This window comes from Passer domesticus, chromosome W, assembly GCF_036417665.1.
Source record: "Passer domesticus isolate bPasDom1 chromosome W, bPasDom1.hap1, whole genome shotgun sequence".
Taxonomy (NCBI): Eukaryota; Metazoa; Chordata; class Aves; order Passeriformes; family Passeridae; genus Passer; species Passer domesticus.
The window spans coordinates 4,341,163-4,485,341 of record NC_087511.1 but is presented as its reverse complement, the minus strand read 5'-3'; the positions used below and the strand labels follow the sequence as shown (position 1 = coordinate 4,485,341).

Here is a 144,179-nt window from a genome sequence, read left to right as displayed (position 1 = left end):
AGCCTGGGCCAGGGCTCCTTCACCCTGTTAGAAACGAGGGCTTGAGAGCACTTGAAAAATCCCCAGCAATGGATCAGCAAAAACCAGATTTAATATTAAGCGACAGCACCACAAAGTTCCTTGGCAAGAGTCACTCTGCTCTTGACTGGACACTTCAGGCACAGCAAGGAAACAAAGCCACAACAAAACCAAACCAAGTCCAGGAAATCAAACCAGAAATGAACCAAGAACTGTGGCTTTCAATCCTATGGAAAAGAACTGTGCTTCTCAGCCAGGTGATCATTGCCAAAATTGAAGTTTCATGTCCAACATTCCCTACCGTGACAGACTGGAGGAGATGGTTGGCTCAAAACATCTTGTGTGTGGGGGAGGAAGGGGCAGGTCCAGCCTGGCCCTACTCTGTGACCCCAGCACCGCCCTGCTCTGGAACCTCAATCCCCCCAGAGCCTCTATCCCAGCCCAGAAGTGTCTGCTAGTCCCTGGCACACCACAGGCAATGCTCCACAGCCACCTCTGGAGCCCCCAGCCCAGCTCCTGAATGACCAAATGACCCCAAATTCCACCTGGGGGAAGGGCCCAGGAAGAACAAGGGGTATTGAAGGCTGACCACAAGGCAAGCACACATCTTGACCCTACCTCCTCTTGGCATTTCCATCTGAACACTGCTGGAATCCAGGAGTTGGTAGCTCTGTGTGCTTCTATAAATCTTATTTTTCTTTCTCTCTTTATGTGTCTACTTCTTCTATTTTTGTCCTCTTGCAAACTCTGACTAGCTTTAAATTTAACAGGCTTAGAGTTTGTGAAGTTGAATACGCCAAGTTATTGCTTTGAGAAGTGTTTATTGTTGATTGAATGTTGTATTAAATATTTTGCCAAAATTTCTCCGATTTTCTAAAGTTGCCAGTAAAGGCTGTTTGGTTGTTTTGAGCTTCTCAGAATCTCTTGTTGGTATTTTTCCTGTGCATCCAACTCAGAGACACAAACAACTGTAATTCCTTTTAAATGTCTCCTTGAGAGAGTTTTTTAGTAGATGGGAGTCAGGGCTTGTCTGTCCTGCTTGGCACAGCCCAGGCAGGGCTTTCCCAGCCACATTCCACACTCCATTTCCCAGCTGGAGCCCCTGGTGCCTCTGAGTTGTGCTGCCCCAGCCCCAGGGACGCTCTCCTTGTCTGCCCATTCCCCCACGGTCTCTGGGCAGGGATGGCCTCAGTGGGGGCTGCTGACATCCTCAGCAACTTGGAGGCTGCTGCTGAATTGTACTGCTGCAGAGGCTTGTTCAGCCTTCAGCTCTTCAGTTCAGGAATTCAGTGTCCGAGGGCTCATTGACATTCAGAACACCTTAACAAGCCAAGCCTCTGGGAATAATTTGATTTCAGTTTCCAAATCTTTTGTGGTTGATTAGAAAGATTTCAGAAGCCTATTCAAAGCGAATACACTATATTGAAAAGGACAGCGAGAAAATATTTGTTTAGGTCCTATAATTTTTTTTTAACTGGTAATTCATTGATATGTGCAATCTCCAATTGACACTGAATCCAAGTACCTCCTCATGCAATTTGAATAGATATGAAAATCAAGACCCTTTATGGCTGACAATCAATCAGATTCTGTCCCTACCCCCTCCCCAGCATTTCCCCCATCCAAGCCCTGGCACTCAGAGCAGCCTTGTGCAAATCTGTGTTCCCTCCAGCCCAGGCTGCACCTGCAGGTTTCAGCTCCTTGGCTCCAACTCCCACCTGCTTTCCTTGGAGAAGGAGCTGCCCGAGACACAGAGGGATGTTCATTTATTGTCAGCCAACAAAGCCATGGGAAGGCACAAGACATTCTTCTCCCTGGCTCTGCCCTGCCCCTGATCCCCACAGCCTGTCCTGTTTCTTTCATCCCTCCTTTGCCAGGCACTTTCTGGGACAAGGGAGCTCTGCTCTGGCTATGGAGGAAGGTCCAAGTGCAGCCACTGGAGTGGGAACCACAACTCATCAGATTTGTGTCCTTTGAGGAACCAGGAACTGGTGAGATTCAGAGGCACAGAAGGATTTCTCTTCATGAACAACATAAAAAAATGTGAACATGATAAAATTTAAGAAACATCAAACCCCTTCCCTAAGTTCCTTGTGACATCCCAGCAATATCTGACATGTCCACCATCCAGAAGGGATTGCCATACAGGAAGGATTTTAGACAAAGACTTAAGAAGAGTTGATATAAAAGATAAAAATACAACTAAGATGCTGACTAAGGAGGTATTTAAACTTCTGAGAAATTGGGCAACTCCCTGAAGCTCAAAGCATGAACCCAGTCAAAGGACACAGATTGGAATGACCAGAGAGCAGCTGCAGGCGGAAATCTGAGAGCAAGGGAAGGACATAGATCCAGCTGCTCTAAATGAAGAGATGTCCTTAGACATGGCCATTTAAACAGGAGAGCTGGAAACACCTGCAGGCGGGGGTCATGAAATATTAGACTGAATGTTGGTGGCTCAAGTAGAGGGGAAGATTGGGATTTTTTCTCCTGCCATTAGTAGAAGAATCCAGGAGCTCCAGGAAATTCCTGTTCGTGGTGGGAAAACTTTGACATTTCTTAAAAGTACTCAAATGACCCAGATAATAAAGGTTTGCTTGTATTTTATGAAACTAACAAGTGTTAAAACCTGTGCCCCTTTCCAGGCAGACATCAGTTGTGTGCCCATGAACAGGCAGTGCCTCTTGTACCCTGAGGTGCCCAGCTGGGATTGGATCTCTCAGAGAGCACCTGAGAGAGAGCAGAGCACCTTGCAAGCTGCAGGTCCCTGACAGCCCCGCAGGGCTACTGTCCCATCAACATCTGCTCTGCTCCAGCCTGAAACAGGGCCCAGCATGGTGCCAGGCTCATCAGAGAGCTGAGGTGTGTGCTGGAATTCAATGCCCTCGCCATCCCGCAGCAGCCCTACATTTCCTTCCTGCAGCCTTGGTCTGCAGCACAGCCAGGGAGGCTCTACGGGCTCTTGACTGTTCCTGCAGCCACCAAGGGCAGCTGAGCTCTGCCTGTGGCAGTGGGGTTTTTTGAGATTGTTTGGTCTGCTGTTGCAGTGGGTTTGAGTATGTTTGGTCTTTCCCTGTCTGGTTGGGATGACAGTTTGAAGATGTTTATTCTATATTTCCCTCCTGTCTAGCCATGGCTGTTGGATGGGTTGTTTACCCCTAGCCTGGAAAGTTCCCTGTCAATTAAGGGTTTCTCTCTTTGCTATGGGTTTATGCCTTTCCCGCCATAACTTCTGACCTCTTGCCCCACACCCCCCACTCTGCCCCCCGATTTCCCACTCTCTCTTACATAAAAGCCCCTGTTTTCTCTGCCTCCCCACTCTCTGCTACTGTCTCCCCTTCGAGCTGCACGGCTCCCGCGCTCTGCCGGATCCCGTGCCCCGCTGGCTCCCCCTCGGCAGCCGGCACCCCTCTCCGCCACGGGAAAGGAGGTCGCCCCACGTGGCATCAGCCGCCTCGCTCCTACCCGCGCCGCCAGCACCACTGCCACCTCCCCTGCAGCCGCGGTTCCAGCTGGGAGAGAGGGATCACTCACACGACCACCGCTGCTAGAACGGCCGCTGCAGCTGGCGCCACGCGGCCACCACCATGAGGAGAGAGACTGTCACCATCACGCCTGCCACTGCCTGCGAGTGCTGCGTCATCTGACTCACACTGGTGCTGCTGCCACCACGGGAAAGAACAGCTCCTGTGCCACACTGCTGATTCCAAGCAGCAGCATCCTTGCGCGGGAGACAAATAAAGCATCTCGCAGAAGCCAGCACAGGGTCCTTCCTATTTTCTTTATCGTGATTCTATGACGTTGAGCCCACGTTTCGAGCAGCCAAAATGTGACCCTGCCGGCTGGCAGCAGAGGTAGGGCACAGCCACTCCTGGCACTTGCCCGGATCACTGCCAGCTATTGGGGCACACTGGTGCATGTGTCAGCTGTCTCCAGGGTGCATGGACACCCCTGCGATGTGAAGTGAGTGGTCCGTCAAGCGCTGCCGGCGAATTAGCACACGCTCTGGTTGCTGCAGCTCCCGGTAGATAGATGGTAGAATCAAAAAGTAATTTTTTATCCTCTCTTTATAAAATTGAAAACTATCACATTAGTAATGGAAAATAAAGTGAAAGAAAATCTAAATACATATTCCCCAGCTCCTCCTGAGAACCCCTGCTCCAGTCCCCCTTGTTCCTGACCTCCAGCATAATGAACTGGGTGAGCTGAGAGGAGCAAACCACTTGCAGCAAGTGCACAGCTGCCCCCAAAATGTGGGTTACCCTACCTCCCCACATCTCCCCCAGTTCCCCTCTGACTCTGGCAGGACTGATCACCCTGTCAGAGCTCCTTCCCTAGACCCTAATACCTCACCACTTTTACCTGTAGTAAAACCTGCAGATTGTCCCCCAGATTCCTTACCTCACCCAGAGTCTCAGAATGGAGAATGTCAAATAGCTTTGCCTTAATTTTGTGGTTCTTCTCCCCATAATCCCTTTCTCACCTGCTCCCTTCTGCCTTACCTCAAGTCACAAAATGGTGGACTCCACATGGCTTGGTCCCCATCTTGAGGTCCTCCTTCGACTTCCCATAATCTCTTTCTCCTTTGTTCACTTCCCATGTCCCAAAACCCACAATTGTGCTCTGGCTTCTCCTCTTCCCATCCTCAAATTACCCTGGCTTTACCCCCGGTACCACCCTTCAATGAAGTGTTTCTAGATTTTGTAGGCAAAGTCAGTGCGGTGCGGAGGATCAGGAATGGGACATCACGCCATGATCAATGTGATTAAATGAAGCCAAATTTATTACTCTTAAAAGGCTATATTTATGATAAGTTTGTACTGTTCACATGTCTCTAGCTAATAAGTGATTGGTTAATCCTAGCTGTTCACATGTCTAAATTAGAATGTTGATTGGATAGTCTGAATTTTTTTACTGTGGTCATCTGGCCCACCCTTTGCTTCTTTTTTCTCACTTTCTCAAACTTGCTTACGAACTTGCTGAGTCTTGATGGCTCTTCTTCTTGTATCTTTTTCAAGGATATACCCATCCCATTTCTGAATATGTCCATTATTCATTGTCTATTATCCATTGTTACCAGCAGGCTGGATTGTGCATCGGCTGAATATGCCCATTGCCTTCCAAAATCTCCTCAACCTGCAAAACATCTTCAACAGTTCCCCATTTTTGTTTTTGCACAAGCCAGACTGAATTAAAAGCACGGTCAATTAACTTTTGCACACAGAGTAGTAAGCAAGGCACTATAAGTAAAATTGCTAAAAGAATACAAAGTATCATAATGCTAAAGCGTACTAAATCTTTCAGCTAGCCTGTTATGCTCTAGGATTTTAGCCACTCATCAAAGGAATTCTCGACAACTGTGAGCTTTTTCATGTTTTCCTTAAGCAGTGACAGTTTCTTGTGAATAGATTCAGAGTGGTCAGAGAGATTCATGCAACACATTATTTTAAAATCTTCACACCCATGTCTTTGAGCTAGCAACAAAAAAATCTATGGCAGCTCTGTCCTGTAACACAGCGTGTCATATGCTACCTGCATCAGTGGTAAGTTCATTCAGTATTGTGGATGTAATGTTAATTTGCTTTTATGCCCAACAAGCTAATTGTCTCAACTGAGTAAGGGCTTGTGCTGAGGCTACTCCTGGTGAAAAAAATTCAGGCTAGTATAACTGAAGGTTGATTCCACAATTCTGCATCATCTTTACAATCTGACCTTAATAGACGCATACTACGTTTTGCACGTTGGAACTTGTGCCTGATGTTAAGCATCTGTTGAGTGGGGCAAACAATGTCAATTTCCTAAAATGGCATGGTCCTCTTAATGCTTTCTGAGGAACCACAGACCAAGTTCTATCTCCACAAATCAGAAAAAATCTAGGAGGTAACATCCTATCTGATTTTTGTTTTATGGGTACAAGCTGTGTCCAATTGGCACAGAATGCTGTGGTATTGTAATACCACGAAGAAACAGGAGATATCCAAGTGCTGTCATTTCTGGGTTTTCCTAATTTCTCCTGAATCAGCTCTTTACCTTTGTAGTACCCAAAGAACAAACAGCAATTTCCTGGCATTGATCCCAAAATATCCAATTCTTGTGGTTCCTGACTTGTAGTATTTAAGTCTCGAGCAATTATAAATGCTTGAGCTCCTAAGGGGTTTTTATGAATCCCTTGTTTTTCACACTAATTTTCTGTAACATCCCCATTTGGATTGGTACACCAGTTTGACCAGGCCTTACTTAAGTTACCATAAATTTGAGCTCTGGTTCAATTTCCAAATTCTTCCATTGACTCTAAGGGAATTCCAATTAAACAGGTGCGAAATGGATCAGAAGGTGTAGCTAATGATAAGCAAAAAGATTTCTGCCCTCTTCTGTTAGCCTATATAACCCACATGTTTGTTCGCTGACGGATGTTGTAGAATCCCTGCGTTTCCCTAATCATTGCACTGAGTAACACTGTTAATATCTGTCAGACTATTGTCATTGTTGCTGCCATTGCTGATCACGCCTACGCTTTGCCTAATATGTATTAGCCTCGTCCCACTGAAAGTCAGCAACGTGATGTTTTTGTGGCACTGCTATTCCTACTCCACATTCAGTAGCTACTATTTTGCTCTCTAGTATAATTTGGTTTGTTAAAGCAAGTATAGCAAGATGTAATTGCACCCACAGTAAAAACCTTTCATCCTGTGTTTCTATCAAGGATAAATCCTGGAGAAAACTCTGATGTCCTTCTGACCTTCATGGATTACGAGTGAGGTTCAAATGTGAGGACAAGTCGAAAGTCCTCCAACCGCCACTCAGGGAGAGCAAGTAAAAAAACCCCTGCTGTGGCCATTTTGTATTTGGTTGAGCAGGTGGTTTGTTTTGGTGTGGCCATTTTGTCTTTTGTTGAGCAAGTGGCTCGCTGCGGCCATTTTGTATTTGGTTGAGTGGTGTGCAGCGGCCATTTTGAGTAAGTGGCTCGCTACAGCCATTTTGTATTTGTTTGGAGTGTGGTGCTTGTTTTGAGTAACGACCATTAGTAGTGATTTGAAAAAGACATTTTTGTTTTCAGACTATATATTTGTTTTAACTTAAAAAGAACTTTAGTTGCTACTACAGAAAACACCTTGAGATTTTTTTTTAATCAAAGTTAAAATAATTTGCTATTGGCTGCGGTTGTAAGTTGTGTCATTTCTTGAAATAGCCATCATTATTTAGTTTTCCAGCTAAAAGGATAGATATTATATTTCTTCTTTTTCTTTTTCTTATTTTTAGAATTAATTTCAATATTTCACTTTCTTCTTTGATTATAAATGTTCATTTGAATTGTCATTTTTATTTCGAATCCCCTCTTAAACTGCCATATTTATTTTGTTTCCCATGCTAAATATTTCTTTAAGTTGCCCTCTTTGTTTTGTTTCCACCAAAGCTGCCATATTTATTTCGTTTCCCATGTCTAACATTTCTTTAAGTTGCCATCTTTGTTTCGTCTCCTACGATAAGGAACCTTTTAACATAACCATTTTTATTATGTTTTCCACAACAATTTATATTTCTTTTCTTTTCCTCATTAATCATTAATACTTATCCCCTACTAGAATTAAATAAATAGTATTTGAATACTAATTGCTAGTTTAAAGATGGGACAGTGTGCTGGGAAAAGTGCCAGCAAGAAGAGTAAAGGGAAGGAAGTTTTTAAGAAAATACCACCTAGTAGCCCTTTAGGGGAAATTTTAAATAATTTGGATACCAATGAGGGAATGAAGGATCTAGATAAGATAAAAATGATAAGATACTGTACAGAAATATGGCCTAAGGAGAGTATTGCTGAAGGACCTGTTTACTGGCCCTGGTATGGGACAGGGGAAAGATGGCTATGTATAGCTTTGAATAGATATGTCAATAGCCGAGTAGAACATTGCGACAAAGAGATTAGCAGTGCTAAATGTTGGTTAGAAAAGGAGAAGCAAGAAGAAGAAATAAAAGTATATAAAGTATCCAAAGAAAAAGAAAAATAAGAAACTAAGCTACCAGAAAGGAGGTGGGATCCTTTAGACCATCTTCCTCCGCCTCCCTCTCCTGATCCCTTAGATTACCTCCCGTTACCTCCTCCTCCCCCTCCAACACTGTACCCCATGGTACAATCTCACAAGGTGGCTAGAATGCAAATTCCAGTATCTACTCCCACAGGAGTTTTTAAATTACCTCAACCTTTTACTTTAAGTTATCCTGCTCCTGTCATCCCCCTTTTCCGTATCACCTCCCTTCCCAAATATACCAGAACCTGCCCATTCTAGCACTCCTTCAGCTTTGCAGATTCCCTACAGCTCCCCAAGTACCCAGAAACCAGTCTCTAGCACCACTTAAAGTATCCATACCCCAATCTTGTCTCCTAAAACTTTCCAAAATACTCCTCTTTATTTTTCCCCTATACTTCAACCCATAACCCAAAGTACCTCTTTCCCTATTCTTGCTCCTGGAACATCAAAAACCATTCCTTTTTATTTATCCCCTATACCTCAACACACTGAGAGTCAAAAGCAGGAGGAAAGCTTGCAAACAGAAGGCCAAGGAGTGAAAAAGGCCTGTTGTTGTAAAGATATAGAGGAAAAGAAGTTAATTGAACTGGATGAGCATGTAGCAAGCCATCAATATAATACAAGGTTCCAGGCAAAGAAGATTCAAGATGATGTTGGGAGAATTGAAAAGTTGTTTCCTCTAAGGGAAGTGCTGATGGGGGGGGGGGGGGGGGGGGCTGAGGTCTGAGGTGGTATCGGTTTTGTGAATGCCCCATTAACCACCTCTGAAGTTAGAAATTTTAAGAAGGAAATTGAACCCTTATTAGAAGATCCCATAGGCATCTCACAGCAACTGGATCAATTTTTAGGACCCAATATTTACACATGGGAATAATTAAATTCAATTTTAGAAATACTCTTTTCCTCAGAGGAAATACAAATGATTCATGCAGCAGGCATGAAAATTTGGGAAAGGGAGAATCGAGGTGGTCCCAGAGGGGAAGATAAGATGCCTCTCAATCCACCCAACTGGGACCCAAATCAAGAGCAGGGAAGAACAAGTATGAGACAATACAGAGCCCTAATTATAAGAGGGATAAGAGAAGCTGTCCCTAGAACAAATAATGCTAAACTGGCATTTGATAGCCAACAGGAATGGGATGAGTCATCTAGTGCCTGGTTAGAGAGATTAAAAAGAAATTTTCAATTGTATTCTAGTGTTCATCCAGACAGTCCAGAAGGACAGGTATTAGTCAAAATTCAATTTGTAACAAAAGCCTGGGTAGACACCAGGAGAAAATTAGATAAGCTGGACGACTGGCAAGAAAAGGGAATGAATGAGTTATTAAGGGAAGCACAAAAAGTATACTTAAGGATGGAGAAAGAAAAGACCAGGACAAAAGCAAAAATTATGGTAGACGCGGCTAGGGAAAGTGCAGGGTTCGACAGGAGGGAGAAAAGGCAGGGCCTCGAGGTGGTGAATTCAAAGAACAACCAAGTAGCAAGAAAGAGCCAAATAGAGATAGTAGAACATCTTGGGTGGAAGGAAGACCACCTTGGGCCGATATCATATGTTTTTATTGTGGAGAAAAGGGACACACCAGGAATTTTTGTAGAAAAAGAAGAATAGATGAAGCCATCACACAAGAACAGGACACCCTAGGAAGGAGGCTAAAAGATGACTAGGGTTGTCAGGGACTCTATGCTCTGAGGGATGATATTGGTCATCAAAAGGAGCCTCTGGTAAACTTAGAAATTTGCCCTCAGAGTGAAGAAACTGAATTTTAATTTGACATTGGGGCAGACCGTTCAAGTGTTTCAAAAATCCCTAAAGGATGCAAACTAAGTAACTGAACATGTAAAGTTAGAGGTGCTGAAAACAACCCCTTTGAAACACCCATCATTAAAGAAGTATCTATAAAAGGAAGTTTCAGAGAAAGCTGTGCAGACCTGCTATACATGCCAGAATTAGACTCTAACCTTCTAGGCCGGGATTTACAGGTGCAACTAAGGATAGGAGTAGTACCTGAGGGAAAATGTATGGTAGCAAAGATGATGGTTTTAAAGGAAGAGGATGAAAAGGGAATAAATCCAAGGGTGTGGACAGAAGAGGGAGGTCATGGACTGTTAAACATTCCACCTCTAGAAGTTAAAATGAAACCTGACCTTCCTCTAATAAGAATTAAATGATACCCAATTTCTATAGAAGGGAAACAAGGATTGACACCTGTAATTAAAAACCTGATCAAAGAAGGAATTCTAGAACCGTGTATGTGCCCACATAACACTCCTATATTACCTATAAAGAAACCAGATGGTACATATCGGTTAGTCCAAGACCTACGAGAAGTAAATAAGCAAACCATTGCCGGATACCCAGTGGTGGCCAACCTGTAATGAATGAACGAGGCCAGATTTCAAAGAAAAAACAAAAAGGCTCTAGTTTATTTAAAAATAAGCCGAAAGGAACAGAGGGTCCAAGATTAGTTTGAACCCCCTCACAACAGCTCAAAGATAAGGTGCTACAAACACGCTGGGTTCTCTCTCGCTCAAACTGATCCCACTGCCCACAGAACAGAAAGAACCCTGCCCAACTGAAAAACCCCCCTTTTTATAACACCCCTTAAGTCCAGGATTGGTGGGATTTGGATCCGCACACTGATTGGTGGAATCCAGGCGCTCTGATTGGCCCTTAGCGATGTTCATTCTGGGCCAATAATTTCTTCAGGGCGTCGAATGATTGGTTGGTGTCTTGGTCCAATCACCCTTCGCCTTGTCTGCCCATTGCCTCCACCAAATCCTGGACCCCCTCCCCCCTTACAACAAACAACTCCCTATTTTTCCCAAACCCAACTGAACCAAACTCATAACAACTCCCCCCTCTAAAACTTTGATTGGGCTTTAGCCCATATAAACACATTCAATCTTTAGTGTTCAAACAGTCTTTTCACCAGTCTTTAAACATTTTCTTCTTCAGTTATATATAATTGTCTTAATCTTTGGTATCTCTTGTATGTTTCTATGGATGATTCAGCAGTCTCTCTCTCTTGGTTTGTCCCAACTTCTTGTTCTTGTAGCAATAAAATGTCTTTAGCGTTTTCATCTTTTCTTCCAGTTCTAAGACTGAGCTCGAGGGAGTTGATTACAGTTCTTGTAACGACTCAGATGAGGCATGGGATCATACAGGGAAGAAAAATAATACTTATTAGTGCACCGCCTAAAATGATTAATACTTTCTTCCACCAATCGCCCTTCAGGAGATTATCCCACCAGTTTCCCCAATTGGTTTGTAATAAAGGGGTCCATCTTTGAACAGGGACATGGGCTAACTTTCTGATGTTGGCTGTTATATTTGTGATCACTTCGCTATGGTCATCTATTTCTATGCAGAATTCTGATTAATTAAATTTGCCACAAACTCCTCCTTCTTCGGCTAGAAGATAGGCTAAGGCTAGCCAGTTTTGGTAAATCGTAGTTCTCATTTGTCGTGATTGGGCATTAAGGAGGTATATTGTTTATGTAGATTGGTTGGAAAAACTCTCTAATGGGGCTTGTAGTCTAATGATTCGGTTTAGCATATAAATTGGTGTTCTGTATCCCCATGATCCATCTTGGGCCCAGGTGGCCAGACCATAAGTAGCAATAATACGTTCTGGTGGCCATTCCTCTTCTCCCCATTGCTGAGTTCCCCCTATTGATAGGTCTCTCTTTCTTCGAACTAACTCATCATAAAGTGGCACTCCTAGATGGTATCTTTCTATCCTGGGGAGGAGGAAGAAAGATGGTCTTATTATATCTAGGGTACAACTCCCAGCCCATCCTCTTGGCAGAACTACATATGCCATTTTTCCGCACAGCCAATACAAACTTTTTGGGGCTCTCCAAAATTGGGGTTGTCTTTCCAATTCATAGTTGGTTTTATTCCAAAATATTGCAATTTGGGGTGTATCCCAGAATGGATTTGGCTCTCTTGTAGGACACTCGTACAATTTTTCTCTTTCTATATAGGAGCACTGGGATTGTTTGGACCTGGACCAATATAAATGTGGATGCCTAGGGATTCACCATTGATGTGTGTTATTCAAGACTAAATAATTCTTACAATGGATCTCACCCAAATACATGGTTTACTCTGAACTTTTTCTCCAAAGGCATTCTTCCCCGATCATCTTGGATCTCAGGTTCCATACTTCCTCTTCAGGTCTGTTATCCCGTTCGGATCCTTCTTTATCTAAAATCCTGAGTATATTCTGTGGACTCATAGGAATCCCTTCCCATGGCCAGATTTTGGCCATACGAGTATCTCCACAAATCCAGCAATTAGAAATGTTAAATTCGTGGCTTATTTTCTCTGCTAGATCAAAGAACCAGTTTTTCCCTCCCAGGGTTTGGATTTCTGGTCCCTTTTTAATAACCCCCTGTATTTCTTTTTCTTTAATTAAATCTGGTTCATAAGCCCCATGTTTCACTTTTTCTTCAGTAGGTTTTCTTTCAGAACAGATCCATTTCTCCTTCATAGGGCATTCCCCCAACAATTTCTGTTTAAAATTCCCTATATTTTCGAATAGCCAATATGTTTTGTCGTCCTCCATGGAGGTTGTTACTGACAAAAAGTTGATACAAGTAGGACTCAGGTTTGTGTGTGTTCTGAGGACGGCAGTCCGAGATTCTCCTGCATATAAAAGGTAATAACATTTTTCACATGGTATTGTCCCTCCTTTATCGACGATCATAAGCAGGAGGATACATATGAATGGGGGTCTGGTACAGGCCACTCTCCCAATCATGTCTCCCCTCCACGGAGGATCAGCAACTCTTTGTGGCAAAAGTGTAACCTGATCCTGTCTTGCCCCCCCTTTCCCCAACTTGATATTCTTACCAGTTACTGTTGCAGGAGTTTACTTCCCTTTTGTATCAACTTGTTTCTTCTGTCTTTTTAGGACCAGATTGCTAGATGCGTGGGAGAATGCTCTATCTTTTTCTTGGATTGTCAGATCTGTAACAAGAGATATCAGAGTTTAACATATATATTTTACAGTTTACATTTTTCCTCCTAGATATTAATTTCATTAAGGGAATATTAACAACTTTCACTTAAGCATTTACATAACAATTCTATAACTTATAACTTATGTGTCTTCCTGTGGTGTGTCTGATGTCTTCTTTGATTTAGCTAAAGTTGGAGATAGTTCCTTAGGTGCAGAAACCAGCCCTTTCACTCAGGTTACATGTGTCCATCCTCGTTCTTGTGTTTGTATGGCAGTCTCTGTGGTTAATAAAACTTGAAATGGACCTTCCCATTTTGGGATTCATGGTTGTTCTTTCCAGGCCTTGATTAATACCCAGTCGCCAGGTTGGAATTTATGGATTTTGAAATCAATTGGAGTAGTTTGAGGAAGGTATCCCTTAATTATTAATTCTTCTAAAGTGCTGGTTATAGTCTTTATATATTTTCTCACAACTAATTCTCCTTCTTCGTATGTTCCTGCATTTCCCAAAGTTGTTAAAAACAGTAAGCCAAACATCATCTCATATGGTGAAACTCCTGTGTCTGCTCTTGGTCTAGTTCTTATTCTCATTAGTGCCAGAGGGAGACATTTCAGCCAATTCATTTTTGTTTCCTCTGTTAATTTTGTAAGAGTAATCTTAAGGGTTTGATTCATTCTTTCCACCCTTCCAGAGCTTTGGGGTCTCCAGGGCATATGAAATTTCCAGGTGATGTTTAAGGCATTTACTAGTTGTTGTATTATTTTAGCTGTAAAATGGGGACCTCTATCTGAATTGATGGTATTTATTACTCCGTATCGGGGTATGATTTGTTCTAATAGAATCTTGCTTACAGTCTCAGCAGTCTTTCTTGTTGGGTACGCCTCTACCCAGTGGGTCAAATGCTCTATTATTACTAATAAATACTTATATCTCTGTACTTGTGGTAGTTCCGTAAAATCTATTTGTATACATTGAAATGGTCTTTTTGATAACTCTCTTCCCCCTTGAGGCGGTCTTCTCATTACTTTTCTATTTATTCTTTGACATATCATGCAATCTCTTGTTATTATTTTTGCAATTTCCCATACCCCAATACATACATAAGATCTCATAAAATGGTCATGCAAGGCTTGGGTCCCCCAATGAGTTGAGGCATGTAGGTCCTCTAACATTTTTCTAGTTAATAGCTTGTTTAGTACTTGCCTACCATCTGGCATCTCCCATTTTGCTTTTTCATTTTGGGTTGCACCATGTCTTTGTAGCTCCTCTTGCTCTTTTCCATCAAATATAGGGATCTCCTCCTTTTCTTTATCTTCCTCATTCCCATCTCCTATTTCATTTAACTTAAAGATCTTTTCTGAGTCTTCCAAAGTGGCTCTTTTTGCAGTAATGTCAGCCAAATTATTCCCTTTTATTTCTTTAGTATCATCTTTTTGATATCCTTTTATATGTACGATTGCAATTTCCTTGTGTCCTTTCAAAGCTTCTAGCACTGCTCTTATAAGGCCTTCACGAATCAAGGTTTTTCCTTGTGAATTAACAAATCTTCTTTCTGCCCAGATTTACCGAAAGTGTGTACTACCCCATAAGCATATTTAGAATCTGTATAGATAGTACCACTTTTTTTATCGAGCCACTTTAATCCTTTTAATAACACATAGATCTCACAGCACTGTACAGAGCAATTTATGGGAAGCTTTCCTTTCTCTACAACTGTCATTGTACGACCGTCTACTATAGCATATCCTGATGCTCATTTCCCATCAATCACTTGAGATGAACCATCTATAAAAAGTACATCACCTTCTGGAAAAGGTTGTTCTAGTAAGTCTTCTCTGAATTTTATTTGCAAATCTATAGTTTCAAGGCAGTGATGTTCTAGTTCCTCTTTTGGTTCCCCATATAAAGACTGTGCAGGGTTTTGTATTCTTGTTGTAGACAGTTCTATATTTTCGCTGTTGTTCAAAATCAGTTCATACTTTAAAAGTCTACTATCTGAGATCCACTGGCATGCTCTTTTACTCAATATACTTTTCAAATCATGGGGTGTATACACTTTGATCTTGTTACCTAGGGTTAACTTGTAGCCTTCTTCAACAACTACAGTTGCCGCTACCGCTTGGAGACAGGTAGGCCAACCTCTAACAACTGGATCGAGTAGTTTTGAAATATAGGCAATGGGTTTTTGCACTCCACACCAGTCTTGTACTATAACTCCATAAGCTATCCCATCCTCAACATTCACAAACAATTCAAACAGTCTGTTGAAGTCTGGTAAACTTAGCAGCGGAGCGTTTGCTAATTTCTCTTTTAACTCTTCTAGTTTTCTATCATTATCCTTATTCCAATTGATAGGCTCATCCTCGACCAATTTATTATACAGGAATTTTTCCAGTTTTGTGTGAGCGTCTATCCATAATTTGCAATATCCAATCAGTCCAAGTAATTTTCTCACATCCATTTTTATTTTAGGTGCTTGTAGTGATAGTATCCCTTGAATTCGATCAGTGTCCAATTTCTTGTATCCTTTTCCAATTACGTGTCCTAAATATTTTACTTCAGATTCAACAAATTGTAATTTTCTTTTCGATACTTTTAACCCCGTTTTCCCCAGGAAGTTTAATAAGTTAACCGTTGTTTTCTGTACCTCTTCTTTTTCTTCTCCAGAGATTAACAAATCATCTACATATTGTAGAACTTGGGAACTACCTTCGGGTTTAAATTGTCTTATTATCTTTTCTAGGGTTTGCCCAAACAAATTTGGTGACTCCGTAAATCCTTGTGGCAACCTTGTCCATTGTAGTTGTTGTTTTCTTCCAGTCTCCTTGTCTTCCCACTCAAACGCAAACCATTTTCTACTTTCTTTCTCCAATGGGCATGACCAAAAAGCATCCTTTAGATATATAACGCTAAACCATGCATGTCTCGATGGTACCTTACTCAATAAATTGTATGGGTTGGCAACTACTGGACATTGTCTAATTGTCTGCTTATTTATTTCCCGTAGATCTTGAACTAAACGATATGTACCATCTGGTTTCTTAATAGGTAAAATAGGGGTGTTGTGTGGAGACATGCACGGCTCTAATATCCCTTCCTTTATCAGATTTTTAATTACTGGTGTTAGTGCTTGTTTTCCTTCTACTGAAATTGGATATTGTTTTACTCTTATTGGAGGAAGGTCTGGTTTCATTTTAATTTCTATGGGTGTAATGTCTAACAATCCATGTCCTCCTTCCTCTGCCCACACCTTCGGATCAATTCCTTTTTCATCTTCCTCTATCAAAACCATCATTTTTGCCACCATATGTCTTCCTTCGGGTACCACTCCTATTTTTAGTTGCACTTTTAAGTCCCAGCCTAGAAGATTAGAATCTAGTTCTGGCATATATAATAAGTTGGTACAGACTTCTCTGAAACTTCCTTTTATTGTTACACCCTCAATAATAAGTACTTCAAAAGGGTTATTTTCAGCACCTCTCACTTTGCATGTCTGATTACTCAGTTTACATCCTTTAGGAATTTTTGCAACACTTGATTGGTCCGCTCCAGTATCTACTAAAAATTTGGTTTCTTCGCTCTGAGGGCCAATTTCCAAATTTACCAGGGGGTCTTTTTGATGATCTATTTCATCCTTCAGAGCATAGAGCCCCCGACACCCCTAATCATCCCCTTTTAATCTCCTTCCTAGGGTGTCGTGTTCTTGTGATATAGCTTCATCTATCTTTCTCTTTTTACAGAAATTTCTTGTGTGTCCCTTCTCTCCACAGTAAAAACATATAACCTCCACCCAAGGTGGTCTCCCTTCTGTCCACGATGTTCTACTGTCTTTATTATGTTCGCTTTTTCCAATTAATGGTCCTCTAAATTCACTTCCTCTAGGCCCAATATACCATATACCTGTCTTTATCTTCTCCAGTTGGTTTGTTCATTACTTCCAAGTCCTGCACTTTCCCTTGCTACTGCCACCATGATTTTTGCCTTTGTCCTTGTCTTTTCTTCATCCCTCCTCAAATATATTTTTTGTGCCTCCCTTAATAATTCATTCATTTCTTTTTTCTTGCCAGTCGTCCAACTTTTCTAACTTCCTCCTGATGTCAACCCATGCTGTCATTACAAATTGTATTTTAATTAGCACTTGTCCTTCTGGACTGTCCAGATCCACACTTGAATATAATTGAAAGTTCCTTTTTAACCTTTCCAGCCAAGCGCTAGGTGACTCCTCTCGTTCTTGTTGGCTATCAAAAGCTAATTTTGCATTGTTTGTTCTGGGTACTGCCTCTTGTATCCCTCTTATTACTAAAGTTCTGTATTGCCTCATACTTGCCCTTCCTTCCTCTTGATTTGGGTTCCAGTTAGGCGTGTTAAGCGGCATTTTGTCTTCTCCCCTAGGACCACCTCGATTTTCCCTTTCCCAAATCTTCATCCCTGCTGCTCTAATCATTTGTACCTCCTCTGAGGAAAATAATATTTCTAGGATTGAGTTTAATTCTTCCCACATATAGATATTGGGTCCTAAGAATTGATCCAACTGCTGTGAGATGCCTATTGGATTTTCTAATAGGGGTTTAATCTCCTTTTTAAAATTCCTGACTTCAGATGCTGTTAATGGTGCATTTACAAATCCAATACCACCTCTGCCTCCCCCCATAGGCACCTCCTTTAGAGGGAATAACCTTTCAGTCTTTTCAAGATCTTCTTGTATTTTGTTTGCCTGGAACCTGGTGTTATAAGTGTGACCCTTTACATGTTCATTTTGTTCATTTAATTTATTTTCCTCTTTATTTTTGCAGCAGCAAACTGTCTTTTCTCCTTGGCTCCTTGTTGTTAAATGTTCCTCTTGTTCCTCTTGTATCTGGTTTTTAGGATATTGGGGTATAGGGGATACATAAAAAGGAGTATTTTCTATTGTTCCGGGACCAAAAGCAGGGGAAGGGGTATTTTGAGATATGGGTTGAAATATGGGGGAAAAATAAAGAGGGGGATTTTCAAAAGTTTTAGGAGCTATAATTGGGGTAGGGATACTTTGAACAGTGCTGGTGGCTGGCGTTAGGGTATTTGTAGAACTAGAGGCACTTTGTAAAGCTGAAGAAGAACTTGAGTGCGTTGATGCGGATATTATTGGGAAGGGAGATGACACAGAGGAAGGGGCATCAGTAATATGATAACTTGCATGCAAGGGTTGAGGCGATCTTGTAACCCCTATGGGAACTGATGTTGTAGTTTGTCTTACATCCTCCTCTAGTGTTGGTATTGTGGGCTACAATTCTGGAGGAGGAGGAGGCAGATTGTTTGTGGAAGGAGTCAGAGGAGGAGACAATGGAAGATAGTCTATAGGATCAGGAGGGGGAGGAGGAGGAAGGTGTTCTAATGGATGCCACCTCTTTTCTGGTAACTCATTTACTTATTTCTCTCTTTCTTTAGAAACTTTATATACTTTTATTTCCTTTTCCTGTTTTTCTTTCTCTATCCAACATCTAGCATATTTAATTTCTTGCTCACAAGGTTCTACTCTGCCATTAACATATCTGTTTAAGGCTACACATAACCATCTTTCTTCCGTTCCGTACCAAGGCCAATGGACAGGTCCCTCTGCTATACTCTCTTTGGGCCATATCTCAGTGCAATATCTTATCATTTTTATTCTATCCAAATTCTTTATTTCCTCATTAGCATCCCAATTATCCAACATTTTTCCTAATGGGCTGCTAGGTGGTATCCTCTTAAAAGTTTCCTTTCCTTTCCCCTTCTTAATAGTATTCTTTCCGGCACACTGCCCCATATTTTCAGATATTTAGAAGTAATTTACTTTCTTCAAATTCAATTAATACTGTTATAGGAGTGGAATCGCCTAAATAATGTTAATCAATATAAGTAGGTATGGAGTTAAAATATAAAACAGGATAGAGATGGAAATTTAACGAAATAAATATGACTTATCTATTCCCCAAACACAGCCAGAATCACCCTAATCTCATCCTGCATCCATGCCACTGACCAGTGCAGGGACCATGGGGAAAATCTTCTCCCATACTCACAGGTCAATGCAATAATTAGTACATTACGTGAAAGTGAACTGGGATGTCTCCTGGCAGTAGAAATTCTCTCTGATGCACTACTTGCCTTTAAAAAGTTTAAAAACTTACTGCTTTTAGAAAAGGAGGAAACTCAGAGTGAGAATTCTTGGAGCTGAGCAAAAGACTCCAGCCCAGCCCATCTGACTCCTGAGGCTCTTCCCCTCTCTCTCTGATTTAAATGCTGCTTTCTCAAGGTGCTACAGCAAAAGCTCCTGCAAAAATTTCCTATGGACCACCTGAGGAGTTGCAGGGGGAGCAGTGCCCTCCATAGGTGCTGCACAGCATCCTTGGGCAGCCCTACAATGTGTCCTGCACGGCCTCTCCAAAAACCAGCTACATCAGCAGCACTTTGTGATGGACCTGGAGAGATGTGAGGCCCCTCTGTGGCCAATGCTGAGGGCCACCAGTGGGACTGGGAGCTCCAGCCCTCCTTGCCACACTGACAATGTGCAAGTGAGACAGATTCCCTCTTCCCTTCTCCACTTCCAGGGGAGTGTGTGGTGCGTCAGCGGAGCACCTGAATCCCTCCAAGCCTGGTGGGAGGTGAGGGTTTTCAGGAGTTTGTGGTGGCACCTGGAAAACAAGCCATTTCCTATGCCTGGAGGAAGAGACAGCCATTTTGCAAAGTCTCAGTTTGTAAGACAGCTTCAGGGCTACCAGTGCAATACCAGCTCGCAGGTGACAGCAGAGACCTGCAAACAGGTAGTCTGTCTGGGCTGGGAAGAGGGCACATAGAGATCAGGACTCATCACAGCTTGCTCTGGGAAGGAAGCTGGAGCTCTTCCCATGGTGATGCAAATAAAAGCCTCATCTTACATTGTGAAGGAAACAAGGCAAAAAATCGCACACTCAACACAGGCCTGTAGGATCTGAGTGAGCTTCTCAAAGGAAAACTCTCCTATTTCTCCCTGCCACTCACCCCATGTCCAGCCACCGGCCCTGCTGCCCAGCCCACTGTCAGGGCACAGGACAGCAGGGCAGCAAAAAGGGAGCTTAGCATGAGCATGACTTGCTGGTGGCAGGCTGGGGAGGCAACACAAGCAGTAGGTGTACAAGAAAATGTACCTCTACGCCTGAAGATTGAGTCAAATCCCTCACTTCCTTCAGGGCTCTGGCTGCCTCCTCCTTTCGAATCTTGAAGTACCTTAATTGAGACGCTGGGCAATCCAAGCATGTTTTCTCCCCCGTTGGTGGTTGGGGTTTGAATTTAGGTGGGTGAAGCTCATCTCTGGAAAAGAAGACATCTATGAACAGGGACCTGAAGTGGGAAGGAGGGAGGAAGGGAGGAAGGGAGGGACACCTGTACGAGCAGCTCCTGGTCAGGATGTAGCCCCTGGGTGGGTGCTGGCACGTTGAACAGAGAAATGGTTTGCTCCAGCCCTTCCCAATCCAGGCCGGAGCAGGTCTCTTCTAAAAGCAGCCCAGGGATGACACTGAGGTGCTGCAGCAGCTGCAACTGCTTGCATTGAGGAACTACAGAGGACAGGGATGAACACCTTGTGGGCATCCAAAAAGCACAGTGGGAGAGGAAAAGACAGAGAAGGCAAACAAAAAGGGGAGATTTGAGGCACCGAGGGGCAGACCCAGCCAGTGAGTGCCAGCACAGCACAGCCCCCCCAGGGCCCAACACCAGAAACTCTGCAGCTCCACCAGATATTTATCAGGAATGTTTTCCTGACACTGCTGGGGGGTTGGTTGACATTTTCCAACACTCCCAGGTGACTCAGGTTGCATTTCCCATACATACACACATATATATATATATATATAGGCTGTAGTGCTGGGATCCTGCCAAACTCCATCAGCCTTGGACTTGGGGAGATTTCTGCCAGCCGTCCAGAGCTTCGTAATTGTGGTCTCTGTTCCAGGAAGCAGGCAAGAAATATTTTTTTTAAAACCCCAAAACAAACCACAACAGGGAAACCTAAAAAACCTTAAACAGATCAACCCTGCTCAAGTTATTTCTTTAGGGACAGCTACCACTCTCCAGCTGAAATGCTAGGCTTTTGGGGGAAAAGGAAACATGTTCACCTCCAAATTTAAAAGGATTAAGGTAAGAGAACCTTTCAAACTACGAATTATGGGCCCAAAGGTAAAAGCTTTGCAAGAAATCTCTAGTTAAGACCAGGATGACAGTTAAACAACTGGTTATTCTGGTGGGGAGAAATCCTCCACTTTAAGGTAAGAAGCCAGATAGTTGAAAGCAACTGTTTTGTCAAACTTCAGGCTCCTTGGCACAGCCTGCATTGCCTGTCCTTCGTGTTCACTGATTTACATGCAGTGCCACAATGGCCCAGGTTCAGATGTTTGGTGCCATCCAGGGGATTTGGCATCGTCATTTCCTTATGTTTTAATGTAAGTTTCAATCCTTGCAACCACTCCTCAAATGCCAGCTTTCCTTTCTTTTACAGAAAGCTCAAGGTTCCCAGAAGTCTTCTGACATCCTCTTTTGTGCTCAGAGAGATGACATTTTAAAAGAAATCTTTCCAAAGTTAACAGCATTTTCAAGAGTAATGAACTAAAATGACCCTCGATTCCAGCTCAGACAAATGACATTCTGTGTCAGACACTGAGATTACCACCTATGAGGCATGAGCTGTTTGTGTCACTGATCCCTCCTGGCCTTCTCCACAGCAGCCTGTGCCTGTTTTCCCTGGAAGAATCCCTGTGCCCTTTGCACCCTGCCAGGAGCAGCTGCACAAAGGCACACATCTCCCCTTGCACTCACCAGTGGGTTTCTCTCATCCCCAAACATGCCGATGAGAACATTGGTGCGATGCGTGCCCAGCGCCTGCACTTCCACTAGCACTGGGATCTCTGCAGTGCTGTGAGGCTGGACAATCCCACAGGGCTTGGGGTTCGAGTAGAGCACAGGAGAGTCCTCCTTGCGTTTCTGGAAGAGACAGAATGAAATGCAACTTCAGGGGCACCTCTGAAGAAACTTTACACTCCTTAACACCCACAGCAACTTACACACATGCTTAAAAATCCCCAGGACAAAGGTAAAAGGCACAAACAAGATGCAATAATTGTAGGCTTAGCTTTCCCAGGGGATCCTGGAAGGAGGCTGCCAGCACAGGCATTGGTGTCTGTGGATGCAGCAGCTTTTCACAACTCTCTAAGATCTCCCACAAGAAAACACCCTGAAGACTAGAACATAAACTGTTTCCTCAGGAGGTTAAACTGCATCCTAAAGTTTACATTCGGGTAGGATCCTGTTCTCAGCAGATCTTTAAGACTGAATAGAAACCAGCAAGGTCACATCCAAACCCTTTTTCCCCCTAATAATGTCCACAATAATATTTGACAGGAGGAGGTGGATGGGATGCCAAACCTGGGGAATAAGCCCGTAGCAGCCAGGCAGGTGGCTGGGATTCCTAATCAAGAACTTCCTCTCGTAGGGCACCTTCAGGAGGCACTCATACTGCAGCACGTGTGAGTACACTTGCAGCTCAGGAATGAGACAGTTGGGCAAAGAGATGAGCCCAGGGGAATCAGAGATACTGAGAGAATGGAGAACATTTACCCCCAAAGATTGTGAAATGGAGCATAACACATTGGTCGCTGTCAAACGGACATTTAACATCCCTACAGTGATAAATTGCCTTCTACGTCTTCCCACTCCAACAGGTCTTGTCAAGGAGGGGCAAACCCTGAGAGGCAGCACCCAGAGGATTCCAAGTGCCCCAGGCAGAGCACTTTGTCTCACAGCTGCCTCAGCCCCTCCTTTACCCAGGAAGGCTTGCAAGGACTCCTGTAACAGTCCCAGTGATCCACGAGCTCGGAGGGAGCCTTCCCAACAGGGATCAGAGCTCACTAAGGCTCAAGGAACACACAACTCCAGTGTCCCAGTAAAAATTACTCCCTTCTCTCCCATGGTGCTGTTGCTCTGCCTGAGAACTCAGCTGTTTGCCCCAGCCTTGGAGGGCACAAGACACCAGCTGCCCTACAGAGTGGCTGATCAGCCCCTCCCAGGGCCTACAGCTCCCTCGCTCCTTCCCTCCACAGCTCCATGCACTGACTGTCCCCAGCTCCACCTGCTTGACAAAATGGCAGCTCAGGCACTGCCTGGATGTCTCTGCCTGGGAGAGGGAACAGCACCAGAGAAATGCATCCCGCTTGGCGTTCCACTGACACCCACAGCAGCACAGCAGGATGGAATTCTGCTGCAGCAACGACTTTTCGTCTCAACTCTGAGAACATTAAAGCTCAGAATGGGATGCAGAGGGAAGGAGAAAAACTAGAGCTGACCTGCCACATCAAGGGCTGCTTTCCCCTCCTAAGACCTTGTCCTCACCACTCTTGCTGGGAGCCACTTCCCCCCTGCTACGTGCCCTCATGAACAGAACCAGACCCTGACTCTCAGCAGGCTGCTTGCTGTGTCCCAAACCAATGCACGGTGCTCGCAACCAGCTCAACTCCACCTCTTGCAGCAAGGAGAGGAGGGCCTCGGGAAATTTGTTCCACCTCAAGCACCAAAACCCAGGCCAATAAATGATCTCATTCCTGGTCCCTTCAGAAAAGGGCCCAGGACCCTGCTGGGCTGTGCACAGGGCTGCTTTTCACCACAGGCTGCTATCCAAGCACTGCTGTTCTCATGTCCAGCTGGCACAACATGAGGTCATTAACCAGCACTTCTCCTTAGCAGCTGCAGCCAGCAAACCCTGTGCAAGGCAGTGGCTGGGGGAGGCCAGGGAAGGACTGGTACCTGGCTGTGATGGCCAATGATGCCACTCCCTTGCCAATACCCTCCAGGTCCACCAGCATTTTCCTGTAGAACTCCATCACCGTGTTGGAACACATGGTCACGTGGTGGAAGAGAAGAACAGTAAATTCTTCCTTACAAAAGCTCATTACCCACATGTGATATCCTCCAGTCCTTGAGGGAGGATTTTGCCTTAATTCTTCTGCTGCTCCACGTGTTGAGCAGTCTCAGAGTAACAAAGGCCTTCTGACAATACCAGATTTGTTAAACACACCTTACTATCAGGGCATAGCTCAGCTACATTAAAACATTAGACTAAAGCTTTACCACCACTGTATTCAAATTAAAGGGCCAATTTCTCATCTGACTGCAATGACATAAATGCAGAGGAAATCTGACTTGAACACAATGAGCTCAGTTTTACAGCAGGAAGCTGAAGGCAAAGTGTGGCCCAGCAGGTGCTGGGCAGTTCATGGCTGCCGTGGTAACCGGAGCTGGGCTGGCTCTGAGAACTCCGGCACCCCGCCAGGAGTGGGGAACTGCCTCAGGCCGGGGATTCACCAGAGGCAGAACCCTTAGAGCCACTTGCTCTACAATGCAAGAGACAAGCCACGACAGGGACCAGGCAGAGGAGAAAGGAGGAGGCTCTCTGTCTTGAGGTTCCACAAGGAAGGGTTTATTCCAAGCAAAGGGATCAGAGGCAAAAGAGCCCTGGGCACTCCTGTGCAAGGGCTTTTGTACAGATACAAATCAGGGGGGGTGGATACAAACAGCAAACCAATAGGGAATCCTCAGGGGAGGAGAGAGGGGTTTACATCAAGTGTCTGGGGCCACTTTGGGTAGGAGCCTGGACAGGATGGCTCATATGGGCCAATGGGGCCTCCAGGAATAGGGGAATTCCAAAGGGGTGTTGCAGACAGGGATTGGCCTGAGGTTAAATTGGCAAAGAAGGTTTAAGAACAATAAAGGGCTGGGTGGCCTTGACAGGCAAGGAAAGAGCTGGAACAAGGGGCAGGGAATGGCATGAGGGACAGCTTTGAAGGAGGGTAAAACTCAGGGGTAAACCAACTCAGGGAGAACATGGGCATACAACAGAACAAACCACTTAACAAGGAATCAATAAAGTAAATTTGAACCGCAACATTTGGCTGCAGAGTTTTTTCTCTCCACTGGAGATTCCTGCAGTGAACACAAATCCTTCCGCTCCCCAGGAAAGGGGAAATGAGACCAAGAAGAAAAGCTAACTGCTTTATACAATGACATCTCTCTGCCCTCATTCTGGCTCTGCCCACTTGAAATCAAATAAATGGCTCTCAAAAGCACAAGAATGCCTTCAGGACTTGACCATATGGTATGCGACCTCAGCATATGATTTTGGAAAGAAAACAGTGCTCCTTGAGGAACATCCCGAGTAAGGCAGCTAGCAGAGGCCTCACAGCAGTGCAGATCTCTCACTCACACCATGCTCAAAGCTGGCACCAGAGCTAAAGCCCTCCCACACTCCAGTGAAGCTTCAGCCCTGGTGCTGAAGCGTCTCTGGCTGGACAATTCCCGTACCTGGATGTCCTGGTGTCCCTGGGGGAGGATGGTCCCTTGGATGGGAGTCATTGTAAACTCCCTGGGCTCCACATAGAAATGAATTCCCTTCCTCCAGGCTGGGTCACTGTGGCAGAGGATCTGATCGATGCTGTCAACAGCCAGCTGCGTGCCATTGTCCAACATGTGGAGCTTGAATGTCAGGGGCACCGGGGAGGTGTTAGTGAGCCGACAGCGCTGGGTGTAGGGAAAGCCTAGGAAAGGACACAAATATCCCTTGAGGCACCCATTATGGCATGACTCCTGCTGTGAATGTCCTGGCAGGATGAAAGTGGGGTTGGAGTTTAGCTCTTGATTGTCTGAACTACAGCTCACCGAGAAGCAGCATGAGGAATTAATCATCACTTAGTTCCCTTTGACACGGATTGAAGACTGCAGCATTGAAAATGCCCACTCCTTGCCCTGCTGAACACTGCAAGCTTCTCTCTTTGTGATGGGGAGGAGCTCCCTCACCTGCCCCAAACCAGCACCAGTTATCTCTCCGTGATGAGTGTGCACCCAGACAGAGAATTTACTCTGAGAATTCAAGCTGTCAAATTCCCTGTTAAGCCTGCCAACACTCCCACCATTTTCAAGATATATAAACAGTGAGTCGTCACTGAGAAGAAGCTACAGCAAAAGAAACTGAGGATGGAATCAGGAACTAGAATGTGAGGCAAAGCACCCCAATGCAGCTTCTCTCTGCAGGATCCTTAAGGCATCTCTTGGTTTGGGCCAAACAGACTGAGCATGTGACAGCTCAGAGCCCACTCAGCTGGGGGCACACCCAAGCCTTGCTTTGAGATTAGCAATTAGGAATCAGGTCCCACCTCCCCCAACAAATGGGGACATCACACCCATGCTGCTCACTGGGATTGCTGCCTGCAAGGGTTTACCCCACTTGTGCTCTGAGATTTGCTTTCCATCCTGGAAAGCCAGAGATACAGCCACTCATGGTGGGGATGTCCTGCAGAGCCCAGAGAGCAGCCACAACCTGCTCTGCAGTGGATATCAGTCTGGGCTGGCCAGCTCTGTGGGGAGGAGACTTCTCCCCGGGCCTGCTCACCAAGAGTCACTGGAACACAGATGGGGAGAAAAAACAACTGCAGTTGCAGCCCAGAGCTTCCCTGTGCCCATCCAAGTGAACACTGCCAGCTCCAGCAGTGACTCCAGCAGGGAGGCAAGAGAGGCACAACAAGGACAAACACAGATGTCAAAACCTCAAATGAGACTGAGGTCACTGCATGCAGACAACAGTCAACAATTACAAAGAAGCAAAGATACAACAGCTGCCTTCAGCTGAAGAGACCTTAGGAATGAAATAGGATTCAGCAGGATGAATCTCCTGTTTCACAACCATATGTCCATCTGTTGCCTTTCTTGTTTCATTTCTTCAAAAGGCAACTTGACAAGTGCCTCCATGGTGATGCAGGGTGGCGAAGAAGCAGCTCAGGAAAGACAATTATTTTCCTTAAAAAGTTCATGACCTTCATTGTTATGGGTTTAGGCTTGGTAGTGAATGTTGCCCTTGGTCTGGGAAGGGGGATAGGGGTTTTGGGCGGTTTTGGCCCTGGGGGTGGGCTTTTCCCTTGGGGGTTTTTTGGGAGTTGTGGTGTGATGCCGTGGGCACTGTGCAGTGGGAGCTGAGGTTGGGCAGGTGTGAGTGTCTGTCCGAAACTTCCCTCATTCAAATCTTTTCTGATTTGAAACAGTCTCCAGACACAGAGAAATCCTGTAATGAGAATAAGAAAGAGACCTGTCCCCAAAGCACTAAACAGCCATATACATAAATTCAGTCCCTTAAAACAAGTTTTCAGATTAAGCCAGGTAAATTGCTAGCAAGTGTATCATAGAAACTCTGTGCAGACATGGTTTGCATTTTTTGAGATTTTTTTCCTAAGGCTATTCATAGTGCATTTATGTTTTCATCCATATTTTTAGAAAATGCCCCCTTTAGATGAGCCTTCACCTTATCCCAAGAAGTTTCATAACTGTTCCATTCTATGGGGGTAACACATGTTAGCATCGGTGTGCTGCCAGTCACAGTGAAGACTTAACTGAGTATTCAGGGCATCTTGTTTTTCTCCTACCCATAGCAGAGCATCCTCAAGGGCATCTAAGTGTGCCAGTATTTGTTGATCAATTACTGTCTGCATTTGTAACTCCTTTGTGAAATTGCTCAATACAGAACTAACTTAATGAGCTGTTTTTACCGATTCCATTAAAGTAGCAATAGGAATAGTAGATGAAGCTAAAATAATAATAGCAGATACAATAAAAGCAGTAAGCCAAGCAACAAATATCTTTATTTGTTTTGATTCCTTTACAAACAAGCATTTTAGATGCAAAACTCCTGATTCTCCTTCCCATGTCTGTGGTATTCACATGCCCTCAGAACAGAGAGAAATTGTGAGACAAGCAGAGAAGGAAAACATAATTCTTATCTCGCTTGCTGTGCTAAGGTGGAATGCAAAATGGAGATTGTTTACCCAAAGTGAGGATGTTTTGTTCCTTTGGCCTATCAGGGCCAAGAGCTGTGTGTGTGTCGGACTGTCACAAGACAGTCAAGAGAGAATCGAGATGAGTGCAGTTGTGAGCAAGGGTGAGTGCAAGGCAGATTCAGTTTGATGCAATGTATATAGTATAGAATAATAAAGTAATTATTTAGCCTTCTGAGAAGACGGAGTCCTCCTCATCATTCTCTCCCCTTCGTCAGGGATTGCCTGTGCAACAATACATGCCCATGTAAGATTTACAGGAATCTGTAGTTCTGCACACCGACATACAGGTAAGTAAAATTCCTCTCAGTTATATCTTCAGGGGTGATGCAGGAAGTGTACATAGGGTTGACAGTTGTGATGCAATAATATTGATTACAGGTTTCAACTGTCATATTTGTTGTTAATAAAAATGCATAATGATGTGTTGTGCAGATAATGATACCAAGACTTTTAATATAAGAGGTGTTCATCCAATATGTAGATGACATATGAGAATAACTCAAAGCCCATATTCGTGGAGGCAGGGAGATTTAATCACTGTCGTGGTTTGACACTGGCCCAGCACCCACGAGAGTCACTTGCTCACCCTCCCCTGCCACAGCTGGGTAGAGGAGAGTAAAAAAAATTAATGAAGGGGTCATGAGTTGAGATAAGGACTAGGAGAAAACACTTCAAGGGCAAAACAGGCTCAACTTAAAGTTGCAAAGTGAATTTATTACTAACAGAATCAGAGGAGGATAATGAGAAGTAAAAATAAAACCTTAAAACATCTTCCCCCCCCCCCCCCCCAGCCCCTCCCTCCTTCCCACCAACAGCGCAGGGAGACAGGGCATAGGAATTTTAGTCAGTTCATCACCCAAGGTTTTCTTCCATTGCTCTGGGAGAGGAGTCTTTACCCTGTGAGGTTGAAGGGTCCCTCCCATGGGAGACAGCTCTCCGTTAGCTTCTCTGGAGTGGGTCCAGTCTCACGAGCAGCAGCTATACTACACCTGCTGCAACGTGAATTCCCCCCATGTGGAGACAGTCCTCCCAAAAACACTGCAACGTGGGTCTCTGTCCCTGGGGTGCAGTCCTCCAAGGACAGGCCACTCCAGCCTGGAAGCAGGGACCTCCTCTCTCCACCATGTCTTCCACCGGATCACAGCCTCCTCCAGGCCTACACCTGCTCCGGCATGGGCACCTCCCCCATGGGCTGTGGGTGGATCTCTCTGCATCCCCCGTGGACTCATGGCCTGCAGGGGGACAGACTACTTCACCATGGTCTTCACCACAGCCTGCAGAGGAATCTTGGCTTTGGCACCTGCAGCACCTCCTCCCCCTCCTTCACCACTGACCTTTGTGTTGCCATGTTTTCCCTCACATGTTGTCACCTCCTCCTCTTCTCTGACTATAAGAAAAAGCTTGTGACTTTGTTTTGATTTTCTTCTTAAATATGCCATCCCAAAGGCATTACCACCCTCTCTCATTGTCCCAATTTTTGGCCAGCTGCCTGTCCATCTTCAGAGCCATCAACCATTGACTCTGTCAAAGGTTTTGAAACTTCCAGCAGCTTCTCACAGGAGCCATCTTTGTGGTGCCCCTGCTACCAAAAACCAGGCCGTGCCAAACCAATACAATCACCAATGAACTGTGTGAGGAGGGAATTCACCATTGGCATCATGGATCTGTGTGACAGACCCTGAGTCCTCCATTCTTCCAGCTAATGCTTCCAGAGCAGGAGCTATTCACAACAAGTCTGGCATTATTACAGATAAAATGACCTTGCAAGCCCCATTCTAACACTGATATGTTAAGGGAGTATATCTGATATTGCTTAGGGTTTTTCATCCTACATGGAGATCATGAAATATGCACTGAAGGTGAGAGAGCTCTACGCTCACATATGGGAATATTATTTGGATCTCTGGTGGTGTTTACAGGGTTATGTGATGTATTAACCCCTGGAATTTCAGTTGGTCTTAAAATTGTTCTCTTGCCAGTATGATTTTTTACCAAATGCATGTGCATAAGAAACATGGGACTGAAAAAGAGTAAACTACAAGGGAAAACCCAGGGGAAACCAGAAAAGGTGAAAAATTATAGTACTCCCGATATACCAAGAAACAGTCCTCTGGGGTGGATGTTGGAAAATTGGTAGGATTGCCCCACGAGGAGGGGGAGGTCTAAGGAGAGAATGATATATTATTGTGTGGAGAAATGGGCTCATGTGGAGGTGAAGAAATACTTATTTTGGCCTATGTTTGGGCCTTTTGAGAAGGAAACGTGTCAGGCATTGGAGGAATTTGTGTTGGAGGAAGAGGGGTCAACAAACGAGGAAAGGGAGTATGCACAGCTATGGGAATATGCCAGTACCCGGTTATTTCCTGTAAAAACCTATAAACAACCTAAGAACCTCACAAAAACCTGGGAACCCTTGGAAAACCTCCATCCCCCATACCCGAATCCCCAGGTGCAGGGTCCCCTCCCCGAATCCGCGCATGAACAGGCGGCGCCGCAGGCACCGCCATCCGAAGCAACTCCTCTAGAGAGGCAACCTTTGGCGATGCTGCTCACACAAGAACAAACCCTTCCCCTTCCCTCTCCTATGCAACCGGAGGGGAACACAGCACACATATCCACAGGGAACAATTCCCCCCCTCCAGCCGAACGAGACGCAAGACTCGGAAGGCTAATGTGGACGATAGCGAGGACGAGGAAGGACAGCAGAGTCTCTTTCCACTCAGGGAAGTCCCGACTGTTCCATGAGTCACTGGATATGTGAATGTGCCAATAAACTCGGGGGATGTGCGTGCATTCAAAAAGGAAATGGGGAAAATAATGGATGATCTTTGGAGGCGGCGGAGAGGTTGGATGAGTTTTTGGGGAACAGTATTTATTCATATGATGATATTAGTGCCATAATGAGGTCTTTGTTTAATGCGGAAGAACAAGATATGATAAGGGTGGCGGCAATAAAGGATTAGGAACATTGAAACCCACAAGGGGGGAGTGGGGAGGTCAAATGGCCCAGTAAAAGGCCATCGTGGAATGCACAAGCGGAAGAGGACCAGCAAAACATGATAGATCTTAGAAATATGGTGATTCAAGGTATCCGGGGGGAAGTACAAAAGGGGCGGAATCTGAGTAAAGCATTGCAGGAATGCCAAGGGAGGGATGAAACTCCTACCGAGTGGCTGGAGAGGTTAAGAAAAATTCTCCAGATGTACTCAGGAACAGACCCGGATTCCCCAGTGGGAGCCATTTTATTAAAAACGTAATTTGTGGCTAAATCCTGGGAGAACATAAGAAAGATATTGGAGAAGCTGGGAAATTGGCAGGAAAGAACGTTACAGGAATTGTTGTGGGAGGCTCAAAAAGTCTATATGAGGAGGGAGGATGAAAGGCAGAAGGCACAGGCAAAGGTCCTAGTGGCGGCGGTAAGGTAAGCACAAAAACAGGAACAGGACACAAACACTGGGAAAACAGGTCAGGAACAAAAAGCCTTGGGGAAACCCACATATCCACCAAGGAGGCATGCGCCCCCACAGAGAGAGATGCCAGAGTGCTATTACTGCAAGCAAAGAGGTCACTTTAAGAGGGAATGTAAAAAGAGAATGAAGGATGTGAAAATTTTTCAAGAAGACTAGAGGTGTCAGGGGCTTTTTAACGTGGGGTCTGTAACACCAAAGAAGCCCTTGATAAAACTAAAAATAGGACGCCACAAGCAGGAACTGGTGGTTTTGGTAGATTCAGGGGCTGAAAAGAGTACTGTCCAACACCTACCATGGGGGTGCTCAAAGAGCAAGGATTCCATGATGGTAATCGGGGTGAAGGGGGAACCTTTCAAGGTACTGGTAATTAAAGATGTGGAAATCGAGTCCGAAAATAAATTGTGTTTGGAGAATATACTGTTGGTGGAAGAAGCAGATTATAATTTGATGGGGAGGGATTTAATGGTGAATTTGAGTATTAGTCTAATTGCACAAGACTCTCAACTTATGGTAAGCTTGTAAAAACTCACTGCTGAGAACGAGGGAAAAATAAACCCTAAAGTGTGGCACACAAAGGGGGAGGTGGGGAAGTTGGAAATGGAACCTATACACATAGAAATTGAGAAACCAGAAAACCCTATTAGGGTCAAACAATATCCAATACCCATGGAGGGAAGGTGGGGGTTAAAACCAATAAGTGAGGATCTAATAAAAAAGGGCACCTTGGAGCCATGTATGTCTAGACATAATACTCCCATTCTTGCGGTCCATAAACTGGACTGGAGTTATTGCTTGGTGCAGGATCTAAGAGCTGTTAACCAGCGAACAAAAACCTTATTTCCCACCGTCTCAAATCCCTATACACTCCTCAATAATGTGTCACCAAATGATATCTGGTATAGCGTAATAGACCTGAAATATGCCTTTTGGACTTGTCCTCAAGCAGAGTCGGGACTATTTTGCATTTCAATGGGAGGACCCAGAGACGAACCGTAAACAAAAATTTAGGTGGACCCCCCTGCCTCAAGGGTTTGTGGATTCACTGAACCTGTTAGGTCAGGCTCTCGAGCAATTATTGAGTGAGTTTGTCCCTACAGAAGGAACAAAACTATTACAATATGTGGATAACTTATTAATAGAGGGTCCTGATGAAGATGGGGTAAGAGCAAACACAATAGCTCTCCTAAACTTTTTAGGGGATAAAAGCTTAAAGGTTTCAAAATCTAAGCTGCAATTCACAGAGCTTGAGGTGAAATATTTAGGACACTGGTTGGTGAAAGGTAAGAAAAAGGTAGACCCTGACAGGGTGGCGGGGATCATTGCATTACCCTCCCATTAGTCAGAAAGGGAAGTAAGACAAGTACTTGGGCTTCTGGGGTTCTATAGACAATGGATCGAGGGGTACAGTGAGAAAGTAAAATTTTTATACGAAAAACTAACCACCGATAAACCTAAATGGACTGAACCGGACGAAGAAAAATGTAGAGAATTAAAGAAGGCCCTTATAGTAGCTCCAGTGCTGAGCCTGCCAGACATAAAGAGACCCTTTCAGCTGTTTGTGGATGTAAGTAATCATACCACTTACAGGGTACTAACACAGGATTGGGCGGGATCAAAGAAACCTGTGGGTTATGTATCTAAGCTCTTGGACCCTGTCAGTCTGGGATGGCCCACGTGCTTACAAGCTATTGTGGACACGGCTGTGTTAGTAGAAGAAGCAAAAAAGATAACTTTTAGAGCACCTTTGGTAGTGTATACTCCTCATAATATGAGGAGCATTTTACAGAAAAAGGCTGAAACGTGGCTCACTGATGCACGACTTCTACAAATATGAAGCTATCTTAATATACTGTCACGACCTGGAGCTCAGAACTACAGCAGCTCAGAATTCAGCTCAGTTTCTATATGGGGAAACTTTGGGGGAACACACTCATGATTGCGCTGAAATTGTACAATTACAAACCAAGATAAGACCTGACTTAGAAGAAGAAGAATTAGAAGGAGGGGGAAAATGGTTCGTAGACGGATCTGCAAGGGTTGTTGAGGGAAAAAGGAAATCAGGGTATACAATAATAAATGGGGTAACCGGGGAGACGGTGGAATCGGGACCTCTAAACGTGAGGTGGTCGGCACAGGCATGTGAATTGTATGCAGTACTAAGGGCTTTACAGAGACTAAAGGGTTAAAAGGGGACTATCTTCACAGACTCGAAGTATGCCTATGGGGTGGTTCACACTTTTGGTAAGATTTGGGAAGAAAGAGGTCTAATTAACACAAAAGGAAGGGGGCTGATACATAGGGAATTAATAAAACAAATTCTAGAGGCTATCTGAGAGCCAGAGGCAATTGCTGTAGTCCATGTAAAAGGACACCAAACCGGAGCACAATTCCGAACCAAGGGAAACAATTTGGCAGATCAGGAGGCTAAAAATGCAGCACTCCTGCAGGTAAGCACTCCAGAGATTTGTGAGGGGGAGATTCAGGAGTATCCTCCACAACTCTCTCAAAAGGAAATTGAGGGGTACGAAAAGATTGGAGGAAAATTAGATGGAGGTAAGTGGAAATTACCAGATGGAAGGGAATTACTATCAAAGAAACATACTCAGAAAATTTTGAGAAAGTTACATTCACAAACTCATTGGGGGGCCCAGGCTTTAGCAGAACAATTTTTAAAATTCTTTGCATGTAAGGGGACATATGATTTGGCAAAACAGGAAGTACAAGGGTGCATGATATGCCAAATAGTGAATCGGAGCCGAGCCAGGCAAGTAGCACTGGGGACCCAACCAATAGCATACAGACCCTTTGAGAGGGTCCAGGTGGATTTTGCCAATCTACCAAAGGTGGGTAGGTACAGGTGTCTGCTAGTAATAGTAGACAAACTGACTCACTGGGTGGAAGCATTTCCAAGTTCCAAGGCTACTGAACAAGTGGTGTCTAAATTGTTGCTAGAGGAAATTGTGCCCCGGTATGGACTGGTAAAATACATAGATTCAGATCAAGGCACACACTTCACTTCTAGGGTGATAAAACAAATGACTGAAGCTTTAGGGATCCAATGGGAGTACCATACCCCATGGCATCCTCAGAGTTCTGGACAGGTCGAATGAATGAATCAAACTCTACAAGTGCAATTATCCAAATTGATATTAGAAACAAAAATGTCTTGGGTAAAATGCCTCCCTCTAGCCCTGCTAAATATTAGAACACTGCCCCACTCGGACACCAGAATATCACCCTTTGAAATGCTGTATGGGATGCCCTATGAACACGGGATTCCTGTAGGGCATCCTAAAATTGAGGATGGGCAAATAAGACCATATCTCATAGCAATAAATAAAAATCTGCAGGAACTGCAGAAACAAGGTATAATGCAAGGTACTCCATTAGGCTTTGCTATACACCCCATCCAGCCCAGAGATTACTTCCTTATAAAAACTTGAAAAGATGTACCACTATCCCCACATTGGGAAGGGCCATTTCTTGTTCTTTTAACTACAGATACAGCAGTGCGAACAGCAGAAAAAGGCTGGACTCATGCATCGAGGGTAAAGCGAGTGGAACCCTGAGCAGAGACACCAGAGTGGGAGGTTGTTTCACTTCCTGGAGACTTGAAGCTCACACTGCACAAAGCTAATGACCGAGAACAACCTGATAAGATGTCAAGAGTCTGACTGTCCGTGCTATCCGTGCTATCCGTTCGCTCAGTTCAAGTGTCTGTATTGCAATGAATTGTGGGTGGTGCATTGCGAAAGGGGGATCCGACCAAGGGGTTTGTGTGATAAGTGTTTTGATAACGAAGTGTGTCTGACTAACCTGATCTTGACGCTCCTCACAGAACTGCGGGTGATTGAAGCAGACTCACTAGTGTGGTTTTGGCTTTTCCAAAATGGGGTAAGGGGAAAATTGCAATCTTGAGCCAAAGTCTTAGCAGTTGAGTGCCAGAGATTAAGCAAAGTACCTTGCAGTGCCTTCCTGGTAAAATTCACACGGTGGGGTGTGTTTAATGGAGATACGTGGCTCGATCAGAATATGACCTCTAGAATATTCATTCCTGCTGCCAAGAAGACGGTCTTCCTCGCTGCTGGTGGCATCCCAGTGGGCATAGGTGGAGGCAGAGGAATGATAGTGGGAGTGGTGCTGATGAGCCTGAGTCTAGTCACGTGCCTCAGGACTAGCACTCAGGCCAAGAACCAGGCTAGCCTGGAACGGCGGGACCCCAACCACGAATGTGGAATTTGCACACTGATCCTCCCGGAAGGATGGGGTGAAGCAGAGTTTTCAGTCTACCTAACCTCAGGAGGAAGTGAACAAGGCACTGAAAGCAGGTATTGTTTTATTAATGGCACTTGGTTGGGGGTCTGTATTATAGAGGGAAAAGAAGTCTGCATACCGCAGAGGACCGCATCTAAGGAGGGTAAGTCAGAACACACGAGGCAAAAATGGAGTATTGAATCTATAAAGATACCCATCTGTGATAAATGTAATCGTACTGTTTGGACCGGGGGAAAGATGGAGTCAGTTTTTGTTGGATACTATCAGGTAAATAAGCTGTGCTGTGATAATGACCAATTAGAAATGTGTGCAATAGGGGGTAAGACTTATTGGGTGGGGAAGAATTTAAAATATGAAAATAAGCTTCCTCTTAAAAAGGAACCGGTTATCATCAATCTACTCGAGGATCATGATGACCGAGCTTGTCTACAATACGATAAAATCTTCTGCTTCTCTAAAAACAGGGAAGGGGTGGATCTGGAAAGCAAAATACAACAGGTTGCACAAGAACTGAAAAAACAAGAATCAGAAATAAGAAAACAAAGGGCAGAGCAAGAAAGGTTAAAAACTTTAAGCGAACAGTATGATCAATTGGGAAAACAATATAATGATTTTGGTTTACCCGCATCTGACAAAAATCGGTTCATAGATTTAATGCAAGAAATTATTACAGAGTTAGGTTTGTCAAATTGTTGGATTTTTGGGGGGCTGAAATCAGTGGAAAAATGGCCTTGGAAAGGTGAAGGGTTAACCCCAGAGCAATTACTAAAATGGGATAACACAAAAATCTCAAAATTAATACAACAACCTGAGGGATGGGTCTTGGACAAAGGAGTAATTGGGACGATTTGCATAAGTCGAGAGGGGAAGGAATATACCGAAGTGGTAGGGTATACTGTTGTGGTGTGATGTCAGGGCTTGCCTCAGTTCCCTGGGTTTCTCCCTGAAATTACCTTTCCCAGGTGGGCTGTCAATCACCTCTCCTTTTCCCCACCCTTGACCCCTGCTGGGCACTGTCTATCAACCCAGAAATTCCAAGAGGAGCGTCGAGGGATTGGGAGGTTCGAAGGATTCTCTCCACCCCCTGGGGGGCCATTGGCCCACCCAGGTGTCCCTCTCACCTGAGACCCCCTCCCCCTGTACCTGGTTGGTGCTCCCTGAGTCCCCTCCCCTGCCCCTCTCCCCAGGTAAAAGGGCAAGCAGACCACGAGGTCACGGTTCTGTTGGAGAGTTCTGGTGGGAGAGTTCAGTGGATTGTTGCAAGATTCAGAGGCCGTGCCACCAAAATAAAACTGGATTAAAAACTCTCCATCAGGACCTGCTCCTTTCTTCACCTCGCCTTAAGGGTTTCTCCAGCTCAGGAAGGCCTGAAGAGTGACCCCCTCAACAGCAAGCTCCAGCCCACAAGCACTGGAGTTCGGGGCATGCCCGGACTTGTCTCCACGTGCCCAGCTTGACCACAGGTACTGAATAGTGTCTCTGGGGAGAAAACTCCACAGGTGCCGCTATTTGGTCAGCAGCCGAGGCCAGACAGACCAAGGCAGTCCCGTCTGTAATATTGGTCAAACACCAATAGTATACCCCTTGCATCTCCACTCTAGGTGTAAATTAGGACACAAAAAGTAAAAACTGGCAGCCAGAGCCCCCTTTGGGGTATTGGAGTCAAGAAAAAGATAACAAATGTGAGTGGAGTGAGAAAATTTGGCTCTGCTGGAATAAAATGGCTGGGGCTAGCCCTTACCAATCCTTGACGGAACTAAGAGATTACTGGAATGGGCCAGGGAATGTGAATAGTAATTGGAAAGCACCTAACGGTATTTACTGGATTTGTGGAAAGAAAGCCTATAGCGAATTGCCTTGGAAATTGAAGGGGTCGTGCACTCTGGGACTGATTAGACCAGTTTTTTTTACCTTACCTCAATCAGAAAACAGCTACTTGGGGGCTCCGTTATATGAGACCCTGGACCGCCAAAAGAGGGAGGTAAGAAAGAAATTTCCTATATTTGGGGGTAACCAAAAATGGGGGGAAGAGGAGTGTTGTGGTTTGACCAGGAAGTGAGTTTCTGGCAAAGTTGTGGTCAAAGCAATCACTGGCCAGATTTGAAAATTGGCACCTGGTGTGGCCACTGGGGCCTGGACACACCTCTGAGAACACACAGGGGTTAAAAGCAGAGGATTCCCAGAAGGACTATCTCTTTTGAGTCCAGTCGGTGAGTTGATCTGACCTCCTCCCCTGCCCAGCTGTGTCTGGGTGGGGGAGGGGAGGCCATGCAGCCTGTGGGAAGGGAGGCCGGAGCCCGTGCAAGAGAGAGGGGTGCAGGAGATCTTGGATGTTTCGGGCAGCCCCCCTGTCGGAACCCAGGACATCTCTCTGGATGCCCTGGATGTCTCAAAGCCCTGGCAGGGGCTCAGAGGCCCTGGCAGGAAGACAAAGACACCTGGAAATTTGATCTCACATCATGGAGCAAATTGCCAACCTTATATGAAGAATTACAGGTCACAAAAGTTTAAGTAGCAGAATAGTAGCAATCACAGGGTGAAGGGAAAAATTTTGGAGCACTGTACAGGGGGGTTTTTAACCTTGTACAGGGGTGTTTGGAATTCTGTACATGGGGTCAGGGGTTCAAAGATGGAGGGATTTGGGCGTGCCCTGTCCTTCTTCTTTCTTCTCCCTGGAATCCATGTTCAGGATGATGTTGGCATTCACAGACTGGTTTAGAGTAGAAAGTCAATGTCTAACATAGGTGATAGGTATTGGAACATAATTGTAAACATAGTATACGTAGTTTTTAGTATAAAAGACAGCACCAGTCCAAGAGGCGGAGAGTGTGCCTCGGACCGACCTGCAGAACAGACCTCAGCAGGCCAGACAGAAAATATTTTAGATAAAAAAATAATAAAGAACCTTGAGAACGTGAGCCGAAGACTTCTCGACTCTTTCTTCGACGGCTAGGTTGGGAAAAAGAGACTTTTAACATACCTCGGGATCATCTCAACCAGAGAAAACCTGAGACTTCTAGTCTTAGCTGCACTTGTAAGTTTCTTCCCAATAAGTTGCTACCTGCCCCAGGCATTAATAAGATATCCCCCATCCAAATTTTAGTTTCCTCCTCAATGACCACATCTTTAATGACTGGAACTGTAAAACTTCCTCCTTTTGCCCCTGTTACTTTTACAGTATCTTTGCTCACACTAAAACTTTTTGGAATATTTAACAGGCAGATTCATTCTGCCCCTGTGTCTACTACAAATTCCAATACTTCCTCTTAGGGACACACTTTCAAAATTATCACAGGCTTTAAAGATTTTCAGATCTTTTTCCTGCTTAGGACAGTTTTTTCTATAAGGCCCTTGGCCCCCACAGTAAAAACAGACATTTCTGGAATGCTCCTGAGACTTGGTTTGTATTGGGGTTCTAGTCTTTTTCTTCTGGATTAAACAGGTTTTGGTGTTTGTTTTTTTTTTACAAATAAATCCAGAGCTTAACAAATCCAAACTTCTGCTTGGATATTTTGAAATGGTCAACAAGCTAATTCACAATTTCATCATGTAGTTTTTCTCATCACTTTTTTATTTATCCTTTGGCAAATTATACATCTTTCAGTTGCTTGCTTTGCTACTCCAAAAATTCCAATGCACCCATAGTTCCTTTTAAAAAATGATCACACAAAGCTTGAGTACCCCAGTGGGTTTTCTGATGCATGTCTTCTAATATTCCCTAGTAAGCATTTTACAAACTAATTGTCTTCTATCAGGAAGTTTCTATTTCCCTGATTCATCTTGTTCACCACATATCTTGTTTAATTATTTTTTCTCTCCTTCCCTAAACTTTGGAATTTCCAATTTTTCTCATTTGGAATTAATATTAAGATAACTCTTTCAGCTCCATTTTCTTCTGCATCTTTAGATTCCTGATCTGCCAAATTGTTTCCTCTTATTTCAGTGATCTTAACTTTTTAGTGTTCTTTAATGGGTACTATAGCTATCTCTTCAGGTAATTTTGATGCCTCTAAAACTTCTAAAACAAGCCCCTTATGTACTAATCCTTTTCCTCTTGAATTAAGTAGTTCTCTTTCTTCCCAAATTTTTCCAAAGGTATGTACTACTCCAAAGGCATACCTTGAATCAGTATATATATATTTCCTTTCCTGTGTGCTAAATATTCCAGTGCTCTTTTAGAGCATATAATTCACAGGTTTGAGCTGACCAGTTGATGGTGATTTTCCTTTTTTCAATAGTTTGCATGTTTGCGGGTTTGGTTTGTGGTTTTTTTTTGTTTGTTTGTTTGGGGGTTTTTTGGGGTTTTTTGGGGGTTTTTTTGGTTGGTTTTTTTTTTTTTTTTTTTTTTTTCCCATCAACTACTCCATATGCTGTATTTTCTCTTTTTGCAAGGAGTTGTATTTATGTTAGCTAACATATTTCCCAAAGGGCTGTCTTGGGGTATCTCTGCTAGTATGCTTTTATTCCCCCTTTTTCCTGTACCCAACTTACTGATTTTCTGTTCCATTTTCAAGACCTTATCTATTCATCCCCTGCCTCTGTTTCTCACTTTCACTAACAGCTTAAACACCGCTTTTCTTTCAACTACTCACACCCAAAAATAAAGAACCTTTTTCTCACACTACTCTGCAATACATACACATCCCCCCAAGGAGATATGGTAAAGCTTAAAATACACGATGTACATTACATATACTTTCATTCGTCTACATTCACTCACTTTTATTTCTCATTCACTTTCACACATTCTTTCACACCCTCAGGACACAAAGCGGATCCCTGTCGCCAGGGAATCACGGGTCCGTGTGGCCCCGCCCTCGCCTTGGGGTTGGCCTCCGGGTTTCAGTATCGCTGGGCCTCCTGGAAGGGCCCTGACTCTGGTGCCTCCACTGCCAGTTCACCTGTGAGGCTGTCTGCATGTCACTCACACTCTTTAGCCACGGCCCTCTCCACATGCCTGGGAGAACAATGGCCTGTTTGCAGGTCACTTATACCTTAGCCAGAGCCCCCACCTGCCCGGGGGATAATGGCTTATTTGTGGGTCTCACACACAACAAGACAACAACAAGGTACCTTTTACTTTCAAACTACCTATTACAATTTTAGGTGTTACTGGCCAGTCCTGGTGCTATTAGATATCACTCAATCCAACTGTTCTGTCCAACCCCAGATGCTCTTGAGTATCTTATCCCTCAATCCAGCTGTGCTGTCCAACCCCAGATGCTCTTGGGCTAAATTTTTATCCCTCAATCTAGCTGTGTTGTCCAACCCCGGATGCTCTTGGAATGTAAATCCCTCAACCCAGCAGGTTTTTAGGGGCCCTGCTTGTCCTGTTTCCTAGTGGATTGGGCTAGGAAACTCTGCTCCCTTCCTTCGAGGGGTCCAACCCCTCCCTGAGACCCAGTCCCAGTTACCCCGGGGAATTCTCTCACTCCTTTTAACATTCACTTCGTCTCTTTACTGGCCGTAAACTATGCTATGTAAGATACTTTTTTTAAGAAAGGACCAGATAGCAGCCACAGGACACCTAAATCTTTCAGAGAAAAAGAATTTATTGCTCCCTTATCAGCAGAAAACTAACTTCTTCCTGCCTTGCTCAGATATGAAGACAACATGAGGATTAAGAGGAAGAAGTTGACAGTGACCAGACAGAATCCTGTGTTTGAATGGAATTTATGCATCATGTATGAGATGTATGAATATGCAACAGGCAATTGTTTTTAAGGGTTAATCCTCTGTCAACCGGTGTCCTTTTTCAGGCTTGTGCTGCCCAGAAAAAGGTACCCAGACTGTCCATATCTCTTTGTTTTTATTGTCTCATATTGTCCTCATCTAAATTGTTCAAATTTTATTACTCTAATTATATTACAATTATAACCATTTTATTACTATTAAACTTTTAAAAATTTTAAAAACAAGTGATTGGTGTTTTTCACAGATTCTATATGTGTGGTGTTAAAATAACTTTGTTATAAAGATATAGTTTTTATTTCTCTTGTTAATTACGCTTAGACATAGTGAAATAGCTGATATAAGTAAAAGGCTTGCTTGGATGGGATAACATCCAATGAATATCTGCTACAGATATGCCAACTATCAGCACTCACAGTGTGGGCAGGGGCCAAAACTCAAGGTGGTGATAAAAAAGGAGTAAAACCACAACCAAGGAATACACATGCTCTAAAAAGGTGGCTCCAAGGAGGAGATAAGGTAAACAATTCTTGGAACATGTAAACTAGTTTGCGGAAATGTTTACTATGCATAAGGGTTTATGAATATGCAACAGGCTGATGTAATGGAAAAGGTATTTAAGGGGTAGCTCAGAAGATAAGAGTGTGCTCTTGGCTGAGTGCCAAGATGCACCCAGTCATTTTTAACCATTTGTTTTATTTCTGTCTCCTTCTGTCTTTTTATTAAGCTTTTAAAATTTTTCAGGAGAGTGAATGTGTTTTTTCACACTCCCCCTCCGGTATTTAACAATGAAATGTTTGCACCTTATGTACCCACACCAGACCCCTCCTGCCAGGGGCTACGCGGTGGATCAGGGCGGCTCCAGCAATGCCACGGCTTCCCTGCTCTGAAGGCCTTGGCGTGCCCCCCCCCCCCTTCCCCCACGGCTCCACGGCTGCAGCAGCTCCATCTGGGGCCCTGGCAGGATGCTCCGCAGCAGCAGTCCCAGCACGAGGAGGGCCCCGGTGCAGCCCAGTGAGAAATAGCTATTCACTTTTCATAAATTTAGAAAGGTTTATTAAACCTTATCAAAAATACAACAGAAGACTGAATAGAGAAAATGTTACGGTGCTGGGAGCAAAGGATTTTCCCCAACATGTGATCACCCACAAAATAGAGGTTTCACCTTTTAATCCTTTAGCCCCTCCCAAAATTCTGTCCATAGACTTGTTCTTCAATGTCCAGTGGTGGTGTTTACTTCCTCAAATCTTGATTGGAGGTCAGATGTCACCATAGTGACAAGCTGACCCTCCCAAATATCCCAACCCCGACTGTCCCTTGATAACAACGCAGGGGGCAAAAAAAACCCTTTTCTTAACCTATATACATGATATTTGTCTGTTAATTGTGAGAGTCAATCATTGCATTACACATCTATCACAGCCCCCCACCTGCTTCATCCTCACTGTGCTTCACCCAGCCACAGAATACAGTGGCAGCAGCAATAGATGGGCCCCGGTGGCTGCTCCACACTGTGTGCACCTGGTTCCACATGGGGCTGGGAGACATGGACACCTGCACCACGCCTTGGGGGGCCTGGGGGGCCCCTCAAGGGCTTCACAGCTCAATCCCTGAATGTTTTTCAAATAACTTTTTAAATAATGAAACTGAGTTAGTTATATTTTAAATTTGTTTCCAGTTTTCACAAAGAGAAGTCTGTAAGGAATGAGCATGCTAATTTACCCACTGTCCTGGTTCAGGGGAAATTTGGGAGAAAACCCCCAAAGGGGCTCCTCTAGAAAAGCAGATTCAATTGGGCCCTTCCCCCAACCGGTTCGGGAGAAAATACCTCATTGGAGAAAAGTGGGAAAAAACCTTGTTTATTAAACAATAAAACCCAAACAATATTAAACAATAAAACCTCTCGCTGCTCCAAAAAGAGATGACAAACTCAGAAAAGTCCCCTCCCCAGGTTGCAGCTTGGCTCACTCAGTCTCTTGTCAGTCCCTCTGGCACTGGAAATGCCACGGCCCAGACCCTCCCCAGTGGGGCACAGGTGCCAGCTGCCGGTGCTCTTCTGGGTGTTCAGTCCAGAGCAGGTTTGAACAGGTCCAAGAAAAAGAAAAACCACAGTCCAGGGAACTTCTTTGCCTCAACTAGCTAAAACTAACTAAAAACAAAGGAGAGCTTTGTCCCGCTGTCTGTCCATCCGCAGACAACACAGTCCAGGAGCAGGAATGTGGAGGAGTGAGTCCAGTGTCTGAAAACAAACTGCGCACTTCTTCCCTCCCCCCTTCACTCTCTGGAACAAGTCTTAAAGGTGCAAAACTTATTATTCAGCATAAACAGAACAAGACAATTGGGGATAAAAGCATCATATAGTCAACCCAGGACACCTGCCTACATCAAAGCCTGTTAGAATGTGGGGATAGAGGAACATCGTGCATTTGTTTCAGCTCCTGCCTTACAGCAAGCCTCTAATACACATAAGAAAACAGGCCCCCACTGAAGGGCATTTGCAGAGAAATTGCCCCACTTGAAGGAAAGCATTGCAGCATAGCAGGGTGGTAGAAATGCTGCAACCTTCTTCAAAGCGTCTCCTTCAGAAGCCACTCGGAGTAAGGCTACGAGAAAAGTCTTCTCAAGTCCATGCACACACACACGCCACAGATAGCTCAGCGGAGGAAGGACAGGAAGGATCTTTGTATGATGTATTCCAGCGAAGGTTTATTGCATCCACCGTGCCAAAGGGATCAGGGACAAAGACCAGACCATGTGGTCTGCACAGCCTTAAGTATGGGGTCTGTGGCCAATGACCTGAGGTCACAGGGGCGGTGCAAAGGGCAGGGCAAAGGGCAGCAAGCAACCTGTAGGGGGAATGAGAGATGAATCATTGGGGTGGGCAGGGTCAACTGGCCAATGGGGAGGCAATCTAATGCAGATTGGCAGTAGTGCTGCAGAGCACCATGGGGCAAATCCTCTCTATCAGCCTAGGTGGGGAAAACTTTATGGTATGTGTTTCCAAGGCAATGCCCTGGAGATTTCACTGAGGGGGGAAGGATTCAGAGCATTCCACAGTAAAGGGAAGCACAGCTCCCAACCTGCCCTCCCCCCCTCCGACCCCCCCACCCCCGTGTCCGCAATATAGAAAAAGTTACTACTGGAGTGAAGCCCATAAATCAAAATTTAATAAAGAAAGTAACCGTCTCAGCCAACCAGCGAATCGCCTGTCCTTGTGGCCCCCCCTCATGTTTTGGGGTTGGCCGCCGGGCTTCAGTATCGCCAGGCCTCCTGGAAGGGCCCTGACTCTGGTGCCTCAGGTGCCAGTCACCTGTGAAGCTGTGTGTTACTCACACTCTTTAGCCACGGCCCTCTCCACACACCTGGGAGAACACACACATGTTCTGCCACAGACCCCACCTTTCCCACCTACCTGGGAAGTTGAGGTTGATTTTGTGTTTGACTCTCTCTCTCACATACAACAAGACAACAATAAGGTACCTTTTACTTTCAAATCACCGATTTCAATTTTAGGTGTTATTGGCCAGTCTCAGTGCTCTTGGATATCCCTCAATCCGTCTGTGTTGTGCAACCCTGGATGCTCTTGGGCGTATCCTCAACCGGCAGAATTCTGCTCAACCCTGGATGCTCTTGGAATGTAAATCCCTCAACCCAGCAGGTTTTTTACGGGCCCCTCTTGTCCCATTTCCTAGTGGATTGGGCTAGGAAACTCTGCTCCCTTCCTCCGAGGGGTCCAACCCCTCTCTGAGACCCAGTCCCAGTTACCCTGCGGGATTGTCTCACTCCTTTTAACATTCACTTTGTCTCTTTAATGGCTGTTTTCCTTGTGGAAAGATGGAACCGCAGCATGGGAGACTCCACACTCGGGTAGAAGGTCTGGGACAACCAGGCCGCCTCTCATTCACACACATTCATCCCCCCGTACCTCCCCCCCCCCCCCGAAAAGTACTTACCAAGCCTTTTTCCTTTCCGGCTTCTTCATGCGCACTACTAGTCTTAGGGGGCCAATTACTGTGGTTTTAGAAAGGGAGCCTTTTCCCCTTTTCTTTGTTTTATTACATCCTATTGTCCACCGATCGTAACCTGCTGGCTGTTGGTCACTCCAGGGGAACCAGAGCAAGGCTGCCAAATGGGGCAGGGCGCACCTTCCTCATCCTGACTCTCCTAAGGCACCGGCAGCGAGGTGTTAACCATCCTCTGCTACCATAATTGTGAAAAATACCAATCACTTGTTTTTAAAATTTTAAAAAGTTTAATAGTAATAAAATGGTTATAACAATAATAATATAATTAGAGTAATAAAATTTGAACAATTTAGATGAGGACAATATGAGACAATAAAAACAAAGGGATACGGACAGTCTGGGTACCTTTTTCTGGGCAACACAAGCCCGAAAAAGGACACCCATTAACAGAGGATTAACCCTTAAAAACAATCGCCTGTTGCATATTCATACATCTCATACATGATGCATAAATTCCATTCAAACACAGGATTCTGTCTGGTCACTGTCAACTTCTTCCTCTTAATCCTCATGTTGTCTTCATATCTGAGCAAGGCAGGAAGAAGTTAGTTTTCTGCTGATAAGGGAGCAATAAATTCTCTTTCTCTGAAAGATTTAGGTGTCCTGTGGCTGCTATCTGGTGCGAGCCCTTTCTTAAAAAAAGTATCTTACATAGCATAGTTTCTATTTTAACATTATGTTATAACCTAGAACTGTATTTAACACACTACTTGAGAAAATTAATACAGCATAACTTTCTAACATAGCACATGTAATTTTAATTTTAATTTTAGTGAAAAGCCAATAATAAACTATGCATTTTTCACAAAATCCATTTTAATATTTGTGAAAAGCCAATATTATAATATGTATCTATAACAGGGAGCATCAGAGGTTGTACATACTGAGGGGGTTTCTTAGGTTGGTAATTGACCGGTATGACCAATAACATGGGAATATCTCCCCTTTTTGGGCTTCTTCCCTGCATTTCTCTATAAATGTTGGAGGTGAATGAGACTGCAGCGGCAAATCCAGTAAAGGAATCGTAGGGTGAGAAGGATAACTAACATTTGAGCCATAGTGGAAAAGGCAGCAGCCACATTTTTTACAGGAGTCAAAGGAGGATAAAGATGAGGCTTTTTTCTCAGGATCAGTAGGACTAGGATCAAAAGGATTGCCAGGTTCTGGAGAATACCTGTCTGCCAATTCAGCAGGCACTTCTGAATGAATGTTGCTAACACTCCAAATTTAAAATATCTGTTACAGAGTGCTCACAAACTTGCTCACCGGGCTGCAAAATTTTTAAAGAGGTATACAGAATTTTCTATGTAGTTAATGTATCATCAGTGACCGGTCGCCATTGTTTTCTCTGTGCCTTTAACTCAACTCCTACTTTTTCCCACACTTTAGCATTGTAGGAACTGGGGGGGGGGGGGGGGGGGGGGGGGGGTCCATTAGAATTGTTTTTCAACCCTACTAATAAAGCAGCTAACTTAACTGTCAGGGTTTTAAATCCCTAAATCCCTGTTCTTTTTAAATCCTTTGTAAAGTTTCTAAATAAAGCTTATGCTCATGGCACTTAGACTGTCCCATAGCTCCATGTTCACAGTCTCACCTGTCCAGTGGGTAGAGACGAGGGTCGAAGATCCCCTGCCACGCAGCTCAGTTCAAACGCAGCATCGCTGCTGGAGATTCACTGTTTGAGTCCCTTCATTGTTTGTGTCCCTGTTTGGGTGCCATTTGTATTGACTAAGGCATGGACCCTAAGTCAACAGAATTGCTTTATTAAGCCCTCACCACTATTTATCTTTTGTCGGTGTACAAGTTTAGGATCAAACTATGCAGCCGGTGATTAGGAGACTAACTAATCACACAAATCAATGGCAGAGCAGATGTTTCTTGCTCTTTTATTTTGGATACTTTCACACATCCCACACAGCCTCCACAGCCCAGTGTTTTGGGCCACTTAATTGAAACATTCTCACATAGGTATTTATGGCTGCAGATGATCTTTGGTATGCACTTTCTCATAGGAAAAAGGTGTTAAGGTTGACCAGAAGTAGCCACTTCCTCAATTTTGCTTCCCATTCAGGGTAGAGTTGACAGGACATGTTTGTGCTGCTCTGTTCCCATAAATAAGAAACCCATCCCAGTTCCATATACCAGCCCCTGGGTTGACTGACAGGGGCTTCGCCCAATCACATCTTTCCTAAATGTCCTGGTTTAGGGCAAATTTGGGAGAAAACCTCCAAAATGGGGCCCCTCCAGAAAGCAAACCCACACAGCCCCTCCTCCCAACCTGGTTTGGGAAGGATTCCTCAGAGACAAGTGGAAAGAACCTGTTTATTTAACAGGCAAAGCACTCCCCAGCACACAAAATGAACAATACCTGATGACAACACTCTTTCACTGCTCTGAAAAAGATGACAAATTCAGAAAGTCTCTCCTGGGAGTAGTCGCTCTGTTATCAGTCCCTCCAGCCCTGGGAATAGCTGCTGCAGGCCACAAGGTGCAAACTCAGTGTTTCCCAGGTCCCAGTCCAGAGCAGGTTCAAGTGGTTCCAAAAAAGGGAAAGGAAAAACAGTCCAGGGAAAAAATTCGGACAGCTTAGCTAAACTAACTAACGAGCAGAAGCAAAAAGCAGGAGCAAAGCAGGAACAAAGCAGAAGCAAGAGCAAGAGCAAAGCAAAATGCCAAGCAAAAGCCTCATTATGTACTGCCCCATCTCTGTGTCCCTCCAGCCATGGGGGAGCAGGCTGATAACAAAACCAAAACAAAACTTCGCTGTTCAGAGCCAGTCTTGAAGGCACAGAACATAATATCCAGCATAAACAGAACAGACAACTGGGGATACAAGCATCATAACGTCACCCTAGGACATTATTTCAGCATAATATAAAACAGTGCACAATATCAAGGTACCTATGTGAAAGCCAGCAATAGAAATAGTATTGATTGCAAGTTGAATGAAACTTACTACAGATACGACAATAATATACACCGATTCCTTCACCTGAACCCCTGGGAAGTAACCACAAAATAGGCATTCTCCACTCATGGGAGAAACTCCACACTTTTCCAGGGACATTTACAGGAAATTTCTGCTTTGTGGAAGTTTGGTGTGACTGTTATAGTTGTAAAGTGAATGTGGTCATCAGTCAGAAATTCAGCTTATCTTGTCAAATCTCACTTCAAAAGATGTATATTGGCAGTTGGGAGATTCCAAACCAGTGCTAACCCCATGGTTCTGTCTAGAAAAAATTCATAATGCCAGAAGTTTATATCCAAAAAGGAGACAGAGGAATCCTGCAACATTGTTAGAATAAAGGGAGAAGCCATGGGACATTTCCCCTGGAATGTCTCAAACTGTTAGAGGATGAAGCCTCTTTTTTGTCGTATTTTCCAGGCTGCATCACCCTCTCTCTTTCCCCACTGGCTGAGGTAGCTGTCAGGTACAGACATCCCAAATCACCTACTACATGTTCCCCTTAATATGTACCCCCTTCCTTTCGTATCTCTGTTTTTCTTCTTCAAATTCAGGAATTTAATACGGCCTTGGTTAAGCCACATTCCTTGTCCATTAGTGTTGTGGTTTGACACTGGCCCAATGCCAGGCACCCATGAGAGTCGCTCACTCACCCTCCCCTGCCACAGCTGGGCAGAGGAGGGAAAAGGAAAAAAAGTTAATGAATGATTACTCAGTTGACATAAGGACCAGGAGAAAACACTTCAAGGGCATAACAGGCTCAACTTAAAGTTGCAAAGTGAAATTTATTATTAACAGAATCAGCGGAGGATAATGAGAAGCAAAATAAGCCCTTACAACACCTTTCCCCCCTCCTAGCAACTCCCTCCTTCCCACTGACAGTGCAGGAGAGATAGGGCATTGGGGTTTGGTCAATTTATCACCTGAGATTTTCTTCCACTGCTATAGGAGAGGAGTCCTTTCTCTGTGTGATGTTGGGGTCCCTCCCACAGGAGACAGTTCTCTGTGAACCTTTCAGGCGTGGGTCCACTCTCACGAGGAGCAGCCATAGCCATACTGCACCTGCTACAGCCTGAATTCCCCCCATGTGCAGACAGTCTTCCCAAAAAAGCTGAAATGTGGGTCTCTGTCCCTGGGGTGCAGTCCTCCAAGGACAGGCTGCTCCAGCTTGGAAGTAGGGACCCCCTCTCTCCACTGGGTCTTCCACTGGTGTTGCCAGGATTTTTAGTGAAAAAGCCTCTGCTAGGATTTTTCCTGTCCTGAGGAGCTGAGGGCCTCAGGAAAGAAATGTAAACAATAACTATCTGCTGCTGTGGAGTGCCACAGGTGAATCTTCCATTGGTCCATGTGGATTGTTTTCAATCAGTGACCAATCACAGCCACCTGTGCCAAGGCTGTGAGCAGTCACAGGATTTTTGTTATTCATTCCTGTTCTATTCTTGTCTTTGTAGCCTTCTGATCTCTTTCTCTCTGTTTCTTTTTAGTATAGTTATAATGTAGTATTTTAGTATAATATATATCATAATAAATCAGCCTTCTGATCAACATGGAGTCAAGCCTCGTGTCCTCGCACCAAGAGTCCAAGTCAAAGCAACAATTGGTGACCCCTGGACGTGTGAAACTGATGGTCACCCCAAGAGTGACCATGGAATCTAGCCTGGAGCTGAAGAAACGAGACCCTGAAGATGGGCAGAGTTCACAGCCAAGGCGAACAGGAGAACCTGTTGGACTTTCCTGGAGATTGTGTCCAGAGACCGCAGAGCAGCAGAGCTGCACAGCTGGATCCACAAGGACACTGTCTAGAGGTACTGTTATTTTTTCCCTTTCTGAAGATCCTGCCATTCGCAAAAGGTGGGAGGAAAGTTGGGAAAAGGTACCTTCGGAAGCTCAGGTTCCGTTTACTGCGTCAGAGGAGAAAGTTATTAAATTCTGGTGCAGATGGGGACACAGGAACAGAATTCCTTACCGTCAGTGGAAGAGAGATTGTTATGAGTTTTTCAAATGGGCAAAATTTCATAGATTTTTTACAAATGTCGTCTACTCCCTTGATTTCGATTTATGGGAGCTCATGGACGCTGCTTTTCATTGGGCACTAGGCCAGGGTGTTGACTACCCAGAGGTGTTTGTAGTGCACATATACATTTATCTTTTTAATTTGAAAACATTGCACAATGCGAGGGACATCCTGGCTCAGGCGCGCAGTCGCTTGCTGTCCCCGCCAGGTTCGGCACGAGAGAAGCCTCTCAAAGAAGACGAACCGCGGGTTTGCTGCCCCCCCGCACTGCCCACAGCTGAGCAAAAGTTTTTCTCCGCTCCCTTGGAGCAAACAGATCTGCCTTCCCCCCCCGCTCCTTCTCTTGGGGGGGATGGGGAGCCGAGCCCGCCGCTTTCCGGGCCGGCCCCGCCCGCTCCACCGCGGAACTCTCCGCTTCCCCCACCCCGGGAGGGGGCGGATCCGGCTCCGCCTCGGCCAGCCCCGCAGGAGGCGCCGGACCCCGCGGCTCCGCCTCAGCCAGCCCCGCAGGAGGCGCCTCAGCCGGAGGCTCCGCCTCAGCCGGCTCCGCCCGCGGCCCCTCAGCCGCCCGAGCCAGCTCCGCCGGCTCTGATGACTGCGCCTGCGCCGCAGCACCCGGAACCGCCTCCCGCCGATCCGCCCGTGTTGCCAGGCAGCGCGATCAACAACAGTGATTCCCCGGCTGTGCTGCTGTTCCCGGGAGCTGCAGGAGCTGCCTCCGTGTCTTCTTTTTCTGCATCCCAGCCGGCAACTGAATTCGCAACGGTGCAGGCGGCGCCGGCGAGAGCCGACCCCGTTCCGAGCCCGCCGCCCCCGCCTGTCCCGCCGCTCCCTGCCGATCCAATTGCAGTGCAAGAGCTTGCCGAGAATGGTGCTGAGCCCACGGGATCGCCTCAAGAGTCGACACCAGCGCCCGTGCTGCCCGCACCACCCACCCCAGCTGTCCCGCAGGTTTCCGAAGCTCCATCGTTCGCATCAGACCCTGCGAAGAGCCTGTCCTTCCGTGGAGGAGGCGTGGCCCTCCAGCTAACTGCAGGAGCAGTTCGGCTGGCTGTGTTCAAAATCAGTGTGGTTCACGGGTCATTTCGTGTGTGGTCGGGGGCTTCTCCCTGGGGGTTGGGGTGCCTGCCTTTCCCCGAGCGCCCCAGCGGCGTGGGGGAGTTGGCTCCTGTGGCATCTGCCTCTGATTCCCAGCCCAGTGGGGATGGGGGTGGTGCCCAGGGGAAGAAAGCAGGAGCAGTGGCAGTTGCCTTGCAGGAGCAAGAGAAACAGAGCAAAGCAAGCATTGCTCGCTTGCTCTGGAGACAAGAAACCCTCAGATCTGGGATGACAGTTCCTGAGAAAGCTTCTCTTCTCCAGATGCCGGTGTGCACTGGTGCTTCTGGGGGGAGGAAGCATTCGGTCATTTCTGCTCTGAAGACACTGGCAGCATGGTCCTGCCAGGTTCTGAGCACACAGAGCCCGCCTCACAGGCTGGTTCTGGGCCGTTTGGCTCATTTCCCTGGGCCGGGGCCACTGCCCCGTCCAGTGCTGGGTTTGGGGACTTTGCTTTCCCCACAGGGACCTGGGCCACCATTCTGTGAGCCAGGTCTGGGTTCTCTGGTCCGTCCACCAGGACCAGGGCCACCCAAGGGTCCTAGAGACCCTCTGCTGCTGCCACTCTTCTTCTTTTCAAAAAAAAAAAAAAAAAAAAAAAAAAAAAAAAAAAAAAAAAATTTATAAAGAAAAGTGGAAAGAGCTAGCAGCTCAAAAGCATTGAAAAGCCAAAAGTTAGCCTCAGCCCAAGTGGTTCAATGAAGGGCTGTGGCCAGGGCATTCCAGAATTTTCTCTGAATTGTTTCATGACTGTCAATGAATTGTTTGCTAATTCTTGTTTTCTTTAGCAGTTCTTTGTTTCAGAATTCTGCAAGCCTGTTTCAGGACCAAAGGGGACTTCCAGAGATGTCAAAGAAGAACATCTTCAGTCCATGGACTCTGTCCTGAAACTCAGCTGTTTGGACTTGAAACAATGAACTTTCTCTGCATGTTTTTTGCATTTTCTTATATATTTTAAGATTGTTTTAGTGATATGATATAATTTAATGTTTGATAAGTGAAGAATTTCCCTGAATGTTCTACAGGTGAAGAATTTCCCTGAACATTCCACATCAGCAGATGATTGAGATTTTGATTGGCAACAGATGAACCTCAAGAGGTGCTTGTTCTCTCTTCTGCAAGGGCCCAGTAGAAGAGATTGCAAACATTTCTTTTTCTATTTAATTTAATAATTTAAAAGGCTGAGATGTTGCCAGGATTTTTAGTGAAAAAGCCTCTGCTAGGATTTTTCCTGTCCTGAGGAGCTGAGGGCCTCAGGAAAGAAATGTAAACAATAACTATCTGCTGCTGTGGAGTGCCACAGGTGAATCTTCCATTGGTCCATGTGGATTGTTTTCAATCAGTGACCAATCACAGCCACCTGTGCCAAGGCTGTGAGCAGTCACAGGATTTTTGTTATTCATTCCTGTTCTATTCTTGTCTTTGTAGCCTTCTGATCTCTTTCTCTCTGTTTCTTTTTAGTATAGTTATAATGTAGTATTTTAGTATAATATATATCATAATAAATCAGCCTTCTGATCAACATGGAGTCAAGCCTCGTGTCCTCGCACCAAGAGTCCAAGTCAAAGCAACACACTGGATCACAGCCTCCTCCAGGCATCCACCCGCTCTGGCATGGGCACCTCCCCCTGGGGGTGTGGGTGGATCTCTCTGCATCCCCTGTGGATCCATGGGCTGCAGGTGTACAGCCTGCTTCACCGTGGTCTATCACCACAGCCTGCAGAGGAATCTTGGCTCCAGCATTGTAACAGTCTGAATAGCTGCTAGTATAGTCCAGGGTAAGGAAGTAAAAAGGATCTTTGCATAATATCCACAGATGTTTTATTCAGCCGCGCGATGAGATATTCAAGTCCCAACACCTACACGCAGAGGGTCTAGCTTACTCTCTGCAGGGGCCTGGGGGGCTGACCCTGGTCTCGGGGCAGTACAAAGATAAGGACCAATCAGGGAATAGGGAAGGAGTGGCTCAGAGACATAGGAACAGACATAGGAACAGGGGAAGGAGCCAATGAGGTCTAACAGCTTTTTGAGGGAAGCTTCTTGTGTCTCCCTAGACCAGGGAATTCCCCCCCCCCCCCCCCAGGGTCTCCACAATTCCCTGTTTTTTTATATTATTAAGAAAGCTTCTCTGAAGGATTAAATGAATCAACACAAAATGACAAAAACAATCAAAAGGGCACATAAGACAATTTTCAAAATGCAAACAATTCTGAGTCCCCAATGTCTAAACAGATTTTCTTAGAGCTGGCAGGAGAGATGCAGGGTTTTCTTAGCATGGTTTATTAGGAAACCGAGTCAGGAGAAGGTTCCTTCAGCAGGGACTGGTTCTCTGCTACCTGAGGCAGTATTGTTGGCTGTAATTAGCTCTGTACGAGGTAGTGTAGGTGGTGGTCTGTCTGCTGGAAACTCCGAATAGAAATCATTAAGGAAAAGATGGTTACTTTAGGGAATCTTTCTTTTCTTTCCCTCCCAATCACTCTCCCTCTGGTATCAAGAAGGAACTTTGGGGGAAGGGATTAGTGGAGGGAGGCCACAGAAATTGGGAAAAGGTGGTAGGAATTTGTGGGAACATAAAAAAGGGGTATTAGGACAATGGAAAGGCAAAGGGGAAAGTGGGAGGGGGGCAGGGAGGCCACAGGAATTGGGGAAGGGTATTAGAAGAAGTGGAACTTATCAGACTGGAAGGTTCTTTCATTATGGAGGTAAACTCTTAGATGGAGGATGGCTCATAGGTGATCTGTGCTCTTTCAGCTTTTAGGCTGTTGCTGGGGCTTGGTTGTGGGTTTTGGGTTTTATTTCCTTGGTAGGAGTGTGGAGGACTTCCATGACGTGCATAATATTTCACAGGTTTGCAGTCTGGTGCATGTTTACTACCTTGCACTGGAACTCCACTAGGTCTTGTCACATCGGCTGCTTGGGGGCCTTTTCTTCCTTGTATTATATTAAATTCCACAATTTATCCATCTCCTAGACTGTGGAAATATTTCTTGGGGTCTTTTGTTTGTATATATCTCATAGATATATACAGGGACATCTTTACCTCTGTGCAGAACTATATCATCAATCATGTTACGTTTGTATTTGGTGTGATATAAGCAAAGAGGACAATGAAGGTCTTTGGGTCCTTCCTCAGGAACTGCTGAATGTCCAGCTTCCACATGCATAGTAAAAGCAGATCTGTGAAACAGAAGGGAGACATGGAAGCAGTCAGAAGAGGTGTGTATGGAACACTGAAGTGTCAGAGCTCTATTACAAAAGTGTTGTATAAAATGGTATAGATAGCCCTCAGCCTTCTCTCCATAAAGCCACATGGTATTTCATCAGGACTATTCACATGAGCATAGGTATTTGCAGGCTCATATCACTAAGTAACTGAACACACATTGTGCACAAGCAATTTTTTTGCAGTGATTGCTCTATAGTTACATTGTTACAGTTAAGATGTCAAACGCATTTCCAACTTTTGTGCTCATTATTTTCTTGCCTTTAGCAGAGGCATTTTAGCAAGCTGAGTAAAATCCTTTCACCTATCCTAGACTTTGAAGGGTAAAAATTATTTCTGATGGCAAACAAAAAAAAAAATCCTGAACTGCGTCTCTCTTTGCAGGACTAGCCCCACAACAGTTGAAATGTTAATTCAAGATATGAAATCAACTTGCACCTACAGTAAGTTTGACACCAAGTTGGTAAGTTTGAAAACCTCAATTATGAGGATCTGAAAATGAAAGACTGAGAATACTTCAAAAATGAACAGTACTTTTACCCCCAAAAAATCTCATACCATTAGCTGCATAATTAAAAGATAAAAGAAACATACATGCAGAGAAAAATACCTATGCACCTATCAAGCCACAAAGTCAAGTACTAAAATGAGAGGTGTTTGTAACTTAGGGGAATTAGGTCATTTTTCCCCTGAGGCAGTGCTAAAGTTTGTAAGAACAAAGCTGCTGATGGCATTAAATTGCAGAATTTAAAGCCCCTTTGAAAGTTCTCCAAGTGTGTTATCTTGAACACAAAACAGTTTGCTAACACAAATGGCTTTGGGCCTGATCCAGTGGTCATTAAAGCCAATAGGTGAGTTTTTATCAACTTCAGTGGATACTCTCATGTTTAGTTCTCTCTGGTGACTAGAAGTGATTTTTTTTTTTTTTTTTTTTTTTTTTACAGAGAGCTCATGTGTGTATATTATACATTTAAAGAGGAAAGACTTAATCCCAGAAAGTTTGAGACATCACAATAAAGAACACAATTCCCTTTACGTAACTATAAACATGCAATTACAGATCGATTTAAGGCAATTTTGCTCAATCCTGTGTCCTGACAAGAAATTAACTCTACCCTAGCTGAAACCAGGATGACATCCTGGTAGGAGAAAAGGCGAGACTTTTATGAGACTTCTAATATCTAATGTCCAGCATATGGATATGTACCGAATATAATGGGTGAATAATTGTCTGAAGAGTCAGGCTCCAAGAGTTGTAGTAAATAGGGTAACATCTGGCTATTGGCCAGTCACTAGTAGAGTTCCCCGGGGCTCAATTTTAGGGCCAATTCTCCTCAATGTTTCAATTAATGACCTGGACATAGGAGTTTAGTACACACGAAGTAAGTTTGCCAATGCTGCTAAATTAGGAGCAGCTGTTGCTTCTCTCAAGGGTAGGGAGACCTTATAGAGAGATCTTGATAGATTAGAGAGCTGGGCAATCGCCAACTGTATGAAATTTAACAAGGACAAATGTTGGATACTGCACCTGGGATGGTGTAACCCTGCATGTATGTATAGATTGGGGAAGGAGACACTGGAATGCAGCCCTGCAAAAAGGAATCTGGGGGTTTTGGTTGTCAGTACACTCAATATGAGTCAACAATGTCCCCGGCAGCCAAAAGGGCCAACTGTATCCTGGGGTGTACCAGGCACAGTATAACTAACTGGTCAAAAGTGATTATCCCACTAAACTCAGCATAGATGTGGCCTAACCTGGAGTATTGTGTGCAGTTTTGGGATCCACAACATAAGAAGAATATAAAAATATTAAAATGTGTCCAAAGTAGAGCAACAAAGTTGGTAAAAGGACTAGGAGGCATGACTTATGAGGAGATGCTGAGGATACTAAGTAGCTCAAGTTTGTTCAGTTTAGAGTAGAATGAGGGAGGACCTCATTGCTGTCTATAACTTCCTCATGATAGGGAGTGGAGATGGTGGTGCTGGTGTATTTTCTCTGGTGTCCAGCGATAGGATGTGAGGGAATAGCTTAAAGCTGAGTCAGGGGAAGTTCAAACTGGATATTAAGGAAAAAGGTTGGTCACTGGAACAAGCTCCCCAGCCCATCAGTGTTTGAGAAGCATTTGGATAATGCTGTTAGATATATGGTTTCACTTTTAGGTTGCCCTGTGTGAACCAAGGACCTGGACTCCATGACCCTTGTGGGTCTCTTCCAACTCAGGATATTCTATGATTCTGTGATCTGTTGCCACAAATAAGAAACCCAGCCCAGTTCCATAAACTGGCCCCTGGGCTGACTGACAGGGGCTTCACCCAATAACATCCTTCCTAAGGTGCAAACATTTCACTGGTTCAGGACCTGGGGAGTGTAAAGATCAGACCAATGAGCTGTCTAGACCCAGGAGTTTTGAATTGCCTATAAAAGTAAGCTCCGAAAAATAAACATGCTGTTTGCTGATGACCAACCGAGGTTTGTCAGGTGTGCGTCTCTGATGCTCGACCACTGCAGTAACAGTAATCTTAACAGAAAAGGTTGAGCATTATTCAACAGAATGTCTCTACCTAACCACGCTCCTAAGGACCTTTGTGACCTTAAATGTCTGCTAAGGGGGCTATGACTGAGGGTTCAAAATACCAGAAGGAAACTGAGAAACAGCGCAACTACACGAACCTTTTTTTCATTAGGGAACATGGCTAAACATGTACACAGACACACACACAGAGGAAACATAAAATTTTTCAATGTTTAATTGGATTTGCTGAAATGTTTCTATATGCAGTCAGACACTTTGGAATATGCTTTATATTTCAGCCAGATAAATTGCAGGGGGGTGGCAGTAGGGATTATGAGAGCTTTCTTCATAGACGGAATAGAAATTCTATAATCTACCTAGAACATCTGACTGTGTCATGCTTCATGCTAATTGTTCATAAAATATGCCTTCTTTTTGTAGAGAAAACTCCTCATACTTGATGGTGAGGACCAGCATCTAATTACAAATTGTGAGGAGGAAAAAGTTCCCTACTCCTTACACTATTTACTGTAGTGAGTACAGCTTACTTCAAGTGTTTCTCATGCTTTCCTTTTCAGCAGATGTTACAGGCTGTTGTAGGAATGAAGAAAAATAATTACATGGATGCTGTTGTGATCTGGTATGGTATTGCCTATGTTTCTTTCCCTGGTCACCACTGGTCATGTGTTTCTTAGCTACAGCAAGTTCTCACAAAGATTTCAGAAGTCTTTTGAAGTGCTGAAAAAATCCCTTTAGAGGTTCAATTTATTTGTTTTGCACAATGCTTACTTAAAGCCTGTATAAAAGGAACAGTCTTTGCACTTGAAGAGTTTCTTCCCCCCCCCCATTCTTGTCACGGTAATGACGTTGAATGCTCTGTATGTAACCAGAGAAAAATTCACAAAATTCACAGTTAAGGATAGCTTCTGTTTTTTCCATTCCCGCAGTACTCTCAGAAGGTGGGAGTCTGCTGATGTTATTGTTCCTGGCCAGAGCTGCAGACTGGTAATGGTTCAACTGTTGCTGAACATCAGGAGGTTGTGAGTATGAAGCGTCTATAAAGAAAGAGACAAGTTGTCATTCCAGGTGGGTCAATGAAATTTAAAAAGATTCTAGGCCTGGCAACCTTCAGAAGAGATAAGAGGATTACCATTTCTTCATCTAACCTGATCTGTATTCTACCATGTAAAAGGTAGTCACTTCAGATTAGGTGTTTTAAATCTGATCTGGGGAGGGAAAAATATATGAGTAACCTATTAAAGACAGAAAGAAAAAGTAAATGGATACCTTTTTCCCTTCCCTTTATTCAACCCAACAGAAGGCTGCTATGCCATTGATGCTGTTGAGTCGGGGACAGAAAGAAAGACTCCAGTCTTCAGGTGGATCAGAAGGCTAACTTTAATGAAAGTAGCAGGTCTTTTTATAATGTGACTCATTAACGTGATACTTGATTTGTTTGAAAGTAGAAACATCTCACACTATTGGTGCTCTATGAATAGCACATTGTGGAAAGACATAACTATAAACAATGGTTACAGAAAGAGAGATAATAATTGTTTTAATTCTTTCCTCTAAGATTCCCAGGCTCAGCCTGGGAGAAATTATCTCTGTTATTTCTTTGACTGAACTGAGAATCTCCACACACCATATAAATGGTATTTTAAAATAACCCACAGACTAGATTATATGTTTCAGCACACAAACTGAAAACTAGAATACTTTATTTGAAAAAAAGGAAGGGAGTCTTGGAAGCTTCACAATACACTGATTTGAATGTGGAAGTTAGGAATTCAGCTACTTTGTCCTATATAATCCACAACTTCGCATGAATTGTACAAATGAAAGCAGACAAAGCACAGATGAACTTCAGTGTGACAGTCCCGAAAAGGAAAATGAAATATGATTATTTTTTTTTAAAAAAGGGATATAAAGTGTACCAGCCACATCCTGGTTTTGATACATTTTTAAGGAATAATTCCCTCAGGCAGTATATGTATGGATTCTTTAAAACACATGCTTGTTGGAAATTTATACCATCCATTCTAAACAATGAGTAAAGAGAAATAAAAGACAAACATGCCTATACAGCTGTATAGCACCCAGTGTGTGGACTTCATGTGTCTTCAAGAGAGTAAAGTGGTTGTTTTATTTTCTCACTACCATATAGTTATATATGCTTTAGAAATAAAAAACAAATCAACAGCAACAACAAAAAGTACCAAAGAAAGCCAAAACATAGGGAGAAAAATGTCTCCAGGTTCCCCAGGTTTATAGCAGAGACATGAAAGCTTCTTGTAAAATTATTCAAAATTTTTTTTTGGTTTTTCTGAGTCACATGAGCAGGGACTGGATCATAATATATTTATACTTTCTTATTACTTCTACAGCAAGTTTGCTCACAGTGAGTTCTAACATCTGCTTCCAGCCTGCCATGAGGCAAATGAAAGCAACTGTGAGAAAGGAAAAAATCACACTTCACACCAACATTTTATCCAATAAAAGAAGTACACAGCTCTTCTGCTTAAACATACTTAAGATTCTCATGCAGTCAGTGGTGGCTGGAGAGGCAATGTATATGTGTGGGTGGTATATACACCTCTGAAGGGAATGCAAGCCTGTGAGCAACCCATGCTGGAGCAAGCATGCAAGGGAGAAATCATTACACATATCACCTCAGCCTTCTACACCATCCATTTCTTTATTAGAGGAGTTTTGACAGACTGAGTGTAACTTGTGAAAATAAAGGAAGATGAGACTGGTTAGGGGAGAGGATAGGTGTTTATGCATTTGTACAATCGTCATCTTATTTCCTTAATGCCCAAATCAGTGGTGGGAGGTTTGTACTGGTTAGCAATAAATTAACACAAGCAAAATTCCCCAATTTTAAACTGTTTTGCCTACAACAGTAATTAGCAGAGAATGTGGACAACACCAGGACCTGTCCTGGGCTGGATCTGAAAAAACTGGAATGATTTTGAATCTGCAGAAAGAGCCTTGATTCTGCTATTGGGAATTTGTGGCGTAGCTGTGGTGTGAGTGATCGGCTCATTATGTGTTTGAGGGTGAGTGTGAACACTGAATAGCTGGGAAAAGAAGGGTCCAAAGGGACCCAAGAAAATGTTACTGGGATGGGAAGATGAATGGGAAGAGATAGGATCATGCATGTTTCAAGCCCATGTTCTAGTTGCCTGGAACCTGGAGCCTGGACCACACATCTGGATAAACACATCATGCAACTGGCTCACAGGTTGGGTGCAAAGGGTTATAGTGACTGGGGTGACATCAGACTTGTGACTTGTCACTAGTGGGGTTCCACAGGGCTCCATTTATAACTCTGTGCTCTTCAACATCTTCATAAATTATTTGGATGCAGGACTTGAAGGGATACTAAGCAATTTTGCAGATGATACAAAACTGGGAGGAGTTGTTGACTCCCTTGAAGGCAGGGAGGCCCTGCAGAGAGACCTTGACAAATGGGAATGCTGGAAATCACCAATCATATGAAGTTCAACAAAGACAAGTGCCGGATTCTGCATCTGGGATGAGACAATCCTGGATGTATGGACAGACTGGGGAATGAGACACTGAAAAGCAGCGCCATGGAAAGGGACCTGGGGGTCCTGGTTGATGGAAAGTTGAATATGAGTCAGCAGTGCCCTGGCAGCCAGCTGAGCCAACAGTGTCGTGAGGGGCATCAAGCCCAGCATTGCCAGCTGGGCAAGGAAGGGGATGGTCCCATCCTCCTCTGGGCTGAAGCAGCCTCACCTCAAGTCCTGGGGGCAGTTTTGGGTGCCACAATATAAGAAAGATCTAAAGCTATTAGAAAAAGTCCAAAAGAGGGCAATGAAGAGGGTGAAGGGCCTAGAGGGGAAGCCATAGGACAAGCAACTGAGGTCACTTGGCTTGTTCAGCCTGGAAAAGAGGAGACAGGGGACACTTGATCGTGGTCTGCAGCTTCCTCACAAGGGGAAGCAGAGGGGTAGGCACCAATCTCTTCTTTGTGGTGACCAGTGACAGGACCCAAGGGAATGGCATGAAGCCATGTTAGGGGAGGTTTAGATTGGATATTAGGAAAAGGTTCTTACCCCAGAGGTGGTCAAGCACTGGAACAGGCTCTCCAGGGAATGGTCATGGCCCCAAGGCTGCCAGAACTCAGGGAGAGTTTAGAAAGTGCTCTCAGACACATGGTGCTGTTGTCGGGGTGTCTTGTGCAGGGCAAGTAGTTTGACTTCGATGATCTTTGTGGGTCACTTCAAACTCTGGATATTCTATGATTCTGTTCTTTTATGATTAGAACTTATCTGGGAAGGTAGTGATCTAAAACATTTGTTATATAACAGTGCCAGAAAAAAAACCCCAGCATTATGGGGAGTTTGTGGCAATGAGCCCCTTGAGATGGGAGAAGGCCATTAGGATTCTGAAGCCACAGTTACAAAGGTGTGCAAAATAATTATATTCCTGAAGAGGTCCTGGCTGCATATGGAATGGTCTCAATGCCACTGAAATATTAAGCAAAGAGCGATCACTGTGGCTATGCCCCAAACTGCTGGTCTTGAATTTTATGTTCAAGGATTGAAAACCCACTGAGAGAAAAGTAACCAGTGCTATGTGACAAAAATGTGTCCTGGCTCTTACCCAGCAGGCACATATTAATTCAGGCTCCAGGCCAGGATTAGTGCAGCTTTGTTAGCTAGTGGCTAACCAATCAAGAGTAGAAGGAACACCGAACTCCTTGGACTGTTGATGCCCCAGCAGATGATGAATTAAGTGAAAAAAAAAGACAGACTTCATTTACTGACAAATCCTGTAACATTACAGCAGGAAATAGGGGATGACAATCCACTTTCTGGAACCCCTCCACATGAGAAGCTGCAACTAACAAAGTGACTAAATGCTCCAATCAGTTTGCAGAGGTAATGGCCTTGAGGATCACCTTGGAACATGCTTGATGTTCGTGACTAACCACTACACCTCTACAATGGAACAAGGCTCATAGGAAATGGGCAAGAGTGATGCGCCCATGAGGCTCAAAGAATAATGCAAAGAGGATGACTTTATCTCAGTATAAAGGGGATGGGAAAGTTGCCTTTGTTTTAGATAAAAAGCTGTCAGTTGAGTGCAAATGTGGTGAAAATATTTCTTCCCTTCCCCTTCATTAAAAGGGTGTCAATGTCTCCCTTAGTTAGCCAGCCTGGTATGGGGAGCAATGAATATAACACTCATCCCAACATAAAACATAGAAATTAAAAACCTAGCAAAAAAAAATGTTGAAGACTGGAAGAAACTTGAGCTGGCTTCAACCCATATATTCCTTCCTGACAACTAGGGACACCCACTGTCATAATGAGAGACCAATAATAGGAAGTACATTAGCATTGTTATTGAACGGGGTATTGCAATCACTATATTTTGCAGTGTAACTTATGTTTGTATTGTGTTTTCAGAAACCAAAGTAGAGCAATGGAGATGGGGAAGGGGCTAGAGCACAAGTTTGATGAGGATCTTCCGTGGGAGCTGGGGGGACTCGGCCTGAAGAAAAGGAGGCTTGGAGGGACCTTCTCATTCTCTACAAATCCCTGACAGGAGGGTGGAGCCAAGTGGGGGTCCATCTTCTCTGCTAGGTAACAAGTGATAGGACAAGAGGAAATGGCCTCAAGTTGTGCCAGGGAAGGTTTAGGTTGGATATTAGGAAAAATTGCTTCAGTGAAAGGGTGGTCAAGCACTGGCACAGGCTGCCCAGGGCAGTGGTGGAGTCCCCATTCCTGGAGGGATTTAAAAGACATGTAGTGGTGGTGCTTAGGGACATGGTTTAGTAGTGGCCTTGGCAGTGATAAGTTAATGGTTGGACTCAATAATCTTAAAAGCCTTTACCAACCTAAATTATTCTATGATTCCATGATTTGATATTTTGAGTCATGCTGTTAAATCAGAAATCCCATGTAACATCATCTGTCCTTAAATAAGTAAATTTGATATTAAAAATTACATCTTCCACATGTTGAATATCTGAATGAACCTGGTCAGGGAGTATTGAACTCTGACAGCATGTACATACACATATATGGATGGTGGCTAATGCGGTATGAAAATGTATCAAACAATGGTATTCTACTAACTTGTAGTGTCAAGGTAAAGTAATTTGGTCAGCAGAAGAATGGAAAACAATACAACAGCTACTGAAACAAAGACCTACTTTGATACATCTGTCTTGGTTTGAAAGACAGGTGTTTGCCAAGGAAGGCGGGAACCTCCCTTGGTATTGGATTTTACCAATATTACTGAACAGGACTGCCTTGGTCTGTCTGGCCTCAGCTGCTAAACCAAATAGCAGCACCTGTGGAGTTTTCTCCCCAGAGACGCTATTCAATTACCTGTGGTCACAGCTGGGCACATGGGGACAAGTCCGGGCATGCCCCGAGCTCCAGTGCTTGCAGACTGGAACTTGCTGTTGAAGGGGGTCACTCCTCAAGCCTTCCTGAGCTGGAGAAAACTTTAAGGTGAGGTGAAGAAAGGAGTGGGTCCTGATGGAGAGTTTTTAATCCAGAGTTTTTATTTTGGGCCGCATGGCCTCTGAATCTTGCAACAGCTCCAACAGAACTCCCGACCGTGTGGTGTGCTTGTCCTTTTACCTGGGGAGAGGGAGAGGGGACGGAGTACAGGGTCCACCAACCAGGTATGAGGGGAGGGGGCCTCAGGTGAGAGGGACACCTGGGTGGGCATATGGCCCCCCAGGGGGTGGAGAGCATCCTTTGAACCTGCCAATCACTCAACACTCCCTTTGGAATTTCTAGTTTGATAGACAGTGCCCAGTAGGGGTCAAGGGTGGGGAAAAGGAGAGGTGGTGATTGACACACCACCTGAGGAAGGAAACTTCATGGGAGGGGCTAGGGAAACTGAGGCACACCATGACAACACACCGCACCACCTTGGAATGGAAAATATGACTCCCTTCCCTCCGAATTACTGTAACTTTGAAATTAAGGGGGTTTCAGGCAAAGATATGTGAAAAGGAATAACAGTTTTTTACTAGTATATGTATGTATAACAAAGCAAAGAAACAACAAAAATGGCAGCAACAACAAACAAAACCAGAAACCCAGTAACAGCCTTCTCTTGGCTGTCAAGTACTTTCCCCTTTGGTGTAGTTATGGTCACAGCTGGCAAGGGGTGCTGTTGGCTCCTGGCCAGGCAAGACAGGTGCAATGATTCCCCTGCAGCTGCAGGGGGAGCTGTGACGCAAACTCAGCTGTCTCTATAATGGTGGGCGCAGCTGGCAGAAGTGATAGAAAAAGGGGCTTCCTTTATAACCTCGCAGGGGGGTAGCCGGTCCCAGTGCCCCTCCAGATAGTGAAATGAGCTGTAGTGGGAACCTTGGAGCAGCAAGCTGGAACGGCAGGGAAAAGCAGACCCCAGAGTGGCAAACAAAATTTATCAGAAACTCCGCAGCTGTAGCAGGAGCCGCGGGGTGTCCCGTAGGCACTGGGTGCTGGGTTACAGTGTAGTGAAAAAAAACAGAGCTGAGACAGAGAAACAGCATGACTGGGCAGTGACAGCCACGCTCCTGAACGCAGCCATGAGATGCTCCCTTGTAGGGACTCGGGGTCCCAGGTTTTCCCCTGAGGCACATGAGTAGATGGTGAGGGTCTTTAGGGTCTTTTCTAGTGAGGTATGGTGTTAACAAGGTTCCAGTCCAACATCCGCTCTTACGAGCAGAGCTTCACTCACGGTAGGGGAAGATAGCAGGAGACGGAACCCTGCAATGGTGGCAAATTCTTCCCACGGCAACCTCAGCCTGTCTCCCCTCCAATGCCGAGAGCAAGAGAGAGCTAGGAGCTGCGCTCAGCCCCTTCTCCCCAGCTCAAAATCTCGTGATATCTGCTCTTCCCAAGAGAAAGCCCGTCAGCTACCATAGTGCAGCCAGCTGCACTCCTCCCCCTCCCCCTTGGCTATATCTTTTGTCTTTCTTAAGTACTGGTCGTTATTATCTCTTAGCAACAAATGGGACAAAATTCCATGAGAGAAAGGAACAAAAGGAAAAATCCTAACCCTGAACAATATCATATTAACTCACATATCCCAAATTCAAACACAACTCAAGAAGAGAAACAAAATAAATTGCCAGCACAAATTTGGTAAGGAAATTTAAACATAATTCCTTTTTAGCCAGGTGTATTGGGTTTCTGTGGAAAGATTTTGGTAGCATAGGGGTACTGCAGGGGTGGTTTCTGTGAGAAATACACCAGAAGCTGCCCCAATGTCCAAAAGTGTCAGTTCCAGACAGCTCCAAAACAGACCCAAAGCTGCCCAAAACTGAGCCAGTTAATTACTGTCTGTCAGATGACTGAGGGTAAAGTTAGAGAAAACTGGGAAGTTATATTCATATTCTAACAGAAGTTACATCAGTATGGAAATTATAGGGTGAAATGCAGTTATTACTCCCTGGATGGAATGCAGTCAGCATGCCCAAAACCTATTCCACAAAGACTCCACACACACACACACACACACACACACACACACACACACACACACAAACCTTAAGCACATGCTAAAGGGTATGAAATGGAGGGTGGAGCAGAGTAGAAGCACCCACTCAGACTCTGTAGAAAATCCTTGCAGGGAGGGGAGCTCAATGGTATTTTGCAGCTGATAAACCACACAGCACCTGTCACCCAGGGGAGACAGGACAAGATGTCTTACTGCTGAACCAGCAACTGGGGTATAATTGCTCTCCTTGGATGAGCTTGGTTTTGTTAAAAATAGGTTAGAAACTGTTGTAAAATAGTTGATAATTATTAAGCATGTACCATTAGTTTGGTTATTATATGGTAAAAGGGGTTAAAAGGGTAGTTATAAGAAATATGGTACTCAGCGTACCATAATACACCTAAGTAAAGTGCACCACCTCCCCCAAGCGAAACACCAGCCTGGAAAGAACTGTAATGGGCCAATCAAGCACCTTAAACCTTCATGCAAATGAAAGGATCCAAACAGAAACCAATCCAGAGGGACAAAAATCAGGATAAAAAGGGGCATCTGACCCAGTGAATCTGTGCCACTTCACCTGGAACATTGGGGACATCGCTGCTCAAGAAAGAACCCAGCGCCAGTGCCACAGCATCCTCGACAGGACTGCTCCTGCTCGGCCTGCAGGCCCCCATGCTTTAGGCCTTTTTATTATAATAAATGCTGAAATCGCTTTTAGTACCTGGAGTGTAGTCCCATTTTTAACAGTTCTAACTGTAATACTAATGCACACCTCCATACCAAAGTTACCCAACCCCTAGGTATGACCATCCGTCATTGGGCATGCGCTCTAGATTTCATTGACTATATCTTGAGGAGCAAAGTGTGAGAATTTTACACCAACTGATAACAAAGGAATGAATGACTAGAGTCATTAAAGCTCCACTTAAATGTAAAGAAATAGTATAAATATAAGTTAAGAATGGGGAGAAGTTAGGGAAGACTCCATTGTAACTGTGAGAAACTACTGCTCACTTTTAAAATTTCAAAGTTTTATTAAACCTTAACAAAAAATTATAACAAAGGACTGAATAAGGAAAAGGTTTTCAGTGCTGGGAGCCCCCGTGACTACTAGCCATGTGCTCCTCCACAAAATGGATGCTCTGCCATGTATATCCTTAGCCCCTCCCAAAGTTTTGTCAGTCAACTCTTTCTCTCCTGTCTATTGGTGGAGATTACTTTCTTACATCTTGATTGGAGGTCAGGTGTTGTTACACTGTGCCTCTTGGTAACAAGCCGGTCTTCTCTAAATGTATTGACTATTAAGGCTATTACAAGGGGGAAAGGGAAAGGGGTCTATGGGGGGGACATATTACAATAACACTGTAGATCTATGTGAGAGACAACTGCTCACTTTGAAAATTTAAAAGGTTAATTAAACCTTAACAAAAATACAGCAAAAGGACTAAATAAGGAAAAATTTGCAGCACTGGGAACTGCCCTCGTGGGTACCACATGGCCAGTTCAAGATGGCTGCTCAGTCTTTTATACCCCTGGGGGTTGCATCAGCCAATCCTGGCCCCTCCCAAAGTCTGTCAGTCAACTCTTCTTTGCCCTTTATTGGTGGAGACTGCTTTCTTGTAACTTGATTTGAGATCAGGTGTTGCCATGCTGCACCCCCTTAGCAACAAGCTTTTCCATTCCCAACTTCCCCATGGAAGGAGCACATGTGCATGCCTTGTCTCTACCTGTCCTAGACAACCCAGGCTGTCTGATGGCAACAATACAGAGGGGGGGAAAAGGGAACTATGGGGAGAACAGAACATCTAAACTACAATAATATAACTATACATCACTAAAGCTTCTCTTAATATTCACACAATAGTCATCCCTTAAATGCGAGAGCAAATCATCTCATTATCTACCTATAACAATCTACATATCTATCTCTTAATTGTGAGAGCCAACTATTACATTACTCATCTATAACAGTAACTAATGAGACCAGTCAACGGGCTGAATATGGAAAACCCCATAGGGAAGTCTGACTGGGTAAGAACCATTCTCTGTGCATGCTGAATTATTATCTCAAGCCACCTTTCATTGGGGATTAGAGCCCAGTGTTATGTTGCTTTGAACATGTTTTTGCAGTCAGATACTATCATCAACAATCCTCAAACCTTAACCTGTCACAATTTTATTAATAAATAGTGTTATTCAGTAAACTATTAATGTGAGTACTTCAAGGGCACTAGCACTTGCCAGTAGTGGGTAATATACTCAATTAAAGATGTGGAGACCCAGGAAGGTGTCTCTCTGTTGGTGTGACCTTGAACAAGTCAGTCGAACCACCCTCAGATCCAGCAGGACTGTTCAGTGAAGAATCCCCATAATGGGATGCTGACTGGTCGGACACGATGGTCTCAGCTTTCTGGGGGCGCTGACAGACTAATCAAATATTAAGGATCTGAGGAAATTGCCATCTTACACACAATATTGTCCATATGTGCATCGTTGCCCTTCCAGATGGACAGACAGTGAGCTCCAGTGGTCCCCATGCCTGGATATCACAGGTTCATACACAGGGGAAAAATATATAAAGAAAATTCCCTGCTGAAGCAAAATCACACAGAATCACTAGGTTGGAAGAGACCTTCAAGATCATCGAGTCCAACCCATACCTTAACACCTCAACTAAATCATAGCACTGAGTGCTACATCCAATCTGTTTTTAAACACATCCAGGGATGGTGACTCCACCACCTCCCTGGGCAGGCCATTCCAGTACTTTATCACTATTTCTGTAAAATACTTTTTCCTAATATCCAACCTATATTTCCCTTGGCCCAGCTTAAGACTGTGTCTTCTCATTCTGTCAGTTGCTGCCTCGAGAAAGAGACCAATCCTCACCTAACAACAACCACATTTCAGGAAGTTGTAGAGAGTGATAAGGTCACCTCTGAGTCTTCTTTTCTCCAGGCTAAACAACCCCAGCTCCCTCAGTCATTCCTCAAAGGGCTTGTGTTCCAATGCCTTCACCAGCCTCGTTGCCCTCCTCTGGACAAGCTCAAGCGTCTCAACATCCTTCCTAAACTGAGGGGCCCAGAATTAGACACAGTACTCAAAGTGTGGCCTCACCAGTTCCAAGCACAGGGGAAGAATGACCTCCCTGGTCCTGCTGGCCACACTATTTCTGATACAGGCATACAGGCCAGGATGCCATTGGCCTTCTTGGCCACCAGGGCACACTGCTGGCTCATGTTCAGTCAGCTGTTGACCAGCACCCCCAGGTCCCTTTCCACCTGGGCACTGTCCAGCCACACCGTCCCCAGCTTATAGCATTGCAGGGGGTTATTGTGGCCAAAATGAGAGACTTGGCACTTGGACTTTTTAAAAATCATCTTATTGGATTCCGCCCATCCATCCAACCGTTCCAGATCTCATTACAGAGCCTCTCTACCTTCCAACAGATCAACACACGCTCCCAGCTTAGTGTCATTCACCAATTTACTAATGAAAGACTCAATTCCCTCATCCATAACGTCAATAAAAATATTGAACAGAACTGGTCCCAGCAGAGACCCTTGAGGAACACCACCAGTGACTGACCGCCAACTGGATGCAGCACCATTCACCAGCACTTTCTGGGCCTGGCTATCCAGCCAGTTCTTAACCCAGCAAAGAGTGCTCCTCTCCAAGCCATGGGCTGCCAGCTTTTCCAGGCGTAGTCTGTGGGAGACAGTGTCAAAGGCCTTACTGAAGTCCAAATAGACAACATCCACAGCCTTTCCTGCATCCACCAGGTGGGTCACTTGGTCATAAAAGGAGAGCAGGTTGGTCAAACATGACCTACCCCTCCTAAACCCATGCTGGCTGGGTCTGATGCCCTGGCCATCCTCTAAGTGCTGTGTGATGACATTCAGTATAAACTGCTCCATTACCTTACTGAGTACTGAGGTCAGGCTGACTGGCCTATAATTACCAGGATCCTCTTTCCTACCCTTCTTGGAAATGGGTGTCACATTGTCCAGCTTCCAGTCATCTGGAGCCTCACCAGTGAGCCAGGACTGTTGGTAAATGATGGAGAGCGGCTTCGCAAGCTCATTTGCCAGCTCCCTCATCACTCTGGGATGGATCCCATCTGGTCCTATAGATTTATGAACATTGAAGAGGCTCAGCAGTTCTCTGACTGCCTCCTCCTGGATAACAGGGGGAACATTCTGCTCCCTGACACCATCTACCAACCCAGGAGGACACTTGTCCTGAAGACGAGCTGTCTTCCCACTTAAGACCAAGGCAAAGAAGGCACTCAGCACTTCCATATTTTCTCCATCTGCAGTTACTAAGTTCCATCCCTCATCTAGTAGAGAACTGAGGTTGGTCTTACCCTTCCTTTTGCCATTAATATATTTGTAAAAACATTTTTTATTATCCTTTACAAAAGGTGCCAAATTAAGTTTGAAGTGAGCTTTGGCCTCCCTAATTTTTTTCCTACATGCCCTAGAAACCCCCTTAAATACTTCCTGAGAGACCTGATCCTCCTTCCAAAGATGATACATCCACTTTTTATTTCGAAGTTCCTTCAAAACCTCTTTGTCCATCCAGGCTGGACATTCACCTTGTAGACTCATCCTTTGGCACACAGGGACTGTCTGTTCCCATGCCCTCAAGATCTCTGTTTTGAAGCAGGCCCACCTTTCTTGGACTCCTTTGTTTTTAAGAACTACCTCCCAAGGAACTCTCCGAATAAGTCTCCTAAATAGGCCAAAGTCTGCTCTCTGGAAGTCCTATGTAAAAGTCTTATTGATGTTCCTCCTGATTTCACCAAATATCGAGAACTCTATAATTTCATGATCACTATACCCCAAGCAGCCACCAGCCACCACACCTCTCACCAGCCCATCTCTATTTGCAAACAACAGGTCTAATGTAGTCCCTCCCCTGGTGGGCTTACTCACCAGCTGCGACAAAAAGTTGTCCTCCACACAATCTAATGTTGAGGTGAACACCCCATGTGTGGGGACAGGAGGCTTGACTCCATTTTCCTCAGAAGGCTGATTTATTATGTTATATATTATACTAAAATACTACATTAAAACTATACTAAAAGAACAGAGAGAAAAGAAGGATCAGAAGGCTACAAAGAACAAGAATAGAATAGAATGCATAATAAAATCTTGTGACTGCCCAAGGGAAGATGCACCTGTTGTATTCCACAGCAGCAGATAGTTATTGTTTACATTTCTTTCCTGAGGCCCTCAGCTCTCAGGAGGGGAAAAATCCTAGGAAGCGATTTTAAATAAAATATCATGCTACATTTCACCCTTTTAATTTTATCAAATTAAATAGAAAAAGGAATGTTTGCAATTTCTTCTACTGGGCCATTGCAGAAGAGAGAAGAAACATTTCTTGAGGTTCATCTGTTACCAATCAAAACCTTATTCAACTGCTGATGTGGAATGGTCAGGGAAATTCTTCATCTGTAGAACATTCGGGGAAATTCTTCACCTGTAGAACATCAAATTCTATCATATCACTGTCCTGGCTTGGAAAATAAGCATGTATTCTATTTTTGCCATCTGTTGGGGGTTAGGCAGTTTTTCTTATCTCTTTCAAGAACAATGACACTGCCAGGAAGATAATCTCCTGCTAATGGGCTATATAATGTCCTGGCTTGTCATATAAGCATGTATTCTATTTTTGCCATCTGTTGGGGGTTAGGCAGTTTTTCTTATCTCTTTCAAGAACAATGACACTGCCAGGAAGATAATCTCCTGCTAATGGGCTATTGAATTACTCACTGTGGCTGGTAAGATTAGTTACATCATCCCATTGGGAGATGCTCCACCCAGAGGGAGGAGCCAAGCATCCCTGCCACCATAAAACAAGCATTTCTGAGACCACAGACAGCCTTCTTCGCTGGATTTCCCAGAGGAATCAGGAACCAAGGCCCAGCTGCTCCTTCACCGCATTTTCAGAAAGGATCTACACCCTTCTGCAGATCGCCGCTCCAGGAGGAGCAGCCACCATCTGGCTGGACTACTATCAACACCCTGACTTCTCAGGGTGTCAGGTTTTTCTCACTCTGCCAGTGGTTTTTTGCTTGTGCTAAATTACATTGTTATTTAGTTGTTTTTTTTTCTTCCTAGTAAAAAACTGTTATTCCCATTCCTATATCTTTGCCTGAGAGCCCTTTTAATTCTGAAATTGTGATAATTCGGAAGGAGGGGGTTTACCTTTTCCATTTCACAGAAGGCTTTTTGCCTTCCTTCACAGACTCCTGTCTTTTCAAACCAAGACAAATTTTGGCGCCCAACGTGCGACTCGAGGGCATTGAGAAAAAAAAAGGGATTAACAGTTCTTAGGTAGTTTAATTTTTAAGTACCACCATGTGGTCTAGTTTTCCCTGGTTTGGGTGGCATGTGGTCGCAAGTGTATACTTCCCATTTACAGGCCCTTATCTAAATATGGGTCCTATAACTAAGGCCACTGTGTCTGTTATCAAGTTTGTCCTCTGGGTGAAGGATTCATGGATCTTTAATTTCCTCTGGATGGCAGGTACATGGATTCAGAGCTATCACACACTAACTGCATGTTTTTGGAGTTACTTTAATAATGGTACCTACTGTGAGGAAATGACACGGGGGGAAACTTTCTCCCAACCTTTTAACCATCTTTTTGGGTCTGCTCCACCAGTTTTCGAAGGGTTAAGATCCACTCTAAGTGCTAATGATATCATACAATGGGTGGTGTTACTGATATGCCTGTTATGTTTAGCACTCAGAGATAAGAGAAGATTAACCTGGATAACTACCCTGACACCTACACCAGAGACTAGGGATGCTGCTGCAGAGCCTGACACTACCCCAGAGACTGGAGATGCTGCTGCTCCAGAGCCTGACCCTGCCCCACAGCCTGCCTCAGAAACAAACCACCCAGATTGGGTGAGGGTGCTAGTTAAGGAGATGCAGGAGATGCAAGAGATGCTGAAGGAGTGCATTTCACCAGCTGGTGAGAAACCCGCCCTTTGCCTTGAAGAGGGACAGTCTAATAGTACAGCTGTGGAACCCACAAATGTTACAACTGTTATAAATGAGCACAATGGGCCAGTCGGGTCAATTATATAGCCAATTTAATAATACAGAAAAGAGAAAGCAAAATCACAGCGCTGGGCGGTGGGGGAGTCCTTGCTCCACCAACTACCGCGCCGAAAACTGTTCCGTTCTCCTTTTTGTACCCTCCCGCGCTCCCAGCCCCGTCGCATTTCCGGTGCTCCTCCGCGCATGTCCACCAGGTTGTTAGAGGGTCTCCTTCTGCCTCCTGGTGGTCGTTGAATAGGGCTTCTGGTACTTTTCCTCGGCGCCCCCCCCCTCTCTGGGAACCTGGGCTGGGAATAACTTGTATTTTGATTAGCTCAGCAATGTTTTGTCTCATATATTATCGCATGGCAGTTGGCAGTTACTTATTTACATTATATTTCCTCCTGTTTTTAGTGAACAACAAGGTCACATTCCCATCACAACCTTATGTTTTCTCCTGTTTTCAGTGAACAAAAAGGTCATATTCCCATCACAAACCCCCCTTTTTTTTTTCTATGTCACTATTTTTGTTCACTGAATCTGGCAAGTTCCTTTCTGCTGAGCTCTAAGTAGTCCTCTGTGTTCCCATCGCTTAGAGGTTCATACCTTGCCTTAATGAGCATGAGGTGGGCGGCTTCCAATCTCCCCTTTACCACATTAATCAATCTATTAAATATGCAAGGCCCGAAAGTGATTGTTAGGATGAACAATACGAGAGGTCCCGCTATAGTGGACAGGAGTGTGGTGAGCCAAGGGGAGCGGTTGAACCATGATTCGTACCAGTTTTGTTGTGCTTCCCTTTCCCTTTTTCGCTTCTCCAATTGTTTTCTGAGCTCGGCCATGGTATCTATCACTATTCCAGTGTGGTCTGCATATGTGCAACATTCTTCTCGTAATGCTACGCACAACCCCCCTTGTTGTAGAAACAGTATATCCAATCCCCGTCTGTTCTGGAGTACTACTTCCGATAAAGATCTTACTGATTTGACTAGTCCATCTATTGCCTTTTCGATTCTACTTAGATCTTCATCTACTGAGGCTCTCAAGTCTTTCATACCCCGTTGCTGGTTTATTAGGGCAGTTGCCCCTGTTCCTACTCCTGCTCCTCCTAAGCCCAATAGGACGGCTACTGTAAGAGCTGTGGCCGTAAAGGGTTCTCGTTTCACTAAATGATGTTCAGGAGTGATCTGGTGTTCATATATGTATTCCTTTGGATGGTATATAATTCGGGGAACTATCACAACCTGTATGCAATATTCGGATGACTCATTGAAATGAGGTATAGATATACATGGAGTGACTCCCAGTGTATTGCATACCCATTTGGCATTTACTGCAGGGAGAAGCCACTTAGCCGGTTTTTCAGACTTGACGGTTGTCATATCTATTTCACACAGATGTTTTTTGTCTGATGGAATTTTTCCTACGCACCTCCCTTTCCCTGTTACCTGAACTATTGATATCCCTGGGGTTCTGTCCTGGCCTCTCTTCCAAAGGCACTCCCGTGGATTGGTTCCGTTAATCCTCCTAGGTTTTGCTGTAGTTCCTAAAGCTTCATAAAAAGGCGGGTTAACAGTATAGCACAACCAGCACTCATTGGTTAAATTTGGGTTCGTAGTATTGAGAACTCTGAATGTAGCTTGCATCACTTTCCACAGCATACTGTACTCCCGAGCGGGTGGAGCTGTTAGTGGCCATTTTCCCGACTGAGTCGGCTTCCTTGTGTGATTTTCTACTAATGAATAATTGCCCCTTTCTCCCTTTCTCCCTTCTTCAGTAAGTACGGGGTTCGGTCCCACAGGTTCTGGATCATGAGGGACTGGCTCTTTTCTTATTAGAAAATGCCCTCCCCGATCCTTTCCTGGTTCCCATAATCTTGCCCCCCAGGTTTTTCCTGTGACCCAGACTGGATCGTTAATTTTGTCATTGGTCACGTTTATCTGAATGGACTGGCAGTTCCCCCCCGTTGTCACTCCACCGGCAAAATCAAATCGGGGAGGGGTACAGCCCCATGGGTACCATCCGACTCTTATATATGAGTCCCTCCCTCCTCCTGGGGTAAAGCCATGAGCTATCGTTTCACATCCCCAATATCCACAATAAAAGTGTCCAGGATAGTTGCAGTATGGTTTCCCTGGATTCGACGCTGGGCACATATAAAACCCTATCCTATTTAAACAGGGTTTAGCCTGGATAATGTCACATAGCTGACATCTAAAGGAGGGGACTCCTGAAGTTGTAGTTGTTGTTATGACTCGTTGATCTTCCCACCTAATAAGTGACCATTTGAAGGGTTCATGGCTTACGCTGTCTCCTAATGTTTCCCTAATCAATAACCATATCATCAATATTCGCATTAAAGTTGAGTAACATCCACTGCCAGCATGGGTGTGAATAATCAGCCTGTCCAGTTTCACCCTTTCTTCAACTTGAGTCCCTTGGCCCTTTTGATCCCTGCCTGCAAGCTCTATTGGTGCTCCCATTTTGTGAAATTCCATCCTTCCGCTGAGTATCCCTCCGCCTCGCTCGTCAACTAGTTTGCGACTAGTTACGAGGGTTGTTATCTTCTCGGCGGCAAGGATCTTCTGAGGGATGGGGTTTGCACCTCCTTTGCCTCTTAAGAGGGTTAACAGGGAGTCGCACCTATAGCTGTTATTCTGTTTGCGAGTCTTACCCTTGTAAGGACCAAGAGACTGGTTAGGACACTCTAGAGTCCTTTCCCTAGTAATCCCTCCCAACGAGGTTGGTAAGTATTTTCTGGGAGCCCTCCCTCTCTGGCAGTGGACTCACCACAACCTTTTACAAAGTTTATGACAGGGATGGATTGGCCCGGCTTTTCTTGATATGTAGACGTTCAAATTTAGCAATCAAATTATTTAAAGCTGTGTCTGGGTCTGTGTCTTTTCCTAGGGGTCCAACTATCGAGGTCTTTAAGTGTGGTACCGTATGTCGGCACCTTGCAGTTAGAATACGGGAATTGGCGATCTGTCGGCACTTTTTCAACCAACATTTAATTTGCCACCTTGCCCATGCTAACAAGAGCTGTTCTGGGGTCTCATACACACTCCGAAATTGAGTACAAGGTATTCCGTTCTCTTTCTCTAATACTAGAGCCCAATCTCCCCTCCTAATGTCTTCGCCTGCACACCTCTCACACCACAAGTGATATATTAACCTTTGTTCTTTCCAATAAACCTTATTACAACCACCGCATTTAAAGGCTACCCATGCCTCACAAAGTTCTTTTCCACAGCTACAGCAGGGACTGCGTTTAAGAGGTCGGAACGAGGGTTCCTCTTGGGGTCCAAAAGTCTCAATCCACCAGATCCAATTGTCTGGAGGATTCATTAAGGCTTCTCGAGCTGCTGAGTTGAAGCGTGCTAAACTTAGTAGATACGGCTGCAAAGTTAATGACAGCTTTTGTTGGACCCTCCTTTGGTCCGCTGGTCCTAGCCTTTCCCACTGCTCAGTCATCGGGATGACGGCCCATTTCTGGTACTTTGGTGAATGTCAGTCTTAGGCCGTCTGGGGGTCCTTTTATCCTCCACTGACAGTTCTGTGAATGCTCAGGAAAGTCGGAAGGGTTCACTGGTCCTTTTATTCGACTGGCGTGAGTCCACCCTTTTTCGGCAGTTCTCACAGCAGTGTCTGTGGTGAGCAGGGTAAGATATGGGCCTTCCCACCTTGGGGTTAAAGGATTTTCCTTCCAACTCTTGATTAACACCCAGTCTCCTGGCTGAACCTGGTGTAACACAAGATTCAAAGGAGGTCGTTGAACCCACATTCCCTTCTCCCACAGTTTCTTTCTGTATTTTTCCAAGGTAACCAAATAACTGTTCAGACTCTTATTACTGATATTGGGGTTTATCTGTACTTTTTCTAAGTGATAGGGCATTCCATATAGCATCTCAAAAGGGGATAACCCTGTGTCCGCCCGGGGTTGTGTCCTAATGTTTAGTAATGCCAGGGGTATACACTTTACCCAGGACAACTTAGTTTCTAATACTAATTTGGTTAGCTGTTTTTTTATTTCCCCGTTCATTCTTTCCACCCTTCCCGAACTCTGGGGATGATAAGGGGTATGTTGCTCCCACCTTATTCCTAGGGAGTCGGCTAGATCCTGGGTTACCTTTGAAGTGAAATGTGGCCCTTTGTCTGAATCTATGGTTTCAGGTACTCCATATCTTGGCACTATTTCCTCTAATAGGATTCTTACTACAGTATGGGCGGTTTCTCTGGTAGTTGGGAATGCTTCTACATAATGGGTAAGGTGGTCCACCATTACCAAGAGATATCGTGTCCGCCCTACCTTTGGAAGTTCAGTAAAGTCAATTTGTATATGTGAAAATGGTCTTTTTGCCAACGGCCGACCCCCTGGGGGCAACTTCCTCAGGTTATTTCGATTAACCCGTAAGCATGTTGGGCAACTCTTGGTAATGTATTTGGCGATATCATGTAGCCCTATAGTCATATATTGGGTTGCGAAGTGATCTGCTAACCCTTGTGCTCCCCAATGTGTACCTTGGTGTAATTTATATAGGACTCTTTGGGCCACGGCTTTTGGCAATATTTTCCGCTTATCCCGAGTTACCCATTCCCCATTAAGTTTAGACAATCCCATTTTCTTCAATTTGTCCTCCTCTTCAGGAGTGAAGACCAATGCTGGATCTTCCTGACTATCCTGCTCCCTTGGTTTTTCTCTCAAGAGCATTTCTCTAGCCGCTGCTCGTTTAGCCTCTTGATCTGCTGCATTATTACCCCTCGTCTTGAGGTCTGTTCCTACCTGGTGGCCTTTCAAATGTACCACTGCTATTCTTTTTGGTCCCCTCAAGGCTTGCAGTACTTCAGTTATCAATTGTTGATGAACTAATCCCTTCCCTTGTGAGTTTACTAATCCCCTTTCTTCCCATAATTTTCCAAAGGTATGTACTACCCCAAACCCATATCTAGAATCGGTATATATCGTTCCCTCTTTCCCTTTTAAGAGCTTCAAAGCTCTCAGAATAGTGTATAGTTCACAGGCTTGTGCTGACCAAGATTTATCTAAAGCCCCTGATTCCACTACTTGTAAGTCTGTGCCCCCAATAATAGCGTATCCTGATTGGCGTTTCCCATCTACCACCCGGGAGGACCCATCTATGAACAACTTTTCTCCCTCGTCTAGCTCTTCTTCTTCCAGGTCAGGCCTAATCTTGGTTTGTTCTTCAATAGTTATTAAGCAATCATGTATTAAAGGTGCTTCTTCTACATTCCCGAACAAAAAGGTAGCCGTATTTTGAATAGCAGTTGTTTCTAGGGTAAAATTTGGTGCTTCTAGTAAAATCCCCTCATATTTCAGGAGCCTAGCATCTGATATCCATTTATCTGCTTTTTGCTGCATTACGCTCCTGATATTATGGGGGGAGAAAACCTTAAGACTACTGTTAAAGGTAATTTTCCTAGCTTCCTCAACTAATAAGGCACACCCGGCTAACATTTGTAAACACGTAGGCCATCCCCTGCTCACGGGGTCCAAAAGTTTCGATAAGTACGCTACCGGTTTTCTTTTGTCTGCCCATTCTTGGGTTAGTACTCCAAAGGCAATTCCCCCTTCAATATTGACGAATAAATAAAAGGGTCTTTTTAAGTCAGGGAGACTTAGAACTGGAGCATGCACCAAGCTTTCCTTTAATTCTTTCAGGTTTTCTGTATCCTCCTGAGTCCATTTCATCCACCCATCCTGAGTCAATTTTTGGTATAAAAACCTGGCCTTACTACTGTAATTCTCTATCCACTGTCTACAGTATCCTGTTAAACCTAAGATTTGTCTGATTTGTCTCTTGTTCCTGGGGGTTGGCAATGATAGAATAGCCTGCACCCTTTCCGGATCTATTCTTTTCTCACCTCGTCTGAGATAGTGTCCTAAGTACTTTACCTCTTCTTCTACAAACTGCAGCTTAGCCTTCGAAACCTTTAGTCCTTTAAGCCCCAGGAAATTCAAAAGTTTTATACTTTCTCTTTGTACTCCCTCCTCATCTTTCCCTGCTAACAATAGATCGTCTACATATTGTATCAGGGTTATCCCTGGTTCGGTTTGGTAATCCTCCAAAATTTGTTCCAAAGCTTGTCCAAATAGATTAGGGGATTCTGTAAAGCCCTGGGGTAACACCGTCCATCTAAGCTGTTGTTTTCTCCCTGTCTCTGGGTCCTCCCATTCGAAGGCGAAATAATCCCTGCTTGCTTCATCTAGGGGGCAAGCCCAAAAGGCATCCTTCAGGTCGATTACACTGTACCAGTGGTTATCCGGGCTTAGTTTGCTCAATAATGTGTAAGGGTTAGCCACCACGGGGAACCTAGCTATCGTCCTCTTGTTTATTTCTCTCAGGTCATGTACTAAACGATAAGACCCGTTTGATTTCTTTACTGGTAAAATTGGGGTATTATAAGGGGACATACAGGGTTCCAATAATCCTTGTTTGATTAGTCTATCAATTTCCGGTTTCAACCCTTTGCTCCCTTCCAAAGACATCGGGTATTGTTTTATTCTTACCGGAATCTCCGGATTTCTAATGGTTACCTTGAAGGGGGTAATTTCTAATCTGCCGGCACTATCCGGATTATACCATACTTCAGGGTTGATTTTTCTCTCATCTTCTAATCTTAGGGGACACAACTTAATCTGAATCTCCTGTTCTACCACCTTGATTTGAATACCTAATTCTACAATCATATCTCTACCTAATAAGTTATAATCTGATTCTGGTACTAATAGAAAATTCCCAATACCCATCTTGGAGTCTGATTCTACTACTACCTCTTTTATAACTTTAACTTCGAACGGTTCCCCTTTTGCTCCCACTACTGTAACGGTTTCCCTAGATAACTTACACCCTTTAGGTAATGACTGGAGTGTGGACCTCTCAGCTCCAGTGTCAACCAGGAAGGTAACATCCTGGCCCTGGGGACCTACCTTCAATTTTACCAAGGGCTCCCTTTGATGTTTCTGGGTCCCCAAGAGATAGAGCCCCTGACCCCCCTAGTCCTCCTTAAACTCCTTCTCGTCCCGAATCCGCATCCGACATTCCCTCTTAAAGTGTCCTCTCCGTCCGCAGTAAAAGCACACCTTCAGTTCCTGTTTATCTCATGGGCTTCTCTGCCCACTTCGCCTCAATTCCCTTCTGTCCTGTTCGGGTCTCCTATCCGTTCCCTGGCTTTCACGTACTGCCGCCATCATTAGTCGGGCTTGTTTCTTATCTCGCTCTTCCTCTCTCCTCACATACACTCTCTGAGCTTCTCTTAGCAACTCGTCTAACCCTCTATCTTGCCAATCCTCTAATTTCTGTATTTTCCTCCTGATGTCCTCCCAGGATTTGGAAACGAAGTGTACCTTTAGCACTGCCTGTCCCATCTGTCCATCTGGATCCATTCCTGAATACAACTGAAAATTCTTCCTTAATCTTTCTAGCCATTCAGTGGGGGTCTCATCCTTTTTCTGTCTTTCGTTAAAGGCTTTATTAATATTCTGTCCTCTTGGGACAGACTCCCTGATTCCCTGCACAATTATTGTTCTGAGGTCTTGCATGTGCACTCTATGGGCCGGGTCCTGATGATCCCAATTAGGATTTTGTAATGGCCATTTTATATCTGCTGCCGGCCCCTGCGCATGCTGCGCGTCCCAGATGCGCATTCCCTCTCTTCTAATCATATTCTTTTCCTCTGCCGTGAACAGGATATTCAGTATGGATTGTAACTCCTCCCAGGTGTACATATTAGGTCCTAAGAATTGATCTACCCGCTCGGCCACTCCAAGCGGGTCCTCCAAGAGGTGTCCCATTTCTTTCTTAAATTCCCTAACATCTCCTGAGCTTAGGGGCACCGACACAAACCCTATACCGGCCTGGGGTCCCCCCATGGGCATTTCCCTTAAGGGATATAAGCCTTTCTTGGTTCGACTTCGAGTCATTGGCCCTGTATATTCGGGCCCGTCCGAATCGGAGTCTGTCCCTGCTGGTGCATTCGGAGGAGCCTCCGCTTCCTGTGCTTGGGGTGGGAGTACATAAGGAGGGGGTGGCACCAAAGTGTCTTCTGGTTTATTCCCCTTTTTCTTGCTCTTATTCCCTTTCGGTGTTTCAGAGAGTTTGAAGAGAAACACCTCGGGTCTCTCTACCCAAACTTTAGCATAATCACTCTCCTCCTGAGCACAGGGGGGTTCTCTACTATTTACCCAGATATTTAAGGTTTGCCTTACCCAATCTTCTGAAGAGCCAAATACGGGCCAAAACACCCTCTTGGAGATTTCTTTTCCTCCCCATACTTCCATGCAATAGTGAATCATTTTAGCCTTATCCTTGTCCCGTGTGCCTGGAAAATGTCGCCAGTTTTCTATCATAAATCCTAAAGGGCTTTCCCTAGGTATTGGAGGGAGTTTCACCTCGACAGGGGGCTTACTCTTCCCCTGTCCCATTCTTCCGGAGTGCCTTCTTTCACACAGTCAACTTTCGCTTCCCCGGGTTCGTGGCCCAAGCCCTCGCGGGTCTGTGGGAAACGCACTACTACGGGTCCGCACTCACTTGGAAAGTCTGGCTGCCAGCTTTCCTCTCACACACCACACACTCGCCGCACTCCGGGATCCCAACCCCGCCCGGACGGATCCCGTAATACTTACGCGTCCCGCGTCTTCGTCCGGACTTTGTGCACAAATCTTTTAAGGGGTCTCCTTGGGCCCGCAACCTCCCTTTGCTTTCTCCTTTCCTCTTTTCGGGGTTCGTCGGTCGGGGCCGGGAGCGGGTCCCTCAGGTCCCGGGGCCTCCGAATCGGAGGGGCGCCCCCTCCGGTATTGAGAGACCCCTCCGACGGCCAGCGATCCGAGTCACGGCACCAAGTTGTTATAAATGAGCACAATGGGCCAGTCGGGTCAATTATATAGCCAATTTAATAATACAGAAAAGAGAAAGCAAAATCACAGCGCTGGGCGGTGGGGGAGTCCTTGCTCCACCAACTACCGCGCCGAAAACTGTTCCGTTCTCCTTTTTGTACCCTCCCGCGCTCCCAGCCCCGTCGCATTTCCGGTGCTCCTCCGCGCATGTCCACCAGGTTGTTAGAGGGTCTCCTTCTGCCTCCTGGTGGTCGTTGAATAGGGCTTCTGGTACTTTTCCTCGGCGCCCCCCCCCTCTCTGGGAACCTGGGCTGGGAATAACTTGTATTTTGATTAGCTCAGCAATGTTTTGTCTCATATATTATCGCATGGCAGTTGGCAGTTACTTATTTACATTATATTTCCTCCTGTTTTTAGTGAACAACAAGGTCACATTCCCATCACAACCTTATGTTTTCTCCTGTTTTCAGTGAACAAAAAGGTCATATTCCCATCACAACAACTGTCCAGGTTCCAGCTGAACCACAAAGGCAGTCACAGCCAGCAGCAGTTGCCCCGGTAGAAACAAGGAGGTCTAAGATGAAAGCAGAGCACCCAGATAGAGATAGGAATGGAGGAACCTCACAACCCACAGGGGAGCCAGAAGTTGCGATCATCACCGAGTCCCTGACGTACGAAAGTCTCCGTAATCTGCACAAAGACATTGTGCGACGAGGGCGTGAGGCTTATACTACCTGGCTACTCCGGGTCTGGGACCTTATGGGTACAGGCGTGCAGCTGGACGGTGGTGAGGCAAGGAACTTGGAACCCTTAACCCAGGACTCAGGAATGAATCAGATTTTTGTAAGGGAGCCAGGATCCCTTTCTCTCTGGGAGCGGCTTTTAATGAGTGTCAGAGAGAGGTTTGTTCACAGGGAGAGAATGCAGGAGCACCACCATAGAATGCGTTGGAAGACCCTGGAGGAAGGGATCCAACAGTTAAGGGAAGTGGCAGTATTAGAGGTACTCTTTGGGAGGGATGGACAACATAATAATGACCCCGACAAGGTCAGGTGCACAGGGCAAATGCTGTGGAGTCTGGCAAATCTGGGGCCATCTCAGTACACCACTTTCATTGCAACAATTGATGCTGACACTAACCGAGAGACAGTGGGCTCTGTTGCCAACAAACTTAGGAATTATGAGAGTATGATTAATGGCCCAATGCAGGCTCATATCTCAGCTGTGATTAAGGAGTTCAAAGAAGAGATGAGGGAGGAAATGAGGAAGGTTAATGCAGCACCTGTACGAGTCACAGGCCCCAAAGTCAGAGCCCAACATTCCCCAGCTAGAGAGAGAGGGTACACCCCAAGGGCTAATCTGTGGTTCTTCCTGCGTGACCACGGGGAAGACATGGGGAGGTGGGATGGGAAACCCACTTCTGTCCTGGCAGCACGGGTCCGTCAACTCAAGGAGGGAATCTCTAACCGGGGGAGTTCCACCAAGGTGAAGGTAGCCTCAACCTCCCATGACCAAGCTTTTGGGTACGATCTGTCAGATCCCCTTGAAGGGACCTCTAGTATGTATACCCAGGAGAGGAATAATAACCAGTGTTAGAGGGGCCCTGCCTCTAGCCAGGGAGAGGCACGGGAAAACCGGATCTTCTGGACGGTGTGGATCCGATGGCCTGGCACATCAGAGCCACAAAAATACGATGCCCTAGTTGATACTGGTGCGCAGTGTACCCTGATACCATCGGGACATGTGGGGGCAGAGCCTGTTTCTATTGCTGGTGTGACAGGGGGATCACAGCAATTGACCCTGGTGGAAGCCGAGGTGAGCCTGACTGGGAAGGAGTGGCAGAAACATCCTATAGTGACTGGCCCAGAGGCCCCGTGTATTCTGGGCATAGACTTCCTCCGGAACGGCTATTACAAAGACCCAAAGGGACTCAGGTGGGCTTTTGGCATAGCTGCTGTAGAGGCAGGGGACATTAAGCAATTGAACACCTTGCCTGGACTGTCAGAAAACCCGTCTGCAGTAGGACTCCTGAGGGTGGAAGAGCAACTCGTGCCAATTGCGACCTCGACAGTGCACCGCCGGCAGTATCGGACGGATCGAGATGCCGTGATCCCCATCCACAGAATGATTTGTGAGCTGGAGAGCCAAGGGGTGGTCAGCAAAACCCACTCACCCTTCAACAGCCCCATCTAGCCTGTGCGCAAATCTGACGGAGAATGGAGATTGACTGTGGACTATCGTGCCTTGAATGAAGTGACTCCACCGCTGAGCGCCGCTGTACCGGATATGCTGGAACTCCAGTACGAGCTGGAGTCCAAGGCAGCGAAGTGGTATGCCACTATTGATATTGCTAATGCGTTTTTCTCCATTCCTCTGGCAGCAGAATGCAGGCCTCAGTTTGCTTTCACCTGGAGGGGCGTGCAGTACACCTGGAACCGACTGCCCCAGGGGTGGAAACACAGTCCCACTATCTGCCATGGACTGATACAGACTGCACTAGAAAAGGGTGAGGCTCCAGAACACCTGCAGTACATCGATGACATCATTGTGTGGGGGAACACAGCAGCAGAAGTGTTTGAGAAAGGTAAGAGGATCATCCAGATACTGCTAGAATCTGGCTTCGCCATCAAGAGCAAAGTCAAGGGACCTGCCCGAGAAATCCAGTTCCTGGGAGTGAAATGGCAAGATGGACAGCGCCAGATTCCCACTGAGGTCATCAACAAGATCACCGCTATGTCCCCACCAACCAGCAAGAAGGAAACACAAGCTTTCCTAGGTGCCATAGGTTTTTGGAGGATGCACATTCCCGAGTATAGCCAGATTGTGAGCCCTCTTTACCTGGTTACCCGCAAAAAGAACGATTTCCACTGGGGCCCTGAGCAGCAACAAGCCTTCACCCAGATCAAGCAGGAGATCGCTCATGCTGTAGCCCTTGGCCCAGTCAGAACGGGACCAGAAGTCAAAAATGTGCTCTACTCTGCAGCCGGGAACAATGGTTTGTCCTGGAGCCTTTGGCAGAAGGTGCCTGGTGAGACTCGAGGTCAACCATTGGGATTCTGGAGCCGAAGTTTCAAAGGGTCCGAAGCCAACTACACCCCAACAGAGAAGGAAATCTTGGCTGCCTATGAAGGAGTTCAAGCCGCCTCGGAGGTGATTGGCACGGAAGCACAACTCCTCCTGGCACCCCGACTACCAGTGCTGGGGTGGATGTTCAAAGGAAAGGTTCCTACTACCCACCACGCCACCGACGCCACATGGAGCAAATGGATTGCCCTCATCACCCAGCGCGCCCGTATTGGAAACCTGAATCGCCCTGGGATTTTAGAGATAATTACGAACTGGCCAGAAGGTGAAAACTTTAGTCTCACTGACGATGAAGAGCAGGTACAAGCGACAAGAGCTGAAGAAGCTCCACCCTATAACCAACTACCAGCAGAGGAAACACGTTACGCTCTTTTCACTGACAGTTCTTGTCGCATCGTAGGGATGACCTGGAAGTGGAAAGCAGCCGTATGGAGCCCCACACGACAGGTTGCACAAGCTACCGAAGGAGAAGGTGGATCGAGCCAACTTGCTGAACTCAAGGCCGTTCAGCTGGCCCTGGACATTGCTGAAAGGGAGAGGTGGCCAAAGCTCTACCTTTATACTGATTCATGGATGGTAGCCAATGCTCTAGGGCTGGCTGGGAAGGTGGAGAAAAGCCAACTGGCAACGTAAAGGAAAACCAATCTGGGCTGCTGATATATGGAAAGACATTGCCTCTCGGGTGGAGAAACTAACGGTGAAAGTCCGTCATGTAGATGCCCATGTCCCCAAAAGTCGGGCTAATGAGGAACACCGAAACAACGAGCAGGTAGATCAGGCAGCGAGAATAGAAGTGTCAAAGATAGACTTAGATTGGCACCATAAGGGGGAGTTGTTCCTGGCTCGATGGGCTCACGATGCCTCGGGTCATCAGGGCAGAGACGCCACCTACAAGTGGGCACGAGACCGAGGGGTGGATCTAACCATGGACAGTATTTCTCAGGTTATCCACGACTGTGAGACATGTGCTGCCATCAAACAGGCCAAGCGGGTAAAGCCCCTGTGGTATGGGGGGCGGTGGTCCAAGTACAAGTATGGGGAGGCCTGGCAGATTGACTACATCACACTGCCCCAGACACGCCAAGGCAAGCGCTACGTGCTGACCATGGTGGAAGCCACCACTGGATGGCTAGAGACCTACCCTGTACCTCATGCCACTGCCCGGAACACCATCTTAGGCCTGGAAAAGCAAGTCCTATGGAGACATGGCACACCTGAAAGGATTGAATCTGACAACAGCACCCATTTCAAGAACGGCCTTATCAACACCTGGGACAGAGAACATGGTATCGAATGGATATATCATATCCCCTATCATGCTCCAGCTGCTGGCAAAGTTGAACGGTGCAACGGACTCCTTAAGACTACCCTGAAGGCACTTGGTGGGGGAACATTTAGAAACTGGGAAAATAACCTGGCAAAAGCAACCTGGATGGTCAACACCCGAGGGTCCATCAATCGAGCTGGCCCTGCCCAGTCTGAACCCTTGCACACAATAGATGGAGATAAAGTCCCTGTGGTACATATGAAGGGTATTTTAGGGAAAACTGTCTGGATTAATCCCACCTCAGGCAGAGACAAACCCATCCGTGGGATTGTTTTTGCTCAAGGACCTGGTTACACTTGGTGGGTAATGCAGAAAGATGGGGAAACCCGTTGTGTACCACAGGGAAACCTGGTCTTAAGTGAAAACTGAGTATAAGATTTCATTGTGACACAGATGGAAATAGAATAAGGGGTGGATAATGTCCTGGCTTGTAAAATAAGCATGTATTCTATTTTTGCCATCTGTTGGGGGTTAGGCAGTTTTTCTTATCTCTTTCAAGAACAATGACACTGCCAGGAAGATAATCTCCTGCTAATGGGCTATTGAATTACTCACTGTGGCTGGTAAGATTAGATACATCATCCCATTGGGAGATGCTCCACCCAGAGGGAGGAGCCAAGCATCCCTGCCACCATAAAACAAGCATTTCTGAGACCACAGACAGCCTTCTTCGCTGGATTTCCCAGAGGAATCAGGAACCAAGGCCCGGCTGCTCCTTTGCCGCATTTTCAGAAAGGATCTACACCCTTCTGCAGATCGCCGCTCCAGGAGGAGCAGCCACCATCTGGCTGGACTACTATCAACACCCTGACTTCTCAGGGTGTCAGGTTTTTCTCACTCTGCCAGTGGTTTTTTGCTTGTGCTAAATTACATTGTTATTTAGTTGGGTTTTTTTCTTCCTAGTAAAAAACTGTTATTCCCATTCCCATATCTTTGCCTGAGAGCCCTTTTAATTCTGAAATTGTGATAATTCGGAGGGAGGGGGTTTACCTTTTCCATTTCACAGAAGGCTTTTTGCCTTCCTTCACAGACTCCTGTCTTTTCAAACCAAGACAATCACTAAAATAATCTCAAAATATAAGAAAATGCAAAAAACTCATGCAAACAAAGTTCATTGTTTCAAGTCCAAACAGCTGAATTTCAGGATAGAGTCCATGGACTGCAGATGTTTCTCTTTGACATCTCTGGAAGTCCCTTTTGGTCCTGAAACAGGCTTGCAGAATTCTGAAAAAAAGAACTGCTAGAGAAAATCAACAAGAATTATCAAAAAATCCATTGCAAGTCATGAAACAATTCAGAGAAAATTCTGGAATGCCCTGGCCATAGCCCTTACTTGAACCACTTGGGCTGAGGCTAATTTTTGGCTTTTCAATGCTTTTGAGCTGCTAGCTCTTTCCACTTTTCTTTTTTTTTTTTTTTTTTTTTTTTTTTTTTAAGAAGAGCAGCAGCAGAGGGCCTCTAGGACCCTTCAGTGGCCCTGGTCCTGGTGGGCAGAGCAGAGAACCCAGACCTGGCCCACAGAACAGTGGCCCTGTACCAGGCAGGGAGCTCAAAGCTCCCAAACCCAACACTGGACGGCCCACGGAAATGAACCAAATGGCCCAGAACCAGCCGGTGAGGCGGGCTCTGTGTGCTCAGAACCTGGCAGGACCATACTGCCAGTGTCTTCAGAGCAGAAATGACCAAACGCTTCCTGCCCCTAGAAGCACCGGTGCAGACCGGCAGCTGGGGAAGAGAACCTGTCTCAGGAATTTTCATCCCAGATGTGGGGGTTTCTTGTCCCCAGAGCAAGTGAGTGATGCTTGCTTTACACTGTTTCTCTTGCTCCTGCAATGCAAACGCCACTGCTCCTGCTTTCTGCCCCTCAACACCAGCCCCATTCCCTCTGGGCTGGGGACCAGAGGCAGATTTTCCAGGAGCCAACTCCCCCACACCACTGGGGCACACGGGGGAAGGCAGGCAGTCCAATCCCCAGGGAGAAGCCCCCGACCACACGTGAAATGACCCGAGAACCACACTGAGTTTGAAAGCAGACAGCCGAGCTGCATCCGCAGTCAGCTGGCGAGCCATGCCCCCTCCACAAAAGGACAGGCTGTTCGCAGGGTCTGATGCGAAGGACGGAGCTCCGGAAGCTAGCGGGACAGCTGGGTTGGGCGGCATGGGTGACATGGGCGCTGGGACCGGCTCCTGAGACGGTCCCGTGGGCTCAGCACTGTTCTCGGCATGCTCTTGCACTGCAATTGGGTTGGCAGGGAGCGGTGGGACAGGTGGGGGGGGGGGGGGCGGCGCGGCTGCAGGGTCGACCCCCAGGACATCCTCAGGCGGGCAGACGGCTGCGGGGACATGGCCCCTCTCTGAGACAGACTCTTGTTGATCGCCGTTGCACTGCCTAGCAACACGGGCGAATGGGTGGGAGGCGGTGCCGCCGCGGTTGGGACTCCGACAAACTCCTGGAAACGGCGGGGCCGCGTCGGGCGGTGGCGGGGCCATGGGGACCGGCGCCTCCCGCGGGGCTGGCTGAGGCGGGGCCGGCCGAGGCGGGATCGGGTCCGCGCCCTCCTGGAGTGGAGAATGCCGCGGTGAAGCGGGCGGGGCCGGCTCCCCATCCCCGCCAAGAGAAAGAGGCGGGAGGAAAGGCAGCTCCATCTGCACATGCTCCAAGGGAGCAGAGGAAAACTTTTCCTCAGCTGTGGGCGATGCGGCAGGGCTGGGAACCAGCAGTTCGTCTTCTTTGACATGTTCCTCTCCTACTGGGTCTGGTGGAAACGGGGCGAGGCCGCGACAGCGAGCCACGAGCCCCCCCCCCCCACTGCCTCTCTTCGTTTCGAAACATGGAAGAGGGCTCGGAACACTGCATACATTGTCGGGAGTTTAACACCCTGGTCCTTTGTCCACTCAAAAACAGACTGCATGAAATTCCAAGGATCTAAATCAAGGGAGTATACCACATTTGTAAAAAATCTATGACATTTTGCCCATCTGAAAAACTCATAATTATGTCTCTTCCAGAAAATAATTCCGTCCTTGTATCTCCATCTGCGCCAGAGTTTAATAACTTTCTCCTCTGATGCAGTAAACGGAACCTGAGCATCCGAAGGCACATTTTGCCAACATTCCTCCAACATTCTGTGAATGGCAGGATCTTCAGGAAGGGAAAAAGTAACAGTACCTTGAGACAGTGTCCTTGTGTTATGAATAAAAAGTTATCAATTTTTTTTAAGGTTGCAAAGTTAAAAAAAATTGAACCAATTGCTGTTAAATTGAAGGTTACCTGCATGTTGCAGCCACCTATTGTTAAGAGTTCTTCTTCAATTACCTGTTAATGGTTGGTGATTAGCCATCCTCCCCTCTAATGCTTGCCAGGGGTGATACCAGACCCCGCAGGCAGCAGGGGAAGGAGAGTGACATCAGCTAGTATGCAGATGAGAATGCATTTCACCTGACTTTGTAACGTTTCAGGAAAAAAACCCTAGAAACAACAAGCCAACATGGAATTAAGAGACCTAAGTGATGTCTAAGGATGAGGAACTTAATCCAGTATCTGCTAAGATCCTTTTACTTCTCACCATAACCCAAAAAGGTCTTAACTAGAAAGAGGACCTGGAATGTTTAGACCAAAAAAGTGGAATTGCCTACTCTCTCATGAGGACGGAAGCCCCAGCTCCGCCTGCATACCAGCGGACACAGGTGCATCATCCTCCTCCTCTGTGCCACTCCTGGGAGCACCGGCGGCGTGGGCGCGACCCGTCGGTTTCTCCCCACCTGAGCTGATTCTTTTTAATAAAGGCATTAAAAAGGAGAAAGATCTCCTGCCCTATTTTTTTCACTTGTGGGTCCAGCTGTGCAGCTCTGCCACTCTGCGATCTCTGGACACGATGTCCGGGAAACTCCAACAGGTTCGTCTGTTTGCCTTGGCTGTGAACTCTGCCCATCTTCAGGGTCTTGGTTCTTCAGCTCCAGGCTGGACTCCGTGGTCATTCCTGGGGTGACCATCAATTCCACACGTCCGGAGGTCACCAATTGTTGTGGTGGATGCTCCATGTGTGGGGACACAAGGTGTCTTGGTTTGACCCGGAAGTGAGTTTTTGGAAGGGTTGTGGTCAAACCAATCAGTAGCCAGATTTGAAACTGGCACCTGGTGTGGCCACTGGGATTTGGATACGCCTCTGAGAACACACAGGGGTTAAAAGCAGAGCATTCTGAGAGAAACTCCCTCTTTGGAGTCCAGCAGGCAGGTGAGCTGGTCTGACCTCCTCCCCCTGCCCAGCTGCGTCTGGGTGGGGGAGGGGGAGGCCATGCAGCCTGTGGGAAGGGAGGCCGGAGCCCCTGTAAGAGGCAGGGGTGGAGGAGGACTGGGACGGTTCGGGCAGCCCCCCCGGGAGAGAATGATAGAGACTGTGCTGGCTTGAAATTTGATATCTCGTGCCGGCACCACGGCCAGGAGGAGAAGGGGGGGAGCAAGGTGCCCAGCCGCTGGGAGACCGGGCTGAGCTTTGAACTCTTTTGGTATTGAAACAATGGAAGCTGAAAAAAACACTGATCCTCCCCAGCCGGGAGTTGAGAGGGGACAGAGGATGGGAAAGAAGAGAGGGTTTGAGTAGCTGAAGAAAATGCCAGCAGATGAGAGTGCCCTAGACAGAGGAGATGATTGGAGTGGCTTTGGCTGGACTTTTCTCTTACATAGCCATGGGCAAAACCAATTTCTTCTGATAATGCAGAGACTGCACCTTGGGGGAGGCAGTTGGCCGGAAGTCAAGAATGATAAGGCCGCAAGGAGAAGTAGAGAGAACAGAGACGGGGGGGGGGGGACGACTGTGGTGGAGCCCTCTGCCTTCAGTGAAAGATCTCTGTTCCTGAAACCCAGGCCCCAGGGGAGTAAAAATATGGGGGGGACAGGTGTCCCAAATGGTGAGAGGCGGACACTTCTTGGAACTGGGTGATGCATTCTTAAAAGGACCTAAGGAGCAGTTTGGGATCCATGGCCGGTGGTGAGAGTGATGGACATGGAAGGAAGATGGTCACCACGGCAGATTTTCTCCGGGCGGCTGCCGCGTGTGACACAGAAGCACAGGAAGGTTCACTGTGTTTCCGGGGGAGGCCCATGGTGCCAGAGGGAGACTCCTCTCTCCTGATGAACTGGGGGGAGCTTGTGTGAAGGAGGGTATTGGACTGGGATTTGAATGTTAGAGGACTGGGGGGAGAAGGAGTGTTTTGGGAGTGTTCCATTGTGGATTGTTGTGTGTGGTTTTTTTCCTTTTTTCCCTTATGTTTCTGTGTTGCAGATTATTAAAGTGCTGTGTTTTTCCCTCCATCCCCAAGTTGGAGCCTGCTTTGTTCTGTTTCTGGGTCACATCTCACAGTAACCATTTTGGAAATAGACCTTTCATGGGGGCCCTGGCATTGTGCCAGGGTCAAACCATGACGCTAGGCTTGACTCCATTTTCCTCAGAAGGCTGATTTATTATGTTATATATTATACTAAAATACTACATTAAAACGATACTAAAAGAACAGAGAGAAAAGAAGGATCAGAAGGCTACAAAGAACAAGAATAGAATAGAATGCATAACAAAATCCTGTGACTGCTCACAGCCTCAGCACAGGTGGCTGTGATTGGTCATCAAGTGAAAACAATCCACATGGACCAATGGAAGATGCACCTGTTGCATTCCACAGCAGCAGATAGTTATTGTTTACATTTCTTTCCTGAGGCCCTCAGCTCTCAGGAGGGGAAAAATCCTAGGAAGCGATTTTTAATAAAATATTATGCTACACTCTAAGAACTTCCTGGACTGCCTCTTTTCTGCTGTATTAAGCTCCCAGCAGATGTCTGGTAGGTTAAAGTCACCTACAAGAACAAGGTCTGGTGATCCTGAAACATTCTTCAGCTGCTTGTAGAATAAGTTGTCCACCTCTTCTTCCTGGTTGGGTAGATGACAACACACTCCCAGTAGGATGTCAGCCTTATTGGCCTTCCCTTTAATTCTTACCCATAGGCATTCAACTTCATCATCATTCTTTTCAATATTTACGGTGTCAAAAGCCTCCCTAATATAAAGGGCCACCCCTTCACCTCTTCTCCTTTTCCTGTCTCTTCTGAAGAGCTTGTAGCCATCCAGTGCAACTCTCCAGCTATGTGAGTTGTTCCACCATGTTTCTGTGATGGCAACTACATCATACCTTTGCTGTTGTACCACGGCTTTCAGCTCTTCTTGTTTATTACCCATGCTGTGTGCATTAGTATACATGCACTTCAGCTGGGCTACTGATTTCACCCCTAACTCAGGCTTACTACCATTGGGCCTGCTTCCAGAGAGCCCAGCTGCATCCCCTTCCCCCTTCAAACCTAGTTTAAAGCCCTCTCAGTGAGTTCTGTCAGTTCATGAGCTAAAATTCTTCTGTCCTTAACAGAGAGATGAAGTCCATCCAGCTGCAGCAGGCCAGGTGCTCTAAAAGTTGTCCCATGATCAAAGAACCCAAAATTCTGCTAATGACAACAACCCTTGAGCCACCTGTTGATAATGTGGGCTCTCCCATTCCTTTCATCTTTTGTCTCTGCCACCAAAGGGACTAAGCAGAACACTGTCTGTGCTCCTGCCCTGTCAACCAATTGACCCAGTGCCCTAAAGTCCCTTTTAATTGCCCTGACACTCCTCTTTTCAATCTCATCACTGTCAGCCTGGAGTACCAGCAGTGGCTAATAATCAGAGGGCTGAATCAGCCCAGGGAGTCTCTCTGTAATATCCCGTACCTGGCCCCCAGGGAGGCAGCAGACCTCCCTGTGGGATGGGTCTGGTCGACATATGGGGAGCCCTCTGTGATGCCTTAAGATTTAGCTTTCATATTTTCCAGATTCTGTACTGCATTAGTAATAAATTCTGGACTTCATATAAAGTGTTAGCAAGTTCTCTTCACAGTTTAGTTAGACAAAATTATCCTTTTCCACCCTGAGAACCAAGGACACCATTGCAGCTTCAGGCCCAAAAAGTATAAACAACAGCAAATTGAGGACAGCAATCTGGGAGGATAGGACTTCATAGTAGGAGTGTGCCCCCTGTTGACAGAGTGACAAAACTATCCTTGTCCCCCTAAAAAGGAAAGAAGCCCAGAAGCTTCTCTCATCAATTAGGTGAAAAGCCACATCATAGGACCTTGGAGACTTCACCTCAGACTTAAGGATAGCTAATTGGACAGAAACAAAAAAGTCCTGCCTGGGCAATTTAGTAGAAAAAAAAAGAGAACAAAGAAACTAATCGCCTTTGTGAGGTTTTACCAGGACCGAGATCTCTTGCACCTGGCTCGGTTTTTCTGTTCGTTATTTTGCCTTTTATTAAACCTTTTCATTTCCAACACTGCAGCAGAAGCCATCCTGCTTATTTTTATGCCTCCAAGGGTAGCTGAGCTATCTCGGATGTGATATAGGCCTTCGAGAGCTTATTAGACCTGGCTCGAGGAGGATACTATATCACTTCATAACCTGAAGCTGTAATTGGACAATTAACCCCAATATATAAATGAACCAAAAATTAGAAAATTGTGAAAACTTGTGACTCAGTGTCCATCTTGGGTGGAGCCCCAGCCAGGGTCTTGTACTGCCCAAAGTGTATCCTTTAAAATCCTTTTTTAATAAATACCTACTTTATTCCTTTAACACTGTCTAACCTCTGTTCTAGGTAGCCTCTTTAGGCATCATCTGTTCCCCTCAGAAGGGAGTCACCTACTATGACTACCCTTCTTTTCTTTTTAACGTTAGAGGTGGTGATCGATCTGACAGATGAAGCGTAATTGGGAGGCTCACTGGGCAGATAATTTTCTTCTATGTCATCTGGCTGACCCTCTAATCCAGGCCCTCATACCTATTCTGAAGTAGCACCTGGGTAAGTGATAGGGGTCAGAAGGAGTTTTCATTACCTCTCCAAATAGGAACCCATTCCCACTCCCCTTCATCCACCAGGTGTCCTCCTATTGCCTGACAGTGGGAGGCATGGGAGTGCTCTGACTCTGGCAGACTTCCCTCAAAGATGGAAGGGCGGAACTCCACCAATCTATTTCCCTTTCACTTTCCCTAATACTCCTTAGTCATTCTACTTCCTCCTTAAACTCAGCCACCAGCGAAAGGAGATCATTCACCTGTTCACACCACAGGCAGGCTTCCATTGCAATGCCCCCTGATACCACTGATAAGCTCAAACACTCCACACAGGAATGGGTCTGGACATGGGTCTATCCTTTTTGGAGGGTTCTATTTGGCTACATAGACTTTTACTAACTGTGGCCTTTGATTGTGTAAAAATCATTGCTAACAAAAAAACCCAAAACCAACCAACAAAATCACAACAAAGAGCAAACTAAAACCATTAGAGTTTTATATCATGGAATCATAGACTCACAGGATCACTAAGGTTGGAAAAGCCCTCTAAGATCATTGAATCCAACTGTTCCCCCATCACTGCCACGTCCACCACTAACCCATGTCCCCAAGCGCCACATCTGCACATGTTTTAAATCTCTCCAGGGACAGGGACTCTACCATCTTCCTGGACAGCTTATGCCAGGGCCAGATAATCCTCAGCTGCTCCTCATCAGACTTGTGCTCCAGACCCTTCACCAATTTCATTTCCCTTCTCTAGACACCCTCCATCCCCTCAAAGTCTTTGTTGCTGTGAGGGACCGAGAACTCACCCCAGGATTGGAGGTTCCTCAGCAGTAGCCAGTACAGAGGAACAATCACTGCCCTAGTCCTTCTGGCCACACTATTTCTGCTACAAGCCAGGATGTCATTGGCCTCTTGCCCACCTGGGTAAACCGAGGTTCATTCAGCTGCTGTCACCAGCACCCCTGATGCTGTTTTGGTTTTTACATTTTTTTCTTTTATATATTCTCTGTAGTCTTTACACATATATTTGTAGCTTATTACTGTAGCTTAGCTTCTGTATTTTCCTAGGCAGAAAGACAAAACAAATTCCAGGACCCCTATGCTATCTTGGTTCTCCTTTGAAACCAAGGTTAAAACCAGCTCTTTGAGACATATTTTTATAAACAGGTCCTGGACCTCATTTGAAGGGGGGAGAATCTAGAAGGTGCTAGAACTGGGGGAATGTCATCGTTTGATGCTGACACAATGCCAGCACCCCCATGAAAATATATTCTCCCCAGTGGTTGCTGTGAGATGCAACCAGAAATAGAGCAAAGCAGGCTCCAGCTTAGGAATAAAGGAAAAAAAATCTTTATTAATGACAATATGTAAAAAGGAACACACACAGAACGCAGAATGAAAACCTTCCAAAACATTCCTCCTCCTTCCCCCAATTTCCACCACAGCACAAAATAAAACCTTAGTGCCGAGGTCGGCTGTTGCTTGTCTCTGCCCCAGCACGGGAAAAAGTGGTTCTGGGTAGGCCGCGCTCTCGAAGAAGGAGTCTGGACTCTTGCTTTAGGTCTTCAGTCGAGTTTATTTTTTCTTATCTACAAAGATTTTCTGTCTGTCCAGCCGAGGTCTGATCAGCAAGACAGCCAAAGGCACTCTCTCCCGCCCACTAGGCGGTTGTCTCTTTTATAATGAAAATTACGTATTCGATATTTACCTTTACTTCCCAATACTTTCTGCCCTTGTTGGCAAGTGTACTCTTTCTATGAACCAATCCACACATGCCAACATCATCCTGAACATGGATGCCAAGGAGAAGAAAGAAGAAGGACGGGGCACGCCCAAATTCCTCCATCTTGGGACTCCTGATCCATGTACAGAATTCTAGACCCCCCTGTACAACACATAAAACCCCCCTGTACAGTGCATTCTAACTTAAGTTCTAACAAGTGAATAACATCCCCTCACCATTCAGACCTGAAATTCTCTCATCTCCTCACCTTCAGGTGTCATTTCTTTAAAAGGATCAAAGTCAAGCCACCAGGTACTTTTGGCAACATTCCAGGGCCTCCGAGTCCCCCAAGGGTTGTCTCGGTAGCTCTGGACATCCGGAGTGATGTACTGAGCTCCCACATCTCCCCCTTCTGTTTGCACCAAAAGCACCCTCTTTACAACTCGACTCATGACACCCCGCACACACAAAAGAATGCATGGGATTACAATCAAGAGGACTATGAGAATCACCAAAATTTGAAACCCTATCTTTAAAAATTCTTTTCCCAAAGGTGAAAGATCAAAAAACTTTGCCATGTCCTCAATCCAAGATCCAGTGATCTCGCCAAGTTTCTTCACACTCTCCTCTATTTTTTCGATATTTTCATGAATTGACCTGGAATGGTCGGAGAGATTCATACAGCACATTCCTTCAAATTCTTTGCACCCATGGCCGTGAGCAAGCAAAAGATAATCGATTGCTGCTCTGTTTTGCAGAGTTGCCTGTCTTACACTGTTCATGTCTTGCAACATGTCACTCAGTGCAAGAGAGACTGATTGAGCATGCTTGCTCAGCCAACAACCCATACGATCCAATTGAGTCAAAGCAATTCCTGATGCTGCCTGAGGTGAGAAAATTGCTATCGCAATTCTCCTTGCCTTGCTCCAAGTGTAAACCCTGTCATCACAATTCTCATCGAAATACTGTAAAGATCTTTTTTCTTTATGTTTTTGTTCTCTCTGCATCTTTAAATCTGGCGTCAGCATTGAAATTCTTCCAATGCTGCATGGACCTCCCTTGGCATTCGCAGGAATACCATGCCAAATCCTGTCTCCACAAATCAAAAAGAATCCCCTTGGCAGTTGCACTGGGACTTGGAGTGACCCTTTGTCTGTCACCATGGTGTTGTTGCACCAGGCTGACGCATTTCTGTAGAATTCATGACTGGGAGTAACATCAATAGTTTTGTTTGGCTTTGCTGTACCTGAAATTTCAAATTTCATGCATACATTCATTGTCATGGACCCGAAAATCTCCAATTCCTGAGGTTCAGAAGAAGCCACAGGAAGAAAATGTGTCCAAGTATACCATTCATTCACAGGATCTTTAACGACCTGTGAGATCTCGATTGCAGTGTGTCCTGGAATTGGCCATTCACTCACTGGCAATCCAATCATGCATGCTGAAAATGGCCTCCCTGGTCTGGAGTGCATCAGGCAAATGCTATCTAAATCTGCTGCCTGGGCTAAAGCTTCCCAAACATTTTTCTTTGGCTGATTGACTGGTAAATTTGCTTTGTTGTTCAAAACCATTGGCAATGAGACAAAACACATGAACATTGCAAAGTTCATCACCCCACCTTTCTGACTAAATATCACCATTTTCCACCCAAAGTTTTTCAGAAAACCCCCCAAAGTCTTTTATTCTTCTGTTTCTTCTAGATTATTGCTTGTAGTTTGAGTCTCCTCCTCTGTCTGAGTACTTGTCTCTCTGTTTCCGGGATCTGTGTTCTTTTGTTCTTGCGTTCGAAACGGCTTCACGTGTCGTGCCGACACCCACTTCGGACCTTGCTCTGTGGAAACACAAGCGAAACCCTTGCCCCAAGTGATTAGTTTGAAAGGGCCTTCTATCTGTCCTGATTCTGGGTTTCTGACCAAAACTAAAGGATTCTCCCTTAGTCTTGCCTGTGAACTGTTTGAGAAATGTCTCAAGATTGGAGGATTGGGTTCTGAAGATGAACTATTTAGGAAATTCAACACATACAATGCTTTATTTAGTTTCATGTGTGGCGTTGCCTCTGGCTCCCCCCTCCTCTGTCTATCTAGAAGGGATTTTAAGGTATGGTGTGTTCTTTCAATGATTGCTTGACCTGTGGGTGTGTGTGGAATACCAAAGGTATGTCTGACACCCCATTTTTTCAAAAATTTGTCAAGCACCTTGCCTGTATAAGTTGGACCATTATCTGTTTTTATTTCCTGAGGCACGCCCAATGACGCAAATGCTTGTAGAAAGTGTCGACAAGCATGGTCTGCTGTTTCCCCTGCATGTGCTGAAGCAAAGACTGCTCCCGAAAATGTATCAACTGAAACATGAACATTTTTGAGCCTCCCAAATGAGGGATATTTCGTGACATCTGTTTGCCATAGTTGAAGACTTTCCAGTCCTCGCGGATTGACCGCTCCTGTTGAGGCTGGCGGCTGTACAAGTTGACAATCTGGACAAGCATTGATGATCTCTCTCGCCTGAGTTTTTGTGAGACGAAAGGATTCCATCAATGCATGTGCATTCTGATGAAAAAAACTATGACTCAATTTTGCCTGCTCAAAAATGTCTGGGAGTGTCTGTGAAATGGGCATTGTCAACCTGTCTGCTCGAGCATTCCCCTCTGCTAAAAATCCTGGAAGTGTTGTGTGAGCTCTGATGTGTGTGATAAAATATTCATGTTCTCTATTTTCTAACAAAGTTTTCATGCTCACCAAATATGAATACAATACTTCATTGTTGGCCTCTCTCAAGAGTGAACCTTCCAAGCATCTGACTACCCCCGCGACATATGCGGAATCCATAATCAAATTGAGAGGTTGTTCAAACAATTGAAATGCTCGAGTGACTGCTGCCAATTCCACAATTTGTGGAGAACCCTGAATCATCCTCACATCCGAGTCCCATTTCCCTGTCTCTGAGTTCACCCATGTGATCACTGACTTGTGTGTCTTCCCTGAGCCATCAGTGAATACTGTGATCCCATCCAGAGGTTCTTCACTTATTCTTGGCTTTGCTCTGTAACATATTTGTGACTGCAGCACTCTGTGTTGTGGAAAATGAATTGTGCAAGTTCCTGGGAAAGCTAACAATGCAATTATTAAATCTTTTGATTTCTGCATCGCCCATTTAAAATAATCTTTTTTCAATGGTAAATGAATGATTGAAAATTCTCGTCCTGCCATTGTCAACAACCTTGTTCTCCCCTTGATGATGATTTGCGCCATCATTTCTAGATCTGTAAGAATTGTTTTTGAAGGCCTGTGTCACTGTCCTCTTGGTGGATTGTTTTTCTTTTTGATGATTGCAAGAATTTCATTCTGCTGTTGAAATATTTTGCCTAGCATCTCTTCTTCTGATCGTTTTCCCGAGTGTTCTCTCAGCTGGTTTTCCCACTCTCCTCTCAATTCATCTCTCACGATCGACGCAACATGCTGAGGTGTTCCCACCTTGCTGCATGCTTCCACCATCTCTGCCAAGGATGGTCTTCCTGGCATTGCAGTGATGACCCATTGACAATCCGGGTTGGCATTGCCGAATGCGAGACTTTCCAAGAGTGGTCGCTTCGCAGCTTCGATGGTCACCTGCCGATCCACCGCTTGCGTGAGTCGATCTATGAATGATGAATATGGTTCTGTGGGACCTTGCCTGATGGTTGAAAATGGGACATCTGGAACTCCTGCTGGAGCGATCTGCAAGATCGCTTTCCGCGCCGCTTCCTTGATGTCATTCAACACTCGCCTTGGAAGACGTACCGCTTGTTCTGCTGGATTGTCATCTGGAGGATCTCCTGCCAATTGTGCTTCAGTGAGGTTCGCGTTTGGCCCACCTTGATAATTGTTCCTCAACTCTGTGAGATATCTTCGCCATCTTCTTTCCCAGATGAGATTCTGCGTGTCTGTGAGAATCATTGACACAAGGCTTCGAATATCAAATGGCGTCAGGTCATACATGTTAAATGTCCCCCTCAGGAGCTGTTTAAAGTATGGTGAATCCAGTCCATTGCGTTGAACAGCTCTCGCTAAGTCTTTGATCACATCGTGATTCAACCTTTCCCACCTTGGATTCTGCCCCTGCGCATCATATGTCACTGGCATTGTCAGATCTCCTGATCCTTGCAGCAAAGCTTCTTCTGTCAGTTCTTTTTTGACCTGTTTCCAATCCACCATTTTCATTGGTTGTTCCTCTTCTTCCTGTAGAAATTCTTTTGGCAATTGCATGCACAGTGGAGTCTTCGATGTCAACAGTGATTGTTTTTCAAACAGTCTTTGACTCGAGGTCTTTGGCCTCGCTCCTGGACTCAAATAAGGAATTTGAAATTCTTGTGTCTGCATCCTTTTCATCGCATCAAATGATGGCATATATCCTTTTCTTGCTTCTGCTGCTGAAAACATCCATGCCGGAATTCCCTCTGATGCTGCGATTCGTATCACGTCTTCTTCTTGCCCTTGATCCTCGTATAATGTATCTTTAAGTTCTAACTGTGGTACTGTTTTCTTTAACGTTGCCTTCCCTTTATATGTTGTTGGAAAAAACTGCTGCATGGTTGCAGTCCTGCCACGAGATAACGTTGTGGCTCTGCCCTGCATTTCGGTCATCCCCCCACTGGGTTGCCTGGACAGGTGCGATGACGTCACGAGCTCGATCGGCTCCTCAGCCGTATCGATTGGCTGCAGCAGTTGTGTTTGTGGAACCTGAGCCTGCACGGATTTTGACTGAGCCAGCAATGGAGGTTGAACACCTGAGCACCGCCCTGAGATGGGAGTGGTCTGAACCACAGGGGTTGGAATCAAGGAAACCGGAACCGGAGAAGGGGTGGAGCCCCGGGACACGGAGCCCCGAGATCGGCCCCTCCTCGCCCGAGACGTCACCGAGGATCGGACCCGCCCCCGACCGCGCTCCGTCCGCATTTTTCGCGTGTGCGCTTTTTCGGGAATGCTTCCCGTCTCCCCTGGACTGACGTCACTGTCTCCGTCCCGCTCCCCTTCTGATGTCTCCTCCCCAGTGTCTGTCCCCGACTCCTCCCTCTCTGATGCTGTGTCCACACCCCGTCCCCGTGTGTGCGATCCCTGCTTCGCCCGTGCCCGTGTTTGCTCCGCGATGCGAGCTGACCGCCGCGGTTCGACTTCCGGGTCCTGCGTCACCGCCGTGCGTCCCCTACGTCTACTTACGGGTGCTGCTTGGAATTCCGCGGCTGCTCCGAGCTTGTTCCCCGCGTCTGACGTGGACGCTGTGATTTGGGAGCCCTTCCCGGATGTCCCGCGTGTCTCGCCCCCCGCGTGCGTCTTTGGCACGGCGCCCGCCAAGGCCGCCACCCCCGGTGTGGGTCCCCCAAAACCCGTGCCAAAACTCGTGTTCCCCACCGCTTCCGCGCCCCCCCCCCGCCGGTCGCGACCGCCGCCGTTGCTGCCGCGCCGCCGCGAGAAAGCGTTTCCCCATCCCCCTTCAATCCCCCGCGGACCCCCCTTCCCGATTCTTCCGCCTCCCCCGCCCCTTCGTCCCTCGAGACTCGAAATTCAGGAACAATTGTCCCCGACCCCTCGATCTCACTGGGTGAAGATCTTAGCTCTTCTGGGGTTGGGATTGTATTCGCGTCTGAATCGGAGCCTGAACCCCCCTCAGTTTCTGGGGTTTCAGGGCGTTTTGGAGGTCTCTTGGGACTTTGGGATGACAGGGCTGAAAGCAGTGCCTTTTCCCCTTGCTCCTCTCCCTCGGGAGCTGTCCCCCCCGGGCCAATTGGAACCAGAGCCAATCTCTGCACCGAGCCATGCTCTTTTTTCTCCGCCCTTGTGGGAGTTGTGGAACCTAATTCCCTGGCTGATCTCCGACACCTTGCAGAGATAGCCTCTAACATAATTCTCGCTGGAGATAACAGCTTGAAAGCCGTCTCTTCCTTTCTGGCAGCTAAAAAATATAAATGTCTGTTAACTTCTTGCCAAAAGCCCACCTCAAACAACACATGTGTTTCTGCAAATGGATAATTATATCTGACCCACAATAATAACTCTTTGAGCTCCTTTTTAGAAACCCCCTCTGCGTACGCTTCTGTCACGCCTTGTAAGGCTGACAATGTTTCTATTTGTTCCTGTGTGAGTGTGTTCCCCATGTTTCTTAATTTTGACCTTCTCACCGAATTTGTGTCGTCAGAGCAGTCTGGAGGCTCCCGGTTCCCGTCCAGCAGGTCACAGGAGATGGATTCGGAGGCGCCTTTCCGATTCCGATCCGGGCTGTTCTGATACGAGGTTTCTTCGGGAGAAGTGGAGTGCGGTGTTCTCTCTTTGGCTGCTGCTTCTTCGGACTCTTCTGGCTGCCTTCCCAAGGAGTTATCAGTGCTCTCCTGGGAATGAGTCCAGCTCCGGGAACTGCCCGCCTGGGAGCTGCCCGCTCGGGTGCTGCCCACCTGGGTGTTCTCTTTGCAGCTCACTCTTCGGCTCTCCGCTCGAGCTGTCGCTCTTCGTGCCCACCTTCGGGCCCCCCTTCGAGCCCACCCAGGGACGCCAGATGCCGGGGTCGGCTGTTGCTTGTCTCTGCCCCAGCACGGGAAAAAGTGGTTCTGGGTAGGCCGCGCTCTCGAAGAAGGAGTCTGGACTCTTGCTTTAGGTCTTCAGTCGAGTTTATTTTTTCTTATCTACAAAGATTTTCTGTCTGTCCAGCCGAGGTCTGATCAGCAAGACAGCCAAAGGCACTCTCTCCCGCCCACTAGGCGGTTGTCTCTTTTATAATGAAAATTACGTATTCGATATTTACCTTTACTTCCCAATACTTTCTGCCCTTGTTGGCAAGTGTACTCTTTCTATGAACCAATCCACACATGCCAACATCATCCTGAACATGGATGCCAAGGAGAAGAAAGAAGAAGGACGGGGCACGCCCAAATTCCTCCATCTTGGGACTCCTGATCCATGTACAGAATTCTAGACCCCCCTGTACAACACATAAAACCCCCCTGTACAGTGCATTCTAACTTAAGTTCTAACAAGTGAATAACATCCCCTCACCATTCAGACCTGAAATTCTCTCATCTCCTCACCTTCAGGTGTCATTTCTTTAAAAGGATCAAAGTCAAGCCACCAGGTACTTTTGGCAACATTCCAGGGCCTCCGAGCCCCCCAAGGGTTGTCTCGGTAGCTCTGGACATCCGGAGTGATGTACTGAGCTCCCACACCTTAGATTTTCAATCCAGTCACCACCCCTCAGATAATCAACTCTCAGTTCATCAAGGAGAGAGGAGCCTTGTACCATAGGCTTCCCCAGGAAACACAGTTGAAACCTCTTGTGTTTCCATGTCACACATGGCACTGTCCAGAGAACATTTGCCCTCGCGACCTCTTCCTTCCATGTCCATTTCTATCACCACTGTGCATGGACCAGAACTGCTTTTAGGGTTCCCCTTTTAAGAATGCTTTGCCCAGTTCCAAAAAAGCAATAGTCTCTCACTTTTGGGACACCAGTCCCCCCCAAATTCACCCCCTGGAGCCAAGGGGTCTCGAGAACAGAGATCTTCTTCACTGAAGACAGAGGGCACCACCACACCCTCCTCATCCATCTCTGTTCACACACTCCTTCACATAACATCACCACACTCTCTTGGCTGCAAGCCATTGCCTCCCCCTACATGCAGTCTCTGTGTTACAGGGGAAAAAAAAGATCTGTCCATGGCTATACAAGAAAAGAGTCCAGCCAAAAGCCACTCCATCATCTCCTCCCACCTAGGATTCTTCTCAACTTCTTCTGACATCTTTCACTTGCATGAACTTTTGTCACACTTGCCCATTTCCTTCTATTTAATCTCTGTGTCTCTTTGCATTTAGATCCAGGAGGATCAGTATTTGCAAGGTTTCCATTATCCAAGAAAAGGGTTAAAATCTCGGCTTTGCCCACCCAGAACTCCCACGGCAGCCGGGCACCTTCTCACCGCACCCCCCCCCCCCCCCTTCTCCTTCGGCCCATGCTTCTGGCACAGGATATCAAATTTCAAGGTGGCAGAAGCACAGGCACAGGCTCTCTCCCTCTCTCTCTCTTTCTCCCGGGGGCAGGGCGGGGGGCTGCCTGATGCCTCTCAGTGTTCCTCCACCCTTCCATCCTGCAGGGGCCTTCACCCCTCCCTTCTCTGTCCAAGGCTCCTGCCTACCTCACCCCAGGCCACGTCTTGCCCTCCCCCGCCCAGCCCGAAGCTGGGCAGGGGAGGCCTGACCTCTTTCACTGACCCTGACCAGAACCAAGAGAGAGTTCCCCTGGGAGTTCTCTGCTTTTTAACCCCCTGTGTTCTCAGAGGTGGTCCATGTCTTCAGTGGCCACACCTGGTGCCAATATTCAAATCTGACCACTGATTGGTTTTGACCACAACTTCCTGAAAAACTCACTTCCTTATCAACCTAGGACAGGGAATTACTTCACTGGGCAGGCTGCTACTTGGGGGCTCTTGTCAGATATGCTAATTTGCAGAATCTATAAAAATTGTTACACATGTCATGCAGTGGGTACATCTTCAGCATTTTCAACCTAACAAGCTGTGCACCTGAGGATCCTTATATAAAGGTACCCCCTTTTATCACCCTTACTGTATCTGACTCATATTTTTAGGACCAGAGAAAAAGGCATCACCCAAAGATCCTTTCCTGCCAGGCATTTTCCAGCCACTCTGTCCCCAGCCTGGAGCTGCCGGGCATTATTGTGACCAAAGTGCAGAACCCAGCAGTTGACCTTGTTAAATCTCTTACAATTGGCCTCGGCCTATCAATTCAGCATGTCCAGATCCCTCTGCAAAGTCTTCCTGCCCTCCAGCAGATCAAAACTCATGCCCAACTCAGTGTCATCTGTGAACTTACTGAAGGTGCATTGTAGCAGGCACAAGGCCTGCAATGCCTCCATGGCATTCAGCAGCCTAAGATAGTAAATGCCTAGTCATGATGACTAGACCTAAGAAGCCCCTCTTCCGCCTTCAGACCCTTGCTTATCTCTTTGTAAGACTATAGGTCACTTTCCCCTCAACCCTTACTATTGGACAATTTCTAAAACTCCTGTGCCCTATATAAAGAGCTACTTTTGCCCAGTTTGACAGAAGACACTGTTCCTGAGAACCTTTGCAGAAGACTTTAATAAAGACATCTCTGTGGAACCTCATACAGCCTTCTCCTTTCTCTCCCTGCATCTGCCAAAGGCACTTAGCAAGCAAAGAGCTAGAAATCACCTAAGAGCTGAAATCACTTAAGAGCTGAACTGCTTGCTAAGGTTGCCTGCGGCTGGGAGCTGCCTGGGAGCCTGGGCAGGCTGTCCTGAACAAGACTGCGCTATTCGGACCTGCGGCAGCCAGCTGGGGATACCCCGAAACCCAGCCGAGGTGCGCATTAGTGCATTTGATCCCCTTGTCCATATCAACAATAAAGATATTAAACAGGACTGGCCCCAATTCTGAGCCCTGGGGAACCTCACTAGTGACCAGCCCCAACTGGATGTGGCACCATTGCCTCTTGGGTTCCCTCTCTGGTTGAGATGATCCCGAGGTGTGTTGAAAGTCTCTTTTCCCCAACCCAGCTGTCCGAGAAGAAATCAGAAGTCTTTGGCTGTCGTTCTCAAGGTTGTTTATTATTTCTTATCTAAAACATTTTCTGTCTGGCCTGCCAAGGTCTGTTCTGCAGGTCGGTCTGAGACACACTCCCTGCCTTCGGGGCTGGTGTTGTCTTTTATACTACAAACTACATATTCTATATTTACAGTTATTTTCCAATATCTATCATCTATGTTAGACAGTGACTTTCAAGTCTAAACCAATCCCAACATGCCACCATCACCAAGAAGATGGAGGCTAGGAAGAAGAAGGAAGAAGGATAGGACAACGCCCAAATCCCTCCATCTTGTCCCTAGACCCCCATAGTGAAATTCTTCAAAATTCCACCTTTCACCCTGTGACAACTACTGTTATGCTACTTAAACTTTTGTGACTTGTAATTTTTCATATAACATTGGTAATTTGCTCCATGGGTCAAACTCAAAGCCAGAGGGGTCTTTGGCTTCCTGACAGGGTCTTCGAACCCCTGCCAGGGCTTTCAGCCATCCAGGGCATCCAGAGAGATGTCCTGGGTTCCGACAATTGCCCACCACTATCTGCGTCCTGGACATCCAGCCAGTTTTTTACCCAGTGAAGAGTGAACCTTTCCAAGCCATGAGCAGCCAGTTTCTTCAGAAGAATGCTGTGGGACATGGTGTCAAAGGCTTTAATAAAGTCCAGGTAGACAACATCCAAAGCCTTTCCCTCAAATACTAAGTGAATCACCTTGTCATAGAGGGAAATCAGGTTGGTCAAGCAGGACCATTCTTTCCTAAACCCATGCTGGCTGGGCTTGATTCCCTGGTTGTTCTGTAGGTGCCACATGATGACACTCAAAATGGTCTACTCCATAGCCTTTACTGGCACCAAGGTCAGGATAACTGGTCTGTAGTTTCCTGGATCCTCCTTCCAACCCTTCTTGTAGGTGGATGTTACGTTGGCCAACCTCTAGCCAAGACTTTCCCAGTTAACCCAGACTGGTGATAAATGATGGAGTGTGGCTTGGTGAGCTCTTCTGACAGCTCCCCCAGTACCCTTGGGTGAATCCCATCTGGCCCTATAGACTTGTGCATGTTTAAGTGGAGCAGCAGGTGACTAACTGTTTCCTCCTGGATTATGGGGATTTCATTCTGCTCCTCATCTCTGCCTTCCAGCTCAGGGGCCTGGGTACCTTGAGGAGAGCTGGTCTAACTATTAAAGAGTGAGGCAAAGAAGGCATTCCAAAACTGGTATTCTATTTTTTCCCCAAGTTCCAGAAAAAGCTCTCTGATCAGCCAGGCCAGCCTTCTTCCCCTCCAGCTCATCTTTCATCACATGCTACACTGAAATTATGAAATGTGTGTCAGAGTCCTAAAAGAAGAGAAAGCATGATAATTTCAAAAAGAAAAAAACATTTAAGTTTCTCATCCAGTTGCAGAAAACTTATTTGGGAGTCAAGTTATGCTCTAGCTATTTGTAGATACTTTAAAAGCCAACAGTGGACATGGATACAACAGTTAAACACTAAAAACAACCCATGTAAAACATGCCAGAAGAACAATTCAGAATAACACACAAAAATGTTTAAGTATTAGAAACAGAAAAGCAGTCAAAAAATTAGAAGGAAAAAAGTATTTAAACCCATCCTCAATTAGGCAAAACTAATACATGTATTTAAATGCTTGTAATAGCAGAGCTGGGAATGTAAGGAAAAATATTACCTAAGAAAAGCAGTAGACTTGATGGTTTGAGTTCACTGAAAAGAAAGCATATTATATCTGAAAAATACTAATAAAGAAATATCTTAATGACCACAGGGAGTGAGGAAGATAAAATTGGAAAAATCATACTTTCCTGGTAAATCCACACTAGAACATCAAATGCAGAGTCAGATAGATCAGCATTTATTTGACAAAATAAACTCATCAAGGAGATGTTTAACTCCTGAGTTCAGAGCAAAATGGAGTGAGTACACATCTTAATGAGTATTTAAAACTTCTTGAGGAAAAATGGGAATGCAAAACCAAGTAGAAACCCAGGGCATCACAGATCTGTGAGAAGTCCTAAAGAGACGGAAAGCATCTGGAATGCTATTTAATTTAGCATGCATGGATTCACATAAAGAGATAAACACAAGAAAGTGTCAGAAAAACATCAAGAAAAAAGCAGAAAACAAACGGTTTCTTCTTGTGATAAAAATATCCTTGTGAAGACAAATCAAGATGCAGGATCACACCAAAACCCACAAAATATGTGAAAAAGCAAGTAGGACTGTACAAATAATAATAATTTAAAACAATAATATATATTGGTTTTGCACGGCCTGGTTTTTGGTAGCAGGGGGGCCACAGAGATGGCTCCTGTGAAAAGCTGCAGGAAGCTTCCACCATGTTCAGCAGAGCCAAGCCCTGATGGCTCTAAAGAGAGACATGCTGCTGACTAAAACTGGGCTATTAAGAGAGGTTGGTAACACCTCTGTGATGACATATTTAAGAAGAAAATCAAAACAAAGTCACACAGTTTTGCTTCTAGTCAGAAAAGAGGAGGAGGTGAGAACATGTGAGGGAAAACAACTTGGCAACACCAAGGTCAGTGGAGAAGGAGGGAGGAGGAGGTGCTCCAGGCTCTAGAGCCGAGATTCCTCTGCAGGCTGTGGTGATGACCATGGTAAAGCAGGTTGTCCCCCAGCAGCCCATTATTGTAAAAAGCAGGCGATCCCCCATCTGGGAAGAATGATGCATCTGACTCCATTGATATCAGAAGGCTAATTAATTACTTTATTATACTATATTATTCTATACTATATTACACTATATCTAAACTAAAACTGCATAAGCACTCAACTGAACAAAATCTTGTGACTGTCTCCTGACCGACAGTCTGGACACACACTTGGCCCTGATAGGCCAAGGAAACAAAATGCCATCACTTTGGGTAAACAATCTCCATATTGCATTCTACTTTGGCACAACACAGGAGCAGCAAATGAGATAAGAATTATTTTGATCATTCTTTTCACTGCTTCTCTCACTGCTTCTCTCAGGTTCAGAGAATGTGAATCCCACAGCCCATGGGTCCATGGGGGATGCAGAGATCCACCTGCAGCCCATGGGGGAGGTGCCCATGCTGGAGTGGGTGGATGCCTGGAGGAGGCTGTGGTGCAGTGGAAGACCCGGTGGACAGAGAGGGCCCCTACTTCTAGGCTGGAGCAGCCTATCCTTGGAGGACTGTACCCCATGGAAAGAAAGACCCACGTTGAAGAAGTTTTGGGAGGACTGTGCCCATGGGGGGAGTTCATGCTGGAGCAGGTGCAGTAGGACTGCTGCTCGTGAGAGTGGACCCACACTGGAGAAGTTTGGAGAACTGCCTCCTGTGAGAGGGACCCCATGGTCTCACAGGGGAAGGACTCCTCTCCTGAAGCAGTGGAAGAAAATCTTGGCGATGAACTGACTCAAAAATATTCATGCCCCATCTTCATGCACTGTTGGTGGAAAGGAGGGAGGGGCTGGGGGGAAAAAGGTGTTTTAATGGCTTATTTTACTTCTCATTATCCTCCTCTGATTCTGTTAACAATAAATTCACTTTCCAGACATAAAGTGAGCCTATTTTGCCCTTGGAGTGTTTTCTCCTGGTCCTTATCTCAATTCATGATCCCTTCATTAATTTTTTTCCCCTTCTCCGCTGCCCAGCTGTAGCAGGGGAGGATGAGCAAGCAACTCTCGTGGGTGCCTGGCCTTGGACCAGTGTCAAACCACGACATAATAATGCTTTAAAATATAAATAAGAGAATGTTCAACATGGAGAGATTTAGTAGCAGTCTATGGGATTTAGGAATATAATCACTACTGAAATTCAATGGGACTCAAAATTACCATCTCATACATTGGTGGGAAAGCATATAGTTGTGAGTGGCAACATCGTGGAGAGTGGGAAGACTGTATTAGGTTTGCATGGCCAACCTTTGGTAGCAGGGGAGCTACAGGGGTAGCTTCTGTGAGGAATTGCTAGTGGCTTCCTCTATGTCCAGCAGAGCCACTCCCTGGCAACTACAAAGACTGATGTGCTGCTGGGACAATTAGAAATTGTTGTAACACATCTATGATAATATTTAAGAAGAAAGAAAAAAAAAGTGATTGTTCACTTGTAATTGTGGCCATAGAAGAGCAGGGTGAGAACATGTGAGAAGAACAACTCTGCAGACACCAAGGTCAGTGGAGAAAGAGGGGGAGGAGGTGCTCCAGGCACCAGAGCTGAGATTCCCCTGCAGCATGTGGTGAAGACCATCGTGAAGGTGCTGTGCCCCTGCAGCCCATGGAGGTCCATGGGGATGTAGAGATCCACCCGCAGCCCATGGAGGAGCCCTGCACCAGAGCAGGTAGATGCCTGAGAGAAGGCTGTGACCCCATGGGAGGCCTGTGGAGAGAGAAGCCTACACTGGAAGAAACCTGTCCTTGAAGGACTGTGCCCCATGGAAGAGTGACCCACACTGCAGCAGTTTGGGGAGGATTGTTGCCCATAGGATAGACTCACATTGCAGCAGTTTGCAGAGATCTACTGCTCATTAGATGGACTCACAGTGCAGAAGTTCACAGAGAACTGTCTCCTATAGGAGGGACCCCACAGTGGAGCAAGGAAATGACTCATCTCCCTGAGCAGCAGGAGAAAACAATGGGTGAACTGACCATAACCCCCATTCCCATCTACCTGTACTGCTGGGGTAGGAAATAGAACTGGGAAGGAGGGAGGGGTGAGGGGAAGGTGTTTTTAAGGGTTTCTTTTCTCATTATCCAGCTCTGATTCTGTTAGCAATAAATTTAAGTCATATCTCTAATTAGAACCTGTTTTGCCCATGATGGTATTTAATGGTGATGCATCCCAGTCCTTAACTCATGAACCCTTCGTTATATCTTCTCTCCCCTGTCCAGCTGTGGAGGGAAATGAGAGCAGCTTTGGTGGGTGCCTGGCATCCAGCCAGCATCAACCCACTACAAAGATGAAAAATTGGCATGTCATACAAAGTCTGCCAAGACTATAGACATTTGTTCACTTTATGCCACACATCACTGATCTCGAATATAACATTCTGGCATTAAACTAAACTGGGATAAAGGGGAGGATACAAAAAAACCAAAACACGATTTAGAATGATGTAATGTAACATTGAGGACAAAACTTTAAAAGAACCATACCGTATGAAGAAGTTGTAATGGATGAACATTTAAAAACAAAATTTGAAAATTGTTGGGATAACAGATGATGGTGTAAGGAAAGAATTAAACAGAGAGCAACAACAGCAGTGCCAGCAGCACCAGCAACATCTCTCTGGACAGCGTGTACCTGAGACAGAACTGGACAAATGACTTTCTACTTCTACGTCAACATAGAACTGAACACTCTTCACAGTGCTTTACCATGGCTTTGGAAAGAACAACAGAAGATGCCAAGAGGACAGATTTATTGTAGAACTGTGATTACGCATGTAAGCTGTAACAAAAAAAAAACAACCTCTTAGGACTAGATATATATATACTGATGCTTCTGAATAAACCTCAGATTCACTCTCTCTCTGCTGGTGGGTCTTGTTCCTTCATGTATCACAGAAAATAATTCTCATTTATCCTATGGATACTTTACATTGCTATGATGATGCAAAGAAGCTATAATGGAAAAGAGTGTTATGCCCTGACTGCTTTTATATTAAAAAAAAAAAAAAAGAAAAATTAAAATAATCACAATAGAAATAAAATTAGCCCCTCTGAACACAATTGACATTTAAAAGATTAATATAAAAGTCTTATTTAATATGCATTTTTAGAATTCAGTAAGTACTGTCAAGGATGCTTTTGAAACATTTTCATAGAATTATTAATGAATTGGAATAGTCCTCTAAGATCATTGATTCCAAAGTTAACCCAGCACCACTGTGTTTACCACTAAACAATGTCCATTCGTGCCACACCCACATGCCCTTTGAACACTTCCAGTGATGGTGATTGCATCACCCCCCTCTGTAGCAGGCACAGGGACTGCAAGGCCTCTCTGGCAGTCATCAGCCTAAGATAGGAAATGCCTAGTCATGATGACTGGACCTAAGAAGCCCCTCTTCCGCCTTCCATCCCTTGCTTATCTCTCTGTAAGACTATAGGTCACTTTTGCCTCGACCCTTACTATTGGACAATTTCCTAAAACTCCTATACCTTATATAAACCCATATTCCTGCCCAGTTTGGTAGAAAAGCTGTCACTGGGACCCTTCACAGAAGATACCAATAAAGACATCTCTGTGGAACCTCACACAGTGCTTCTGCTTTCTCTCCCTGGGTCTGCCAAAGGCACTTAGCAAGTGAAAGAGCTAAAATCACTAATGAGCTGATAATCACTAAGAGCTGATCTCACTTAAGTGCTGAGCTTGCTAAGACTGCCTTCGGCTCTGGAGCCTGCCTGAGGGGCCTGGACAGGTTGTGCTTAATTGGACTTCTCTGTCTTGGACACCCACGGCAGCCAGGGTCTGGGAGACCCCAAAAGACCCAAAAGCTGCATTACCCCTCGGCATCCTGTTCCAATACTTGACATTCCTTTCAGGGAGGAAATTTTTCCTAATATCTAATCTAAACATTCCCTGGCACAGCTTAAGGACATTTCCTCTCATCCTGTCCCTTGTTCCCCGAGAGCAGAGCCTGACCCCCACCTGGCTGCACCTGACGGAGAAGGAAGACTCGTTCACCAGATGATGATCTACAATTCTCGTCTTTATTCCCGAATCGCCAATTATTATACACCTTTTAATTAGCTCATGCATAGTGCAAAATCCCAGCTCAGCATTGGCTAATTAGTTATCAGCTATCTACGTGCTGTTTTGGGGCAACTATTACTACTTTCCCAAGCTGTTTTGCTTTACCACCTGTTTTTGTGCATTACTTCATCCCGTGGGACAAGGACACACAGTTTAATTGGAATGGCAACTCCCCTCATTCTCTATCTCGGTCAAATTAATCTCACTGTGACCTTTAGCTCGGAGCCAGCTTGTTACAAAGCTCTCAACATGCACCCTCCTGTCAGGGAGTTATGGAGAACCAGAAGGTCCCCCATGAGCCACCTTTTCTCCAGGCTGAGTTCCCCCAGCTCCCTCAGCCACTCCTTGTGCTACAGAACCCTCCTCAGCTCCATTCCCTTCTCTGGACACACTCCAGCCCCTCAATGTCTTTCTTATTGTGAGTGGCCTAAAACTGCCTCATGATTCTCATTTGTAGCAGAAGCACTGAAACTCCATAAGCTAAATACAAGGCAAAGCTTAAAAATAAGCCATCTGTCTGTATTTCAAACATCAGGATCTGTGTACACACTCATTTCCAGAAAAAGCCATAAAACAGAAAGTTGTCTAGCTATTCCCTGTACTTTTTTTACACTTAATCTTGTGGCTTCACTAAACTTCTCTGATAACAAGATAAAGGAGTGTTTTTTAGAAATTCAAATGGAATTAGATGCTCTCTTTCTCACTGAATTTTAATGGCAGCTCTGCCATTTAAAATTTCCTGTGTTATAAATCTTTGCTGAAAAGTAAGGTCAGCTTGACTTATTCCAAAGGACAGCTATTGGCAGGATAAGTTGGTAAAGAATAAACTGGTGAGATTCAACTGTAGGTCAAGTATTAGAACACCACCTTTATTCTTGCTTTTCATACAAATTTGGATTTTTTAAATTGCTGCCTTAATTTTTTAAAATAATAACATTAATAATATTAAGTAGTATTTTAGACAGTTACATTCTTGCTCTGAGGCACCTCTTACCATTAGAGTCCTTGACCTCTTCAGCAGAAGTGTGTTTCTTGGAGGTGCAGTAGCCAAGTGAAGCTGAGAGGCTGACAACATGGGGTTTTGGTAGTATCAGTGCTTTCCCATGCACTCTCAAGGAATGCTCTTTTAGCTGGTTGACTGTCATGGTGGAAAATGTGCAGGAAGAACATTTGTAGGCATGTTCACCTGGGTAAGCAAAATACAGGCAAGTCATCAGCTCACAAGAGAAACAAAATGGGATCTGCATTCTTTTCCTGCTGAATTCAGTGGTAAAATTCCTATAGCCTCCTTCAGTGTAAGACTTATTCCAAATAGAACAAGCTACGTGCCTCTCCCTGTTGAAAGTCTGAAGTCTGCAGGTATGGACACCTGCTTTGGGACCAAAGTCTTGTTTTTTGACAACTCTATATCCTTCTTAAATGACTGATGCAAGAAAACAAAGACCAGACTCTTAGCATGCCTGTGTTGCATGGTATAAGAAGAGAAGTCTTGGATGAAAAAGGAGCCGCTTGACTAGAGCATTTCCAAATTTCTTTGGGAGGAAAGCAAGGGTGAAGTCCTCTGTGTTTTTCCATGCAACACATCCAGAGTCATTACTAAGTAAACCAGGAGACTATAAAATGTTAACTAAGGTTCTTAAAAAAACACCACCACAAAATACTAAAAGCCAACAAACTCCCTGCACTTAATACAAGCAGGATCCCATTTTCCTTGTATGAAACCTGCTTCCAGGTAGGAACGAGCTCCATAGAACTAGTAACTAAGTCAAAGTTGGTTTACTACAAGAAGTGGACATGGCAATACCAAGAGCAGTACATATTTATAGAGCTATAGGAAAGCATATTATAGAAAAATATTAAAATAAGTGAAAGAAGAGAAATAAGGAACAGCAGTGAATTTGGTTTCAAATACATTCAAAATCATAAAGACTACAATAGGAAACAAATTTCCAAGATAAGACTTGTTTTGCATTAAGCATGGCAACACCTGAAAGAAAAAGTGAAATGTCCAGTGTAAGTAATAGGATGTTATATGTGTGGCAAGTAATTGTTCTGGAAGTGCCGCTTCCAGGTAAAAGGGCTACACTGACTACATGGAAGTTGTACATAAAATTACAAAACTAATACAGGAGTGACATATTCATGAACACTAATGGAAGAATAAGAACTCTGGTTATGAAAAAGGCAGAAAAATGTTTTCCATTTCTCAACAAATTTAACAAACAAGGTTCTAGAACAGAATGGTTTCAAACATCAGAAATAAAGGAACAAAAAGAGAACAAGAGAAAAAAAGTATCACAGCCAGTCATAACAAGCACATAGAGATTAGCAATCATTCTCTATCAAAATACCTCCCCCCAAAACACCTATGCTAATCACAGACAAAATACAGACTCTTAGAAACCCACATTGGAGTATCTGAAAAAGATCAGTCTGAAATATTGAAACAAAATGTCACATGTTTTCAAATTACGTTCTGCACCTGAATATTATTAACATAGAGGTATCATTAGTTAACAAAGATAAAACAAATGGTTTTCATAAAGCATATATGATGGACTGATTAATGTGACAGTGTTTATGGAAAAGTACAGGTAGAATGGGACTTTGCTGCAATTTGATACAATACTTATGGAGTTGTTTGATCCTGATTTATTGAATAAGGTGATGTGGATGGAAGGCCAGTTTGTTAATGCAACTCCAGTGTTAGTGACATGTAAAAAATGTGAAAAAAATATGATAAAGGTGTGAAAAAAGTGAGATAAAAATACATTGTGCATTTAGTCAGAAATTACAAGTGTTGTTAAGAAAGTTAGAGGAAGCATAAAAGTAAGAAATTGTCCTGCAAGCATTCATCAAATAGCAACATGGTAAGAGTCCATGGACACATCATAACCAAATGGAAGACAAAGTGCATCAGTTTTCAGATGATTCCCCATATACTTCAACTGTCTCATATGGCAACTCCTGAGGACCAAAACTAGGCCACAACACATTGTATGTTCAAGTCTTAGACTGCAAATACCTCAGTGCACTGGAGATGCAGCCTAAAGAAGCTCCCTCCCAAAAGGAACCAAAATTGCCAAAACTGTGAGCTGTTGCAATTACGAGAGTAAATGTTGATATATAGCCTACCAGATGTCTCATTAAAAGTAAGGTTTAAGGATTAATCAAGGTATGGCCTTGATATAGGAACCAGAGGTGCAAAAGTGCAAGTTGTGCAAGGGGTTTGGAGGAATAAATGATCCTGAAGCTAGACATGAAGCATCTTACATACACCAGGTTGCTGCTTTCATGTGAGAAACACTATTAATAGATAACCTGGTATGATAGCTAGTAGTACATTGAAAATTGTATGGAGTTGTTCCTTTAAGGGTATCTGGTCAAGGGCCTTTTTCAACACCAAAAAAGGTAATAAGAAAAGGAAGAAGCCAGAAACAAGAGCATTTGGGGACACAAGCCTGGCTGAAAAATGATAAGGGACTCCGTGCTGAGAACCAAACCTGATCAATCACACTAAGAGTGTGAGAATATTTATTCCAGCAAGGTTATCTGATCAGGGATATTGTCAATTGAGAAACCAAGGGGGAAAGGGGGAAACCAGAAACAAAAATATACAGAAACAGACCTGACAAAACAAACATGGCGACAGTGACAAAGAAATACACCTGACCAGTCACACTAATTGATTAACTACCAAGAAACCACAGGCTCCACTTACAGGAAGATCAACCTGGACTTTACAACTGATAAGACTGAAAACCAGAAGGGATCCTGTATACAGAACTTGGAGGTGTGCAGGAATCCATAGAACTATGTAACTCATGAGATGACAGAGAGGGGGAAGGGAGAGCAGGGAAGAACAAAAAGGGTGGCAGACAGAAAGTGGTATAAAAGTGTTGCAGTTCGTTTGAGGGGGCTCCCCAGGGAGTCCCCGGAGGGCCCCCTAAGCTGTATGTTCGCTGATAACAGCCAGCAGGCAAGGAGACTCCACACGGCTTCTGAGGGTGCTAATTAGATGAGGGTTTATTGGGGGTCTGTCGTAGTTTAAGAAGGAAGTGAGTATTTTTGGGAGGTTGTGGTCAAACCAATCAGTGCTTGGATTTAAATATTGACACCTAGTTTAGCCACTGAAAGTATGGACCACCTCTGAAAACACAAGAAGTTAAAAACAAAAACTCCCAAGAAAACTCTCTCTTAGTTCCAGTCAATTTAAAAAAATCAAAGCTCCCCTGCCCAGCTGGGGCTGCGTAGAAGAAACGAAGCCATGTAGCCAAGTAAAGTAAACCAAAACCTTAAACAAAAAAAAAAAAAAAAAGTAAAAACCTTACAAAATAAAAAAGTAAAAGAGCCCTAAGAAACATCAAACCCCCTCCTACCCCCCAGGAGATAGAAAGAGAAAGCCAATGCCTGTGCTGCCTTAAAATTCAATATCATAGACTGGCAGCACGGTCGGCCAAAAAAAAAAAAGTAAAAAATGCAGCACAAGAAAATGCCCAGCTGCTGTAAAAGTTCTAAACAAACAGAAGTGAAAATTTTAACCCCTTTCTAAAATAACAAAAACCTTACAAATAGTAATCCTCCTAAATCTAAATGAAGAGAAAGAAATGAAGCAGTAAACAAATATGATGAAAGTGAGTACAAGTAAGAGATATTAAAAGAAGTGAGAAGAATCCTAAGTAAGAAGAAATTATAAAATAGCCTTAAGCTAAACTCTTTCTTATATGACCATAAACAAATCTATGTTTTTCCTGTGACACAAAAACTACATTTAAAAAAAAGCAATAACTTAAAGCCAAAAAGAGTACAGTAAAACAGTAGTAAAACCAGAAACAACTAAAAAGAGTGTGAAATGCCCTCTATCTTCAGAAAAAAAAATCTCTATTCACAAAGCCCCTCAGCCCCAAAAAGTGAAATTTAAAAAGAACTAGTGTCCCGAAGTTAAGAAACTGCTGCTTTTATTAGAACTGAGCAAGGCATCCTTAAAAAAAAACAACCCTAAAAGCAGTCCTAATCCATGTGCAGTAATAAAAACACTAGACATAGAGAAAAGAAGTCACGAAGACAAACGTTCGTCAAACAGTGCCACGAGTGACATGAAAACACAAGAAGTTTCAATTGTATTTCCAGAAAAAAACCTATAGTACAAAAAGACTCCTCTCTCACTAATAAACTTAAAAGTTAATTATTTAAAAAGTGATTATGAACTCAAAAATTGATTATCTGAGAGATAGTGACAGTGTAGAAATTTATACTGTTATTTCATATTGTGGTAGAAAAGGGGGGAGGAGGAGAAATGTATTTAGAGAGTTTTCTTTCTTAGTTTTGTGTCGATTCCTTTTTAAATGTTGTAGTTAATAAAGTTTGTTTCCTTTATTCCTAAGTTAGAGCCTGCTTTACTCTATTCCTAATCACATCTCACAAAAACCACTAAAGAAAATATATTTTCATAAGAAGCACTAACATTGTGCCAACCTCAAACCATAACAGGGTCCCACCCCCAGGAGCAGCATGGTTTCTGAGGGAGAAGGGGGGAAGGGGGAGGGAGGGGGAGAGAGGGAGAGCTTAGGGAGAAAAGGGCCAAGAGAGGAGTGTCGTCTCCCTCGCACAACTTAGCAGGGAGATTCAAAGTGGGCACGGAATAAGACTTGGGCCAATGGGATTACAGATACATGATACTTCAGGGGAGGATCACAGGCTTGGAATAAACCGTACATTTTCAAGGGGTGAGACAGAACATACCATTTAACTAAAATGTAACACTACATAAAAGGGACCAGACACAGGTAAAACAGAGCCAGTCAGTACACTTGTCTGACAGCCTTGCATCTGATGATCACAGTCTGTCCTGTCTTCTTAAATATTTTCTTAGCTATAGCACTGTGTAATCTCACTCTATCCTGCATATATGTGTGTTGTAGGGACTAAGTACCAGCTACTGATGAGATCTGTGTGAGTGGAATCTGGTGCCAGTCACTGGAGTCAGACTGGGGGTGCAGATGGCACTGGCCTGTGCTGTCATATACTGGTGCAAGTAGCAGTCTTTAACCTCCAGTTACTAGGGTGGGAACAGAGTGTGTCTTGACAACCAGCTACTAGGAGGGACTGGTGTGAGTGAGGTGAGCAAGAGGCTCTGTATCAGTTGTTGGAGACGGTCACAGCCCATGTGACTGATGCTAGGCTTCCCCAAACTGAGCATTCGTGGGGAGGGGTGGTGGTGGTATATTTGCCAGCACACTTTAGGCTGGACTAGCCACTGGTCCTAGTGGCTGGGCAGGAGGAAGTCCTGGACTGGAACTTCTGGAGGAGGCAGGTGCTTCTAACATCCCTTAACAACTCTAGCTATTATGCAAAAACACATTTTATAATAAATGGAGTTTGACTGTTCCCCAAAAGATAATGGACATGAATAGTCATATGACATGAAGACACCTGGATTTTTAGAACTGCCAGGGCACTTTAAACAAATGTATGGGCATGATGCACATCCATAAGAATAAATAAAATAACAGAATATCTACAAGAGAGAGACAAAAAAACCCTTTAAATTAACAAAAATCACAGAAGCACTGTATTACTGGAAGGCTGATGAAAAATATCCACAAGGTTATTATTCAATAGGATATATTGCTAAAGAACTTACTGGAAACAAAACAGGTAAAAGAGACACCCAGAGAGAAAGCTGTAAAGAAGGAGAAAGTTCTAAAATGAGAGTAAGCAAGCATCTGTCCAAGACACAGCATGATCCCAATTCAGAGTAGACCTATGACACAGAGACCACATCCTCTGAAAAAGTGTGCATGACAAAGAAACTGCAAAAGAGCATGCGACTGGCCCAGAGAGAGACCACACGCAACCCAAAGAGACACACAGATGGAGAAAGAAAGAGCATGTGATCCAAAGAGAGAGTGTGTGTGGGCCCAAGAGAGAGCATGGCATGGAGAAAGGAGTATGACCAAGACAAATAGAAAGCAAACGTGTCCCAGAGAGAACATAAGCACAGCCCAGAGAGACAGTGTGAAATGGATTGAACACAACCTGAAGAAAGATATAAAGTGCATGCGACCCAGAGACAGACACAGAAAAAGTATGATACAGAGACCCAGTGAGAGAGAATGTGGATGAGAGGAAGAGAGAGGGGGTGTGTGAACCAGGCAGACATAGAGCATGACCCAGAGAGGAAGTGACCGAGATGAGAATGTGACCAAAAGCATTCCCCACAAAGACTGAGACAGAGACAACATGTGATGTGGGGGAGGAGGGGGAGAGACAGAGCATGATGGGGGAGACAGCATGATGGGGGGAAGGGGCATGATCCAGAAAGAGAGAGCATGTGTGACCAACAAAGAACAGCCCATAAAGAAAGAGCATGTGAGTCAGGGTGTGTGTGTAAATTAGGGAGCAGTAGTGTGACCTAGAGAGAGCAAGAGCCAGAAAGAGGAAGGGAGGGAAAGCATGTAAGCTGAAGGAGGGGGACACCCATGACTCAGAGCAAGTGAGAGCTTGACCCAGAGAGAGAGATGGCAGATATAGTCCAGTAAGAGTGGGTGTAGCCCAGAGAGAGAGAGAGTGTGTGCATGGCCCAGAAAGAGGAGTGGCTCAACCCAGAAAAAGAGAGAGAGCAACTCACAAGGGAGGGGGGGTCCAAAAGGAAAGAGAGCTTGAGAGAGAGAACTTGTGTGACTGAGAGGGATAGGGGATGATTGGCAATAAGGAAGAGAAACTGAGGGGGAGAGGGAACCAAATGGAGGGAGAGTGCACACAACATGGGTGGTGGTGTGCAGGGGATGGAGGGGGCAATCAAGAGAGAAAGACAGAGGCAAACCTAGAGAGAAAGAGAGGGGCAGGTGGACCTAGAATGAGACCTAGAGAGAAAGAGAGGGGCAGGTGGACCTAGAATGAGACCCAGAGAGAAACAGGGTATCCAAGAGAGACACACAAAGTGCACCAGAGAAGTTGACCCTCTCATTAGCAAGAGGATGACCCAAATGAGAGGTATGGCAACCTATGGATAGAGGGTAACCCACAAAGAAGGAGAGAGAGAGGAAGAAAGATTAAATGAGGGCAAGAAACATCAACCAAGTGGGAGTTGGGGTATGGAGGATGAGGGAAGAGAGAAGGCAAGCCAAAAAGAGGATGGGGAGCAAAAGGGAGAGAGGTGGCAACCTGGAGGGAGAGAGATTAGGTGGTACAGAAGAAGAGAGATACCCAGATGGGGAGAAGGACATGAACAAGAGGTAAATTGAGATAAAGGCCAACCTGAGGACATGAACCTAGAGAACCCAAGAGAGGTTGACCCACAGAGAAAGAGTGAGAGGGCAACCCAAAGGAGGTGGGCAGTGATGCAAAGAGAGGATGAACCACAGAGAGAGACAGACAGAAAGAAGCAGAGAGAGGAAGAGCATGGATAGCAGAGACAGAAAGAGAGGTGGAGGAAAGAAGGGGAGGAGGGTAAAAGAGGGTGGGAGTGGGGCAAGAGGTAGAGGAGGGGGGCAAAGAAAGAGTGCAGGTGCAAGAGGAGAAGACCCAGAGAGTGGTGCATCAGGAGGGGTGCCAGTGTAAAGAGAAAGATGCCCAAATGGTGTGAGAGACACATCGACACACAAAGAGGGGAGGGTAAGAGAGATGAAGTGAGAATGAGAGGCCAGCCAAGAATATGAGGCATACAGACTAGGGGAAGAAAGTGAGTCAAAAAAGGGATGGGTGTACTAGAAGTCAGCCCAGAGAGAGAGATACGGCCCACAGTTGACCCAAGGAGAAAGGGGGGGGGGGGTAAGGGGAGTGATACACACGATCCAGAGAAAGAGAGCAAGACGACAGTCCAAAGGAGGTGTCAGCAACCTATAGAAGGCAACTCACAGAGGGAATGAAAAAGCACAACCCAGAAAAGGCAAAAAAAGAGTGTGGCAGGGGAGAGGGGAGGGAGAACAAGAGTGCCAAAAATGGGAGAAGGGAGGGGGGAGAGAGACCCAAAGAGCAAGAGATCACACAGGTCCCAAAAAATGTGGCCTAGAGAATGAGAGTCAAAGCTTATGACCCAGAAAGAGAAAGCATTTGACCCAGAGAACAACAGTGCAATTTCTTTTGAGGGAGAGCTCAAGCATAATATATGATTACAATATAATATCAGGTTTGGCCATTACAAGTTGTGGGACAACACAGTCAGGTTAGACGGACAGGGTGATAGCAAGGGCCCTTGGCATGTTGCACTGAGATGTGCTGAGTACACTGCAGCATCCTGCTGGGGGACTTCAACCACCCCAACATCTGCTGGGAGGGCAGCATGGTGAGCTGTAGGCAATTCAGGAGACTCCTTGAGCCAGGTAATAGATGGCCCTACCAGAGGGGATGCAATGCTGGATCTGATCATCACCAAACACAAGTGAGCTAATCAGGGACATCAAGACTGAAAGGCAGCCTGGACTGCAGTGATCATCTATTGGCAGAGTTCACAGTACTGAGGGATATGGGTGAGATGAAGAGTAAAGTTGACCCTGGACTTTAGAAAAGCAAACTTCTAGCTCTTTAGGGAGGCAGTCAGTGAAATCCCCTGGGAAACTGCCCTCAGGGACAAGGGAACAGAACAGAGCTGGCAGATCTTTAAGGGACCCTTCCATAGAGCACAAGAGCCAGTGATCCTCAGGTGTAACAAGTCAGGAAAGGAAGATGAGCCCAGCATGGCTGAGTCAAGATCTGCTGGTCAAGCTAAATGGCAAGAAGGAAATCAATGGCAACATCTCTTCCCTCACCTCTCAAGTGGGTGGACAGCAGGATGGGGACTGGGGGAGCAAAGCCCCTCCCACTGTAAATAAAGATCAGGTTCACGACCACCTGAGGAACCTGAATGTACATAAGTCTATGGGACCCAATGAGATGCATCCCAGAGTCCTGAGGGATTAGCCAATGTAGGTGCCAAGCCACTCTCCATGATATTTGAAAATTCATGGCAGTCAGGTGGAGTCACAGGTGACTGGAAAAAGGGAAACATTGTACCCATCTTAAAAAAGGGTAGAAAGGAGGACCCTGGGAACTACTGACCTGTCAGCCTCACCTCTGGGCCTGAGAAGATCATGGAACAGACCCTCCTAGAATCTGTGCTAAGGGAAAGTTAGCAATAGCAAATATATGATCGCTAGAGTGAGCATACTAAATGGAGAAACCACAAGTAAGAGAAACCTAGTCTAACTTGGACAGAAATTTAGAGCAGCTGACCTGGCACAAGAGAGTGCAGGAGGGAGCAACAAAGAAGGATGTCCCCCGAGAGAGTGCTACAAAGACAGAGAGAGGGAGGGAGCATTCACAGCCACATATGACATACAGGGAGACCGTAACCCAGAGATGAAGAGCAAACATGACTGTGGGTGAGGGAGAGCAGGCAATTATCTGTGAGCCTCAAAGACATTGCAACCAAGTAAGGGAGAACGTGTGCCATCACACCCAAGAGAGGAACAGCATGCACAACCTAGAGAGGGATAGTGAGCACAACCATACACAAGGTTGAGCAACAAGGAGCACATGGCTATGAGAGTGAGAGGAAGCAAACAAGCAGCAGCTTATGAGTGCAGCCACACATGAAGAGAGCAAGCACAATCATGAGAATGAGCAAGGAAGAGAGGATAATCCATGACAGAGACCACACACAACTGTATGTGAGAGGAAGATTGCAACCTAGATAGAGAGGGGGGAATGTGACTGCATCTGAAGAAGAGTGGGAAAGTGGGAGAGTGAGTGCAATTGCACATAGTCTCATTGAGAGGGGACACACAAAAGTGAGAGGAGGCACATGACGGCACAAGAAGAGCTTGTGATCACACAAGAGAATGTGGAGAGCACATATGACTACCCACAAGGAAGAGAGAGAATGAGCATGACTGTATGTGAGGTTGATCAAGAGGGAGTACACAAGAGCAAGTATATGTGCCTGACAGCAAGAGAAAGGGATCAAGAGAGGACAGGGGAGAATGCAAGGAAGAAACTAATTGACTTACCAGCATGAGCTTTGAGTATATGGGTTTTCAAGTGGCTGTTGTAAGAAGACTTAAATGGACAGAGCTTGCAACAGAATGGCTTATGATGTCCATGATGAGTCTGCATATGGCAATCCAGACTGATCAAAAGACAGACAAAAGGAAACAAAATAGTAAATAATTTTAGCTATTCCTTCAGATGCAAGCCAAAAATCTAGTAACAGAAATAAATTTTAAATAAAAGAAGGCTAGGCTCAGCTATCTTTCTCATGCTGGTTCTTTATATCCAACAGATCTTCTTATAGAACAAGGCAGAATCTAATCTGAGGAAGAAAGAGATCTGTGATCAATTTTATCACACAGAATGCAAGCCACTTAAACTCAATAGGGTAAAATTACTATCAATCAAATTATATCAAATCCAGACTATTGTGAGAGTTACTTAAAGGATAAAGGCTATTTGAGGAAAAACAAAAACAAACATGAAAGAACCCAAACTGAACAATAAAAATACTAGTAAAGGATTTTTCTGTGCAGTTTTTTTTTTATGAAAATATGCCCTGTTTTCTTCTCCTAAGTTAAGGAAAATATTTTTCTTGCTCTACTGAAGAAATCTTCATTTGGTTACAGCAGCAAAAGCAGATTAGACAGCATAGTCTGGGGGGAAGGTACCAGCAAGCTGTCTATAGTCAACGATTTCTAGGAGTAAGAGGTGGCAGTTTCAGATGTAATGGACAGGGAGACCCTGCATGAAGCTAAACAACAGAAGAATGGGTGAAACAGATCAGATGGTATCTTTCTGCAGGGGAAATCAGCAACAGGTAGTGTGACATTGAAGGGGGTAAGAATTCATCACCCATCTCCATGGCTTCAGATCAGGATAGAGGCATTTCCAATACAGCCTTGTCTTAATTTATGCTTTGTGATATAAGAGTAGTCTGAGCCTGTTCATATGAAGCAGTGAAACAATAAGAAGGTATGGAAAAGTTTGGAGAGGGTTGGTTTATTTATCATCCCTCCAAAACACAATCCTAATAGTTCCAGGCATACTTTAGCTTTATTTCCTATTCATTGATCTGAATTGTCCTGGGTTTTTTTCCACTGAATAGAAAGATCTGGATCAAATGGAGTCTACTCCATACCCTCACACTACAGAGGGTCTCACATGATCTTTAGTTTCACACTGACAGAGCCTGAGCCAAGAAAATCCCTGTTTACCATTGCTAGCACCAAAGTTTGTGTATACAAAGATCTAATGATAGCAAAACAAAAATCCCGACCATATATCCAATTTCAGGGTTACTTCATAGAAACATTATATTATCATAAATCTAACAGGAAATTTGTGGTAAGTTAATTTTTTCCCCATTTCTCTGGAGTACCGGTATGTCTCCTAAATAAGAGTGAACATTTGTGGTCAGTATTCCATTAAAAAACTCACATTTTAAATAGATGATAGAAAATGATCTGGTATAAACTCAAATCAGATTACCAAACATGTATAAAATGCATATCTCAAGCTCAACACTGACTGGAACAACTACCCCTGGCATATCAGAAGCTTGTACTCAGAGCTCCTGAGGAAGAATGCAGATTTCCATGTTACAAGCAAGTTACTGCACTGAGCTGTAAGAGGAACACCTTCTTACACTCTCAGCTACCTTTACAGAATAGGTATGAAGCTCTGGGTACAGTAGATGAAGGAGATGAGATAGAAGAGGAGGAACCTGTGCAAGCACTCTCATCAAGGTGAGATCAACCAATCCCTCACATCAAGACCTGCTTAATGCACTTGACCAGTGTTGAAAAGAAACAACAGCAAGTAATGGTCATCGGTGACTTTCTCCTGAGCCAAATGAGTCTCCATCGGCAGACTGGATTATCTTTTCAGGGAAGTTTGCTGCCTCCCTGAGCCCCAAATCAGAGATGTAACCAAATCACTGATGAGCTCAGTACTGCCTTCAGACTATTACCTACTCCTTCTCTTTCACATGGGTACTAATGACATTGCAACAAGAAGGCCAAGGTCAATCAAAAGAGATTTCAGGGCCCTGGGAAGAATGCTAAAAGATTCAGGAGAAGAGGTAGTGTTTGCCTTGATTCTCCCAGTAATAGGGAGAGTCAATGGAAGAAACAGGCATGCCCAAAACATCAATATCTGGCTCCAGGACTGGTGCCTCCACCAGAACTTTGGTTTTTATAACCATAGAAGAATCTACAAGACACAAGGTTTGCTGAGGCCTGATGGGATCCACCTGCCCTGATGGGGGAAATGCTTCTTTGCTCATAAGCTGGCAGGACCAATTGAGAGGACCTTATACTAGAAGTGATGAATAAAGGGGATACCATCAGAAGAGCTGAAGCTAAGCCAAGGGTTGGCATGGCATTGCCTGAATGGCAATGCTAGTGAGAACATTTATGGTCCTCCAGGAGCTTTAGGCGCATATCTGAAATATTGACTCCCTCAAAAGCAGAGAGGCCCTGCAGAGAGACCTTGACAAATGAGAGTGCTGGGCAATCACCACGAGGGGAAGTGGAGGGGCAGCACTGGTCTCTTCTCTCTGGTGACCAGTGACAGAACCTGAGGGAAGGGCTGGAGCAGTGTTGGGGAGGCTTGGGTTGCATATTCGGAAAAGTCAATGTGGAAAAAGGCCAGTGTGATGTCCACCTACAAGAAGGGCTGGAAGGAGGATCCAGGGAACTAAAGGCCTGCCAGCCTGACCGCAGAAAGAATTTCTTCCCAGAAAGGGTTGTCCAGCATTGGAATGGGCTGCCCAGGGAGGTGGTGAAGTCACCATCCCTGGAGGTGTTCAAAAACTGAGTAGATGGACCACTTAGTGATATGCTTTAGTGGGCATGGTGTTGATTGGTCAAAAGTTAGACTTGATGATCTTGGAGGTCTTTTCCAACTTTAAGTATTCTATTATTCTAAAAGAGAAGGACTTGTGGGAGATGTGATGGTAGGTGGTTGTCTTGGCCTCAATGATCACAAAATGGTTGTTTAAAATTTTCAGTGTAATGAGAAAAAAAAATGTCAGCAGAGTTGCTACCTTGTATTGCAGAGAGCAAACTTTAAGCTATTCAGGGAGCTACTTGGCTGTGTCCCCTGAGGGTCTACTTTTGAGGGCTTAGGGGTTCAGGAGTCCCGGTCAGTTTTTAAGAAGCACCTTTAAAAAGTACAGGAGCAGGCAATTCCACTGTGTCAGAAGTCAAGCAAATGCGGCAGAAGACCAGCTTGGCTGAACAGGGAACTCCTCATGGAACTCAACAGGAAAAACAAATGCTACAATCTCTGGAAGCAAGGTCAGACTTTGCAGGAACATTACAAATCTGTGGTTTGTATACGCAAGGAGAAGGCACAAAACCAAAATTCAACAACAGTTGAAACTGAACAGGGTAGTGCCAGACAAAAATGAAAGTCTTTTTAAAGAACATTAATAGCAAGAGGAGGTCTAAGGATAACAGAAGCATAGAATCATTTAGGTTGGAAAAGACATCTAAAGTAATTGAGTCTAACCAGTAAACTAAAACTGCAAAGCCCACCACTAATCCATATCCCCAAGCGCCACATCTATGTGACTTTTCAATCCCTCCAGGGATGGCAACTCCACCACCTCCCTGGGCAGCTTGTGCTGTGCCAATGCTTGACAAACCTTTCCATATAGAAGTTTTTCCTAATATCCAGTCTAAACCTCTGCTGGTACAACTTAAGGCCATTTCTTCTCATCCTATTGCTTGTTACTAGAAAGAATAGACCAACTCCCACCTAAATAGAACATCTTTTCAGGTAGTTGTAGAGAGCAATAAGTTCTCCCCTGCACCTCCTTTTCTCCAGGCTACACCTCCCCCAGCTCCCTCAGCCACTCCTAATCAGACTTGTACTCTAGACACTTCACCAGTCTTGTTGCCCTTGTTTGGACACATTCCAGTGCCTCAATGTCCTTCTTGGAGTGAGGGGCCCAGAACTGGACACAGGATTCAAGGTGCAGCCTCACCACTGCCCAGTACAGGGGTACAATCACTTCCCTAGTCATAGAATCATAGAATGGGTTGGAAGGGACCTTAAAGATCATCTAGGTCCACTTCCCCTGCCATGGGCAGGGATGCCACCCCAATTGGGTTGCTCAGAGCCCCATTCAACCTGACCATAACACTTCCAGATATGGGGCATCCACAACTTCTCTGTGCAACCTCTGCCAGTGCCTCTCCACCCTCACACTAAAGAATTTTTTACCTAACATCTTATCTAAATCCCTCCTTTTAGTTTAAAACCATTACATCTTGTCCTATCATTATCTGCCCATGCAAAAAGTCTCTCTATCTCTTTCTTATAAGCCCCTTTTAAGTACTGAAAGGTTGCAGTAAGGTCTCCTCACTCTTCTCCAGGCTGAACAACCCCAGCTCTCCCAGCCTGTCTCCATAGCAGAGGTGCTCCAGTCCTCTGATCATCTTGGTTGCCTCTTCTGGACTTGCTGCAACAGGTCAATGTGCTTCTTGTGCTGGCAGCCCCCGAGCTGGACACAGCACTCCAGGTGGGGTCTCACCAGAGCAGAGTAGATGGGGAAAATCACCTCCCTTTACCTGCTAGCCACACATCCTTTGATGAAGCCCAAGATGTAATTTGCCTTCTGGGCTGTAAGCCCACAATGTTGGCTTATGTTCAGCTTTCTGTTCACCAGAACTCCCAAGTCCTTCTCCACAGGGCTGCTCTCAATGAGTTCTTCTCCCAGCCTGTACTCGTGTCTGGGATTGCCCCAACCCAGTTGCAGCACCTTGCACTTGGCCTTGTTGAACCTCATTAGATTCACATGGGCCCACTTCTCAGCTTGTCCAGGTCCCTCTGGATGGCCCCATCCTTCAGGTGTGTCAACTGCACTACTCAGCTTCATGCCATCTGCAAACTTACTGAGGGTGCACTTGATCCCTTTGTCTATGTCCTTGATAAAGATATTAAAGAGCACCAGTTCCAAGACAGAGCCCTGAGGAACACCACTTCTTACTGATCTCCATACGAACATTGAGCTATTGACCACAACTTCGGTCAGAGGACCACAAGTGTAGGAACAGTGACTTTCCATTTGTGGACACTGAAATTTTAAAGGATCAGTTGTATCATCTAAATGTTCTTAATTCCATAGGGCCTGATGAGATTCATCCTAGAATACTGAAGGAGATAGTGGATCTATGGCAGGATCCATCTCAATCATCTACCAAAGGTCTGGGGAGTTTAGGGAGGTCTCCACTGATCAGAAGAACAGTCCTGCAGAAAGGGATCTGGAGGTACTGGTCAGCAGCAGGCTCAATATGAGCCAGCAGTGAGCCCTGGCAGCCAAAAGGATAAACCTCACCCTGGGGCACATCAAACACAGCAGAACCAGCTAGTCAAGAGAGGTAATGATCCTGCTGTATTCAGCATTGGCACGGACTCACTTTGAATACTGTGTGCGGTTCTGGGCCCCACAATTTAAGAAGGAAGGTCCTTGAATTGCCCCCAGAGGAAGGCAATCAAGCTGGTGAAGAGGCTGGAAGGCATGTCCTGTGAGGAACAGCTGAGAACTCTGGGTTTGTCTAGTTTGGAGAAAAGGAGGCTGAGGGGTGACCTCATGGCTCTCTATACAGCTTCCCAAGGAGGGGAAGGGGAGAGGGAGGTGCTGAGCTCTTCTCCCTGGGATCCAGAGACAGGATTCATGGGAATGGTTCAAAGCTGTGTCAGAGGAGGTTTAGACTTGACATTAAGAAACACTTCTTTACTGAGCAGGTGGTCAAACCCTGGAACAGACTTCCTGGAGAAGTGGTCAATGGCCCAAGTCTGTCAGTGTTTAAGAAGCATTTGGACAATGCTTTAACAGTATTCTTTAACTTTTGGTTAGCACTGAAGTGGTCAGGCAGTTTGGGCTGGATGATTATTGTATGTCCCTTCCAAGTGAAATATTCTATTCTATTCTATTCTATTCTATTCTATTCTATTCTATTCTATTCCATCCCATCCCATCCCATCCCATCCCATCCCATGCAATCCCATCCCATTCCATTTTATGTCTGGGGCTCCAAGGAATAGCTGAGGCTTCTCACTGAGGATGAGGCAGAGAAAAACTGTCTCCTTGCCTGCAGGAGGTGTGCACTAGTTGAAGAGCTGTGTTACCATGTTAAAGGAGCTGCAGGAGGTCAGACATCTGCACAACATCAGAAATAATGAGAAAAACATTCTTCTCAGAGATCCTGCACAGACAAGAGCCAAAACTCTGAATTGCACTGGAGAGGCAGCGAGTGTCTGTGTTTATCAGGTTGGGAAATGGAGACTACCAAGATGGTAGAGGCTGGAAGCTTGTGATATCTGGCACTGGGAGGATGGGTCTTGCTTTGCCAGCAGAACTTCAGCAGAATAAGTTCTATAGTTCTGCATCTGACTGCAGATGAGGGGCTCGGAGCTCTGTCCAATGAAGCATCAGACCTGGCTGCACCTGAACCATGCAGCAAGAACGGGGGGGAGGGGTGAGTCATCGTAATGGGAGATTCCCTTCTGCAGGGGAGATGTCAACCTGACCTTCTGTACAGGGCAGTTTACTGCTTCCCATCAGCTCAGATCCAGGATATTAATGAGAGATTGCCAAGGCCTGCCCAGCCCTTGGACTGTCCTGTTGCTCATCCACATAAGAACTGTGCTGTGATACTGACAGAGATGCTGCTTTTCTAACACAAGGGTTTATAAATATTTCTTTTCTTGTATTTTCTTTCCTGCATACTTTTAATTACAGAACAGCAACAACTTCATCCAATTTAAGTGTGTCACTGACAGCACTATCAATGCCTATGTTAAACAGGCACTTGAATCTTTCTTCTTTGAGGAGAAGGGGGGTGGACATAGAATGGGGGGATGAGACATTTCTCCCCCAAGAGGCTACAGAAAACATGTGCATGTGTTTGCCAATCTAGGATGCCAGTAAAAAAAATGCAATAAACCTAATTTCTTTGTGGCAAGCCATTAATAAATCTGATTGAAAGAACTGTAAAGTTTCCTAGCTGTAGGCAAAGAAATAAGTAATGAGGAACTTGATTATTTATTATGACCATGCATTTTTCAAGGGTCAAGTCAGATAAGGGGTAATTTCTCAACTTATTTCAAGTATGCCACACTGATGTTAAGACTATGTTCATAGACTGAAATTGCATAATGCAAATTAGAAATAAATAATCTAAATTTAAGATTGGTATGTGATAACTGTTCAACACTAGAAATTAAGTCTGTCTCAATCAAATAAAAGTCACGGTTCTGTTTAAAAATAAAGCAGTTACATGGAAGGCTAGTAAAAATACTTTTTCCTCTATGGATTATTTAATTTCATGCATTTGACAGAACTGCATACGTGGTGGACATCTTTTGTTTGGTGTGCATTTCCCCTACACACAACAAAAAGAGAACTCAAATTTGAGAAGATATAAAAAATGAGACGTTTTATAGTCACAGGCAATGGTAAATAGTTTGGGGCCATAAAAAAAATTTAATTCCTGAGAACAGAGAAAAATGTGGCTTGAAATCAAATTGAGTGTGCTCTCCTTCAATGTCAACCAATGTAAAAAATAGCCATACTAGTCTGTGCTTCTGTTGAAAACAAGCCATAACTTACTTGTGCCTGAAAGCAGAGACAAAGGAGCAATACTGGCAGCTGTACTTGTCTTCCCAGGTAAACACAGCCAGAGCCAAATGACCCCTCTCATGAGATCGCAGACCCTGCATAGACATCAAAACCCGGTCATGCTGGCTGCAGTGGTAGCCCCCAGGCCTGGTTTTATCTTCCAAGGATGTTCCATATTCAGCTTCTGTAAATTCCACAGGTTCTTTGGCTCCCTCAAAACCCTCCAAAGGTGTTCTTGAAGAATCTTCAGCTTCCTGCTAAAAAACATATATCCCCCCCCAAAGCCATCAATTCTGTCCTTCAGTCTCTCCTATGTATTAACTTTAATATGTTTCCCACTGCATTCACTTTCTAAAGGTATCCCTACCATACTCCACTAATGACTTTATGCATAAGAGTTTAGTCTTTAATTATATATATATATATATGCATGCACATTAAAAAACAAATGACCCATTTCTTAGTCCCTTTCCTAAGTGTTAATTAGCACAGCAATCATTTTGCAGCAACGTTAAAACTGAAAAGCATATTTATATCATGTTTTTTGGGTCTTGTATTTTAGTTTTTGTTCTTTGCTGTTGAGCAAGTAGTATCTACTTGCTCAAAAGATGATATTGACCCCCTATAAACTTTACTTGAGAAGCAGAGAAAGAGCAGGAATCATATGATAGAAGGGAAGTGCCCCATTCTGTTAGTAGTATTGGATAAGCTAAAGGAAGGACAGTGCAAGCTCTTAGGTACAACTGTTTAGACTATGATGGACTCAGCAACTTTACACAGCATGCAGTCAATGTCATGAAATTGGCATGCTTTATGTCACACAGAATGCAGAATGAGATTTTGCTGAGTACTCACTGCAGCAAGAAAAGGAGAACTGCATAACCAGATCCTGCAACCTTATCACACCTGAACTCCCCCTGTACAGTCTGTCCTCAGACATTCTAGGTGGTCTCCACTTGCATAGGGAGGAAACAGCAGCACATTTACAATTAACCACTTAAATTGGACCCCTGGCTCAGCTGGATATTTGCATATGCATTTGCAGCACTATAATTTCACTTTTGCATATGGGTTGGAGAAAAAAAAAAAAGGAAAAAAGCCCCCACACCTTAAGAGTCTAAGAAAGCAGAAAAGTAGCCCAGAACAGCTGAGGGAGAAGCTCCTGCTCATAAATCAATTATTTCAGTCATCTGTGATAGCAATTCCTTTGTGTCAAATAAGAAATGAGAATTAAATAGTTTTTGTGCCCCAGATGAAGAGCAGAAGAAAATCAATACATATTAAAGTAAACAAAATGTGCTGCAGAAACATGAAAAATTATATTAGAATGTCATGTTTAACTGCTCAGAATGTCCAGTCCAAAACCCATTTGTCTCCATGGGAGCCCTCTGTGGGCTTTCAGTTAGGCCTTAATATCAAATACAAAATGCTGCCAGTTCACAGAATTCTTACCTTTACTGTAGGTGACACAGAAGAAACATTACCATACTGGACATGCTTACAGAGATGATTACAGATGGCTCGGAGTGTTTGATGAACTTCTACACAAAATTTACATTTATAGCCTACTACTTTCCTCTCCTTAGGGTTTGAAGCATCTTCCAAGTGTCCAAAAGCCTATTGAAGCACACAAGTATTAATCAGTTGCACTAATGTAATACTGAAACATGCTTTGAATATCACACTTTTAGGAATATACTCAGACTAGCGAAATAACTTTTAGTGTACACATATGTATTGGGTCTGGTTGACATGGAATTCATTTCCCCATAGTAGCCCTCAAAGTGCTGTGCTTTGCATTGGGAGCTGGAAAGGTGGAGAGAACACACCAGTGTTTTGGTTACTGCAGAGCAGCACCGGCATAGCATCAGTGCTGTCTCAACATTCCCCCTCAACCCTCAAAGACCCTTAGTCTGGGGGTGGGCAAGACCCTGGAAGGAGATATAGCCAGGACAGCTGGCCCAAACTGACCAAAGGGGTATTCCATACCATATGACGTCTGCTAAGATATAAAAGCTAAGAGAAAGGAGGGGGGGCATTCGTTATTACGTGTTGTCTTGCAGAGCAACCACTACACATGCTGAAGCCCTGCTTCCTGAGAAGTGGCTGCACATCGCCTGCTGATGGGAATTAGAGAATAAATCTTTTGTTTTCCCTTGTTTCTGTGTGCAGCCTTTGCTTTTGTTTTATTAACCTCCTTTTATCTTGACCCACAAGTTCTTTTCCATGTTATTTTCTTCCCCCCTGTCCTGACGAAGAGTGGGAGTGATAGAGTAGTTTGGTGGGCCCCTGGTGTCCAGACAAGGTCAACCCACTGTGGTAGATTGTTTTTCTGTTGTAATCTTAAGGTGTTCCTTATTGTGAGTTTATAGTGGTTTGTTCCATGTACCCCATTCTGTTTCCCCAATGTTTTTGCCCTGAAGTTGTTTACTACTATTTTCCCACCTAATCTTATGTCATTCCCCATGTCAATCTCCCTTGCACCTCCCTGATTTCCAGACCCTTCCCTGCCAATCCTGGAAGTACTGCCCTCTTCTCTTGTTCATCAAATGTAACCCCACCCCTTTCTCTAAAACCTTCCTTGTCTAATCACCCTTCCCTCAAAGTTCCATTGGTGTGCCAAGCCTGATCCCCTCCCATGTTATCCCCTATTGGTAACCTAGAATCTGATCCCCACCCTACGTTCCTCCCCTGCTGTTCTACTACTGGTTATCCTCCCCTAGTACCCTCCCCTGTTCTTAAGTTGCTGTTACCCTGTTGGAGTTTTGTCACTTGTCCCTTGACTCTCTCGGAGATTAAACCCTCTTGAGAACTTATACAAGTGACCCTTCTAGTCTCCTTTGTTCTGGCTTCCTCGACTTGGGATTCCTATCAGCAGCTGCACAGAGCAGCTTTGCTGCCTCTGGGAATTAGGCAGCCCTGCTCTACTGCCACCCAGACCGACCCGAGGGGCGGATAGGGGGCAGCCACTCTTGGCAAGGACCAGGAGGTGAAGGCTAGCCAGAGGATCACCAAGCGACTGCCTGTGCCAACCCACTACAAAATTCTATTGTGCAAAACTTCAACCTCAATTTGCACTGAATTCTATTTAAGCCCTCAAAATAGGTGGATAGGATGTGCACAGAAAAAAAAACCCTTGAGTTTCTGCATAATAGCAGTCCCCTATAAGACCGTTCATGTTTAACTTACAATACCAAGCCATGGTCTTTCATGGTTACCCCTCCCCCCCCCCCCTTGTATGTTTTTCTACAGAAAGTAGCTACTCCAGATGGGGAGAAGGGTACAGAAAAGAGTAGCAGAATTTGGTCTTCTGTTCACAGGAACACTTGCCCAAAGCTTGAAGTTATTGGATAGCTGCACATAAACATCAAGTTCTTTACCAGAAAATGTACTGAAATAGATAAAATTGAGAAAGGAATTGCTGTGTTATTTAAAGGTACATTGCTGAGCAGTGGAACGGGATATTTGCTAAAAAGGTCTATGAGAAAACAAACAGCAGCCTTGCAAAACATACAGATAGCCATCCATAAGGGTGGGAGAAAGGAAGATAGGGAAAATCCTGAAGGAAACAACTGGAAGGAACAGAGCTTCTCATGGACCCTAGGTGGAAAATGAAAAAAATTAAAGCAGAATACGTAACTAATTTATAGAGCCCATTGACACACTGAGTCACTCATTAACCTTCATTCATTTGGCTGTTAAAGTGAACATGCAAGTGGGTATTAGTAATAAGGAGCCTCCTGGGGTATAGAAGAACAGCTTTTGGTTTGTTTTTTTCCCTGGTGAGAAGAAGCAGAGAAGGAGACCTGACACATAGATCCTTACCCTCTCTTGTTTGAAATATGTAAAAGCACTATCTACATATTTCTGCTTGCTCAAAAGCTGTTTCCTCCTCTCCTGACGTTTGGCACGCTTCTGGAATTCCTCATTGTGACTATTCAAGTGTGAGGTCAGCTCTGCCATGCTATGCAACTTAGTATCACAGTGCTTGCACTGGTAGCTATCATTATGAGAGCAGGTACCACTTCCCAGTATGGTAAAGTGTCTCTTCAAATCCTTGCTGTGGTGATCAGTGTAATGCATGCACAGCAGCTCTGCCGTGCTGAAGGACAGCTTGAAACATTTTACGCATCTGAAGGGAAGCCACTCATTTTCCTGAGCCTTGCTCTCCACCTCAAACTTTTCAGAGTTATTCCTTTCCTCAGCTGGAGTTGACTTTTCATGTTCATCTGTTATATTATCCTCCGTGAGCCAGGTCTCATAAGCTCTTGGAGTCCTATAACACACCCAAGATAGCTCAGCTACGTTTGGAGGCATAAAAATAAGCAGGATGGCTTCTGCTGCAGTGTTGGAAACAAAAAGGTTTAATAAAAGGCAAAATAACAAACAGAAAAAAAACAGCCAGGTGCAAGAGATCTTTCTCCTGGTAAAACACCTCACAAAGGCGATTAGTTTCTTTGTTCTCTTCTTTTTCTACTAAATTGCCCAGGCGGGACTTTTTGGTTTCTGTCCAATTAGCTACCCTTAAGCCTGAGGTGAAGTTTCCAAGGTCCTATGATGTGGCTTTTCACCTAATCCTGGAGAGAAATTTCTGTGCTTCTTTCCTTTTTAAGGGGACAAAGGATAGTTTTGTCACTCCATCAACAGGGGGCACACTCCTACATTCATCAGCATACACAGGAGTGAAGTAGTCCCCCAGCTTGCTCGCATGCTGCTTCTTAGGGATGACACCAGGGTGATGTTTCATCTAGTGGGACACAATACCTTTCTTGCTAAAAGATTGAAAGGAACAAAGTGAGCACTTCCTCTTTTCCACAGCCCTCCTCAGCTCCTCACTTAACTGAGGAGTGTCCTCTTTGGGAGGAAATGGAATGATCACTTTATTGGGTTTGTCGCTTACTGTCCTGGAGGCTGCTAAACAGTTAGTGTAGTAAGCATCAATGTCATGTCTTTTCTGGTAGTGTGGTGCAAGCCCTTTGTGGATGCGGTTGGTGTAGGAACACAGCACGCATCTGAAAAAGTTGTTCTTGCCTTCTGGTTGTGCCCGAACATTATTATGTTTGATGTGGTAGGGCCTGGCTATCCCCTTCCGTGTGGAACAGAAGTATTTGCAGAGCTGACACCAAAACACTGTGTGAGATACTAAGTGAGAACTGGAGAAATGCAGTGCTGGGGTAGAGATTTCTCCAACACTATCAGTAGCAATTACTGGGGAGGCCTTGATTTCAGTTACCATGTCTGGCTCCACTGAGGCAGACAACTTAGGTGGTGACTTAGCAAAAACATCAAATTCAGGTTGATCATGGTATTTCTCATAGTGAATTTTGAGCTTCTCCAGTGTGCTGTGGGTATAAGGGCATAGTTTGCACCTGTATGCACCATAGCCTTGCTTGAAAATCCTATTCATCTCTTCTATGTCATTCTGTGCAACATTATTCAACTTTTCCACATCATGCACTAAGTCTTCAGCAGTGACCTTTACTGATGGGTGACGTTTCTGGTAATGTGTGAGGACAACATGAATGCATGTGTTAATGTATGGGCAATGTCTGCACTTGTACACAGCCCCTGGGTTAATGTCTATGCCCTGTGCAAAGTCAGCAGCTTTCACTTTCGTGCCGGGATGCTTTTTGCCGTAATGTGTCAGGAGGCCATGCAAGTTATTGTACTCAGACTGGCAAACTGTACACTGATATGGAGTGGAGGAGATGGCAGTGTTTCCAGAAGTCAGCTAAATAGTTTTTTCATGGGAAAGACTGGGGTCCTCCACATCCTGGTCCATCTGTGATAGTACCTGTTTTTCAGAATTAATCCTGGCCTTAACTTCATCAAGTTGTGTGCCAATTTTCTTAGCAGCATCTTTCTCCTTAATGATTTCTAACAATACAGATTCATCCACATTCATAGTCCAATGGTGAAAAGCCTGGTAGTGATTAGTAATGTCCCAAATGGAAGATGCTTCAAAAATGCAGTCTCTGCATTTATAGGTCATTGCCCCTGTTGGCATCACTAGGGTAGGAGGGGAAGGATTTGGACCTGCCCAGAGTTTAGTTGTCATATATGTATAGTCAACATAATGCTCAGGATGTCTCCTTTGGTAATGCACAAGCAAACCACTGGGTTCTGTATGCGAATAAATACACCATTCACAGTGATATCCAGCTTCTATCAAGCCATCCAAAAATGCCCATCTCAGAATGGATGTGACCATGGCCTTCAAATTTGGGTGGTCTTTCTTAATATGCTTTCTCAGTGCATAGAAATAAGGTCATGTGTAGCTACACTGCCTGCATTTGAGGGCTCTCAACTTTATCCTGTCCTGTTCAGTGCTGGAGGTGTGAGCAGACTGGCTGCCAGAGGATTTCTTGTGGTTGCAATCACAAAGGCTTCTAATAGTGGCTATGTGCTGTCTAATCACATCTGCACTGGCCTTAAAATCATGATGCTTCTTTTGATAATGGATGAGCACACCTTTTACAGTCCAGTTTCCATAATCACAGTGCTGGCAGAAAAACATTTCATTCTCAGGGGGATTCACAGAGTTCTCAGAACTGCCCTGGCTCAACTGCTGCACTGACACTGACATTTTCTGAATCCCAGGTGGCAGCTCACCAGCCTTCATCATTGCTGCAGTAGGACGGTGCCTGCCTGATGTACTTGGCAGTGACCTTTGTTAGAAATATAGGTAGTAATTCGTGGAGATAAATAGCATATAAATATATATATGTGAATAGAGTAAACTGGGGAGAGAAAAGGGGGGGGGGGGGAATCCCTTCGTTCCCTTTAGGTTGAGAAATCCAACAGGATGACGAGATCACGAGACCTCGAAACCGCAGCAGATGGACATCACAGCATTTGCATCCGAAGAGAGGAGCATCCATCAGCACCAATGCCAGAAGACACCAGGTGCTGATGGCCCAGACAAGATGCCTATCTGTGGGGACCAGAACAATCAACACCTCGAATCTGAATGCCAGATTCCGGGAACCAGGGAAATGGACCATTCTACCCCTGGATGAGGCTTTGTCCAGAGAAAGAAACCAACTTGAATATGAAGAACTCAGAATGAAACAAAGACTTTCTGCCGTGAGCCAAAAAAAACTGTATAAAAACTGCTACCTTGAAGCAGTTGATGTGGACGGGGAGGTCTAGGTGCCAGTTGGTCCTTTCCTCATGTTCACCCGCATCACTTCCCGGGGGTGATACGCTGTCCGTTTTGGTGGTGGCTGTCGAGACTGTTTTTATGGTCGCTAAATAAATTTTGTTTTTCATATTTTTATTAAAATTGGCTAATTTGCATTTTTTATTTATAAGAACCTTTATTTCTGGATGTCTTTTCTGGTAGTGGACAAGCACTCCCACAACTGAACGGTTGTTGTATGAACAGTGCTTGCAATAGTAGAGTTCAGGAGCAAGGTTTGGGAGCAATGGTGGGGAAGGTGGATGTTGAGAAGACAAGTTGGACTGTTTGGGGGAGACAAACACTCCCATCTCAAAAGACATTTGAGCCAGGGCAGACCCCCTGTCTACAGATGCTATATGCATGGTCTTCTGAATTATAAAATATTATGCTTTTTCTTCAGGATGTTTTTTCTGGTAATGCACCAAAACTGAATGCATGTTAGGGCTTGCAAATAAGCACACATCACAGTCATAAACAGTCACAGAACTGACCGAAGGTGCCTTCTGATTTTTATATTCAAGACTAAAAGCCTTTGTGGCACTTTTGTTAAAACTTGCTGGCACAATAGTCCCATGAGCCACAGGGGTGGAGGTTGCCATAGTTTTTGTAGCAGAATTCAAGATCTCTCTCAGTGTTTGAGATTCTGAGTTTAGCCCTTCTTGCTGCTCAACAACATAGCTTGAAAATATTATTGCATTGTTAATTTTCACTATTGGATGCATTCTTTGGTAATGTCACATCAGGCCTCTAACATTTGGGCTAGTGTAAGAACAGAAATGACAGTGGTAGATCAGATCAGAGTGATCAGAGTTCAATATATTCATAGCTTCAGGGTGATGCTCTCCATAGTGTTGCTGCAGGTCTTCAAAGTTTGTATAGTCAATATAACATTCAAGACATCTGTATACTACACTGTGATCATTTGGATCCAAGATATACTTAAAGCTGAATTTTATGTAGGGATGCATCCGTTGGTAGTGGGTGCTAACACTCCTGGCAGATTTGTTGCTAAAATCACAGTGTTTACGATAGTAACACCTGCCAGAGTCATTAATCTCCACATTTTCATTGTCCTGGTGAGGGTCATTTATATTTGGCTGGCTTCCTAGAACAGAGGCATTAGGGCTCTGTTGATTTTTCATGCTAATAGAAGACAAATAATCTTCCTCATCTTCAGATAAAGTGAGCTTGATCTCTGCTCCACTGGTGGAATTATAATCGTGATGCATGTTTATGAAGTTTGCATCCTTCTGGGAAACATTAGTCTCCCTCCCCCACATTTGCTGGGGTGCATAAGAACTAGAAATCTCCACCATTGGTTTTGCTTGTTTTTCTCTGTCTAATTTCACTTCTATCTCCACATCGTCTTCTTCCTCTTCCTCATAATCCTTTACATTAATCACAGCATCTTCTTGCTGCTTGTTTTGGTTTATTTTGCTCTGCAGGTTGCTTGCTATTTCATCAATTCTAGTTCTTTTCTTCACTGGTGCAAGATCCAAAGGGCAGTCATTTGACACCTTCCAAGTGACCCTAGCCACAAAGTTATTTTTAGACGAGAGACCAAGAATTGAGGTCTGGCTTTTCTTCACTGTGCTGACCAAGGTGAGACCATCTGCCTCATTCTCTTGTGGCATGTTGGATGGCAATCCATCATATTTTGGTAAGTTGTCACAAAATGAGTGTTTATGCTGATGAACTCTGAGGCCTTTCAAAGTAGTGGTAGAATAGTTACATATTGTGCACTTATAAGGATTCTGTGAATGGGATTGAGGCAACTGCTGCTGTTGCTGCTGCACTGTTTCCATCATCCTAGCTGACTTTCTTCCATTTATATTTCCACTTTCATAAGAAACCATGCTGTCATTCAAACAGGAGACAATGTTTTCACTCTCAGAATTCACAGTGTCCCAGTCTGATATTGTACCTGCCTGACATTGCCTATGAGCTCCAGGCTTTAATGAACTCTTACAGGTGAAAGGACATTCATTGCATTTGTATACAGTTGTCTTCCAAGACAGGTGGATATTCTCAATGTGATGGGAGATACTTTGGCGGTGCATTGTGAGGAAAGGACAAAAGGAACATTGGAACCTGTTCATGTATCTTCTAAAGGGAATCCCTTTTGTTTCCAACAGTTTGTTGCCATCAGATCCCATCAGTTGCTCTGCAGATATTCCTGATGTCTGGTTGTCCACTGAATTCAAGCCACTCTTGCTGTCCACTTCATTTAGCTCTTCATCTGAGCTGGAGTCACTTAACATACTGCTTGTTTCCAAGTCTGCAGACTGTGTCATGTCAGCAACTCCATAGTGGTGTCTGTCAGACAAATTAACTATGTCCAAGTTGTGAGGTAATTTGGACTTCATTTGATGATAAGACACAGAAGAAAACTTAGAGGATATAAAAGAGTTGGGCCTGATAAGGGAATTGTTCATAGAGCTTCTGACATTTGAGACATCAGCATTCAATATATCATATCCTGTCATATTCATAGAGATATAAGTAGAGTTTGGGGAGGCATTCTGGGCACTCTGCATATCAGGCACACTGGTTCTGTCTTGTTCCTCCCTCAAACTTGACAGAATTTTTACCATGTTGCGGTGCTTCTTCATCATATGGTCACACCAGTGCTCCCTTCTAAGTGTCTGGTAACTGCACCATTCACAGCAAAAGTTGCCTCTGGACTTTGTTAGAGGTTTGACCATGGACTCCAAAATGCTCTGTTACCTCTTCAGGCAATTCCTTGCAGGGTTCCTGCACTGGCACAGAGGCAGATGTCAATTCAGATACAGCAGAGGCAGTAGTAGGAGTTAAACTCTCTTTGGCATTGTTTTTGTGATACGTTTTCTGGTGCTTAATAATCCTTGCGAGCCTTGGTGATTTGTAGGTGCAGAACTGGCAAGAGAAAACTTTGCCAAATCCCTTGTGCATCATGATGTTATAATTTAAGGATCCAGCAGTGTGTGACCCTACTGAGCTCCCCCCAGTCTGTGCTCCATGAACCTTTAGAGTGTGCTCTATGAGGAAGTTTTTAGATTGGAAGTAACTGTCATGGTTTGACCCTGGCACAATGCCAGGGCCTCCATGAAGGGTATATTTTCAAAATGGTGGCTGTGAGATGTGAGCCGGGAACAGAACAAAGCAGGCTCTCATTCGGGGATGGAGGGAAAAAACATAACACTTTATTTATTACAAATCTAGAAAGGAACACATACTAAACTAAGAATGAAAACCTTCCAGATACCTTCCTCCTCCCTCTCCCTTTTCTCCACAGATTCACCACCCCTCAAATTATCAACCCTCAAATCCACCAGGGAGAGAGGAGTCCCCCCTTGCCTCATGGGCCTCCCCCAGAAGCACAATTAAAACTTCCTGTGCTTCCGTGTCACCCATGGCCCCACCCAGAGAACATCGGCCCTCGTGACTTCTCCCCCCCCATGTCCAGTGCTCTCACCACTGGACACGGGCCAGGACTGCCTTTAGGGCTCCCCGTTTAAAGATGCTCCACCCACTTCCAGAAGCAGCAGTCTCTCAACTTCGGGACACCCGTCCCCCCCCAAATTTCACCCCCTGGGGCCGAGGGGCCTCATGAACAGAGATCCTCCTCTCCGTGGAGACAGAGGGCATCTCACACCCCCTTCAGCCGTCTCTGTTCACGCCGCTGCTTCACTCTTGACTCCTGGGTGTTGCCTCCCCCTAAATACAGTCTCTGGGTCACAGGGAAAAAACACGGGTCTGTCCATGGCTATACAAGAAAGAGTCCAGCCCAAGGCCACTCCATCATCTCTTCCACTCAGGATTCTTCTCTCTTCCAGCTTTCCTCACGCTTGCCCATCTCTCATCTCTCTCTCACCTCATCCTGATTCAGGAGGATTCAGTATTTGTAAGGTTTCTATTAGTCTACAAAGGGGTTAAAATCTTCAACTCTGCCTGCCCAAGGACTCCCACATCTGCCGGGCACCTTCTCTCGACGCATCCCCCGCTTCTGGCCGGCTGAGTTGCCAGCACAATTTCTGTCTCTCTCTCCGGGGGGGCTGCCCAGACATCTCAATTCTCATCAACCCCTGCATGTTCTCCTCCACCTCTGCACCTTTTGGGGCTCCCGGCCTCCTCCCTGTCATGGCCTCCCCCTCCCCCACCCAGACGCAGCTGGGCAGGGGAGAGGCCAGACCTACTCACCAACGCCGGATTCCCAAAGAGCAAGTTCTCTGGGAATCTCCTGCTTTTAACCCCCGTGTGTTCTCAGAGGCGTATCCAGATCCTCAGTGGCCATATCACATGCCAATTTTGAATTTGGCCACTGATTGGCCCGACTTAGACCTTTCCAAAAACACATTTCCGGGCCAAACCATGACAGTAACGCACACAAAATGTGCACTGGAAAAATATGTTGGTTGGTTTAGGATTTGGAGTGATATGCTGACCATAAAAGCTTTGGCTCTGGCTACAACAAGTTCCAGTTCCCATCTGAGTTGTTTTATTTTGCCCTAAAATAAGAATTAAAAAGTAAATATGTAAATAAATAAAATTAGACTTTTTCTCTCCATCTACCCTGTATGCATATGAATATACACACATCTTAAACACATAAATCACACTAGGATTCCCTCATTTATTTATGATTAGACCTATGCATACAAGAATGGTCAGAAAACTAACAGATGGTACGTAATTTGGGATAGACAATTTCCAAAATAAGCTTCTTGAAATAAAAAGGTCCACTAATAAAGTTCAAAACTTTTCTAGAGCTCATGGTGGTGTAAAGAAAGTAAAAGAAGCAATATGATAAAGCATGTGAAAAATAGCAAGACAACAAATCCACACATTTGCATTTATAGAAAAAATCTGTCTGTAACTAAACATCATCCACTTTACTATAGTGGTAAAGGTAACAGTTTTTAAAAACACACTGAAGCATACCAATTAAAATGCACTGAAATAAGTCACATGTGAGATAGGAGCTTGGGGTTCAGGCTTACCTGCTATTTCATCTGCAATTGTAAATTCATCCTTTACAAAAGAAAATTCTATCTCAGTCTGGTTGCTAGCATTCATGGAGCCAGACCTCAGCTGGCTAGGGTTTTCCTCAGAGACATCTGTTGGCTGCAGAAAAGCAGTATGAACATCCTGAATGTGAGCTTTTAGGTCTTCATAGGATAGAGCTTGGAAATCACAGCCATCACACTGCAGCACCTCCATGGTTCAAGAATTATCTTTTGCATTAGAAAATTCTGCAAGAAAAACAAGGAAAGGAAAAGAAAAAAAGGCAGGGGTTTGTTTTGGTTTTCCCTGTTTGGTTGGGTTTCAGAGGGGTTTTTGCTTGTTTTTACAGAAATTTCCTTCAGTGAATTCTGAAAATATATCAACACCAAGTTTCCTATCACTATTGTCCTGGTTTCAGCTAGGATAGTTAATTTCTTCTCAGTAGCTGACTCAATGTCTCAAGGACTTAATGATTTCCAGAAATTCCATAATTAATGCAGTCTAAAACTCAACATTTAAAAGGCATCAAGGTAATTTTGAGTCAAAGAAAGACCTATTTAGGTAACTTGCAGGTTGCTGTTAGCAATGCTATAGTCAACCTTCTGACAAATGACTACTGTTTCAATGGACTTTGTCCTTTAGGCTTTTCCATTACTTGGGAGGGAGCTGTTGTTAGGAAGTCTGTTTCTCTAGCAGCTATATGCTAGAAGAACAACCACATTATTCCCAAACATTCATTCACTGGAACTTACAAACAGACAACAGGACAACAGTGGTTTTTGCTTCTATAAGACTCATTCTAACCTTCTTGGAAGTTGAGAAAGTCCTGTCAGTTTCATTAGCAGCTATTAAAAATATCAAAAAAACAAACAACAAACTTTAAAATGAAAACACTTGTCTTTCTTTTCAAAGTCTTGTAATTCCTGACTTCAGTGGAAAACATAAACATAATTGCAAAGTGAGATCTAAATCTGTGTATTGAAAATAGAATGTTGTACATTGGAATTAATTCCACCAAACACCAAGAACATCTCCACTTTTAGTTATAACTCTGTAAGAGTTCCATTACCGTCTGTCATAGGGGACATATCTTTGATGGGATAGGAGTTTGAGGAAGGGATGGGCAGTAAAAAGAATAAGAGCACTACAAAAATACAATGGAAACATAAATAAGTTATCTTCATAAACACTTAATGACTTCATGATTAATCCCAAACCTCTGTATACTGTAATGTACAAAGTAACAAAATTTGGCAAGTTCGAGTTCAGCATGTTGTTGCCACATTTCTCTTCATAGAGAAAAGCAAGGCACAGTTCTTCCCAATAATATTTCTGGTATTCACATTCTCTGAACATCAGAGAAAAAACCCACAATTCTTATCACTTGCTGTGCCTGTGTTGTGCCAAAGTAGAATGCAATATGGATATTGTTTACCCAAAGTGAGGATGTTTTGTTTCCTTGGCCTATCAGGGCCAAGAGTTGTGTGTGTGTCGGACTGTCACAAGACAGTCATGAGAAAAT

General features: G+C 45.0%; 1 pseudogene; it reads right to left on the bottom strand.

Moving 5' to 3' along the window:
* Positions 1–50,537: 50,537 nt before the first annotated feature.
* LOC135289193 (zinc finger protein 462-like) lies at positions 50,538–142,873 on the bottom strand (annotated as a pseudogene).
* Between the last annotated feature and the right edge of the window lie 1,306 nt (positions 142,874–144,179).